General features: G+C 43.0%; 1 protein-coding gene and 1 long non-coding RNA gene across 12 annotated transcripts; both read left to right on the plus strand.

Moving 5' to 3' along the window:
• Positions 1-18,306: 18,306 nt before the first annotated feature.
• LOC110534587 (zinc finger protein 638) lies at positions 18,307-60,240 on the plus strand. 11 transcript variants are annotated; one of them, XM_090187939.1, is made up of 22 exons: positions 18,307-19,197; positions 35,508-37,092; positions 38,958-39,019; positions 41,532-41,561; positions 41,765-42,018; positions 44,799-45,049; positions 45,267-45,482; positions 46,557-46,652; positions 46,821-46,867; positions 46,981-47,048; positions 47,265-47,296; positions 47,922-48,017; positions 48,273-48,392; positions 48,792-48,926; positions 49,144-49,188; positions 49,478-49,621; positions 49,816-51,000; positions 51,675-52,055; positions 52,241-52,415; positions 58,961-59,089; positions 59,366-59,487; positions 59,909-60,240. In XM_090187939.1, exons 1-22 carry the CDS (start codon positions 19,106-19,108, stop codon positions 59,942-59,944), a joined length of 5,301 nt encoding a protein of 1,766 aa, XP_090044065.1. In that variant the 5' UTR covers positions 18,307-19,105; the 3' UTR covers positions 59,945-60,240. The 11 variants fall into 11 exon arrangements, with proteins under 11 accessions (XP_090044065.1, XP_090044066.1, XP_090044072.1 ...); XM_090187941.1 differs by lacking the exon at positions 18,307-19,197 and adding an exon at positions 30,870-31,006; XM_090187942.1 differs by lacking the exon at positions 18,307-19,197 and adding an exon at positions 30,898-31,006 and having other exon boundaries at positions 35,302-37,092.
• Positions 60,241-66,112: 5,872 nt separating this feature from the next.
• On the plus strand, positions 66,113-66,760 carry LOC149980305 (uncharacterized). The gene is made up of 2 exons (XR_016483945.1): positions 66,113-66,202; positions 66,693-66,760. It is a non-coding gene; the product is annotated as an uncharacterized LOC149980305 (long non-coding RNA).
• The last annotated feature ends 77,419 nt before the right edge of the window (positions 66,761-144,179 follow it).

The following is a 144,179-nucleotide window of genomic DNA, read 5'->3' on the forward strand; positions in this document are numbered from 1 at the left end:
ATGGTGTACTTTTTCCGTAAAGTTTTTGGGAAATCTGGCACAGCGGTTACATCAAGGAGAAGTTTATCTAAAGATCCATGTATAATAGTTGTATCTGTTATTAATGTTTATTATGAGTATTTCTGTGAATTGATGTGGCTCTGCAAAATCGCTGCATGTTTTGGAACTACTAAACATAACACGCCAATGTAAAATAAGATTTTTGTATATAAATATTCACTTTATCGAACAAAACATCCTATGAGTGTCATCTGATGAAGATCATCAAAGGTTAGTGATTCATTTTATCTATATTTTTGCTGTTTTTGACAACTCTCTTTGGCTGGAAAAATGGCTGTGTTTTTCTATGACTTGGTGGTGACCTAACATAATCGTTTGTGGAGGTTTCGCTGTAAAGCCTTTTGGAAATCGGACACTGTGGCTGGATTAACGAGAATGTTATCTTTAAAATGGTGCCTAATAGTTGTATGTTTGAGAAATTTGATTTATGAGATTTCTGTTGATTGAATTTGGCGCCCTGCAATTTCATTGGCTGTTGGCGAGTGAATCCCGTTCCCAGACAGATTACGGTAAAGTGGCCAGACAGAAGCCACTCCTCAGTAAAAGGCACATGACAGCCCACCTGGAGTTAGCGAAAAGGCACCAAAAAGACTCTCAGACCATGAGAATAGAGTTTCTCTGGTCTGATAAAACAAAGATTGAACTCTTTGGCCTGAATGTGAAGTGTCACATCTGGAGGAAACATGGCACCAACCCTATCCTGAAGCATGGTGGTGGCAGCATCATGCTGTGGGGATGATTTTCAGTGGCAGGGAAAGGTAGACTAGTCAGGATCGAGGGAAAGTTGAACGAAGCAAAGTACAGAGGGATCCTTGAAGAAAACTTGCTCTGGAGTAGGTTTTCATTACATTGGGGTGAAGGTTCACCTTCCAACAGGACAACGACCCTAATCACACAGCCATGACAACGCAGGAGTGACTTCGGAACAAGTCTCTGAATGTCCTTGAGTTGCCCAGCCAGAGCCCAGACTTGAACCCGATCAAACATCTCTGGAGAGACCTGAAAATAGCTGTTCAGAGACACTCCCCATCCAACCTGACAGAGCTTGAGAGGATCCCAATGAGAAAGCTGCGGCTATGGAACCCTGACCTGTTCACCGGATGTGCTACCTTGTCCCAGACCTGCTGTTTTCAACTCTCTAGAGACAGCAGGTGCGGTAGAGATACTCTGAATGATCGGCTTTGAAAAGCCAACTGATATTTACTTCTGAGGTGCTGACCTGTTGCACCGTCTACAACCACTGTGATTATTTTTATCTGACCCTGCTGACCCAGCCTGGTGCAGGTCTACAATTTTGTTTCTGGTGTCCTTTGACAGCTCTTTGGTCTTGGCCATAGTGGAGTTTGGAGTGTGACTGTTTGAGTTGTGGACAGGTGTCTTTTTTAATGATAACAAGTTCAAACAGGTGCCATTAATACAGGTAACAAGTGGAGGACAGAGGAGCCTCTTAAAGAAGAAGTTACAGGTCTGTGAGAGCCAGAAATCTTGCTTGTTTGTAGGTGACCAAATACTTATTTTCCACCATAATTTGCAAAAATCCTACAATGTGATTTTCTGGATTTTTTTTCTTCTCATTTTGTCTGTCATGGTTGAAGTGTACCTATGGTGAAAATTAAAGGCCGCTCTCATCTTTTTAAGTGGGAGAACTTGCACGATTGGTGGCTGACTAAATACTTTTTTGCCCAATGTATGTGATGACATGTTGTAATCACAAGTGACAGACATCCACACACTTTTAAAAATACAGCGAAACATTTCAAAATTGAACACCACTCAGAAGTAGAGAATCAACTTCTATACCAACCTGGACTCACGGGTGCATGTAACATAGTAGAATTTCACAATGTATCTCCCTTATTTCATTTAGATTAACAGATATAAAAGGACCAATATAATGGACATATTTAGTTTAATAACCACTTACTAAAAAGGTCAAAACCTCTAAATAACATGAACAATATGATTAACATATTTGGAGCAGAATGATAACGCAAGAATTGCAGGACAACCATTCCCCTATGCTCTTAAAAAAATGGTTCTGTGGCTGTCCCCTTAGGATAATCCTTTTTTGTTACAGGTATCCTGAATGATTACCCTGATGATCGTATGAGAGTAGTTCAGCATCAAGGTTAACAGGATGATCTGGACAGTATATGAGGCTCTTCTCTTCATAATGTTCCCTCCTTCCTCTTTTTCACTCTTTCTCTCCTTCCCTCCATCCCCTTGACTGGACCTGCTCAGAACCCTCAGTATGAAGACTGGTGTCCATGTCAATGAACAGGATCCCAGCAACGATACCGGCATTGAAACAGATGGCTCCTTGGGTAGAACTCTAAAACAAGTAGGCAGAGTGTCAGCAACCATATCACCATCACACAAAGACCACAGGGTGGACCACAGCCAGGAAGCTCTCCACACAGATGCAGCACTGGAACAGGGACCATCTGACCGTGACCAAGCCAATATATCTACCCCCTGGCAGAATGAAGGGTAAAGCTTTTGATTAAGAGGATGTTGGTGACCAATAAAAGTGAGTGGAGGCAGTAGAGAAGCTCCATGACAGACTGGTTGATGGTGACGATCTCCTGGTTCACCAGGATAGAAGGGCCTCCTCCACCAGCCACAGGTACCAGGTGTTGGTGACCAGGCCCAGGAGGAAGTTGAACACCTCAGTTTCCAGGTAGACTGGCAGACAGGTGGGACACACTCAGTACCAGGAGTCATAATAGTCAAATGCCCCGGTGTGGTTAAACCTGACAGGATCGGGGAAAGAGGAGTTTGGTTTCCTCATTGCAGCATTTCCTCTGTTACTTTAATCTCAGGAGAATAGGAAGAGCTGCGATAACACAGTGTAAAATGCAAGTCTTGTCATCACAGGAAGTGATGATTAAATACTCAGAGATAGACAATGTTATTCTTACAAATTGATTCAAGATACTGTGGTTTTTAAAGACAAGAGTTTACACTGTACCTTCTGTGGTTTGTTCTTATCGGGGAAGAATGAGCATCTCTACTCCAAGTGTTATGATTTATCTCCTACAATATGCTGTGAAGAGTGCTCAGAAAATAATGATACTCATCTAGACTAGCCTATATTGACTGCCATTAAAATAGTCAACGTCTATCCAGCGTTTATGAAGCCTGATGGCTATCTAGGAATGTGCATTGTCAGGGCTAGAAATCAAATCAAATGTTATTGGTCACATACACATGGTTAGCAGATGTTAAATGCAAGTGTAGTGAAAAGCTTGTGCTTCTAGTTCTGACCATGCAGTAATATCTAACAAGTAATCTAACAATTTCACAACTACTTTATACACACAAGTGTAAAGGAATGAATAATAATATGTACATATAAATGTATGGATGAGAATGTTGTGTAATGCTGACACCAACAGCCAAATAGCATGCACAGTCACTCAATACATTTAAATATACTCTTATTGACAATCAAAGTTTCCGAATTCACATTCACAAAGACAATTCATTGCTTAATGCTAATGCTAAACGCTAATGCTATAAGGTGAAACATAGAATTTAGAGCTTTGGTCCAGCAACCAAAATGGTAGCTGGTTTGAATACCTGAGCCGACAAGGTGAGAAGTCTGTTAATTTGACCTTGAATAAGGCACTTAACCCTAATTTGCACCAGGGGCACCATACTACTGTAGCTGACCCTGTAAAACAAAAGAATTTACTGCATCTCTTCTTTGTATGTGACAGTACAATCATATTGTTTCTTTGAATAAATAGACTCAATCCCCTATCCAGCCCCACTGTCCAAATACTAATTGCATCATATAAATGCTGTGCAAGTGATGCAGCTTTAGTGAAAGGGGCAATATGCAATTGATACCTACATTCTTGGACATTTAAATGCATTTATTTTAATGTTTATTTAATCAGGGATTCAAACTGGGACCAGATGAGCCCTGAATACAGAAATTACAGAGAATTTACACATCAAACTATAGATTCACATTTCAAGCAGAAAGAAAGATATGGGTGTAAAGATAAACACGTTCATCAACAATAAGGTCCTCAATCAGCTTTCTGTATTCCCATAGAGGCACCAAAACATTAGAATTAAGACTATTTTGAAGATTGTTTCATAAGGTGCAAGCAAACTTAAAGATGATTTACCTAACTCAATAAATACCAAAGGAATTTCCAGATTTAGCCATCCCAGGTTATATCTGTTATTACTTAGAAAATCCTCATGAGTTTAGTTCACCTGTCGTACCATATCAGAAACCAAAATAATAGATTGATTAACCTTGTTTGTAAACAACATACATGTAAACAAACAACTGTGAAGCCTCTAAACATGGGTAAAACCTGACACCATGGTTGGTCAGTCATTGCACCAATAACTCTGTCTATGAATTTGAGACTTTCTCCAGTCCGATCCTAAAAAAATAGTGGTGGGGAAGCTGCTTTGTTATTGTTTGAATTGCAGATTGCCCCTTTAACAACAACTCTAACGCTGATATGATTCATCTCACAAAACGTTACTGCTTACATGCCAAGAAATTAAAACAATCAAACCTTTTATCAAATAAAAATGTTAATTATTCTAAGCCTTTGCTGTGTCGTCGTCGTATGTTTGAACTAAAGTTGCAAGCACTAAGAAGTTAGGCTGTGCAGCGGAATTGGCAGAACAATTTCAATTCAATGCGCATTTTGCTAAAAGAACTATTGCCCTCAACTGTAAGTCTAACGCGTCTCTGGCCCTTTCAGCATGGCAGCCTTCCCTCCCTGTTGAGGTGAATCAAGGGTGAGACCATGACACTGAAGATGTTAACAATCAGCAACATGGGATAGACATTGCAGTAGTAGTCAAGGCTGGATGATCGTGTGGCCCAACCAACAACCACAGGGATGGAGCTCGCCAAGATAATCACCAGGTTGGTTAAGATGATCCCAAAAGCTCTCTTCTTATGTGCGTCTGTTGTCCCCAGTTTCTTCTCTCCCTCTCTGCCCCCCTCTACCTCTCCTGGACCAGGCTGCTTCAACACACGCAGGATTGAGAAGCAGCAGAGAGAAATGACAGCCACCCCAAGGCAATAGACAGTAATGAGCACATAACCTAAGATTTTATCATAAACCATTGAATCGATAGGAGAACATGCAAAAGTGAGCGACAGCAGCCAGACCACGGTTGAACACGCCACTCTGTACCTCCGGAGTCTGTACTTGAGGAAAGACACAGGTTGAGCCACCGCCAGGTATCTCTCCACACAGATGCAGCTCTGGATCAGGGGCCTGCAGATCCAGGAGATGTAATACAGGAAATACACAGTCTGACGTAACATTATAGCCTTCGGGATGAATCGGTAGCTGATCATCTCAAGGAGACCATCGACACAGAACACCAGCTCCACTGTGAAGAGGTTTATAGAGAAGACCTGGGTGGGTTTGAGACCTCCAGAGATGCTTCCACTCAGAGAGAGCCAAAGGCACCAGACAAGAGCTGGCATCCCCACAAGGACACACAGGGCCTGGGCAGCATGGTAAAGCTTTGGCACAACATAGAACTGGTCCAAACAAACATCCCAGGTGTCAAGGTAAGTGTGGTTTCCTGATGAGTCATTCATCCTTGTGGAACAATCTCCGAGCCCACTGAGATATGAGAGAAGATTACACGATTCATGACGTTATGTTTTAATATATTGTTGGCAGTGTGCTTGTACAATGTACTGATGCAATTATTAATGAACAATACTTTGATATGCATATGTCTACTTTAGTCTGTAAAAACGTTGTGCGTTGTCTCAAAAAGTGTGAATGAAAACATGAAAAGGAGCTTTAAGACAATTAGCCTGATATACTCAGTTAAAATGTAAAATAACCTACCTTAATAGTTTTGGTAACTCAGACCTTGATTCACAATATTGGTGGTTCTCTCTCTTGCTGAAGGCTGTCTAACCTGATGGAATAACGCCTGCATGTGTGACTGATTTTAGCCAACGCTCTCTGTCTTCTGTTCTTCCTAACAAGTCACGTGTTGTTTTATTTACATACACACCTGTGGGCAGTGATGAACTGAGCACCACTGTAGTTTATTTGACTGTATATCCTATTAAAACACAGATGTACAAAATGCATATGCTGCATGAACGCACATGCACACAAGAAGACACACACAACCACACGCACGCGCACTCAGACGCACACGCACACACAGAAAGACAAATATACAATTTCAACCTGCTCAGGTATTTGCATTTCAGCCTGAGCAGAAATGAAAGCATAATCACTCATATCACTCAGCACCTGTCTGTCCCAGCCACAGGTTAACCCAGCCACCTGCAAGGGCTGACTCTTTCACCTTCCATAATCAAAACATATGGTCTGTTTGTATTCCGGATCCTTCTTTAATTGCAGTGAATACAGTATATGTAAGGGTTCCTCAATAAAATAAGATAAATATTACTATAAACTCAGAAAAAAAAGAAACGTCCCTTTTTCAGGACCCTGTCTTTCAACGATCGTTCTGAAAAATCAAAATAACTTTACAGATCTTCATTGTAAAGGGTTTAAACACTGTTTCCAATGCATGTTCAATGAACCATAGACAATTACTGAACATGCACCTGTGGAACAGTCATTAAGACACTAACTAACAGCTTACAGATGGTAGGCAATTAAGGTCACCGTTATAAAAACTTAGGACACTAAAGAGGCCTTTCTACTGACTCTGAAAAACACCAAAAGAAAGATGCCCAGTGTCCCTGTCCATCTGTGTGAACGTGCCCAAGGCATGCTGCAAAGAGGCATGAGGACCGCAGCTGTGGCCAGGGCAATAAATTGCAATGTCTGTACTGTGAGACAGTGGAGCGTCCATCATGGTCTGGGGCGGTGTGTCACAGCATCATCGGACTGAGCTTGTGGTCGTGGCAGGCAATCTCAACGCTGTGCATTACAGGTAAGACATCCTCCTCCCTCATGTGGTATCCTTACTGCAGGCTTATCCTGACATGACCCTCCAGCATGACAATGCAACCAGCCATACTCCTCGTTCTGTGCGTGATTTCCTGCAAGACAGGAATGTCAGTGTTCTGCCATGGCCAGCGAAGAGCCCGGATCGCAATCCCATTAAGCACGTCTGGGACCTGTTGGATCGGAGGGTGAGGGCTAGGGCCATTCCCCCCAGAAATGTCCGGGACCTTGCAGGTGCCTTGGTGGAAGAGTAGGGTAGCATCTCTCAGCAAGAACTGGCAAATCTGGTGCAGTCCATGAGGAGGAGATGCACTGCAGTACTTAATGCAGCTGGTCCCCCTTTGTTCAGGGACACATTATTCAATTTCTGTTCGTCACGTCTGTGGAACTTGTTCAGTTTATGTCTCAGTTGTTGAATCTTGTTATGTTCATACAAATATTTACACATGTTAAGTTTGCTGAAAATAAACACAGTTGACAGTGAGAGGATGTTTCTTTTTTTGCTGAGTTTATATTTTTGTTATTGTTTAACATAAAGTAATACAATCTCCAGTAAATCAAATCAAAATCATTTTATTTGAGGAAATCTGTTAGCAAGTATTGCCACACATAAATAGAGAAGCATATGTGATCGTATTCCAGTGTATTCACGGTTTGAAATGATTGGCTCCATACCTGCGAAATGTTTTGAGACATCTGTCTCAAAATCTGCATAAGCCAATTAAAATCATTGATATAGCTACACGTTATAGAACACTACATCTTAGCTGTTCCCATAAAACTACCTGGCACAATTAGGCCTATGATAAAGAGCGACGTGTGTGGAAGGACCACCAGAGGGCAGGCTGGGCTCACGACTAAAAGCCCAGCCAGCCATGAGATTCAAGGTGATCAGAGGCAATTAAGCACAACTGACGGTACTAATGAGCTATGTTTGAATTGAAAGAAATCCCACAATAGAGAACTTTGTTCAATTAAGGAAACCTACTCCTGACTCGTTTATTCCACCTTTCCACTTTAGAGTAACACCAAATTACTTGGTCTGCTCACACACGATTATTTCATTTCAAGTGAATTATAAATATTCACGTAGTTGGATGTAATTCATCTTTTTTTCTGAAACGGCACCACCTGGTAATCAAAGTTACTAAATCACAAGTAACATTTCAACTGGACGAGTGCTGGACGAGTGCCTGCTCTTGCAAATCTTAGCAGTTTGCTGTAGATGCGATTTCCAGGTGAGATATGTTTTTTTCCTTTGAAACATGTATTGTGTTAGAACAATATGTTGTAAAGGGAAGTGCAGTGCAAAGCTCTGGCTACTGGTGGTCTAGTCAGCAACACAGGCTCACTACCGCATGGAGTTGCTGCTGGAATCGCATAGGCCACCCGAGCCGGGGAGGGGGTCCCCCAGATTCCACAGTAGTGGAACGGGAATCAGGAATGACATCTGGTGTGGGCTCAGTCTCCATAGCAGACAACTGCTGAGGTCCAGTGAGGGCCGAGGTCTCAGTCGCAACCGTCCCCGACAAAGGTGCCGTGGCTGGAGCGGCAATATAGTCACACCGAATGGTCACAGTAACACCTAGCAACAGTGTCGGTGTCCAAAAGACAACTTATTGCTGCTTTTTCTCCATATGACTGTCCCATGTTTTCCACGCAACCTGTGAGGGAACCCTCACTGACAGGAGGAAGCCCAGGATCTGGACTTCTGCTGCATAATGCACCTAAGGCTCTGTATATTCTGCACAATACGTACTCCAGTGGAGTATGCTGCATATGTGATATATGCAGCGATGTTCACGGTGCTGCAACTCCCTGGTACACTAATGTAGAAGAATAATCCACACGCTGGGATGTTGGGGATGCGTTACCACCAGGTGCTGAGTAGTATCCCAAAAGTGTAGCAGAGGGACCCTAGGGTCCATCCTGCATCGTCTGCAGCCCATAGTTTACTGGGCCACAGGTGGGTAGTGTTGAAAGCAGTAGCGGTGAATGGGTAATTGGGTAATTTAGAAAAACAGAAATATCTTATATACATAAATATACAGACATTTTGCTATGAGACTCGAAATTGTTTCTACAACTTGATTGGAGGCCACCTGTGGTAAATTCAATTGATTGGCCATGATTTGGAAAGTCACACACCTTTCTATTTAATGTCCCACAGTTGGCAGTGCATGTCAGAGCAAAAGCCAAGCCATGAGGTCAAAGGATTTGTCCGTAGAGCTCCAAGAAAGGATTGTGTCAAGGCACAGATCATGGGAAGGGTACCAAAACATTTCTGCAGCATTGGAGGTCACTGAGAACACAGTGGCCTCCATAATTCTTAAATGGAAGAAGATTGGAACCACCAAGAGTCTTCCTAGAGCTGGCCACCCGGCCAAACTGAGCAAGGACAACCATCTCTGCAGCACTCCACCAATCAGCATCTTGCTGTGGGGATGTTTTCAGGAACTGGGAGACTAGTCAGGATCAAGGGAAAGATAAACAGAGCAAAGTAGAGAGAGAGATCATTGATAAAAACCTGTTCCAGAGCACTCAGGACCTCAGACTGGGTTGAAGGTTCACCTTCCAACAGGACAAGGACCCTAAGCACACAAACAACACAACGCAAAATTGGATTCGGGACAGGTCTCTGAATGTCCTTGAGTGGCCCAGTCAGAGCCCGGACTTGAACCCAATCGAACATCTCTGGAGAGACCGGAAAATAGCTGTACTCGCGGCGATCCAACATGACTTGACATGACAGAGTTTGAGAGTATCTGCAGAAAAGAATGGGAGAAACTCCCCAAATACAGGTGTGCCAAACTTGTAGTGTCATACCCAATTAGATTCAAGGCTGTAATCGCTGCCAAAGGTTCTTCAAAAAAGCTGAGTAAAGGGTCTGAATACTTATATAAATGTGATATTTCAATTTTATTTTTGCAGAATTGTATAAAAACATGTTATTTATTCGTCATTATGGTGGATTGTGTGTAGAATGATTATGTGGGGAAAATATTTAATCCATTTTAGAATAAGGCCGGAACGTAACAAAATGTGGAAAAAGTCAAGGGATATGAATACTTTCCTAATGTACTGTATGTACAATGACAGACAGTTCCATGTCCTACAGCATAGTCAAGCAAGTACATTTTCCCCCCATTTTCAGACCACTAAACAACTGTTGATTTAGAACCACAGAGAGTAGTCACACGTGGCATAGAAAACAGGAGCTGCCTCCACTATTCAACCACCATTTCGACTTCACCATTTCAACACCATCAAATCACCTCTGCTTAGTCTAATACGGTGACAACTAAAAGATTTGAAAATAGTTTAGTCCAATCCACATAAGCCTAATATGATGTGGCTGTCCATGGTTCTGGTTTCTGTGTGTGTCTGGAGGGGTGCGTGCTCATTCGTGCAAGTAGAAAAACATGTTGACTCACCCTACTTGTAGAGAAACACCAATGCCATCCTCCTCTCTTGCATGTTGACGAAATGATCTATCAATCTGCCATACAGTACATGCTTTTATTTATTTTTTTGTCCTAGGCTACCTGGCTAGAATGCTTGCTCGCTAGCCTAACTTCCACTCTTGGGCAACGTTAACTTGTTAACATTAGCCTATTACATTGAACTACATATTGAACTTCCATCCTCTCAGGCACAACAATGGGGCACAACAATGTATGAATTAAAGGTTGGATCAGAATCGCTCTTGTAATCATTGGCCAGTACGGAGAATTAAGTAAAACCACAAGTACATTCTCTGTTAAAATATATTACATTTCTTAACCCTTGTGTGGTGTTCGGGTCTTTGGACCCATTTTTTATAATTACTAATAGAAACATTATACAATTAATCATTTTTTCAACCTGAAAATCATTAGTCTTGGCTCATTTTCTGTGAAGAACATGTAAAATAACACATTTTCATTGAGTGCACACTGTGCACCCTCCTACACATTTATATTACATATGAGGTGTTCGGGTCCACTGGACCTGAGGGTAATACAAGTGTGGAAAAGTGTGTAGGTGAAAACAAGCAAAAAATGAAACGAAAAGGTTTGCTGTGTGCATTCACTCTGTCTTCCTCCTCCCTGGGCCTGCTGTTTCAACATAGCACCAATAATCTGTCTGTCTCCCTGCCTTTCTCCAACTTTCCTCGCAGTCTTTACCTTTTGTAGGATGTGAAACTACACAATGTTATTACAATACATTATTTTGATACATTGTAAAAAATGTAGTATATTCCAAGTGTCACGCCCTGACCTGAGTATTCTTTGTTTTCTTTATTGTTTTGGTTAGGTCAGGGTGTGACATGGGTGATGTATGTGTTTTTTTGTACTGTCTAGGGGTTTTGTAAGTTTATGGGGTTGTTTACCATCTAGGTGTTTATATATGTCTATGGTTGCCTAGATTGGTTCTCAATTAGAGGCAGGAGTTTATCGTTGTCTCTGATTGGGAACCATATTTAGGCAGCCTTCGTCTTTGGGTATTTTGTGGGTTATTGTCTATGTTATGTTGCATGTTTGCACTGAGTTTCTATAGCGGTCATGTTTGTCTTATTAGTTTGTTTGTTTTGTTTACTGTACTTCGTGTTTTTTTTCGTCAATCATTAAAGAATGGATTCACATCACGCTGCACGCTGCACGTCTGACAGTGAGTTGGAAGAAGAGGATGAGATTAACCCTCATCCAGCTCCAGGACTAGCCCGTCAACAGCCAGCCCCAGGACCAGCCCGTCAGCAGCCAGCCCCAGGACCAGCCCTTCAGCAGCCAGCCTCAGGACCAGCCCGTCAGCAGCCAGCCCCAGGACCAGCCTGTCAGCAGCCAGCCCCAGGACCAGCCCATCAGCTACCAAACTCATTTACATGAATGCTTTGGGGTTCTTATCCTTGCTGGTGTTTCCAGATCCAATGGGGAATCCACAGAATCTATGTAAGATACAGAAACTAGCAGAGAACTTTTCCACAATATTACTAGGATTATGCGCTTCGATAACCGAGACACCAGACCAGCTCGGTGGCAGAGAGACACGCTAGCTGCAATCAGGTCAGTGGGACAAGTAGAGGCAGTAGAGAAGCTCCATAACAGACTGGTTGATGGTGAAGATCTCCTGGTTCACCAGGACAGAAGGGCCGTCCTCCACCAGCCACAGATACAAGGTGTTGGTGACCATAACCAGGAGGCAGTTTAACACCTCTGTTCCCAGGTAGACTGGCAGACATCTGGGCCACACCCAGCACCAAGAGTCAAAATAGTCAAACCCCCAGTGTGGTTAAACCTGACGGGATGGGGTAAAGAGGAGTCTGGTTCCTACATTTCTACACATCCTCTGTTACTTTAGATTCTGAAGAATAGAGAGAGAGAGAGAGAGAGAGAGAGAGAGAGAGAGAGAGAGAGAGAGAGAGAGAGAGAGAGAGAGAGAGAGAGAGAGAGAGAGAGAGAGAGAGAGAGAGAGAGAGAGAGAGAGAGAGAGAGAGAGAGAGAGAGAGAGAGAGAGAGAGAGAGAGAGAGAGAGAGAGAGAGAGAGAGAGAGAGAGAGATAGACAGAGATAGACAGAGATAGACAGAGATAGACAGAGATAGACAGAGAGAGAGAGGGGGGCACGGCACATGGACGGAGGGCACAGAGAGATAATTAGTGGATCTGGAGAGGTTTAACACTTAGTGTAAAACAAGTTTTAACATCACAGGAAGTAAGCATGGATAGACAATGTTATTATTACAAATTGATTGAAGTTATTGTGTTTTTTCATGACAAGGTAAGAAATGTAGCTGTAGTTCATTGTACCATCTGTGGTTTCTTCTAATTGGGGAAGAATGTGTGTCTATACCTCTGTCCAGGGGTTAGAATGTGGCATCCACAGTATGATTTGAAGAGTTCTCAAAACAAGATGACACTCATTTAGACTAGCATGTATTGACTTTTGAATTGACGTGCATCCGTCATTAAAATAGCTGATGCTAAAGAGAGAATTCAGGAGGCTCTTTTTCTACTTCCTGAGCATTTGTATGTACCTCCATCCTATTTGAAAATTGGTAGAGGTAGTTTCGCAATCCAACGCTAAGTCCTAAGTCTTTGTGGACAGCTCTCAAGCTACCTACCTACAAATTCCTTCATACTGGATGCAGATACATAACAATGGTATCCACGGGTTCCTTTGACTCTCGATAAGTATATAAAGGGCATCATTACCAAAATCCTGAACCATCCCTTTAACGTCGAGTGTGTCCACATTTTATTCCAGTGTGGATGGAGTCTAATGACTTTGTAGGAGTGTGCACTGTCAGGGCAAGGACCAGGTATTGCAGTGAAGCCTATTGCACTGAGATGCAGTGTCTTCGACCAGATCAACAAAATGCAGATGCTTGCACACACACACACACACACGTACACACACAGAGATGGAATTTCAACCTGCTCAGGGATTAGCATTTTGGCCTGAGCAGAAATGGACTCACCACTCATATCACTCATTGTCCGAATCCTATGCCTTCCCATAGCATAACCCTACAGCCACCATGGGACACTTGTTCACAACATTGACATCAGCAAAACGCCATACACTTGGTCTGCGGTTGTGAGGTCGGTTGGACCTATTACCAAATTCTCAAAAATGACGTTAAAGGCTTATGGTATAGAAATGAGCATTAAATTATGTGGCAACAGTTCTGGTGGACATTCCTGCAGTCAGCATGCCAATTGCACTCTCCCTCAACTTGAGACGTCTTTGGCATTGTGTTGTGTTATAAAGCTGTACATTATAGAGTGGTCTTGTATTGTCCCCAGCATCACGCTGTTTAATCAGCTTCTTGACCTGCCACACCTCTCAGGTGGATGGATTGTCTTGATAAAGGATGCTTACTAACAGAGATGTAAACAAATGTGTGCACAACATTTGAGAGAAATAAACATTTTGTGTGTATGGAAACATGGTACCAACAATTGACATGTTGCATTTGCCTTTTTATTCAGTTGATATAGAACAACACATAGAAGTAGAGGAGCAACTGCTATACAGGATGTAATACCAGCTCAAATATGACCAAGCAAAGTGAAAATAGTAGTATATGTTATTGGGGTTACATTTTGTCAAACCAAGCAAAACAGTCAGGAATAAGTTGGAATGGTGAACATGAGTTGATAGTAAAATCTCACAATGTAACTCCCTAATTTCACCTACATTAACGGCTATACAACGACAAATACAATGAACATTTCACACCAATCAACCACTTAATCCTCTTCCCCACTTCTCACACTGTTTAGTTTAACCAGAAACCACTTACAACAAATGTCAAGACCTCAAAATAGCATGATTAAAAGGAATGGAACAGAGTGATAACCTGAGAAATGAAAGACAACCATGCCCCCACAGTGGCTATGCTTCTCTTTAACCCCCGATAAAGGGCAGTTTCCCAGCCCTGTGGAGGTAGAGGAGGGGCTGAGTAAAGCTACCCAACACCCTGAAGGAGAAAGTAATGGGGGTCAGAATACACCTGAATGATCTCAAATAAATATGATCCTGAAGAATAGCCCTGATGATCGTAGGAGCGTAGTTCAGCATCAAGGTCAGCAGGATGATCTAGATGGTACGGGAGGCTCTTCTCTTCATCAGGTTCCCTCCCTCCTCTTTTTTACTCTTTCTCTCCATCCCTCCATCCTCTGGACCAGTAATAATGCTAAATGAATAGGCCTAATCTCTTGTCTAACCACCCCGTCCTGATACTAATTGTATAACGAATCAAACAAACAAACATTCACAAGTGATGACGCTTTAGTTAAAGGGGCAATCTGCCTTTGGGACATCCATTCTTGGACTTTCAAATTAATGATATATTCCCATTGGATCTTGAAATATATTACTTAGAAATGCCTCATGAGCTTAGTTCAACTGTCATACCCCATCAGAACCTAAAATAAGAGCTTGTGTAACTCCTTTGTTTGTAAAATAAAAAACAACATCAATGTAAACCAACATCTAAAAACCTGATGAAAACGATCATTTTGATATCATGGCTGGTCAGTCCTGGCATCCATAGCTCTGTCTATGAATTAAAAGTTGCTTTTTACAAAAACAATGGTAGGGACTCTGACACTTTGTCGTTTGATTGCCCATTTAACAACAATTGTTAAGCTTATGCTATGTATCAAACAACACTCTATTGCTACAGGTCACCACATTAAAACAATCAAAACTATTTATCAAATGAAATAGTACACAAATCCTTCTACATCTTTGCCATGTCTTTGTATGTTTAAACTACAGTTGCAGGCACTAAGAAGTTAGGCTGCGCCACGGTATTGACAGAAGAATTTTAATTCAATGCGTATTTAACTAAATGATTTATCATCTCCTAGCAATAGTGCCCACACCTGTAAGTCTAATGTGTCTCTGTCCCTCTTCGGCATGGCAGCTTTCCCTCTCTGTAGAGGTGCATCAGGGGTGAGACCAGGACACTGAAGATGTTAACAATCACCAAAATGTTGATGACATTGCAGTCGTAGTCAAGACTGGATGAAAAGGTGGCCAAACCAACAACCACCGGGATGGAGCTCGCCAAGATGATCACCAGGTTGGTTAAGATGATCTCAAAAGCTCTCATCTTAAGTGGATCTGTTGTCCTTTGTTTCTTCTGTCCCCCTCTGCCCCCCTCTACCTCTCCTGGACCAGGCTGCTTCAGCACACGCAGGATGAAGAAGCAGCAGAGAGAAATGACGGCCACCCCAAGACAATAGACACCACTGATCACATAACCTGAGGTTTCTTCATAACCAAATAAAGAGATGATAGAACATGAAAAAGTGAGTGACATCACCCAGACCAGGGTTGAACACGCCACCCTGTACCTCCGGAGTCTGTATTTGAGGAAAGCCACAGGTTGGGCCACCGCCAGGTATCTCTCCACACAGATGCAGCTCTGGATCAGGGGCCTGCAGGTCCAGGAGAGGCCATAGAGGAAATAACCAGCCTTCTGCAACATGATGTTCTGGGTGAGGTTGTTGACCACCTCAAAGAAACCCTCCACACAGAATACCAGCTCCACTGCAAACAGGTTAATAGGGAAGACCTGGGTGGGTTTGAGACCTCCAGAGAGACTTCCACTCAGAGAGAGCCAGAGGCACCAGAGCAGGGCTGGTGTCCCCAGGAGGAAGCACATGGACTGGACAGCACCAGTAAGCACAGGCCCAACATAGCCCTTGTTAAGGCAAACATTCCAGCTGAAGTGTGTGTGGTTTCCTGAAGAGGCATTCATCCCTGTGGAACAATATCTGAGCCCACTGAGATATGAGAGAGGGGGGAGATGACAAGTTTCATGACTTTATGTTTTAATATGTTGTTGGCAATGTACTGATACAATATACTGATGTCAACATACATAAAAAATACTTAGATATACGTAGGTCTACTGTTGTTATGTCAGTCAAAGTTTTGTGCATTGTCTCAGAAAGTCTGAATGACAAAATGAGATGTAAAACGGTTAGCCGAAGGTAACATGTTATAATGCATTATAACCTACCTTAGTTGTGTAAGTAAATCAGAGCTTTCCTTGTGATATTTGTGGTTCTCTCTCCTGCAGAAGGCTGAGTCCAACCTGATGGAAGAAAAAATGCATGAGTGATTTTTGCCTAAGCCACTTGTCCTGTGTTCTTCTTAACAAGACACGTGTTATTTAAATACACACCTGTGGGCGTTCATGTATTGAGCACCGTTGAATGATTAGTTGACAGCAGGTCATTTTATTTGACTAGAAATCCTATCAAAACATATAATGAACAAAACACAGATTAACCAAAAGCCATAAGATGCACGCACCAACACACACACACACACCAACACACACACACGCACCAACACACACACACGCACCAACACACACACACACACAAACACACAAACACACAAACACACAAACACACACACACAGAGATGCAATTTCAACTCACTCAGTGATTTGCATTTCGCGGCCTGAGCAGAAATGGAAGCATCATCACTCATATCACTCAGCACCTGTCTGTTCCAGCCACAGGTTAACCCAGCCACCTGCAAGGACTGACTCTTTCACTTTACATAATCAAATCATATGGACTTCAGACATACACAGTACTAGTCTGTTTGGATTCTGGATCGCTCTGTGATTGCATAGCGAATACAGTGTAGGTTTGTACTTATAGGTCAACCATATGTGATATATTCAATAAAAAAACATACATTCTACGTTTAAACACACATCATTTCTGAAACAAGTGAAATATTTTTATGTCATGTATTTATCATTAAAAAAAGACTCTTTAAAGATAATAGTACAGTGTTAGTACTATGTAGCCTATATAGAAAGTGTTAGTACTATGTAGCCTATATAGAAAGTGTTAGTACTATGTAGCCTATATAGAAAGTGTTAATACTATGTAGCCTATATAGAAAGTGTCAATGCTATGTAGCCTATATAGAAAGTGTTAATGCTATGTAGCCTATATAGAAAGTGTTAGTACTATGTAGCCTATATAGAAAGTGTTAGTACTATGTAGCCTATATAGAAAGTGTTAGTACTATGTAGCCTATATAGAAAGTGTTAGTACTATGTAGCCTATATAGAAAGTGTTAGTACTATGTAGCCTATGTAGAAAGTGTTAATGTGTGTTGGTAATAGCTTCTACACAGTGAGTGAGGGGAAGACCTTAGCTAGGACATCCATCTCCCTTTCACCCCCTCCCTGTCTCTCAACCCAACACTGTGACAGCTGACTACCCTGAAGAAGCCCCCCATAGCCCCACCTTTCTTCCTCCACATGCCCCTTCCTCCCAATGCCCCGCATCCCACCATCCCACCCCCAGACCAAGGAAGTGCATCAGGGCATTCCTCCCCTGACTGGTATGAGGCCCCCTCTTCCTCCATGCTCTGTCAGCCTGGCCCTGACTGATGCACTTGTACCTCTTACTCAGCTGTCTGGCTGGAAGACGATACTTCACTTTCACATGGTTAAGGTCCCCTAGCCCTCTGCTTGACCTGGAATCCCCTCAACATATCCACATTGGCTGCCCCTTTGTAGCCACCAGTCCAGCAGCGTTTTGTCACATGAGGACATAAAGTGATGGCTATGTGTCTGTGATTATAGAATGAGGATGCAGTAGAGGGTCTGGATTGGTCTGGGCAGGTTCCCTGTACTAAGCTTACACACGGGGTCAGCATTGGGTCTTTATTAGGTTCCATCGAGCTCTGTATCGTATGTATGGTTGTGTCAACAGAGCTACGTAAAACAGCTGGGGGCTGAGAGTGTGAACAGGAGGGAGGGAGGGAGGGAGGGAGGGAGGGAGGGAGGGACTGGAGAGAGAAACAGAGTGGAGACAGTTGTGGGTGAGGAAACATGGGGCAGAAAGAAGGACTGACAGAAGATGAGCAAACTGAGTGACATAGTGAGGAATGAGAGAGAGGGGGAGAAAGAGGGAGAGGGAGTGAATGAGTGCCAGTGAGAGAGGGACATTAACAAAGAGAGCGAGAGAGCTCAAGCAAGGAAGCGGGACGAACAGCGAACCATGGTCACTTCATCATGAACTGCTTTGGTTGTACATGGGTTTTTCTCAACGGAAATGTTGCAGACGGAAATCTCTGTTCTCCAACCATGAACTAACGTTGTTTGTTCTCATTTTACCTCTTTTGTTCTAAATGTCCTCAGAGGCTGGACAATTCAACTACAACAAGATGAACATGTGTTCCCGAGTACTCTAATTATGTCTGAAGACTCTGAAGACTCAAGATTCTGAAGACTCAAGATTCTGAAGACTCAAGAGTCTGAAGACTCAGGATTCTGAAGACTCAAGATTCTGAAGCTATACGGATTACTGTTACTTGATCTGCCTGGGTCTACAGCTGTCCTGGATCGGCCTGTAGTCATTATAGACCCGTGTTAACTGGACCTGTCCTGGATCGGCCTGTAGTCAATGTAGACCAGTGTTAACTGGACCTGTCCTGGATCGGCCTGTAGTCAATGTAGACCAGTGCTGGACCTGTCCTGGATCGGCCTGTAGTCATTATAGACAAGTATTAACTGCAGCTTTTCACTGGGATCTGGACCCATTGGTCTGTGAGTACCAGCCAGTCCAACCAGGAGATGCAGAAGAACAATAAGAAGAACCTGGTCCAGAACATGGGCCAGCAGCAGAGAGCGCTAGCTTGCACAGCCTTGACAAAACCAGGCAACAAGTGAGTCAGGTCAGGGTTCAGGGGTCAGAGGGTATAGTACAGGGGGTGAAGGGTAAGGGGACTCAGGGTCAAATGGGTGAAGTGCATTGTAAAGGGATCTGGGGGGTATGCTGTTTTGGTGCGCTCTGTAAATAATGCAGGCATCCGTTTGCTTTAGGTGTGTTTGTTGTGGGATGGCATTTGTGCTGAATACCAACACAGCTTTTTAGATGGTCTTCTATCGTGTTAGTTTGTTGTCTAGAATGAAACACTACCAGTACTACTCTACTTTTATTGCTACCTTTGCTACCAATCCCAACGGGTACTTGATTAATTTCTGATCCTTGAAAGAATGAAGTTTGCACAGAGTGTTTAATACAGTTTCTTGGCTGACAGCGCCGGGTCGGCGTACTGTGACTCAGCTAGTAATTCTATACTCAATGACTGTGGTAGTGCAACGCTTTAACTCAACTCCTAGAGTAATACTTTGTGGAATTCCTGCTGAATCTTCTATCAAAGTGATCAGGTCAAATTTAGCCCAAACCTTTTGCCATAAAGTGGTGTAAAGTGTTGACGGGGTGGTTTATTACCAACTTTTTAAGTTCATTATGTACTGCTTTTCTTTTATTTAAGTATTTTATTGTTTCTGTTTAGAAATGACAAATACTGTATATATATATATATATATATATAACATTTAGCATGGCCATGGCTGTCGTAATTGTAATACAAACATTGGGCTGTTTTGAACAGTTGTAGGGTGGTATGTCGTGAACTAGATGTTTTTATTTACTGCAGACAGCTGCGAGCCGAGGAGCAGTCCCCATAGGCTCCAACTTGTCATCGCCCTTTTATTGTCAGTCCGACAGACAGTAAGTTCCTAATGTTGCCCCATCCAACGGCTTAAGTCAGTAAATGCTTAGTGCACAGTCAGAGGCGCATCACATAACAGTAAATGAGACCACTGACAGCCAACCCAGTCAGTCGGTGATGAAGTACAGGGGGGGTAAATAAGTAAACAGAAAAACAGTTTTAGTACCGTGACCACATTTAATAAAATATCCAGATGTGGGACAACAGGAGGATTTTGCAGGACATTCACAGTTTATATTTTATTTTTTTGACTATTCAGCTAACCGTCCTAAAGTCTCATAAGACATATGGTGGTGTGTTTGGTGTGACAGTAACGTTGTACTATGGTTGTGTTATGTAGAATACTAACTGATCGTTATGTGATCTTCCAAGACATTGATTCAGCTTTGATCTAACTTGACTAAATGAGCACCATTGTGAGAAGTGGCTGAGCGACACTCCGGTGTACTCAGGCAGCACTACAGCCCTGGTGTACTCAGGCAGCACTACAGCCCCGGTGTACTCAGGCAGCACTACAGCCCTGCACCGAATGAGCTAATTGAAGCAAAGCTACTCTTTTGCCTCGTGCAAAATGTAGTGATGCAGAAACAAGAAACCACATGTGTTTTATGAAAATCTTGCAATACGCGGCCAAGGAAACAATTCTGATTGGTCTCAGGGAATGTAAAACGGGATCGAGTGAAGTAGCAGTGAATATGAAAGCAACACAAATGTGAAATGACCTTATATCCTATCTTGCAGTCTGATACAGCTATTTGCTTACTTTTGTAGCTCTTCATCGGTAGCACACTTTTTGTAAGTAGCATAACTGTCCTCTCCAAGTTTAGCTGGAATTTAGCCCAAAATAGTTTGAGAATTGGTTGATGATATGTCTATGACATTGGCCCAATGTCTGGTCTTGCGCAGAATATCAGATCTCAACAATGACTGGAGAAGTGTTTTACGTCACCAGTACCACATCCTTATCATATACAGTGCATTCGGAAAGTATTCAGACCCCTTGAATTTTCTATATTTTATTATGTTACTATGTTATTCTAAAATTTATTAAATTGCTCCCCATTAAACCTGACAGAGCTTGAGAGGGTCTGCCGAGAAGAATCGGAGAAACTCCCGAAATATAGGTGTGGGAAGCTTGTAGCGTCATACCCAAGGATGGGGAGTGTCGCTGCACAGCTATTTTCAAGTCTCTCCAAAGCTGTTCGACTGGGTTCATGTCCGGGCTGGGCCACTCAAGGACATTCAGAGACTTCTCTCAAAGCCACTCCTGCGCTGTCTTGGCTGTGTGCTTAGGGCCGTTGTCCTGTTGGAAGGTGAACCTTTGCCCCAGTCAGGTTCTGACAAAGTACAGATCTCTCTGTACTTTTCTCCGTTCATCTTTCCCTTGATCCTGAGTAGTGTCCCATTTCCTGCCATTAAAAAACATCACCACAGCATGATGCTGCCCACACTACGCTTCACCATAGAAGGGTGCCAGGTTTCCTCCAGATGTGACGCTTGGCATTCAGGCCAAATAGTTACATCTTGGTTTCATCAGACCAGATAATCTTGTTTCTCATGGTCTGAGAGTCCTTTACCTGCCTTTTGGCAAACTCCAAGCGGGCTGTCATGTGCCTTTTACTGAGGAGTGGCTTCTATCTGGCCACTCTATCATAAACACCTGATTGGTAGAGTGCTGCAGAGATGGTTGTCCTTCTGGAAGGTTTTCCCATCTCCACAGAGGAACTCTGGAGCTCTGTCAGAGTGACCATCAGGTTCTTGGTCACTTCCCTGACCAAGGCCTTTATCCCCCTATTGCTCAGTTTGAAAGGGTGGCCAGCTCTAGGAAGTCTTGGTGATTCCAAACTTCTTCCATTTAAGAATACTGGAGGCCACTGTGTTCTTGGGGACATTCAATGCTGCAGAAATGTTTTGGTACCCTTCCCCAGATCGGTGCTTCGACACAATCCTGTCTCGGATGTCTACGGAAAATTATTTTGACCACATGGCTTAGTTTCTGCTCTTACATGGGACATTATAGAGACAGGTGTGAGCCTTTCCAAATCATGTCCAATCGAATGCATTTACCACAGATGGATTCCAATCAAGTTGTAGAAAGTATGATCAATGGATTCAGGATGTACTTGAGCTAATTTCGAGTCTAATAGCAAAGAGTCTGAATACTTATGTAAATAATGTTTTTCAGTTTTATGTATATATATATATATATATATATATATATATAATATAATAATAATGTCTAAAACCTGTTTTCGCTTTGTCATTATGGGGTATTGTGTGTAGATTGATGAGGAAAGAGAATAATTTAACACATTTTAGAATCAGGCTGTAATGTAACAAAATGTGCGAAAGGGGAAGGGGTCTGAATATTTTCAGAATCTTTACATAAGCACAAAGTGACTGCAAGTGACTGACTGAAATTCTGGAGAAATCTATAAAAAAAAATCTAAATGAGTGACGTTTGAATTTGTTGATCAAATGCTGGACATGATTGCTTGGTTGCGGGATGTAGGACAAAATATGGGACTGTCCCGCACAACTAGGACAACATGTGGTCACTCTATAGTGTCAAGTCTAATTGAGGACGGATCATTTACTATTGTCTTCAAGTCAAAAGTGTTTTACTTTATTTTTTACTATTTTCTACATTGTAGAATAATAATGAAGACATCAAAACTATGAAATAACACATATGTATAGTAGTCACTAAATACCATGTAAACATTAGCAGCATTAGCGAGGTATTAGGGATTGATTCTGGTATAATAGTCTCTAAGGACCGCGAGCACAATACTGCAACTCAATAAGACAAAGACTCATGACATCCAATGTATCATCCCATCATCATAGGGTTGAACACAAACGAAGGTTTAAGCTTAAGTAAATCAGCTGTTTAATGTTCTTGGTCCGGTGGGAGGTGGGAGTTGAGTATGCTAAGTTGGAAACGTGTGATGCTTCGTCTTGTTCTGGCAGACTCTCTGAGGGGGATATGGGGGGTAAAGGTTTTACGACTGGCAGCCGCGAGTTTTGTGATTGGCAGCCGCGTTAGCTGCCTGAGTCACTCACAGACACTCGTCAGAGAGCAGTCTCACCTGTCGCATTCCTTTTTTTAAAACCCCTGTCTAGTCTTATTGCTTTGGCCTTGGATTTGTTTGCTACATAAGTACAATAACATATTCAAGTTTGTAGAGGCCTGTAAGAACAAAGTAGAGTTGATAGGGTTTGTCCATGGCTGTGATAGTGACTGTTCTGGCTTGACACAGGTTGGCACTTGACAAGTGTTTGCTCTTGACACAACTTGGTGCATGACACAAGTTGGAGCTTGCTGAGCGCTACAATCCACTGTTTTCCCTGCTAACACCCCCTGGGTTTCCACTGTTTTCCCTGCTAACACCCCCTGGGTTTCCACTGTTTTCCCTGCTAACACCCCACGGGATTCCACAGTTTTCCCTGCTAACACCCCCTGGGTTTCCAATGTTTCCCTGCTAACACCCCCTGGGTTTTCACTGTTTTCCCTGATAACACCCCCCGGGATTCCACAGTTTTCCCTGCTAACACCCCCTGGGTTTCCAATGTTTTCCCTGCTAACACCCCCTGGGTTTCCAATGTTTTCCATGCTAACACCCCCTGGGTTTCCACTGTTTTCTATGCTAACACCCCCTGGGTTTCCACTGTTTTCCCTGCTAACACCCCCTGGGATTCCACTGTTTTCCCTGCTAACACCCCCTGGGATTTCACTGTTTTCCCTGCTAACACCCCCTGGGATTCCACTGTTTTCCTGCTAACACCCCCTGGGTTTCCACTGTTTTCCCTGCTAACACCCCCTGGGTTTCCACACTTTTCCCTGCTAACACCCCCTGGGTTTCCAATGTTTTTCCTGCTAACACCACCTGGGTTTCCTCTGTTTTCCCTGCTAACACCCCCTGGGTTTCCACTGTTTTCAATGCTAACACCCCCTGGGTTTCCACTGTTTTCCATGCTAACACCCCCTGGGTTTCCACTGTTTTCCATGCTAACACCCCCTGGGTTTCCACTGTTTTCCCTGCTAACACCCCCTGGGTTTCCAACGTTTTCCCTGCTAACACCCCCTGGGTTTCCAATGTTTTTCCTGCTAACACCCACTGAGTTTCCACTGTTTTCCCTGCTAACACCTCCTGGGTTTCCAATGTTTTCCCTGCTAACACCTCCTGGGTTTCCAATGTTTTCCCTGCTAACACCCCCTGGGTTTCCACTGTTTTCAATGCTAACACCCCCTGGGTTTCCACTGTTTTCCATGCTAACACCCCCTGGGTTTCCACTGTTTTGCATGCTAACACCCCCTGGGTTTCCACTGTTTTCCCTGCTAACACCCCCTGGGTTTCCAATGTCTTCCCTGCTAACACCCCCTGGGTTTCCAATGTTTTTCCTGCTAACACCCCCTGGGTTTCCACTGTTTTCCCTGCTAACACCTCCTGGGTTTCCAATGTTTTCCCTGCTAACACCTCCTGGGTTTCCAATGTTTTCCCTGCTAACACCCCCTGGGTTTCCACCGTTTTCAATGCTAACACCCCCTGGGTTTCCACTGTTTTCCATGCTAACACCTCCTGGGTTTTTACTGTTTTCCCTGCTAACACCCCCTGGGTTTCCATTGTTTTCCCTGCTAACACTGTTTTCCCTAATTACACTGTCTCACTTCCCTACTGTCTGTGGATTACCCTTTAACCCTCACATTAACCTAGCTCTAGGACTTGTAACAGTCTTTAAAACCTGCTTGATTAGAGGTTCAAACAGGGTCTTAAATAAGACAAATGATCAGATCATGACGTGTGGGTGTGATCTTCTCCTAACTTGGCCAATTGTCTATTTCACCGCAGTCAGAATGATCTCTCAGAAAGATTGTGAAAACACCACAGTAAGTACGTGCATAACCTATACCTCATCAAACTGTGTGGCATTCCACTGACACATCGTGCCACAGGTTGTCGAGGATCTAAAATAAACACTCTAAAAAGGTTGGCCATGTCAGAACTACGCAAGAGAAAACAATAAAATATGTTTATACACATGCAATGTGACAGTCACAGGTGGCCACTGTGGGTCATGGGGGCCATATAAATGTACTTTAACTGTCCACAGCGCTAGAACCCGGCCTGCAGCTTTTCACAACGTTGGGCTTGTGAACTAAAGGTGTAAATCAAAGTGTTTATAACAGTGGCAACACTGTCTTTCAGGCACATGGTTTGACTGCTTTGTGAGTCAGGGAATCAATTAATAAATGCCCGACAAACACTCGTGCCCCACAAAACATCACAAGGCATTGCCCTTGTTAAAAGTTCAAGACTGGTGACTTTTCTGCCAGGACAAAAGTCACCAGATTAAGAGTGAAATATCCAGATAAACCTTAATTATGGGTGGCCACAGCTGGAATTGAATCCACGACCCATGGCGTTGAAAGTGCCATGCTCTAACGACTGAGCCACAACACCAAACATCTCTTCATTGTTATTACACGTGTGCTGTTGTGCTGCATCCATTGCCTTTGTGCGTAGTTTTACCTAACTGAGACTATTTCAGCCTTCAGTCACTTGAGGAGATTCATATCACACCTCACGATAACTGATCTCATCTGTTGGAAGCAGTTTGAAGGGTCAGTTTATGCCAAGGGGGATCTGAGTGGGGCACTCTAAGTCTGAGTAAGGGTTCTGGGGTCTGCCAAGTAACAGAGGCCGAGAGGACATCCCTCCTCCCCTATTCCTCTCATTATTCACACAGCAAGACACACTGGACCCATGCTCTGTAGGACAGGGATGGGCAATTCCAGTCCTCGCGGGACGGAGTGGTGTTACACGTTTTCCCATCATCCCTAGCAAACACAGCTGATTAAACTAATTGCATTCTAAACTGAAGATCATGATTAGTTGATTATTGGAGTCAGTTGCGTTAGCTGGGGCTGGGGCAAAAGTGTGACACCAATCAGGCCCCTGAAGACTGGAGTTGGCCATCCCTGCTCTAGGACATCGCTTTGAATGTGTCACGCTCAGAGGAAACACAAATATCTATGTGACTGAAATTAGATGTAACTGAATCTGAATACATCATAAGATGCTTGTCAATGAAACACAGTCTGCATGGCCTTTACGATGCCTACATGCAATGGGACGGCACGTAGGACGGTGTAACTAAATCACATTGTAGATACAGCAGAGAATAAAGTGTCAAAATATGTGATGGTCTATAACAGTGGTTCTTGACTCTAGTCCTCGAATACCCCCAATAGTAGATGTTTTTCTTGTTGTCCCGGACAAGCACACCTGATTCAACTTGTCAACTAATCATCAGGCCCTCAAGGAGTTGAATCAGGTATGTTTGTCCACAGCGACAACTAAAATGGGTGCTGTTGGGGTTACTCGAGGACCGGAGTTGGGAACCACTGGTCTATAATGTTGTCCCTTAGTAACGGCTTAGCCTATTTTGAGGTGCTTATTAAACACAAGTTACCTATATCCCATTGCCTGTAGGAACATAAAGTCATGCAAATGGGCATTATCAGGTTCCTCTGGGTTTATTTTTATTTGGTGGTGCGCCCCTCTGCACAGAAATGTCACGCCGTGTACCTGACTAGCACAAATTAGCGATGTGCTAGACGGACATGATGGCCACCGTTCATTACCAATGCTCTAGTAGATTGGTTAAAGGGGGAAGGCGATATCAAAAATCATTGTATTTGTAAAGCACTTGGAACTGGCCACTGCCCAACAGGCACTACGTCACCTAGTTATTAAGCATCGCATATCATCCATTTATAAAGCTTTAGCTCAGGCACTTTTAGCTTAAGGGACACATTGTTTGGGCGTAACAGTAGGTAGGTTCTGACTGTAGCAGTCTCAGCAGTGACCTCCTTCACCCTTGGGAGCGAGAGGAGTCTTAGCCTGCATCCCGAATAGCACCCTATTCCTTAAATAGTGTACTACTTTTGTCCAGAACCCTGTGGTCATCCCTGTGGGCCCTGGTCAAAAGTAATGCACTGTGTGCAAAAGGCTGCCATTTGCGATGCTGCCTTAGAGTGATCGCCAATAGCCTATGTCCACCACTCTTGGGTCTAAAAATAAGAGGAGTCCTAAAAAAGATTTATGTCCTAAGCACTCGTGATGGACACTTGAGAGAGATGGTGTCAGAGAGCGAGGGAGAGTATGAGCTACATGAACTGCTAGTGAGCGAGAGAAGGAGAGAAGAGATAGAAAATATGGTTTAGTTGGTGGTTTGTTTTTTCGGTCTCCTCCTTACTACTGGAATTCTGGAGCAAAGTTCAGCACTTAAACCCTATGATCCATTTTAATTGCTACAGTGCGACATTCTCTCATTGAATCTCCTTTCTGCATTTCTATTGCCCAGTGATTTGCATGGAGCTGTTGATGGCTCAGCCACTCTGGGATGTTTGAGGGTGTGGAACGGCTGGCGACGCTGTTAATTTACACCCCCGACTACTGCGTTCCGCTCAATGTCATGAAGACTACACCTGTCATGCATTACTGCCACACTGCAGAGAGGGGTCGGGGTGGGAGACCAACAGGGCAGTTCAGGGGTGTTTCATCCTAACAGTTCAGGGGTGTTACATTGAGTGATTCATCCAGTCCAATCCCCTTGAGTGTAATAGATATGTTAGCGGTCCTCTAGGCAACAGTGTGGGCAGATTCAGTTCATCTACTGAGGAATATTCATGATGTGCAAACAAAGCTACGTTTCCCTATTGATTGTGTTGTTCCTTGGTTTAACTACAGTATGTTCTGTTGTAGGAGTTGATAGGAGTTGACCTTAACCGCTGGTACCAGGGTCAGATATGTTCTATCCTAATGAGGATTTAGGCTGAGGACATCTGATCCTAGGTCTGTGTTTAGGGGCCAGTTCAATCTCAAGGTTATGGGCCAGTTCAAACTCAAGTTGGATTGCTGAGATACCTCTCTAGCACAGAGGTTTTCAAACCTCTCCTCTGGGACCCCAGTAGTTTCACAATTTAGTTGTACCCCTGAACTCGTTCACCTGATTCACCTATCAAAGGGCTTGATAATTATATAGTTGACAAGTTGAATCATGTGTGTTAGCTTTGGAATACATCAAATACATGGAGCGGCTGGGGGTCCGAGGAGAGATTTTCTCTAGCATGGAAGTCTGACTTCTGAATTCAGTCGGACTAAATCCTCTCCAGTCCACCACCTGCTCTTAATTAGTCCCACACTGTAGTACTGTATTACACATTAATGATATCACAAGCCAGACTGGAAGCCAATCCATTATGCAGCACTGTTAACACCCAGGCTGTCTTCTGCTGGCTTTGACTGCTGATGATGCAAACCCCATGGTAGGAAGTAAGAAACACCCCATACCACTGTTTGTCCCACCTGGGGCATCTGTATGCTTTTCATCCTGACGGCACCAAATCACTTCAGTGTCTCCTCTCATCGTTCCGAGGTTGATTTTAAACACCACGCACGTGCCTTCACAACCCGACTCCCCCCACAACCCGCCACCTTTGTCCCAGCACCTAGGGTAGGCTTACGACAACAACGACAACCACACACCATGCATCAGCAGTAGTAGTTGGGGCTCTGTAATCTCAGGACGCGTGCGGCTGATATAAGAGAGTGCTGGGTCTACAGAACAAGATGGACGGTGAGAGTATACTTGTTAGGGATATTCTGGTAGCAAGAGCACATGATCATCTTATTCAGTTGAGACTGGCGAAATAGAGATATGTTATTTTCTCAGTGTGGTCAGTCATGAGGTTTGATTAACAATTTTATATGATTATTATATAAATGCACTACGCCACAAAAAATACCCTGGACATAAAAAAAAGATAGGTCCCTATTTTATTTGAAATCGTAGTCACACGGTTTATGGAATGCCTGGAGGATTTACAGGCATGTTCTGCCCCCCCCCCCAACAATAACCATATTTTTACCTGTGACAGTAACATGTCACATGCATCACCATCATCATCTTCTTCTTTTCCCTTAGAATGTGAAAGTAACTGAACACACCCTCCACTGTCATGGACGGACAGTAGTCACTGGCTTGTCTTCACATGCTCATGCAGCACGCCTAGCAACAGCATACATCTTGTCATCTGTGATATGGTTGGTATTTGGTTTGTACACATACAAGATGGCATACGTACATCTCCATGAGCTAATGCTGCCTGCCCATGATCCGCCTATCTCCCTGCCTACGTTTGCTAGCCGTCCCGTCCATTCCTTACCCTATCCTGTCAACATTGTAAGCACTTGTTTATCCATTCAGACAGGTGTTTGAATAATGTGCATCTCTGTCCAATAAAAAATGATTGTCATGAGGCTGAGGGGTGAGGCGCGGGGCTAAGGGGTAAATTTACGACAGCCAAATGTATCTTCACCTCATTGATCATGAAACATGAGTGACTCCAAAGAAATCTGCGAACAGGTGTGGTGGCGAGGGGTAGGGGCCCTGGGGCGGTGGCGAGGGATAGGGGGGAGATAAGAGAGAAAGAAAGGGAGGAGTGGAGTAAGAGAGAGAGAGAGAGAGAGAGATGGAACACAGCAAGGGAGTCAGGCAGGTTGGGTGATGGGAATTTGCATGATGAAGAAAAAATATATATAATCTGACTCACATTAAGTTCAGAGGTGAGGTGGATTCCAATGGCAGGGGTTGTGTGTTTTTCATCCCCACGACATGTCTCCAAATCTAGCATCGGCCGCCGTGGGGTACGGGGGACAATGCCCACAGGTGCACTTTGGTGACGCAAACAGCAACCAGTTATGACAGGAAATATGATTGAGAGGCAAGTCATTCGGACCCCCACCACCACCAAACCCACTGAGAGAGATAGCGCATACAGTACATAATGTTGTCAGATAGTTCATCCCCATATCGATTACCAGGCCGGCATGGATGGATCATGTGTTACTGTGTCTGTTTTTAAATGTTTCTGGTATCGAATACATCGCTTGGATCAGATGTCTGTGGCATGTTTAAATACACCGGCACGCTGTCTCTCATTCCTTCTCTCTCTCGTCCCCCCTTCTCTCCATCATTCCCTCTGTCTCTCAAACGTACAGCTTCTGTCTCTCATAAACACATGCACACACACACACAAAACGCCCATTCTGTCGGACCTAGGCCTATATCTCACAAACACACTATTTCTCTTTCTCACACGTACACAGCCTCTGTCTATCAGTGTGTGGATGACAGCAGTTTAATATGACCCAGGAGGAATGAAGGCAGCTGCCGTTACAAGCCTGATAATTTGTCAAGTGACGAGCTAATGAGAGGGTCATGGGAGCTTTGGCCACAGACACACCGGAATGTTGGGAACAGCCATTCACAGGACACAGTCAATTCCATACAACTTTATTTAGTCTCATCAGTAGTGACTTTAAAAATATATTTAGACATGTTTGCATTGTTAAGAGAAAGAGAGTGTTGAGGTTGATGCAGTCTCAAATCCTAATTTAGCCTCATCCCAAATGTATGTACTGTTTTGAAAAAATGTTAAGTGTACAGTACATGACACTAACATAACAGTAGGTATCTAATAGCAAAAGTTTCCCATAACAAATGTCTGATATCTCAATATTGACCAAATATGCAATCTGTCATAATTTCACAAAACAATTGCAAATAGGAGCACTAAATAACTTATGCTGGTAGAGTGGTAGAAACGTTGTTTGTAGTTTACATAAATTATAGCGATGAATAAACTATAATTTACACATTTTGACAGAAAATAAGATACTGTATGTGTGCCGTTCGACTTTTCTAAACAGAAAAGTCGCAATAAGATTCGATTTAATCATTGGTTCTGCTCTCAATTAGTCAGCCTGTTTTCATTGTAGGGCTTTTTGCGCAAGCGGTTATATCCTTCTTCACAGGGAAGAGAAGAGCCGATTTCAGCAGGTCCCACGAAGACAAAGAAAGAACCACACCCGGTATTGTATGACAGGTAGCTATGTCTAAACAGATTATTTTCAAAAATAGCATCTTCACGGATATTAATCACCGTTCGTTCGGGGATAAAATACCATTCATGCTTCCTCCTTCTGCTACTGGCATCGCAGCAAAAAACAAAATGGCTTTACAATGCAGCTAGCTAGCTAACCTAACGATAGGCCTGGAAAGCTGCATTTATTCGGACACTGCAGCTAGTCAATGTGGGACGTGTTTATCCGCAAACATGTTATAAAACGACAGGAATGTATTTGAACGAGTGCACAGCTGGTTGGTACTATCCGATAAAATGGGCATTACAGGAGCTTGCTGATTAGGTTAGCTAGCTAACTAACTTAGCATTGTAACTAACTGTCCTCATTTCAACTGGTTAGCATCAGAGCGAATCAATGCGTTTGTAATTAAGCGGCATTTGACATCTTGTGCAGTATGTATATAATGTATATGCTAACTTTACAGTACAGTTAGAGAAAGTCGTGTTTATATTAGCGATCTAACTCATGTAAATGAATAACCGGCCACCTACAGCTATGTTGCTAGTAGCCCAATAATGGACTAGAAGCTAATAGTGCAAGGGCCTTACCGTTACATGTTCTATTTAGAGGCGAATTGGCTCTGTCAGCCAAATAATCAATCTAAATGTGAATCGATTTTAAATTGCGGTATGGTTCTAGAAATATAAAGCTTTCTACTTTCATATCACATCAAAACAATTTCACAAATGGAAAATATAAAGTTACTGTTTTAAAGATCGTCTTTGGGCAAAAATAACGTAATTCAAACGGTATAACTGATCAATGCACCATCATACCAGGTCATTAAATGCTTAAAAATAAATTGGATTAATACGATATTTGACCAAAGTGTAATTTCTCCAAAAACAAATCTTTTGAAATGACGTCAACACATGTAGTTACTGGCCAACGAACAAGCTACGTTGGTTTCGGCGCGCATGACCAGAATGACGCATAACTAACCACCAAAGGCACACCCCGTTTCTCTTTTGAAAATTGAGAAAGGGGCGGAGTTGGACCGGGTTCACGCAGTTGCAGCTGATAGTATCTTTATGTGACAACAGGTTTGTGGCGTCCGTCTTCTGTTAATACTCAGGTGTTCGGAGATGCAGATAGCTAATTAGCACAGAGTTGACTCTGGCGTTTTCCGTAAACAAGCACTGTAATATGGCAGACTCTGATGATAGTCTATCTTGTAATTGAGAAGTCCATCATCATCCTGCACAGATTTAATACACAGGTCAAGCAAGCTTGTGTGGATATTAGCGATGGGTTAGTTAGAAGCTAATCTGGGTTGGCATCATACATCAGTCTCAAAGAGCAGAATATATACATAAGAAAGGACAAGTGTATATAGGATTCTGTTCAAATTACAATGAGTGCAGTAACTAGGAACATATTCCATTGATAGAGGCTAATGACCTTTAAGGCCTATTGATGACAGCAATGGAGGATGGTGGGTTGAGCTATAGGAGGACGGGCTCATAGTAATGGCGGGAATGGAATAAATGCAACAATATCAAGCACAAACATGTGGAAACCACGTTTGACTACGTTCCATTTAATTCCAGCCATTACAATGAGTGTCTTCCTATAGCTCCTCCCACCAGCCTCTACTGGATGATCATATGTCTGGCCATACTAGCCCAGTATCTTCCATATCAAGAGAAATAATAAAAATAAAAAAACAGAAGGTTAAATTACTACACAGCTTTATAGGGTTAAGGCGTCAGCATGCTTCAGTTCGACTAGCGCCTATGCAAACCGAACGAGTGTTCTCACATACTCCCTTAAAATACCTTCTCTTTAAAAATTTGAAAAGGGCAGCAATAGCACTTTGAAACTCCGGAGCCAGTATACACTTCCTCAAAATAGTAAGAATTAATCTAAGAATTCAAGAAATCGGTCATTAATTGTGATGTTTTTGCAGAGGAGATCTTAGTCGCCCAATTTTTACATCTAACTAAGATGTGGTGCAGTATTTCTTAATGAAAAAAATTTGTGTGAAAATGAGCTGTCTCTCATTGAATGACAACAAAGACTTTATTGAAAAATCCCTACTGTTGACCAGGCACAGATGAAAGGGGCGTAGACTCTGGCTACTACTGACTTCGGCTTGCCTCGAGAGAAAAATGTCTGTGCCCGAACAACCGAAGAAAACTTTACTGAAGTTCAAAACTAACCAAACGTCACAATGTCATCGTAATACATGCACAAACCCTTCTGAACAGTTTCGGCTGAGAAGCATGCGGACGCCATTATAATTGAATTGGTCTGTCATCTGAAAACGATGTTATAAAATACTGCTGTTTGGGCTTCTATTGAATTTATGTATAATCAGTTTTCCCTTAATATTGTTGTTTCAGGTCAACATCATAGCAAATTATACATATATTTGAATACAAGCAAGAATCAAGATTACATAAAACATAACATAAGCAACAGAAAACAAAAGTGACAGGGCTGGTTGGTATACCGTATTTTACATTATAAACTGAGTGGTTCGAGCCCTGAATGTTGATTGGTTGACAGCTGTGGTATATCACACTGTATACAACGAGTATGGCAAAACATTTATTTTTACTGCTCTAATTATTTTGGTAACCAGTTTATAATTGCAATAAGGCACGTCTGGGGTTTGTGGTATATGGCCAATATACCATGGCTAAGGCCTGTATCCAGTCACTCCGCATTATGTCGTGATTAAGGACAGTCGTTAGCTGTGGTATATTGGCCATATACCACACCTCCTCTTCCCTTATTGCTCAAATATACCGGTATTTGGTGTACTGACCGGTTTGGGTTTTTACTTTACCTTCTATAACGGTATTTGAATGTTTGGTTTGTTAAATCTGATATGCCATGTGTAATGTCCATTTTTATAGTTTACTCTACTACTTGAGTCATCTCTTTCCACTCTCTTTCTGTGCTGCCACACATACCTAGCCCCGTTAGCTAATAAATGTACTGATTCAGAGAAAATTGAACTAGCTATACAGCCTGATAATACCAGTGATGGTGTAGACCTAAATCAGAATGTTTGTGCAACATTATCTTCTAAATCAGAGGGATACGTGAAGCCTGAGTATGTTCACTACATGCAGTAGCTAAGAGAACATTACATGGAGCCAAAGATTATAGGGTCCCCTAAGAAACACTTATCAACACTTTGGTTGCTACCCTGTCTCTATGGCATTTTTGTTCATTTTCATGTCAACCAGCACTGTATTCAAAGTGTCCGCTATTATATTCTAACTATGGAATTAGAATAATACATTTCCATGATTCCAACAGTTCACCGAAGTGAACATTTGGTTTAGGTCCACTCAGTCCCTTAAGGGGGGGGCAAGGTAAATGCCAAGAAATACACAGCCATTCTGAGTGAGTGATCACCGTCAACCTATGGTGAAGAATTTCTATCCTGATGGGAGTGGTCTCTTCCAAGATGACTATGTCCCCATGTACATGGCACGAGTGGTCACTAAATGGTTTGTTGAATGAAAATGATTTAAACCATATGCTATGGCCCTCTGTCACCAGATCTTAACCCAGTTCTACACCACCATCAACAAATCACCAAATTATGGAATTTATTGTGTTAGAATGGTGTTGCATCCCTCCAGTAGAGTTCCAGACACTTGTAGAATCTGCCAAGGCGCATTGAAGCTGTTCTGATGGCTCGTGGTGGTCCAACGCCCTATTAAGACACTTTATGTTGGCGTTTACATTACTTTGACAGTACATTACATAATTACTTTTTTTTTTTTTACATTAACAAAAATAAACATTATTTCTTATTACCCATGATATTTCTCAGGGTATCTGCAAGATTAGGGGAAAGATATCATGAAGGGGTCCCATATTTCCCTCACCTTTGTTCTGAAATATGGAACTTGTTTTCTCCAGTGGCAGCCTTTCAAATATCTCACAATACCACTGATTTTTATAGTAGGTTGCTGGTCTTTTATCCAACTCAGATTGAGTTGTGCTAGTGTAAGTAAGTAATGGTCTGTTTTCTGTGACACCTGATGCAAGTAGCAATGGGTCCATTCTTCTAGGACATCTTAACATGCCCATTAGCTCAGTTTAGTTTTTCTCCCAGAAAATTGTTAATGTGGTGGGTAGGTCCAAAACAAGTGCCATTGGGTACGTTTCATTGTTGTACTTATTTTTGTACTTACACATGTTATTCTTTTATTGGCCTTTGTATCAAATTGATGGTAAGTCTAATGGTGTTGAATAGTTAACATTTCTTTGCTTTTCCACCCTGTAAAAGAGCATGACTGCAAGATGTTTAAGAGAAGATGATGGAATTTTCCCTCCCCTCAATTTAAAAGGAAACAAAAACGGTGAAATCATAGACATTTCTCACTACATAGGGACCCCCTCCTGTAAGAATACCAATAAGAAGAAATAATTCAAGCAAATCAAAATTGAGGAGGCCCAGCATCTGTAATCCTGTTTCTGCTTTCCACCTCTCAGCTTCGCGTTGCTCACAGAAAGTCCATCCCAGCTCTACCCTCTATCAGCTTGGGCAGATAGGGCAGCCAGTGCCTTCGGTACCATAGGCCGGGGAACCCCGTTCCTCTTCGGACCGTCCGCGGCTATCCGCCTGGCCCAGATCGAAGCCCAGCTAGCCCTGCACCAACTGAGCATCATCGCCGCTGCCAGTAACCACGGCAACCAGCAACGGGCCCTGCTCAACCTTCTCCAGCAAGCAGCTGCCAACAACATCGCTCAGCCGCTTGCCCCCGTCATGTACCAGCCTCAGCAACAGGGGGCACCCTTCAACAGGCCCAGGAACATGCCATACCATCAACAACAACCGGGTCACTCTACGGGCAGCAACAACATGGCCCAGATGAACAGCTACCAGGCGGGTCAGTTCCCGCCGCCAACACGGCTACCCGAGGAGCTGGAGTCAGCGATCTCTGTCCGTGTTCAGGGTGGGAGGGACGAGGACCACCGACTACTCAACCAGAATACCCAGATCTCCCGGCAGCACTGTGTAGATCCCCGCCTGCTCGGGGACGGTCGGGGTGGGAGTTCAGAGACTGCCTATTCTAACAGCAACAACCTTGTTTCGCTCTCCTGCGATGACCAGCAGAATCAGATGCAAGATGTGGACTGGTCCAACTACCAGACTCCCAGTAAACTCTTTGGTCTCAATCAGCAGCAGCACCTCCAGCAATCCTCCCACTCTCATGCTAACCCCAATAGCGGGCATTCAGGAGGGGGCATGCAAAGCTGGAATGCTCCTGTTCCTCCACCGGCTCGTCCACAGGGTGGAAACATGCAGGGTCTGTACGTACCCGAGAGCGCAGGCAGTATCCTGGCCGGCTTCGGTTTGTCAAACGATGACCTGGAGGTTCTCAGCCACTACCCTGATGACCAACTAACTCCAGACACTCTGCCCTTCATCCTACGTGACATACAGATACACAAAACAAACAGAAACACAGGCCCTCCTGCGTTCTCTCAAACTCTCCCTGCTATTCCTAACCTGCCGCCACCGCTGCGTCTTTCTCCCCCACAGCGGCATCCTGCACATTCATGCACGACCAACATCCCAACTTTTCTGAGTGTGACGCAAACGGCGGGCAAAGTTATCGACTACGGCCATGCGAGTAGGGCGACGGAAGAGGGTAGGGACTCTTACAAACGCGAGCTACCGTCCAAGGAGAGAGCGACTAAACCAGAGTCCACCGGTTCGTCTTTGAAACGTAAAGCTGAATCCCCAAGGCGGCACGACGACTCTTCCGACTCAAAGAAAGACAAAGACTACAGGAGGCGTGCTCCAATCCCCGACACTCACAAGCACAAAAGAACGCCCGTCAGAGAGCCGCCATCGAGATCTCGGTCAGAGCGCGAAGGGTCCAGATCAAGGCCACAGTTCGAAGCCAGGAGTGAGTCGTCAAAATCAACCAGACCCTCCGGTGCCAAACGCAGCTCTAGCGCAACCATGAGGCTCCCAACACCCACCATGATAGGTGATTTCTCGGCGGACCCTCCGAAGGTGTACCCCCACACCTGCTCCCTGTGCGACATGCAATGTGAACGGGCTAAGGTGAGTACCGTACCTGTACCGCACACGTTGTTCGCCAAGCAGAGATTTTGTTTTTGTTAAACGGATACTTCAGGATTTTGGAGTCTGATGAACTCGTGGATACCATTTGTTGTCTCTGCGTCCAGTTAGGACATTGCTAATTAGCGTCAGCGCAATAACTGGAAGTCTTTGGCAACTGCTAGCATGCTAGTAGATATCATAGACTTCCAGTTGTTGTGCTGATGCTAGTTGGCTTTGGCTTGCAAATCTACTTCTAACTTCCATCATTCTGGATACAGAGAAATGGTATCAATGAGTCCCTCTGGTTCTGGGGAAGTAGATAAAGGGCTTCATTGCCAAAATCACAAAGTATCCCTTTAAGCTTTTATAAAGGCCCAATGCAGTTAAAGGAAAAATCCACTCAAACAATATTTTGGAATTTGTTTCCATTAGTCCACTGTTGATACAGTACCACAGCGTTTTGAATGTCAGCGTCAAGTTTTCAAGATATTGGACTTTCAAGAAGCAAAGTGTCACTTGCCACATTGTCATGATGATGCAAAACCTTTTGGGACTATCAACAATGGACTAATGAAGAAAGGAGGAGAAAAAAAAGAGTTGTGGGTTGGATTTTTCCTTTAAACACCATAAACACTTTTACATACACACCAGGCATAAAACACAGTGAAATACATCACATATTTGATTCTACTTACAAAAGTAAACATATTTTAAGCAATGGTTTAACAGTTCAGATTCACATAAACAGTTTGTACGTTTGGTGAGCTTACGCCGATTGAAGCACCAGGTTTTCTGTACAATCTTTCATTTTATTTGGACATATAAATACCTTAATTGGCATTCCAGCAGTGATCTGTTGTTGTGCTAGCACCAGCTGAGCGAGCCTCTGTCTTTAGCGAGAGTGAAGTGAATTCAGAACAACAATGTATGCATCTTTAAAAATAGTTTTCACACACAAACTTTATATGTCCGAAATCAGAATCAAATATGCTTCCCAAAAATAACATGGTCGCTGTGGGAGAATGTATATTTTGATTGGCAATTTTCTGCATTTGTCAGTGCATCAGGTAGCCTGATTCCAGATGTGCCCATGTAAACAGCACTATTAAGGAAATCGTTCTTCTTGCAAAGCATGGAAACGTTTTTATCAAACTACTTTATTGATCTGACTATCCACAATAATCGCATTATTGTGTGCATCTAACCGTACACGGTGTCTTCTCCTTTTAAACCGTTATTTTGTAAATCCATATATGGTTGGTGTTACTGTTGAGTTGTTCAACAATTAAAAACAACTAAACACTAAAGGATAAAAAAAACACACAAAAAACATTTGCTCCTGAAAAAGTAGCCTGACCCTTACTCTGCTAATGATGAAGAAGAAGATTACAGAAGACATGGATATAACTGCAAAAGCTGAATCGTATTTGTGTTGAAGAGGACTAACTTTACCCAGTATTCACTCTTCTGCAGTGTACAAAAAAACATTATCAATGCTGTTTTAATACAAGAAACACCATTTTGCAATTTACATTTTTGTTTACAGGTTGTTGCCAAATTGTCTCTAACTTCAAATGTTGATACTTTCTTTAGTACTTTTCCATTTAATTTGATGCCTCAAACTTGAACAAGTAGTTTCAATACATTTATTTTGATAGCTTGTTGAGGAATGCATTCAAGATATGGAAGACCTATGCATATCAACAATACCCCTAAATATACATAATACATTTCCACCACTCTCCTTAATGCATACACAAGCATAGGCACTATGGTGGTGTAAATGTGATCCTACCAATCACATCTCTCTGCTGGACTGTTAGATATCTAACCATTATTTATTTTCTTTTGTTTTTTCCTCACAGGACTGGATCGATCACGTAAACACAGTCAACCACACAGCTAGCTGCAGAGATCTGCGCAACAAGTGGGTGTTTACATTTTTTTTGATAACACTATGCTGGCAGTTAAAATCCTTATGTCTATTAAAGCACCCATCAGCACCCATAAAGCACATAAAATCCATGATATATGATATCAGATATCATTTTTTTCTTGTTGTATGGGCTGTCTCAATCCATCACATCCGCCTATGTCAGCCTTCCGCGTCCGTGATAGTTGGCCGAGCTGCAGAGGTGTTTATCAGACCATGAGACATCCCGAAAAATCAGTCTTCTCCCGAAGATGTCTGTAGGGTCCGAGCGGTTTGAGAAGTGTCGTGACTCGTCTGACGTCGGTAACGCTGATGTGCCAACTAGAGGTCGACCGATTATGATTTTTCAACGCCGATACCGATTATTGGAGGACCAAAAAAAGCTGATGCCGATTAATAGGCCAATTTTAATTTTATTTGTAATAATGACACTTACAACAATACTGAATGAACACATATTTTAACTTAATATAACATCAATAAAATCAATTTAGCCTCAAATAAAATGAAACATGTTCAATTTGGTTTAAATAATGCAAAAACAAAGTGTTGGAGAAGTAAAAGTGCAATATGTGCCATGTAAAAAAGCTAACATTTCAGTTCCGTGCTCAGAACATGAGAACATATGAAAGCTGGTGGTTCCTTTTAACATGAGTCTTCAATATTCCCAGGTAAGAAGTTTTAGGTTGTAGTTATTATAGGACAATTTCTCTATACGATTTGTATTTCATATACCTTTGACTATTGGATGTTCTTATAGGCACTTTAGTATTGCCAGTGTAACAGTATAGCTTCTGTCTCTCTCCTCGCCCCTACCTGGGCTCAAACCAGGAACACATCGACAACAGCCACCCTCGAAGCAGCGTTACCCATCGCTCCACAAAAGCTGCGGCCCTTGCCGAGCAAGGGGAACAACCACGCCAAGTCTCAGAGCGAGTGACGTTTGAAACGCTATTAGTGCGCACCCCACAAACTAGCTAGCCATTTCACATCGGTTACACCAGCCTAATCTCGAGAGTTTATAGGCTTGAAGTCATAAACGGCTCAATGCTTGAAGCACAGCGACGAGCTGCTGGCAAAACGCACGAAAGTGCTGTTTGAATGAATGCTTACGAGCCTGCTGGGGCCTACCATCGCTCAGTCAGACTGCTCTATCAAATTATAGACTTAATTATAATCTAATAACACACAGAAATACGATCATTAGGTCATTAATCTGGTCAAAACTATCATCTCGAAAATAAGTTTATTCTTTCAGTGAAATGTGGAACCGTTCCGTATTTTATCTAACGGTTGGCATCCATAAGTCTAAATATTCCTGTTACATTGCACAACCTTCACTGTTATGTCATAATAACGTAAAATTATGGCAAATTAGGCGGCCCGAACTGTTGCATTTACACTGACTCTGCGTGCAATGAACGCAAGAGAAGTGACACAATTTCACCTGGTTAATACTGGCTGCTAACCTGGATTTCTTTTAGCTAAATATGCAGGTTTAAAAATACATACTTCTGTGTATTGATTTTAAGAAAGGCATTGATGTTTATGGTTAGGTACACATTGGAGCAAGGACAGTCCTTTTTCGCGAATACGCACCGCATCGATTATATGCAACGCAGGACACGCTAGATAAACTAGTAATATCATCAACCATGTGTAGTTAACTAGTGATTGTGATTGATTGTTTTTTATACAAATAAGTTTAATGCTAGCTAGCAACTTACCTTGGCTTACTGCATTCGCGTAACAGGTGGGCTCCTTGTGAGGCAGGTGGTTAGAGCGTTGGACTAGTTAACTGTAAGGTTGCAAGATTATATTAGCCCAAATCGGTGTCCAAAAATACCAATTTCCGATTGTTATGAAAACTTGAAATCGGCCCTAATTAATCGGCCATTCCGATTTAATCGGTCGACCTCTAGTGCCAACTACTGTCTGTAGCGTCCGAACCATTTGAGCTACATACTATGACCCCACTATGGAAAGGGGTGACTCACGAACACGATGATGTTCTCCGTTTTGCTCCATGACCTTTTGAACCTAACCCTTACAAACAAATGAACTATGGAGGAGTTAGTTTTGTTCCAACAAGAATAAGGGGCTAAGTAAAACAAAACATTCTGAGCTTTCTTATATCCTAGATATAGGACAGACTCTTCAAAACCTTAGTCTTTATGATACATTTTTTACTGCCTTTTTTGTTGCCATTTATGAATGTGTTATTCAATGCATTTCTATGAGCTATAGGAGGCCAAATTCAATATTTCCTAAAATATATATCTATATATCTATTTATTTTTTTAGCTTTTTGGGATTCTTAAATGTGTACTAGAAATTCGAAATCAAATAGCTAAATGATCCATGGTATGACCATCATAAAAAATTCCATATGTTAGCTTTGTACCCCTCCCCCGCAACGGCTTAGACTTTTAGAGTTAACTAACCCATCAATACGCAACAATAACCCATGGATGATGTACTCATGTCTCTTCTTTCCCCCCCAAAGGTATCCAGACTGGAATCCAAATGTCCCAAGGTGAGAGATGTTCCTAAAATGTAGGATTACCTATTTTTCACCCTGATTATCCAATCGTACCTTTTTTTTTTTTTTTAGATTGCAACTGACAAACCACCTATCATTTTCCTCTTGTGGTGTTTTATGTCACTGAATCTTTGAATCACATACAATGTCATATTGTTCTTCTGACTCCTCTCTCTCCCCTCTTTGGCCCAAACCAGGAGGGACCCGTCTCAAGGTCAGGATGCCTGTGCTACCTGGCAGTCCCTAGAACGCTCTCCCTCCCGCTCAGTCTCCCGTTCCTTGTCCTGGTCCCCCTCCCCCACCCCCCCTCCGGACCGAAGCAGAAGGATCTCTCCGCCCACCTCCCATGGACACGCCCACCACACCTCTGGTCGGCACAGCCCCTCCCAGTCCCATCGGGGTTCTGCCTCCAGCGCTCACAGGCCGGAGAAGAGAACAAGCGAATCCTCAGGTAAGCCACTTTGTCTAGATGCTAATCTGGGCTAGGGGTTGACACGGTTTCCCAGACCCAGATGAAGCGTATTCCTGGAGTAATAGTCTGTTGGCACTGTAATATATCTGCCCTGTGCTACATCGTCATAACCCAGACGTCATTTGTTACCCCTATCTACTGTAATATATCAAATCATACTTTATTTGTCACATGCGCAGACCTTACCATAAAATGCTTACTTACAAGCCCTTCTTATTCTTGTGTGTCAGATAAAAAATAAAAAAAACTTTACGGAAAAAGCACACCATGCAATAATCTGAGTACGGCGCTCAGACACAAAAACAAGCCATACAGGTACCCGCCATGTTGTGGGGTCAACAGAAGTCAGAAATAGCATGATAAATATTCACTTACCTTTGATCTTAATCAGAATGCACTCCCAGGAATCCCAGTTCCACAATAAATGTTTTTTTTGTTCGATGTCCATGATTTATGTCCAAATACCTTCCTTTTTGTCGTAATATATCTGTCATTGTAACCCAGACATTTGTCACCCCTACATCCAGGGATATCTACTGTAATATATTTACGTCATTATAGGCCAGACATCTGTCGCCCCTACATCCAGGGATATCTACTGTAATATATTTACGTCATTATAGCCCAGACATCTGTCACCCCTACATCCAGGGATATCTACTGTAATATATTTACGTCATTATAGCCCAGACATCTGTCGCCCCTACATCCAGGGATATCTACTGTAATATATTTACGTCATTATAGCCCAGACATCTGTCACCCCTACATCCAGGGATATCTACTGTAATATATTTACGTCATTATAGCCCAGACATCTGTCGCCCCTACATCCAGGGTTATCTACTGTAATATATTTACGTCATTATAGCCCAGACATCTGTCACCCCTACATCCAGGGTTATCTACTGTAATATATTTACGTCATTATAGCCCAGACATCTGTCACCCCTACATCCAGGGATATCTACTGTAATATATTTACGTCATTATAGCCCAGACATCTGTCACCCCTACATCCAGGGATATCTACTGTAATATATTTACGTCATTATAGCCCAGACATCTGTCACCCCTACATCCAGGGATATCTACTGTAATATATTTACGTCATTATAGCCCAGACATCTGTCACCCCTACATCCAGGGTTATCTACTGTAATATATTTACGTCATTATAGCCCAGACATCTGTCACCCCTACATCCAGGGATATCTACTGTAATATATTTACGTCATTATAGCCCAGACATCTGTCACCCCTACATCCAGGGATATCTACTGTAATATATTTACGTCATTATAGCCCAGACATCTGTCGCCCCTACATCCAGGGATATCTACTGTAATATATTTACGTCATTATAGCCCAGACATCTGTCACCCCTACATCCAGGGATATCTACTGTAATATATTTACGTCATTATAGCCCAGACATCTGTCACCCCTACATCCAGGGATATCTACTGTAATATATTTACGTCATTATAGCCCAGACATCTGTCACCCCTACATCCAGGGATATCTACTGTAATATATTTACGTCATTATAGCCCAGACATCTGTCACCCCTACATCCAGGGATATCTACTGTAATATATTTACGTCATTATAGCCCAGACATCTGTCACCCCTACATCCAGGGATATCTACTGTAATATATTTACGTCATTATAGCCCAGACATCTGTCACCCCTACATCCAGGGATATCTACTGTAATATATTTACGTCATTATAGCCCAGACATCTGTCACCCCTACATCCAGGGATATCTACTGTAATATATTTACGTCATTATAGCCCAGACATCTGTCGCCCCTACATCCAGGGATATCTACTGTAATATATTTACGTCATTATAGCCCAGACATCTGTCACCCCTACATCCAGGGATATCTACTGTAATATATTTACGTCATTATAGCCCAGACATCTGTCGCCCCTACATCCAGGGATATCTACTGTAATATATTTACGTCATTATAGCCCAGACATCTGTCGCCCCTACATCCAGGGATGTCTACTGTAATATATTTACGTCATTATAGCCCAGACATCTGTCGCCCCTACATCCAGGGATATCTACTGTAATATATTTACGTCATTATAGCCCAGACATCTGTCACCCCTACATCCAGGGATATCTACTGTAATATATTTACGTCATTATAGCCCAGACATCTGTCACCCCTACATCCAGGGATATCTACTGTAATATATTTACGTCATTATAGCCCAGACATCTGTCACCCCTACATCCAGGGATATCTACTGTAATATATTTACGTCATTATAGCCCAGACATCTGTCACCCCTACATCCAGGGATATCTACTGTAATATATTTACGTCATTATAGCCCAGACATCTGTCGCCCCTACATCCAGGGATATCTACTGTAATATATTTACGTCATTATAGCCCAGACATCTGTCGCCCCTACATCCAGGGATATCTACTGTAATATATTTACGTCATTATAGCCCAGACATCTGTCACCCCTACATCCAGGGATATCTACTGTAATATATTTACGTCATTATAGCCCAGACATCTGTCACCCCTACATCCAGGGATATCTACTGTAATATATTTACGTCATTATAGCCCAGACATCTGTCGCCCCTACATCCAGGGATATCTACTGTAATATATTTACGTCATTATAGCCCAGACATCTGTCACCCCTACATCCAGGGATATCTACTGTAATATATTTACGTCATTATAGCCCAGACATCTGTCACCCCTACATCCAGGGATATCTACTGGGAGCTCCTCTCGAGAAGGCCTGAAGCGTTCCAGAAATGACCCCTCCAAGTGTGCGACTGGCCACGGCAACAGAGCAGGGGTTTCTGGGAAACACGAGTCTGGGAAACGTGAGTCCTATTTGTCGTCCACCAGCAAGTTTCCGGCGTCCATGTCTGAGAAGTCACATCGCCCATCTTCCTCTAAGCCAGGCGCCAAGCCAGCGGCCGGGAAGGAGACCGCCTTAGGACAGGACTCAGAGGTGTGCCCTTCGCAGAGCTTTTGGTTCACTCTTTTGTTTGCTATGCACAGTGTCATTAGGGCTCTTAAGATTAACCTCATTATCAGTAATAATTACTTTCAGTAGTAAAATCATTAGTTCTAATTCAATTTGCGAAATTTCCCTAACTTATAAGCTGCTTCTTCACACTCCCATCCAACCCAAGCAGTGCTTGTAAACCTTCCTTCCTTGATTTTAGCTCCAGTCCTCCAACGCGCCACAGAAGAAGCCGAATCCAACGCAGCAGAAGAAGAATCCTCCAGGTTCCTACTTGCTCTATCTGTCAGGCCTCCCTGTAGATGCCAAGTACCAGGAAGTGGTGTCACTGGTGCAGTCCTTTGGCAAGGTCACCAATGTCCTCATCATCAGGAATGAGGAGGGGGATGAGAACCAGGGGCAGCCGCAATACAGTAAAGTGAGTATAAATAACTGTGTGGGAGTGTCAAGTTAGGCATCATACCCTTTAATGCTAAGTGGTGTCTTTTTGATAAGTATGAAGACATCTTGTTTACCCCCTGGAGTCGATTTCCCCGGCCCTGCATAATTAAAAAAATCACCATCAAAATCCCTCAGTTTAAGCATTGTTGTGGACTTAACATCCAATTTGTTTGTTTTCCTGTTTATAAGTGTGATTTTTCAGAGAGAAAACGGAAACCTGGGAAAACTAAACAGAGAAAATGGAATTTGGGGGGAAAACTGAAACGGATTTTATAGGGCTCAATAAATAGGCTGAAGCATGGGTTTGCCCCTCTGCATTTATTATATTAACTGGTTAGCTTCCAAAAAGTAAATGTGGACTGTTGTAACATCTTCAAAGTGTGCCATATTAGTAAAGTCTTCCTGAAATCGTCCATATTGTTTTGTTGTGGGGGGAATGATTTTGCCGTGGCACAGCACTACATATAAATGACTGCAGCGGAAACACTGATACTTTTGTATATATAGTGTGTGAACACGCCGTCAGATGAGTAGATTCGGCTATTGCTGCCACCCGTTGCTGACAGGTGTATAAAATCGAGCACACAGCCATGCAATCTCCATAGACAAACTTTGTCAGTAGAATGGCCTTACTGAAGAGCACCTTTGGTATGAATTGGAACACCCCCTGTTGAGCCAGGCCTAATCGGCCAACATCAGTTTCTGACCTCACTAATGCTCTTGTGCCAGGGACCTCACGATATGTATTGCATTCAATACTGTTATTTTGTTGCGATTCAATGTTCCAAACATAATGCTCACGGTATGTCTGCTGCAAAGGTACAAGAGAGAGCCATGATAAAACAAGTTTTGATTTGTCATGGAATTAAAAGTGCAAAAAAATGGCTTCCTATTCAGAAAAAAGAAACAAGCTATGAAGCCAGAGTAATGGTGCAGGTACACCCACTGGTGCAACAATGATATTCAGATATGTAACTGTACCCACCCCCCATCACTAGTTTTGTATCCATCTGTCTAACATCTGCCCCTCTTGGTGTCTCTGTTCCTCCAGGCCACTGTTTGCATGCAGAAAGAGCAGGATGCGAAAGCACTGGCTGAGTGCCTCACTCTCACCATACGGGAACACCCCATCTCTGTCTCCGACCAGGTTTGTCCCTTCCTGCTTACCGTACCAAAGCCACCTCAGCTCCCAGCTGGGTGTTCAGCCACTGGATTGAATATCATAGAATTGGCTCATGACAGAAAGAGGAGAAATTAAATATAAAGAAAGGTGATGATTGATCAAATTAAATCTGTTTTTTTCTTTGTTTTACAGAATGGCGAGGAGGAGCTTACTTCCTCCATACCTGTCATTATAAAGGGGTAAGTATTATGCATTACCTGTGTATACTAGGGTTATCTTTGTCCCCTGAACTTTGCCACTTGTGTGTTATTACGGAGGCAGTTGTTCACACATTTCACTACTCTCTATATAGAGAAGTGATCGGTGCTCCCAAGACACCTGCAGCCCCCAACGAGGCCAACTTGACCGTCAAAGTCCCAGGTAATAAAAAACATACACTTAATGTTCTTTTGGAATGCATCCCAAATGGCACCCTCTTCCCTATATCGTGCATTGTGTTCTGCTCAAAAGTATTGCACTAAATAGCAAATAGGGTGCCAGCCTTAGATGTCTTGATTAATATACAACTAATGATGTTTGATAGACCTGATCAATAAGAGTTGTGAAATGTAACATTATACTTTTTTCCCCCCACAGAAGCCAGCGTTGGTCAGAAGAATTCAAATGAGGTGCTTTATTTTTGTTCATCTGTCTCTTATTTGCCAGTATGTCTATTACAATTTTATTAAGTATTTCGATCTTATATATCACATCTACAGAAATACAAGTAAGTGACGGCTGTCCCGTGCCGAACGCAGCAGGTGTAGACTTTACTGTGAAAGCTCTTATCCAGCAATGGAGTTAAGAAAAGATTTACTACAAAAACAAAAGTAAAAAAATACCGGAAGAAAATTACGTAACAGATCATAAACATCGAGTGGCAGCAGTGTAAAAATGAGAGGGGGGGGTTCAATGTAAATAGTCTGGGTGGCCATTTGATTAATTGTTCAACAGTCTTGTGGCTTGGGGGTAGAAGCTGTTAGGAGCCTTTTATTCCTTGACTTGGCGCTTCAGTACCACTTGCTGTGCGGTAGCAGAGAGAACAGTATTACTTGGGAGATTTTTTTGGGGGGTGATGGGGGGCTTCCTCTGACACCACCTAGTATATAGGTCCTGGGTGTTGGGAATTTTAGTGTTCCAGCATATAGTGTTTCAGTTCATCTTTAACACTTTTAAAACAATAAAAAACAGCTAGTCAGCCAGCCAGCCAGTCAGCAGTGTCTGAGCTGTAAGATTAAATGGGTTTCCCAACAGATACACAGGGAGCAGGTGAAGCCACAGAGGAAGAGGAAGAGGGGCTGTAGAGCGGGACAGCTCGAGAGACTCAAAAGACTACAGAGGGAAAACAAGGTGCAGAACTGAGCTGATATCTCATAGACCCAGGCAGGGGATGCTACATTATGGAACGTTTAGATAGAAATCTATCATGTAGATTAGACTTGATTTGGCTCCGTCAGGACAGGTAGAATAGGAAATTGTGTGACTGTCAGCTCTATTCATGATATCTCTGTATACAACGTTCTGACCGTTTTCTTTTGTTACCTCACTAAATACTCCACGTCTTGATTATGACGGTCTTTGTCTCCTGTGGTTTGACCTTTTTAGAGGGGCATGGTCAAGATTACTGGACTTCCTGAAAGCGGCTGCTCCGAGATTGATATCGCAAAGCTGGCCCAGCCCTTCGGTACACCTGTCAAGATCCTCCTCATCACCAAGCCCAGTGAGGTAGGCACGCTATCCGCAATAAATCACTCACTTTCACATTATGTCGCTTAGGGCAGTGTTTCCCAACCCTGGTTCTCCAGTACCCCAACAATACACCCTGTACAAGCACACCTGATTCAACTTGTCAACTAATCATCAGGCCGTCAATGAGTTGAACTAGGTGTGTTTGTCCAGGGCTACAACACAAATGTGTGCTGTTGGGTGTACTGGAGGACCAGGGTTGGGAATTTGATTCCAACGTAGGACCTGCTGAATATATTGGCGGGGTCAATGTTCTGTCAGATGCTTTGGGTAAAATAGTCAGTATAATGGCAATATCATATGATTTTCACATCGATTTTTAAACAATATAACTTGTGTGCCCAATATGACTGACTGTCTGTTTGTGGTCCTCGCCAGGCTCTGGTCACCATGCAGGATGTGGAGACAGCCCAGGAGATGGTGAAAGTTTACACCGACATGCCTGTCTGCATCAACGACTCTGTTCTGAACATGAGCCTGCTTCCAAACCTCCTGGTGGACTTCAACAGACCGGTAAGATGCTGTGTCTTGACTGACGGATCCCTATTGGGGCCTCAACCGTGCATCTCCAGCGTCCTCTGTTCTGGGCAGTTTTCTTCACTTAATTCCAGCTGGTTGCTGCAAAGTATGATAAATGTCCACTATGAAAAGAGTGTTTATGCACATTCAACTTATTCTTCTCTGATCAGGGATGACATGAAGAACTTTTCATTCCATTTTATTACCACAGGTGGCACTTTTCCATTCATTGATGGGACCCAGGAATCCTGTTAGTGTGAGTATTTTACCGTTGCTTCAGCTAACCTAAAAGGCTCTTAATAATAGCATTGTTGCCATCTCAAGGAAAAGGTAGAAAAACACAGACAATCCCAACAGATTTAAGACCTGTATGTTAAAACATGATTTAACCTAATGAAATGAATCACACCCAAGAGCATATATTATTGCAGAGTCCCTTTACCATTTCGAACAACTATTTATGAAGTTGAGCTTCTAATAATTGATACAAGTAAAGGTTTTTGTAATTGATGAATACATTTCAATGTTTCCAATACGTCCTGCAGAAGGCGGAGGTGGGAGGTGATGATGACTGGAACCGTCTCCTGGTTGTCAGTAACATCCCGGCCACGCCCTCCGGCCCAACAGAGATCCAGAAACTGGTCCAGCGCTTCGGCACAGTCCAACAGACTCTGGCACTCAAGGACAAAGTGAGGGACCTGTGGGTGGGGAGGGGTGTGTGTTGGGGGACGGGACGGGTCTTTGTGTGCATAAGTGTCTGTCAAAGGGAGGGACATCTTAGTGAGGAACGTTTAACTGTTTGTGTGTTCAAGTGTCTTGCATCTACCCTGCCTACAGTAATTCTACGCCATCCATCCAATCCTGTTTTCTTTACCCCATGCAGATCATCTTTGAGATGGGAACAGCAGACATGGCCAAGAGTGTCTTCAACCGCTTCCAGAAGTTTCCCTGCATAGTTCAGAACAACAAGCTTGCCTTCTCCTGGAAACCTGATCCCAAGACTGATCTACCTAAAGTCGACATCTCCTCTGCCGGCTCAACAGCTTCAACTGATGGCAATGACTCCCAGACTGCAGAGACCACTATGCCCCCTGGTGGCCAGGAGGACTCACTGTCTCAGTCAGGATTAAAGGTGGAGTCAGGAACCGGGGTTGATACTAAGGTTGAAGGACAGGAGGTTCAGCCAGGGAATGAAGGGATAAACGTTGAAAAAGGGGTTCAAGCCACAAAGTCTCCAGCATTAGGAGGAAAGGATCAAGAGAAGGAGCCTGATGCATCTTCCTTACAGCCAGCAGGAGTGAACCAGAGAGAACCTGGAGGTCAGGGTGGAGAGGTCGTCACAGAGAAAGTTGTAGACGTTTCAACAACGGAGTCCGAAGAACCAGTCTCCTCAGATGCTACCTCCGCTCCTCAAGCTGCTAAACCAGAGACAGAGAAAATGTATGTTTCCAGTTCCACAACAGCCACCCCAGCCCCAAAAGTGATGGCAGCCATCATAGAGGCCTTACGACAGGAGAGCAGGAACAGATCCTCTACCAGGATTACCACCGACCAGGCTGCAGCTGAGAATCCTCCCGGTAAACAACCAAAAGATAAGGAGACTCCAGATGTTCAGGCTGCCCCCGCTCTACCCAGAGTGACCCCAGAGATCCTGAAGGTGCTGCTGGAGGAGTGCAGGGTCCGGTCCACCAGTAGGGCCGGCGCTGAGCAGGCCAGGAAGGAGCAGGCTCAGGCGCCCCCTGCAGGCCAAAAGCCATCCACTGGAAACCGAAGAGACCACAGTGGAGACAGGGAGCCTGGAAGAGAGCAGGCCACCAAGAGGAAGACCCGTGAGGAGGAAAGGGAGGAGAGGGAGAGGGAGAGAGCGAGGAGGGAGAGGAGGCTGAAGACCCAAGAGGAGGAGAAGGAGAAAGGAAGGTGGGAGAGAGAGAAGAGGCGGTCCTACAGGGAACGGTCATCAGGATCACCGGGGTCCCGGTCCTCTATGAGGTATGAGGGGAACCGGCACAGTGGGAAGAGCGGCGCCAGGTCTGAGTCCAGGAGAGGAAACGGAGAGGAGAAACAGCAGGTATGAGAGAGGCCAGTGTGTTGGTATTCACTCTATATACAGAGAGGACAAAACATTAACAATGCTTTCCATGATAGGCTTTCACCTGGACAGTCTATGATCCCTTATTGAAGCCACTTGTTAAATCCACTTCAATCAGTGTAGATGAAGGGTAGGAGACGGTTTAAATAATGATTTTCAAGCCTTGAGACAATTGAGCCATGGATTGTGTGTTTGTGCCATTGGGCAAGACCAAATATTTGTGCCTTTTGAACAGGGTGTGGTAGTAGGTGCCAGGCACACCAGTTTGTGTCAAACCCAGCAGCGTTGCAGTTCTTTCCATGCTCAACAGTTTCCCGTTGTGTATCAAGAATGGTCCACCACTCAAATGACATCCAGCCAACTTGACACAACTGTGGGAAGCATTGGAGTCAACATAGGCCAGCATCCCTGTGCAACGCTTTCAACACCTTGTAGAGTGGGGGGGGCAACTCAATATTAGGAAAGTGATCCTAATGTTTGGTGTACTCTGTGCATGTATGTATGGATGGAGAGAGAATCTCCAGTGAACCAGAGTGTCATATACCCATCATGAATACAGAATGCCAATATCAACTTTCCAATCATTTTGGGGAATGACTTGCCATTTTGAAGACAACGGTGGTTTTAAAGTTCCCTGTCCTGTGTTCTTTCAGGAAGAGGAGGAGTTAAGTGAGAAGCACGTCCCCTTCGACATGGAAGACTTTGTGACTGTGGACGAGGTGGGGGAAGCAGCTGCGGTGCCCCATCCTCTCCCCGAGACAACCACAGAGGTGACTGAGGTTACAGAGGTGACCGTCAACGACCCTGTGACCACAGCCTCTGAGGCGGAGCAGCAGGCACCAGCTGACACTACATCGATGGAGTTGGAGGGTGAGCCTGGGACAGCCAAGGTACGGGAGGAAGCGCTGGACAAACGAGAACAGAAGGAGGAGGGGTTGTCCCCAGCAACCACAGAGGGGCCGGTGAAGACTGCAGAGGGACCTGGGGACGTGACAGAGGAGACGTTTCCAGACTGTCAGGATGACGTCAAAGAGGTCAGTGTGTCCAGTCACATTCCTATTTGAGTAATCCCTTTCCTAAAAGAAAGGCTTCAACTCTATAGCATTCAACAACGAGCAGGTCGGTGATAAGACTACTTCAACCGAGCAAGGAAAAAAATGAAGAGTTTTTTTAAAGTGTGAACAAGACCCCAATCTTATCTAACATTCCTCTCCTTCAGCCTGTGGTCACTGTGCCGAAGACAAGCTGCGACGAGGTCACTGAGGAGTCCACAACCACAGACGCACCTGCCGCCGCTGGAGAAGAGGAACGGGATGGACGAGTGGAGGGCCTCAACATGGGGACGTTTCTGACGGTGGACGAGGTGGGACAGGTGGAGGAGGACGGGGAGAACGGTAAGAAACATACTGTATATCACTGCTTGTCTCGTGAAAGCCCGTCATTGTAAATAAAATCTGGTCTGCTGTGCTTACCTGTATAAATAAATGTGTGTTTTTTTTGTGAAGATATGGTAGGAAACTGGCCAGTGGAGATAAGAAACACACTTTATGTTAAGTGAATCTGCAACATATTTGTCTGAGGAGACTGGATTGTGTTCAGTAGCGGAATGTTCTGAAATGGAAAATAAATTAGTGGTTTGGTCAAGTTTAGGTAGTCCCTATCTGATCTTTTTTTCTGAGGTATCTATTGTCTTGTTTGCCACAGGAGGGAAAAGACTACAGGTAGAATGTTGTTTTGAGATATGGTAGCCAGCCTACTGTATGCATAGTAGTGGTTGAGTTGGCCACCTGCCTTTTTGTTAAGTGGTCAATGAATGGTAACCTGGTTTACATAGATTAGTGGTTGTGGTCATTGTAGAGGATTGGTGGTGGCGAGGTCAGATAACCAACTGTATGTGGTTGAGGTGTAATGGTACAAGCATTAGTACTGAACCGTTCGGTATGGGGACCTCAGATCGGTCTGCACTGTGAACCCAAATGAATAGATAAATAAAACATCTGTGTACACAGTACCAGTCAAGTTTACACAGTTACTCATTCCAGGGTTTTTCTTTATTTGTATTAGTTTTTACATTGTAGAATATTAGTTAAGTCATCAAAACAATTAGATAACACATATAGAATCATGTAGTAACCAAAAAAGTGTTAAACAAATCTACGTTTATTTGAGATTCTTCAAAGTATCCAACCTTGACAGCTTTGCACATTCTTGGCATTCTCTCAACCAGCTTCATAAGGTAGTCACCTGGAATGCATTTCAATTAACAAGTGTGCCTTAAGATCAAATCAAATGTATTTATATAGCCCTTCGTACATCAGCTGATATCTCAAAGTGCTGTACAGAAACCCAGCCTAAAACCCCAAACAGCAAGCAATGCAGGTGTAGAAGCACGTTAATTTGTAGAATGTGTTTCCTTATTGCTTTTGAGCCAGTCAGTTGTGTTGTGACAAGGTAGGGTTGTGTCGTAACGTTGTATTGATTAATGTGACGACTGCTGTTTATAATTACGTGATTTAATGAGTCAGGTATTATTAACTTGTTAACCTGGGGGCACCATGGGAAAGTTTTGGCTGAGTTTCTATTTCCCCAAATAACTCAAATAATGTCAGAATATCGATTTCACAACAGTCGCTAATTAATTTCCTCTACAGTCTCATTCTGAATGTTGCATAATCTGCACAAACCCGATTCCCACTAAAAAAAAGTCCGTACCACACCAATTGAGTTGATAATTTTAGGTTGTTAGTAAATAAATATTAATATAAGATACGGTCTAAGCTATTGATTAGAACTTAGTTCAATGAAACAGGTCCCTAGCGTGCCAACACTATGACACGTGTTGCAGAAAATGAGGATTTCAAAAGAGAAAGAGTGCACGAGAGAAAAGCACACTTGGGTACATTTGTAAACTATGCTTAGTTTAACCCTAACCTTGCCCCGAACTGCCGCTGTTATGGGTCAGAATACAATGATGTAATTACTTGTCGAAGGTCTCTGAAGGGGTGTCTCCTCGTGGCTCGATTTCCGACTTCTCCTCTGATGGCGACACTTCTGTTGTAATCGGGTGTAACCCTCTGATTGTCCACACAATGTCGGTGTCCTTTCTCTTAATGGTCTGTTTCCTCGCCCTTGTTGTGAAAGAGGGGTCTTCTGAGGATGGCTAATCAGCCATATAGGGGGTTCCAGCATGAGAATGAAAGCAGTGTAGTCACACGATTCCTTGGAGAGAATAACCGTGTGGTCCTGCTTGAATTTCACTCAGTCACAGCTCCTCATCCGTAGCATAGGTTGTTAAAAGGTTCCTTTGTCGTCTTCAACCTCATGTTGCGTTTTGGTGTTACAACTAATCGCACCTTGGCTGCAGCTCGTGGTCACTTAGTTAAAATGTTAATTCTTAACTCGCATGTTTTATACCCTCGGGTCAGAAATGGGCCTTTCCGCCTTTAGGGCAAGTTCTCTGGGCGTAACTAGTTACGAGGCAAGGTCTGGATTTTACTCAGATCCAATTTATACAACTAACTTCACATTTCATCTTTAAAAAATAAAAAACATTCCCTTTGATCTGGACATTTTTTCCACACAACACACAATATGCCAACATCAAGTACTTGTTGTGAAAACTCGTCAAGTTACAATGTTTTCGATTATAACGTCGTCATTTAACTTATAACAAAAACAACATTCACTTTCATATTCCGTCTGTTGTCATGACTACCATTTTTTTGTCTGATGAAACATATTGTCCAAAAGTCCATTTATTGCATGTTAGGTAGGTTCTCCATAGGCCCATTCCATTCCTCCATACTGAGAGGACAAATACATTTGTCTGCTGCTTTAAGATTTACAATGGGCGTGAGGTGTCAAAAATCCCCCACCTCCATACCTCTCGATCTCTCCCCCACTGGTGGAGACCCGAACAGGCCAGCCATGACAGGTGGTATACAGAAGAGAGCCCTATTTGGGAAAAGACCAAATCTATAATATGGCAAGAACAGCTCAAATAAGCAAAGAGAAACGACAGTCTCATTACTTTTAAGACCATAAAGGTCAGCCAATGTCAAGAACTTTGAATATTTCTTCAAGTGCAGTCGCAAAAAACATCAAGCGCTATGATGAAACTGTCTCTCATAAGAAACCACCACAGGAAAGGAAGACCCAAAGTTGCCTTTGCTGCAGAGGATAAGTTCAAAGCAAAGAAACCACTACTAATGGACACCAATAAGAAGAGACTTGCTTGGGCCAAGAAACACGAGCAATGGACATTACACCGGTGGAAATCTGTCCTTTGATTTGAGTCCAAATTTGTGATTTTTTTTTTTGTTGTTGGTGTTGTTCCAACCTCCGTGTCTTTGTGAGATGCTGAGTAGGTGAACTCCATGCTTCACGGTGGGAACCACACATGCAGGAGTAGGTGTGATGGTGTGTGGGTGCTTTGCTGGTGACAGTGATTTATTTAGAATTCAAGGTACACTTTTTATTTAACCTTTTATTTAACTAGGCAAGTCAGTTAAGAACAAATTAGTATTTACGATGACGGCCTACCCCTGACGACGCTGGGCCAATTGTGCACCGCCCTATGGGACTCCCAATTACGGCCAGATGTGATACAGCCTGGATTCAAACCAGGGACTGTTGTAACGCCTCTTGCACTGAGATGCAGTGCCTTAGACCACTGCGCCACTCAGGAGCACTTAACCAGCATGGCTACCACAACATTCTGCAGGGATATGCGATCCCATCTGGTTTGCGCTTAGTGGGACAGTCATTTGTTTTCAACAGGACAATGATCCAAAACCCACCTACAGGCTGTTTAAGGGCTATTTGACCAAGGAGAGTGATTGAGTAACCGGGTGGTCCTGCTTGAATCAGATGACCTGGCCTCCACCATCACCCGACCCCAATTGAGATGGTTTGGGGTGAGTTGGACCACAGAGTGAAGGAAAAGCAGCCAACAAGTGCTCAGCATGTGTGAGAACTCCTTCAAGGCTGTTGATAAAGCATTCCAGGTGAAGATGGTTGAGAGAGTGCCAAGTGTGTGCAAAGCTGTCATCAAGGCAGCTTTGAAGAATATAAAATATTTTGATTTGTTTAACACATTGTTAGTTACTACATGATTCCATGTGTTATTTCATTGTTTTGATGTCTTCACTATTATTCTACAATGTAGAAAATAGTAAAATGCAAGGAAAACCCTTGAATGAGAAGGTGTCCAAACTGTTGATTGGTACTTTATATATCCATTTAAATGCCTACGCAGCATCAGTAAATCTAATCTGGAAAAAAAAAACATTCAGGCTGTTCGGTTAAAACAACTAGAGTCTAGGTGCATGTTGTAATCAAAATGATTTGTCACATTTCACTGTCCTTTTGTGAGGCGCAGCAGGGAACTAGTTCTGTACGATGGCGAGTGGTGGGATGGATAAACCAAGAGGATTTGCCATCGATATTTAAATCTCCAGTTTGGGAAAATGTTGGTTTCCCAGTAGATAACGGTGTTGTCGCCACTGCTGAACCAGAATAGCCTATGCAGCTGCCAACACCTCAAACATGTTGACATGTTTACTTAGAAAACACCCCAGTATTCCTACCATCGGCTTCAAAAACACAACTTTGTCTCCCCTCTGCATTCAAGTAGCTTCAGCTGATTCTAAATGGGCCAAAGAAATTACCAGCGCGATAGGTATGTTTATAGCCGTGGATATGCGCTGCTTCTCGGTGGTTGAGAAGAATAAGGGGTTTCGCCCTCTCGCACCCATTTTCACCAAACAGTTAGTATCCGCTTCCATATAAGCAAGCTAAAGCTGAAGTAGTCCATGTATTGGCCAATGCACCCATGTGTTGTGCTTACTACAGATAGACAGAGAGCTACTTAGCAGTGACAGCACATCACATTATCCAGGTGTGGGAAATGAGAAGTACGGTGCTACAGATACGCCCCTCTTTATGAGAGTCAAATAAGTGCATATTTTTCTCTTTGTTCAAAACATAACATGAGCCATGTTTACACATTGATTTTTACCAGTATTACTTTTACAAGTGACTGAGTGTTGAGTAATCCTATGTTTTCCATCACGAAAATCCGAAGTGTTATTCCTGATTGTGCATTATGACTCATTATACAACCAATACTGATTGGTTAAAACCGTGTTCCAGACAGTTTCTGTTCCAGAAGTTAACCCTGGCTAAATCTGACATTAAAATGCCATTTTCTTTTGGTTACACCTGGCTGAGCAATCCAGTCTCATCAGTCATGCAGTTTGCAAACTTGATCTGCACTATAAAAAGCATCTAGACATTATCTCACGTTTCTTTTAGACTAACATTTAGTTTTCAACAGCAGAGATTTGTTTAAATGTTGCTGTCTGACATTTGCAACATTGTTTCAAACATTCAAATCCGATCTCCAGCTTTCCCGTAGTAATGAACGTCAGGAAACAGGGACGATAGGAGCAGGCAGTGTTTCTCAGCCAGTCGAATTCATGAATCAGCTGGCATCACTTTTATGGATATAAACTTGGGGGGGGGAAAGAAAAGACCCCTTTTTCAGGAACATGTTTGAGTTAAAAAATAAAAATCCAAATAACTTCACAGATCTTCATTGTAAAGGGTTTATACACTGTTTCCCATGCTTGTTCAATGAACCATAAACAATTCATGGACCTGCACCTGTGGAATGGTCATTAAGATACTATCAGTTTACAGACGGAAGGCAATTAAGGTCACAGTTATGACAATTTTAGGACACTGAAGAGGCCTTTCTACTGACTTTGAAAAATGTCAAAAGAAAGATGCCCAGGGTCCCTGCTCATCTGCGTGAACGTGCCTTAGTCATGCTGCAAGGAGACATGAGGACTGCAGATGTTGCCAGGGCAATACATTGCAATGTACTGTGAGACACCTAAGACAGCGCTACAGGGAGACAGGACGGACAGTTAGGTCTGTGTCAAACACCGGCTCGAGGGCATTATAACCTTTATAAAACAAGTTACCAACATATTCAAATAATGATTTACAAATTTTAATTACTGTTATTTTGGTGAATTTATTCATACTAATTTTCATTCTTCCACGACATATAGTCCCAACACAAATCTGGGGTTTCTACCCAAGCCGGCTGGTCGTTCATTCTATCAGTTCAGTTGCCAGAGATGCGATCCAGTCCTTCAGTCTATTTGTTCTATGGACACAACCCAGTTGTTCTCTCTAAAATGTTCCATTGCCATACTGGCTGGCAACGTTCTTCGCCATAGGTGGCTAGCTAGCAAGCACGGAAAAACTTAGACACATCAAAAAGTGCAACCAGAAAAACAGCTGCAGTAAGTAGCTGCATTTGAATAAACTGATTTCTAGTGACATTGATTTGGATACATTGATAACAATGAGCTAATGAGGCGCAATTTCACCTGGCATAGAAAATATGTTACAGTAATGTTTGTCATTTCATTTTCCCACTCTACCAAAACTGAACCGTGGCCCCAACACCGCAATACGTACCTAACCGTGGGTTTGGTGAACCGTTACAGCCCTAGTATGTAGATCAATGGTAGCTATGGTAACCACTATACGGCTAGATGATAAAATGTGTTAAGAGATGAAATCAATGGTGGTAGCAAGCTCATGTTAACCTGGTTACCAGTCTGTTTTGTGTTATGCCACTCCTCGTCATCGCAAACATAGCAGGATGGCATGAAATGCTGGGTTCTTTGAGAAGTTGTAGAAAAATATGGTTGGTTGACAGACTGAAACCACGTCAGTTGGATTGTTTTTAAGGTGTCTGATTTTTATTTTTGATTCATGCTTTAAAGACTTGAATTATACATTTTTTCCTTCCTTGTAAGGACATTCTAGTGACCTGTCAGGTCTAGGAAAACTCACAAACAGAACAGTTAAGGTCTCAGTGATGACCCTGCTCCTTCCTCCATCTTCTCTTTCATCTCAGTGGAGTCGAAGCGAAGGAGGACATCTCAGGAGGAGAGAGAGGAGGAGACAGCGAGGAGGAAGATGAAGATGGAACCCCTCTTTTATAAAGACTACAGCATCCCTCCCTTCAACCCTGACAGCCCTGTCGGTAAGACCCAAATGATGCTGCGTTTGACAATTCACTAATTGTTGAAATTGTCGGAACTAGAAGCACAAGCATTTCGCTACACTCGCATTAACATCTGCTAACCATGTGTAATGTGACAAATAAAATTTGATTTGATTAGGATGGCTCTAATGATACATTTGTCAAGCTTATCTATTGTCAGAATAGTGTGTGTTTACATAGGTCCCATAGTATAATCACATGTTGTTTGTATATGTTAAAATAGGTTTTGTTTCTGGTCTGTATGATCACTATCAGGCATGGAGTTTCTGGTCCCCAAGTCAGGCTTCTTCTGCAAGGTGTGTTCTAAGTTCTACAGCGGAACTGACGAGGCTGAGAAGAACCACTGCAAGACCCTCAAACACCATCAGAACCTGGAGGTGAGAACCCAAAACAACCAATCAGCAACAACACTGACAAATCAACCACCAATCAGAAATAACATTTTGACAATCAGGGATGGGGTCAATTCCATTGAGTAAATTCCTATGGCAAAACAAATTTGGAATATCAGTTTGCTTCCTGAATTGAAACTGTTTTATTGCTTTTATTGTCCAGGTGTTACGTGTTTGATAATTAATACATTGATAGGAGATGAAGGAATGTGTCCGGGTGTTACGTGTTTGATAATTAATACATTGATACTCAGGAGTGGGGAGGAGATGAAGGAATGTGTCCGGTCATGGAAACCATCAGTTTAAGATTGGCAGCAGTGACGGTCTCTCGTGGAACCCATATGTTCCACATAAAATCAACATTATCTAGTAAGATACTCATGATTTTCTTTTTATTCTTCTACAGAAATCCCTGGAGAAGTGGAGAGTGAAGAAAGACTGACTCCGTGATGAGCTGAAGGGTTAAATATTGACTGTCTGTGTCCCAACCACTGACTGATTCATTCCTCTCTTAACTCTTTTCCCACTTCCTTGTTTTTGCTTTCCTTCCCCATGGGTCCAAACTCTCTCACTCACTCTCTCACTCACTCACTCACTCACTCACTCACTCACTCACTCACACAACTATAACTGTTTATTTGTGTTAGTTATTTTCCCATGATATAGAAGAGAAGTGACTCAATAGAGAGAAATTAAAGTAGAAACCAGTGTACAATGAAAATAAAGTGTTTTATTCAATCGCTGTGTCTTTGTTTTGAAATTGAAACTATCCTTTGAAGACATGTTTACCAGAGTCACCTTTTACCCTTATTCAATACAACTTTATTCATCCCCACCAGGGCAATTCTGTCTATCTACTTACGCATTATCCTGATTTGAATACTGTTAATTCAGCAGTGTGGTGTCCATGCACACGAAGGGAAATGTACTGATTTCCATGTTCAACTCATGCATGGACCATTAGCTTCCCCTAGCCATAGCACAGCTAGCTACTGTGCTAAAACAGCTAACCTCATGTTAACATGGAAATATATTAGACTTGGCTTTAGTTAAGGTATCGTGCTCTTTTATATACTGTAGCTATTTCAAATCCATACATTCCAATGGCTCACTACTTCACTGCAACAGTTGATTTCTGTAAAAGAGAATTCTGTCAACATAAATAAATTAAAACAAACAAAACATGTTTTTTTATCGTTTCTGATCACTGACAATGATGAGACAGCCGATTGGGAGGAGATCGGAGAACTGGCAGTGTGGTGCCAGGACAACAACCTCTCTCTCAATGTGAGCAAGACAAAGGAGCTGATAGTGGACCATAAGAAAAGGAGGGACGAACAGGCACCCATTAACATCGACGGGTCTGAAGTGGAGCAGGTCGAGAGTTTCAAATTCCTTGGTATCCACGTCACCAACAAACTAACATGGTCCAAACACACCATGACAGTTGTGAAGAGGACAGGACAACACCTTTAACCCCTCAGGGAACTGAAAAGATTTGGCATGGGTCCCCAGATCCACAGAAAGTAATACAGCTGCACCATCGAGAGCATCCAGACAGGTTGCATTGCCTGATAGTGATCAGACAGACCAGTACATCACTGGGACCAAGCTTCCTGCCATCCAGGACTTATATACAGTTGAAGTCGGAAGTTTACATACACCTTAGCCAAATACATTTAAACTCAGTTTTTCACAATTCCTGACATTTATTCCTAGTAAAATTTCCCTGTCTTCAGTTATGATCACCACTTTATTTTAAGAATGTGAGATGTCAGAATAATAGTAGAACAATTATTTCTGCTTTTATTTCTTTCAACACATTCCCAGTGGGTCAGAAGTAGTATTTGGTAGCATTGCCTTTAAATTGTTTAATTTGGGTCAAATGTTTCGGGTATTCTTCCACAAGCTTCCCACATTAAGTTGTGTGAATTTTGACCCACTCCTGACAGAGCTGGTGTAACTGAGTCAGGTTATAGGCCTCCTTGATCGCACACGCTTTTTCATTTTCCACACAAAGTAATTTAACTTTGTTGTCCTTAAAACATTTTGCCACAACTTTGGAAGTATGCTTGGCGTCATTGTACATTTGGAAGACCCATTTGTGACCAAGCTTCAACTTCCTGACTGATGTCTTGATGTTGCTTCAATATATCCACATCATTTTCCCCAAAGCGCACACATCCCTGGGTCACTCGTCTTTTCAGTTCGCTGCAGCTAGCGACTGGAACGAGCTGCAACAAACACTCAAACTGGACAGTTTTATCTCAATCTCTTCATTCAAAGACTCAATCATGGACACTCTTACTGACCGATGTGGCTGCTTTGCGTGATGTATTGTTGTCTCTACCTCCTTGCCCATTGTGCTGTTGTCTGTGCCCAATAATGTTTGTACCATGTGTTGCTACCATGCTGTGTTGTCATGTGCTGCTGCCTTGCTATATTGTCTTAGGTTTATGTAGTGTTGTCTCTCTTGTTGTGATGTGTTTTGTCCTATATTTGTTATTTTAATCCCAGCCCCCGTCCCCGCAGGAGGTCTTAACTGACTTGACTAGTTAAATAGGTTAAATCATTTATTTTTTATTAGGTGACCTCTATCAAGACACCCATGTCGACCGTATCCCCACTGTGAAGAGGAGCAATGCTGCAGCAACATCCGTTTGATGTTTTGTCCTGTTCCCTATTTGAAAGGAGACATCCCTCAGTTATAGAAGATGGTTGTCACATACTGTGCTTTGATCAATCTGAATGATTCTGTTGTGCCATTTCAATAGAGAGCACCTTCAGCTTGTCATGGAAAAAGTGCCCCATTTAAACCTTATGAATATATTAAATGTATACTGAACAACAATATTTCACTGAGTTACAGCTCATCAGGAAATTGGTCAATTGAAATGAATTCATTAGGCCCTAATCTGGGAATGCAGAGATACTGTATGTATCTGTTAGTTGTAGATACATTAAAATAAAAGGCAGGGGATCAGAAAACAAGTCAGTATCTGGTGTGACAACCATTTGCCTCATGCAGCGTGACACATCTCCTTCACATAGAGTTGATCAGGCTGTTGATTGGGGCCTGTGGAATGTTGTCCCACTCCACTTCAATGGCTATGAGTAGGAGCTGGGTATTGGTGCAAACACATGCTCAATGTTTTACATGTCTGGTGAGTTTGCAGGCCATGGAAGAACTGGGACATTTTCAGCTTCCAGGATTTGTGTACAGATCCTTGTGACATTGGTCTGTGCATTATCATGTATCAACATGAGGTGATTGCGGCAGATTAATGGCACGACAATGGGCCTCAGGATCTTATCACAGTATCTCTGTGCATTGAAATGGCCATCGATAAAATATAAGTGTGTTCATTATCAGTAGCTTATGCCTGCCCATACCATAACCCCACGGCCACCATTGGGCACTCTGTTCACAATGTTAGTTTTTTTACCCCTTTTTTCTCCCCAATTGGTAGTAGTTACAGTCTTGTCTCATCGCTGCAACTGCAGAACGGACTCGGGAGAGGCCAAGGTCGAGAGCCATGCATCCTCCGAAACACAACCCAACCTAGCCGCAATGCTTCCTGACACAATGCACATCCAACCCGGGAGCCAGATGCACGAATGTGTCGGAGGAAACACTGTACACCCGGCGACCTGGCCCACCACAGGAGTCGCTAGTTCGCGATGAGACAAGGATATCCATGCGGCCCAAAACCTCCCTAACCCAGACGACGTTGGGCCAATTTTGCGTTGCCCCATGGTCATGGCCGGCTGCGACAGAGCCTGTGCTCTAACCCAGAATCTCTGGTGGCACAGCTAGCACTGCGATGCAGTGCCTTAGACCACTGCGCAACCCAGGAGGCCTCTGTTCACAATGTTGACACCAGCAAACTGCGCAATACACATGGTCTGCAGTTGTGAGTCCGGTTGGACATACCGCCAAATTCTCTAATATGACGTTGGAGGCGGCTTATGGTAGAGAAATAAACATTAAATTATCTGGAAACAGCTCTGGTGGACATTCCTGCAGTCAGCATGCCAGTTGCACACTCTCTCAAAACCTGAGACATATATGTTTTTAGCATTGTGTTGTGTGACAAAACTGTGCATTTTAGAGTGGCCTTTTATTCTCCCCAGCACAAGGTGCACCTGTGTAATGATCATGCTGTTTAATCAACTTGTTGATATTCCAAAACTGTCAGGTGGATGGATTATCTTGGCAAATGGGAAATGCTCACTACCATGGATATAAACACATTTGTGCACAAATTTGAGAGAAATACACTGTGCATCTGGATAATTTCTGGGATGTTTGGTTTCAGCTCATGAAACATGGCACCAACACTTTAAATGTTGCATATATATTTTTGTTCAGCAACATGTAAAAAGACTATTGTTTATATAGTAAACACACTGTCATTTAATAATAGTCTATATTGTTTTATGGGTGAAATGAATGAAAAGATCTTTGTCTTATCTCTGCACTGAATGCAATGCATTGCTTATAGCACAACAGTTTTTATTTAATTTTACAATTGAAACAAATTTAGTATAGACAATGTAGTACTTGTGGTAGTCTTACGCAAACCATCTTCATTATTACAGTGGCACCTCCCAAGTCAAACTCGGACCTTCCGGGAGAAAATCATCTGTAGTTGAACTTGGTGTTTGTGTGTATATTATAAGGTAAGGATCCCATCATCTCCTGCTTCCAGACATTTCACCATCTTGATTTACAAGGGATGGATTTGCACTAAACATTTTCATTTCAGCACAAGGCATGTACAAAATCTAGTATAATGATTAGCCTCAGATACATTGTCTACTAGTATTGTTTTAAAATTGAGAAAATATAACTAGTTGAACAATATATAAACAGTGTGTGAGTTAAGCTATTCTCTGCTTCAGATGTACAATGTCATTACGTTAGCAGCTCATTTGAGTTAGCCTGCACAAAAGTTAATGTAGCAAGCAAGTGTAACAGTTGTTAAAGTACTGTGTGAATTTCACCAGGTTTATATTTTAATATGGCATGTTGATTTGTTATTATGCATGCCTGCATCCTGGGAGTAGGTACTTACGTTTTGCCCTGCGTGCTCAAATCATTTTGATGCCCTATGAGAGGGAGGCACGCCTTTTCTGTCCTCTTCGGAAAAGTTCGATTATTTTAAGCAGTCATACACACAGTGTTTTGTTCATGAATAATGTTGTATAGTTAGAGGTTACTCGTAAGTGGATGGTATTGTTAAGATGCACTTGTAACTGTACTTTTTAGATATTAACATTCTGAATTCAACATGTGGTTAATAGCTAGCTAAGGTATTGGCAGGTTATTGTATGTGTGAACGATGGCTGGCTCCTCGAATGATCCCAGTCCCTTGTATTGTGCATCTGCTGTAGAAAGAGGCGACGATTCACAGAACATATGTGATCTACAAATGTTTTCTTTTCTTTTGGATGCAGATGCAGAGTGAATTCGGCTTAATTAAAACAACCTGATCTCCAAAGTCCACGTCTATAGTCTCAATCAACCACACATAACGCAGAGTTACAGCGGTGCAGTACACCACCGGTTACAGTCTTGCTAATTATAGCTACATAGTTTATCATTTACTTACTTGAATAAGTTATCCCCCCGATGTTTCCGGTGGTAGCAAAACGCAGCCAACCATGTGGAAGATTGGATGGCTTCCACCAACCAGACTGACTCTGGTCTTCCAACTGGTACGGTTGCTATGCTAGGTGCATAGGGTGCTGTCACTTAGGCCTTGTTTTCATTGGCAGTTTGAAGTGATTCAAATCTGTTATTTTTACTGCAGTCTGAACCGCCAAAATGAAAATGTAATCAGATGTTTCAAGACACATTTCAAACAACTTTTGTAGGTGGTTTAAAATCGGATACAATTCTGATTCCTGGCCTTGGAACTTCTGATTTTTTTGCCTATGAACCGTGGTATCTAACTGGCTTGATAATTGTTTACAAACAAATTAATGAATATGCAAGAAAAGTGACTGTTGTGTCAAGCCCCCCCAAAAGTTTTTCAAGTTGGATCATCCTATCCTTTGATCATTTAAAAGTGTTCTTACACTATGATTTTGAACCTTCAAAGCAACTGGGAAAAGTCCATGGAAGGCATTGTTGTCACCTTAGTTTACTACATAACTTCTGAGATATAGGAAGCACATGCACCAATCAACCTACACCACTGCGCACACATCAGTCATTATGACATGTCAGGAAATGTCAGGAAATGATTGCTCTCTGAACACACACAAATCCAACTTGGTCACTTACAACTTGCTATTTGGACAGTCAGTAAAAACAAAACTGATTTGAGCATCAAGGCATGCAGTGTGAACATGGATTTACAAAACATCCTCAATCAATCTTAAACTGTGTATCATTAGGACCCGTCAAACACAATCATTTGCATAGGTGTAATGACCTGCTGCACCTGTTTGTGACTCAACAGGTATACAAACTGGGACTAATAGACTTGACTTGTAATCAGGTCAAACCAAATGGAAATTGTTTTGAATGGGGTTAAAAACAAAGATGAGCATTCTCATTGGATAAGGGTAGGCACGTCCTCCCTTTCCATTCGTTTTGCCACTGTTATGTTGTGTCTGTTGTGTATCACCCAACATTCACTTCTTGATGGACACAGACTTTCCAATACAAAGAATAACTCCATCAGTCAAGGTTTGAAATTGTTATTTTTCCTCTTTAATATCAGTATTGTTGCTGTAGAAGAAGTATTCAGTTCACTTCTGAGGTTTTCCCCTTTGTTTTCTGTTCAATATCTGGAATTCTTAGACATTCTGCATGGGATAGTTTATGCATGTTTGTTATGAATATCTTACAGTAATTAGTATTTTCAGTTGGTATTTAAAAAACACATTAAACGCTATTTAAATGTACTTGTATATTGCATGAGATTTATACATGTATCCCTCTGCCTCTCTCTCTCTCTCTGTCTCTCTGTCTCTCTCTCTGTCTCTCTCTGTCTGTCTCTCTCTGTCTGTCTCTGTCTGTCTGTCTCTCTCTCTCTCTCTCTCTCTGTCTCTCTCTGTTTCTCTCTCTGTCTCTCTCTCTGTCTCTCTCTCTGTCTCTCTCTCTGTCTCTCTCTCTCTCCCTCTGTCTCTCTCTGTCTGTCTCTCTCTCTCTCTCTCTCTCTCTCTCTCTTCCACAGTGATACTTGGAACATCAAAGCTGGTACTTACAAACTGAGATTGGTCAAAATAAAAATATGAACTCTTCTAACCATTCTTCTGTCCTCTCTGGCTATGCGGAAATTGATTCCTCTATCGGCACAGCCTGCTATGCAGTCAATCTCATCCTCAGTCTCCCCACCAATGTCTACGTCCTGTGGCTGATAGTGACCGGAGCGGGAGAAACGATGACCTCAGAGTTCTTCGCTCTCAACCTGGCTGTATCTGAGATCCTCTGCTGCCTGTGTTCTGTCTTCTTCTTTGTCTACATACACTTCCCTATTCCCCCTCTCCGAGCTCTAGTGTCATTCTGTGGTGGTTTTCCCATCTTTGGTCGGACCCTGTTCCAGTGCTGTATATGTTTTGAACGCTACCTGGCGGTGGTCCACCCTGTTGTCTTCCTGAAGTACAAACTCCTCAGATACAAGGTGGCATGTTCTGGGTTAATCTGGTTGGTTGTGACCGTGTTCTGTCTTACTTTTATGCTGGCGAAGAGCCTAAATGTTATATATTTTGTGTCTTTGAGTGGAATTCTGTTCTTCATTTCATTCATGTTATTCTGCTGTCTCTCAGTTCTCAGGGCTCTGAAACGTCCAGGGCCGGGGGAAGGGGAGAGGGAGGGGACAAACAACATGAAGATAAGGGCGTTTAATATCATTTTGATTATTATGGTGGCTATGATGTTGAACTGCCTCCCATGGGTAATGATTTTACCTTTCATTGGAATCTTAGATTTGGGGCAGTTCCTTTCAGCCATATATGTTTGTGTCTTCATCGGTGTGGTCTGTGGGATTGTGCAGCCCCTCCTCTACCTCCACAGGGCTGGGAAACTGCCCTGTATCAGAGGTCTTTAAGAGAGTTGATACTCAAAGTTTCACCTTATACAGATGGCCAGTTGTAACCTGTTTGTTTCCACCTGTTAATTGATAGCTTGTAAAGAGGTTGATAAGCTTGTAAAGAGGTTGATAGTTGTTGATTCTCTGGCAAAAATGTGTACGTGTTTTGATAAGGGTTGCAAAAGTACGGAAATGTCCCCTAAATTCCCAAGTTTTCCCGAAATCCTGTTCAGAAGATTCCTGGCATGAGGAAAGAATAAGCAGGAAATCTGGAATTTTACAAGTCTTGGTTTGATTTATTCCCTCGTATATGGGAAGATTACCTATCAATCTTCTTGCTTCACATTGCACCTTTATGTATGAAAGCTATTTATTAGTGACATAAGACTTACTTTGTTTGGTTAAAACTTGTTTTCATGTTCACTACATCTTTTTGAATTTTTTGAATCCTTCACAGTTAATAAATATGTGTGCAGAACTACTCATGTAGCTGTCGTTTTCTTTATGTAGAGCAGAGAAATTCAGCCAGTGATACAGTCAGGAAATGTAAAAACAAATGTCTCTTAGCTGTCTCTGGGTCCAGTCAGAGAGGAAACAGGCTATGTACATGCAGTAGGGGTGCGTGGATAAAATCACTGGGGATGACAAGTTAAAAAACAAAAAGCCATTTTACAACCTGTGTGTTGTGATAATTGTGTTGTTTGCTCTATAACCTGTTAGTTCATATGCTTTGTGACTGTGATATATAGGCCTAAGGCCGAGACAATAAGAAGACGCAGTTGCAGAATAAATTCAACCACACCTTTGATTCATCACAAAACCGGAGAGCAACCTCTGTCTGGTGAAGTCCACAAAGCATAATGCATGTAACAAACAGTTACATGACCTAGAACATGGTCAAGCAAGTTTATGTTTCCAACATTTTTTCGGACTACTAAATCATCTATTGATTTAGAACCACGGAGAGTTACCACAAGTCAAAAAAGAAAACGGGAGCTGCTTACACTATTCCAGCACCATTTCAACTTCAGCATGTCCACATCATCAAAGCACCTCTGCTTAGTCTAATACAGTGATAACTAAACAAGACTAAAAACAATTTAGTCCAATCAACGTAAGCTAAATATGATGTGGCTGTCCATGGTTCTGATTTCGGTGTGTGTGTGTGTGTGTGTGTGTGTGTGTGTGTGAGTGTGTGTGTGTGTGTGTGTGTGTGTGTGTGTGTGTGTGTGTGTGTGTGTGTGTGTGTGTGTGTGTGTGTGTGTGTGTGTGTGTGTGTGTGTGTGTGTGTGTGTGTGTGCATGTGTTCATGCGAGTAGAATAAACATGTTGACTGACTCTACTTGTAGAGAAACACAGTACACTTTTAGTTTTTGTTGTCCTGGGCTACCTGGCTAAAATGCTTGCCCTGTAGCTTAACTTTCTTTAATGGGAAATGATGACCTAGCTTTTTAACATTAGCCCACTACATCTAGCTACAGCACATATTGAACTTCCATCCTCTCAGGCCAGGGGAACCAAGTTTGAATTTATGGTTGGATCAGTATCGCCATTATGATCATTAGCCAGTACGGAGATTTAAATAAACCCACAAGTACCAATCGCTATATCCATTGCTAATTTATGAATGGGCCAATGTTAGCTAGCTAGCTAGCCAATGGGGGACAACAACTCAACGCACTAATTCAAGATGTTTCTGTCACTTGACTTTTTGCTTGAGATGTGTTGTGATTGGTTAGAAGCCAAATCCAAACTGGCTTCCCGTGACACTTTTTTTAATGCGCCAGAACCATTCACAGTTGAGCTTATTTAGTTTAGCTTAATGCTATTGATGGGCTATTATTTAACCATTTGTTTTTATCAAGGGAGGCCGAAATGGTCTAGACATACAGAGTCAGAGGTGCGCTGTTTCGCTTGCTCGGATGCTTTTCCGGTGAGACACATTCAGCCTCTTGTGAATTGAAGGTAATATATAAAACAGAAGAGAACAAAAGATTCATTATATTAGGTTTTTATTTTTATTGGTTAGTCTTTTGGGGAAGCCTGGCTTCTCTTGACATGAATACACGTCACTGTTTGAATGTCAGGTCGAAGGCAATCTGATACAGCACACAGATGTGCAGGCAGTGGGACAGGCAGAGGCACAGTTAGGGGGACAGGCAGAGGTACAGTTAGGGGGACAGGCAGTGGGACAGGCAGAGGCACAGTTAGGGGGACAGGCAGAGGCACAGTTAGGGGGACAGGCAGAGGTACAGTTAGGGGGACAGGCAGTGGGACAGGCAGAGGCACAGTTAGGGGGACAGGCAGGGGGACAGGGAGGGTAGCAGGCAGTGGGACAGGCAGAGGTACAGTTAGGGGGACAGGCAGGGGGACAGGCAGGGGGACAGGGAGGGTAGCAGGCAGGGGGACAGGCAGAGGCACAGTTAGGGGGACAGGCAGGGGGACAGGGAGGGTAGCAGGCAGGGGGACAGGCAGAGGCACAGTTAGGGGGACAGGCAGTGGGACAGGCAGAGGCACAGTTAGGGGACAGGCAGTGGGACAGGCAGGGGGACAGAAGGGGGACAGGCAGAGGTACAGTTAGGGGGACAGGCGGGGGGACAGACAGTGGGACAGAGAGGGTAGCAGGCAGGGGGACAGAAGGGGGACAGGCAGGGGGACTGAGAGGGTAGCAGGCAGGGGGACAGAAGGGGGACAGGCAGAGGTACAGTTAGGGGGACAGGCGGGGGGACAGACAGTGGGACAGAGAGGGTAGCAGGCAGGGGGACAGAAGGGGGACAGGCAGGGGGACTGAGAGGGTAGCAGGCAGGGGGACAGAAGGGGGACAGGCAGTGGGACAGAGAGGGTAGCAGGCAGGGGGACAGAAGGGGGACAGGCAGTGGGACAGGCAGAGGCACAGTTAGGGGGACAGGCAGTGGGACAGGAAGGGGGACAGGCAGTGGGACAGGAAGGGGGACAGGCAGTGGGACAGACAGAGGCACAGTTAGGGGGACAGGGAGGGTAGCAGGCAGGGGGACAGGGAGGGTAGCAGACAGGGGGACAGGCAGGGGTGATGTACCATTCTTGAAACACACGGGAAACTGTTGTGCGTGAAAAGCCCAGCAGCATTGCAGTTCTTGACAGAAACCAATGCACCTGGCTCTTACTACCATACCCTGTTCAAAGGCAATTTTAAAAAATTCCTTGCCCATTCACCCTCTGAATGGCAGACATACACAATTCGTGTCTCAATAGTCTCAATGCTTCTAAATCTTGTTTAACCTGTCTCCTCCCCTTCATCTACACTGATTGAAGTGTCATCAATAAGGGATCATAGCTTTCAATTGGATTCACTTGGTCAGCCAATGTCATGGAAAGAGCAGGTGTTCATAAAGTTTTGTGAGCTCAGTGTATATGACTCTGGTGAAAATAAGGGCTCTAAATAGGGAATATGGAATAGTTTTCACCAACTGGCGGCCTGCCGGACAAATTTGGCCCTATGGGTGGTTTTACTTTGCCCCCTAAGTTTTCAGATGTTTTATTTATTTTTTAATTGTTGGACATAATACACTGTAAAAACAAAAGGAAATCAGCTCATTTTTGTTACTGGCCCAATACTCATAACTGCTAGGCTACCTGCTGACCCTACCTGGTCTTTCCCCCCAACCATCTGCTCAAGAAAATATCATCCTGTGGCTGAATCTAGTTGATGATCCCCCTGGAATATGGAACATATTCTACAAGAACCAATATCAGTCCCTAAAAACACAACCTTATGGAACAATCCTTGGATAGCTTTTCAGAAGTCACAGATAAATTGGTCCACATGGAAAACTAAAGGCTTAGAAACCATAAATGACCTGGTAAGGCAATACACTTCCAGATAATCACCTACCCTGCCTCTCTTCTCCTCTTCAGCCGTCCCGTGTTCCAGTGCAGCATCTGTGTGGAGCGCTACCTGGCGGTGGTCCACCCTGTGGTCTATATGAAGTACAAACCCTTTTAAGGTACAGGGTGGGGTGTGCGGCCGGGGGCCAGGGAGGTCACACTGATGTTTACAGGGAGGGCTGTTTCCCTCTATGCACCTCAGTTCCCCATCCACTGCTTCATCACCTACATCCTGCTCTTCCAATTGGTCGATCTATTCTGCAGCCTCTCCATCCTCCGTGTCCTGAAGGGCACCCTACCGGGGCAGGGAGAGATGGAGAGAAGAGAAAGAGGGGAGAGGGAGAAAAAAGGGATGAATGCCATTAAGAAGAGAGCGTTCATCATGGGGCGTCTCGGTCAACCTGGCGGTGATATTGATTATCAACCGTCCGACAGCGGTCATTTATCTGCTGTAAGACTGCATCACAGCTGAAGTGTCCTGCCTGCTCGATGCCCTCAACATGTTCCTCCTGGTGTTCTGCGGGTTGGTGCAGCCCTTCTTCTACCTCCACAGGAGTGTGAAACTGCCCTTCTGCCCCAGGGGCCAGAGAGGGAGAGGTGGCATAACAATAGAAATAGAATTGGATACACTCAGGATGGCCGCCGGTCCACCCATCTCACAACATTCACTTGAATCTAGCTATTCTATTTCTATGGGGCACTCCTTTGTATATGTTATTGTATATTTAAAGGGATAGTGCAAGATTTTGGCACATACGCCATTTTTCTAATTTCCCAGAGTCAGATGAACTCATGGATACCATTTTTATGTATCTGCACCCAGTATGAAGGAAGTTATAGGTAGTTTTGTCAGCCAACACTAACTTGCGTTAGTACAATGACTGGAGGTCAGATAACGCTTGAAGCAACCTGTAATGTCCTTCCTACTGGAAGAGGTAGTTAATATACTGTATATGACTGGCAGATTTTGTGTGATTCTGAATGGGGGTTCCACTAAACATGAACCTTTAAGCTAAACTTAAACACAAACCTAAACCCAAACCTAAACCCAAACTTACCCCTTACGTTACACCAATCCCCCTAAACCTAACCGTAACCCTTACACTAACCAAAAACCCAAACCTAACTTTAGCCCTAAAGCTAATCCTTATGCTACACCCATCCCACTACGCCTAACCTTAACCCCTAAACTTAGCCCTACATTTAACACATTTTGATCCCTATGCCTAATCCTACATTTTGGGTCTGCCTGGTCGAATATACAGTTCATAAACTAGATCTGTTTTTGACGTGTTTTAACTGCCACGTCACATGGCTAGAATGTCTCCTGTCCCTAGCTACTGTTTAGATGCAGTCACTTACAACACCTCGTCAATCAATCATAGACTGTGTATGGCCATTAGGTCCTGACAAACACAATGTTTGCATAGGTGTAATGACCTGATGCACCTGTTTCTAGACTCACAGGTGTACAAGCTGGGCCCAATATACCTGACTTGTATCAGGACTCACCAAATGGAAAACGTTTTGAATAGGGAAAAAACTAAGATGAGCATTCTCATTGGATAAGGTTTGGAAGTACCTCCTCCATTCCATATGTTTTGACCGTGTTATGTTGTATCTGTTGTAAATGAACCAGCACTACGTTATGTTAACAGACACATACTTCCAGTAGAGAGAAGAGCTCCATCTGTCAAAGTTTAACATTGTTTTTTTTTTTCTCTTAACAATCTGAATTGTTGCTGAAGAAAAAGTATTCAGTTCACTTCTGAGGTTTTCCACTTTTTTTTCAGAACATGTTCTGGAATTCTAAGATATTTCATAGCAGAAGAAATGTCTGCGTGGCATAATTTCTTAATGTTTGTTTGAAATATCTTACAGGGCTTTTATTTGAAATCTTTATTGATGAAACACATTAAAAGGCAGATTAAATGTACATTTATATTGTATGATCTGGTGTTGACAGGTAATGCATTTCTCTCTCTCTTTCTCTCTTTCTCTCTCAGCTTCCATAACACATCAGAACTACACCAAGTGAAGAGATTAATAGTTCAACTTCAGCTGTAAACTCTTCCCTGCCTGAATATCCATTTGCTGCCAACTTATCCCAAGACCAATCAATCAGCACTGCTTCCTAAGCAAACAACTTTATCCTGGGTCTCCCCACCAGTATCTACGTCCTGTGAAGAGCCGGCCCTGGACGTTCTGCTACCCTATGCGATACAAAAATCTGCTCCAACTTTAAGTTCCAACTGCTGGCTACTCGTCCGCTGTATAACCCAATAACAGAAGTGTTTCCCTAAAAGCTTCCTGCGTTTAAACAAACATCTTCCATTTTCAGAAAGCGAAAAGCTCAATTAATATGGACAGAATAGCAAAGTCCATTTTTGAGGGTGTCATAGAGAGGAATCAATATATCCCCATATGCATTGGAGTCAAGTCTTTCGCGGGTGTTTTAGAGCTTGTTTCTACCATATAGCATCACCAAGAATGGCTGATTTAACCTGGACATCTTTCATGTATTTGTTTCAAAATATAAAGCAAACAATAGATATCCTTTTGTTAGCATGCTTACTTACAAGCCCTTAACCAACAATGCAGTTAAAGAAACAGTGTTGAGAAAATATTTACTAAATAAAATAAACAAGTAACACAAGAAAATGACGTAACAATAACGAGGCTATGTACAGGTAGTACCGGTACCGAATCAAAGTGCGGGGGTGCAGGTCCGTCGAGGTCATTTGTAGATGTAAAGTGACTATGTATAGATAATATGCAGTGAGTAGCAGCAGCGTAAAAACAATGCAATGTACCTTACATAGTCCGCATGGCCATTTGATTAATTGTTCAGCAGTCTTATGGCTTCGGGGTAGAAGCTGTTAAGGACCTAGACTTTGTGCTCCAGTACCGCTTGTTGCATCACTGCCTGGTATGACAACTGCTCGGCCTCCGATCGCAAGGCACTACAGAGGGTAGTGCGAACGGCCCAGTACATCACTGGAGCCAAGCTTCCTGCCATCCAGGACCTCTATACCAGACGGTGTCAGAGGAAAGCCCTGAAAATTGTCAAAGACTCCAGCCACCTTAGTCATAGACTGTTCTCCCTGCTACCACACGGAAAGCGGTACCGGAGCGCCAAGTTTAGTTTCAAGAGGCTTCTAAACAGCTTCTACCCCCAAGTCATAAGACTCCTGTAATTTTCATCATAGGTACACTTCAACTATGACAGACAAAATGAGAAAAAAAATTCCAGAAAATCACATTGTAGGATTTTTTATGAATTTATTTGCAAATTATGGTGGCCAAAAACCAAAAACCAATACCATTTATTTGCAAACTTCCACCATAATTTACAAATAAATTCATTAAAAATCCTACAATGTGATTTTTTTTCTAATTTTGTCTGTCATAGTTGAATTGTACCTATGATGACAATTACAGGCCTCTCTCATCTTTTTAAGTGGGAGAACTTGCACAATTGGTGGCTGACTAAATACTTTTTGGCCCCACTGTATAGGTATTGTATCCTATACTATTCTGCTGTATCTTATTCTATGCCGCTCTGACGTTGCATATATTTTTATATATTCTAATTTACATTCCTTTACTTAGCTGTGTGTGTATTGGGTATATGTTGTGTAATTGTTAGATTTTTTACTGCCACGTCACACGGCTAGTACGTCTCCTGTCTCTAGCTACTGTTTAGATGCAGTCACTTACAAAAACCCCTCAATCAGTCATAGACTGTGTATGGCCATTAGGTCCTGTTAAACAAAAGCATTTGCATAGGTGTAATGACCTGCTGCGCCTGTTTGTGACTCACGTGTGTACAAGCTGGGCCCAATAGACCAGGCTTGAGTTCAGGACACACCAAATGGAAAATGTTTTGAATGAGGTTAACAAACTAAGATGAACATTCTCATTGGATAAGGTTAGGAAGGACCTCCCCCATTTCCATTTGTTTTGTCCCTGTTATGTTGTATCTGTTGTGTATGAACCAACATTCACTTCTTGATGGACACAGACTTTCCAGGAGAGAGAAGAGCTCCATCAGTCAAGGTTTGAAATGGTTATTTTTCCTCTTCAAAATCTGAATAAGAAGTATTAAGTTCATTTCTGAAGTTTTCCCATGTTGTATAACCTTTATTTAACTAGGCAAGACAGTTAAGAACAAATTCTTATTTACAATGACGGCCTACCCTGTCCAAATGCAAACGACGCTGAAGTGATTGAGCGCTGCACTATGGGACTCCCAATCACGGCTGTATGTGATACAGCCTGGATTTGAACCAGGGACTGTAGTGACGCCTCTTGCAATGAGATGCAGTGCCTAAGACCTCTGTGCCACTCGGGAGCCCAAATCAGAAATATTTCATAGCAGAAGAAATGTCTGCATGGTATAATTCATGCATGTTTGATAGGAATATTCTATAGGAATTTTATTTGAAATATTTCTTGATGAAACATGTTCTCGTGTTGACAGTTAATGCATTTATCTCGCTCTCTCTCTCTCTCTCTGTCTCTTTTTTCTCTGTTTCTCTCTGTCTCTTCCTCCCTCTCTCTTTCTCTCAGCTTCCATCACACACCAGAACTACACCAAGTGAAGAGATGAATACTTCATCCTCAGCTACAAACTCCTCCCTACCTGGATATCCATTTGCTGCCTATTTGTCCCAAGACCAATCATTCAGCACTGCTTGCTATGCAATCAACTTTATCCTGGTTCTCCCCACCAATATCTACTTCCTGTGGCTGATACTGACCGAAGTGGGAGGGACAATGACTTCAGAGTTCTTCGCTCTCAATCTGGCTGTGTCTGAGATCCTCTTCTGCCTGTGTTCTATCATGTATTTTGTCTGGCTACACTACCCCACAATCGTTGCCTTGTACATCATGGTATTTTCTTACGGTTTTCTAATGACAGGCCGTCCCCTGTTCCAGTGCTGTATCTGTGTGGAGCGCTACCTGGCAGTGGTCCACCCTGTGGTCTACCTGAAGTACAAACCCCTGAGATACAGGGTGGGGTGTTGTGGTGTTGTCTGGCTGATGGTGCTTGGGTCCTGTCTGTTCCATATGTTTGGGAGTGAAACATATTTTTTCTTTTATGTTTACTGGGGTGAGTTTCTGATATTGTTTTTGTTGAATTTATTCTGCTGCCTCTCAGTTCTCAGGGCTCTGAAACGCCCCGGGCCGGGGGAAGGGGAGAGGGAGGGGACAAATAACATGAAGATGAGTGCGTTTAAGATCATTTTGATTATCATGTTGTCTATGGTGGTGAATTATCTTCCATATGAGGTAACTCTACCTTTAAAAGCTTGTTTGAATGTTGGTGAGAGTTTGTTAGCCTTAAACATTTGTTTGACCATCAATGTGATTACTGGGTTGGTGCAGCCCCTCCTCTACCTCCACAGGGCTGGGAAACTGTCCTGTTTCAGAGCACCCTAAGAGATAATAGAGACTAGATAATAGGCTTGATGTAGTCCATCTGAATCCAAGGGTGAATTGTGTAATAAAGGTTAAATAAAAATGGAATTGTTAACTAGTTACAGCATGTATGTCGTTGACAGACCTTACATATATACAGAGGGTACCGTTACTGAGTCAATGTGCGGTGGTACAGGTTAGTCGAGGTCATTTGTACATAAAGTCTAAAGTAACTATGCATAGATAATAAGCAGCAAGTAGCAGTAGTGTAAAATCAAAGAGGGAGGGGCGGGGTCAATGTAAATTGTCGGGGTGGCCATTTGATAAATTCTTCAGCAGTCTTATAGCTTGGGGGTTGAAGCTATTAAGGAGCCTTTTGGATCTAGCCTTTGCGCTCCGGTACCGCTTGCCGTGCGGTAGCAGAGAGAACAGTCTATGACATGGGTGACTGGAGTCTTTGGCAATTTTTTGACACCGCCTAGTATATAGGTCCTGGATGGCAGGAAGCTTGGCCCCAGTGATGTACTGGACCTCACTCACTACACTCTGTAGCGCCTTGCGGTCAAATGCCGAGCAGTTGCCATACCAGGCGGTGATTCTCGATGGAGCAGTTGTATAACTTTTTGAGGATCTGGGGACCCATGACAAATCCTTTCAGTCTCCTGAGGGGGAAAAGTTGTTGTGCCCTCTTCACAACTGTCTTGTTGTGTTTGGACTATGATAGTTTGTTTGTGATGTGGACACCAAGTAACTTGAAACTCTCGACCCGCTCCGCTACAGCCCCTCCGATGTTAATGGGGACCTGTTCGGCCCTCCTTTTTCAATAGTCCACAATCAGCTCCTTTTTCTTGCTCACATTGAGGGAAAGGTTGTTGTCATGGCACCACACTGCCAGGTCTCTGGCTTCCTCCCTATAGGATGTCTCATTGTTGGGCCATTAAGGTTTTTAATATAAGTGTGTATATTACATGTTTACTTTGTGTTTTTCTTCTTTGGATACTCAATAAATACTTGTGCTGAACTACACATGTATCCTTCTATTATTTGTTGTAAAACAGAGAACATTTCCAGACCTCATTACTATTGTTCTTACTATAACATGTGAGGAAGCTACCGCTAACAAAGTAGACCAAATGTCAGAAGACACTGTCATTAAAACCTCTTATCCAAATATCCATATCTAACTGAATGTAGCTGACCTGAAGCAGGAACATGTATATTCTTGACACCATTTGAAAGGAAATACCTTGAAGTTTTTGGAAATGTGAATTTGATGTTGGATAATATAACACATTAGATCTGGTATAAGATAATACAAAGAAAAAAACATGTTTTTTTTCTTCTTCATCTTTGAAATGCAAGAGAAAGGCCTAAATGTAATATTGCAGTGTAGGTGCAATTTAGATTTTGACCACTAGATGGTGTACTTGCAAGGTTTAAGACTGATCCAATGAACCAGTACATTTCTGTTCAAAATCAAGTCTGCCCAAATGTGCCTAATTGGTTTATTGATACATTTTCAAGTACATAACTGTGCACTCTCCTCAAACAATAGCATGGTATTAGTTGTAATAGCTACTGTAAACTGGGCAGTGCAGTTCGATTAACAATAATTTATGCTTTCTGACCCTATCAGATATGTCTATGTCCTTGGAAATGTGCTTGTTACTTACAACGTCATCATAATCACATTAGAGCGTGTAAGCACAACAGTCCCGTGGGGGACACACCGATCCCGTATCCCGAGGTTAACCTCTGCATACAAATGCTAGTCTCTTTACAATGTTTTGTCTACCGGTTAGCCTTTTATACTACTTGGTAAATTACTTACATTACTTCTAGCATTTGTGACCAATTTCAGGAAACTTGGCGCATTTTGCTGGTCACTACTTCAAAGGAGAGCCGTTTGAACGTAAACATTTTACAATTTTTTGGGGGGCAGAAATGCCTTCTCGAACATGTGAAATTTCATGTGCCTTAGTAATGAACTTGAATGGCATCTGTAAATACTTATAAAATTGTTAAAGTACGAGCCTAGTTGGTTAAGCCAAAGAAAAAGTCAGCAACCATACCGCTAGCCATGATTGGCTGAGATAATGAGTGGGCTTGACATGCCGGGAGATGAGTTTGTTTTGGTCTGCCATACAGAATGCTTCTGCCTATTTGACCTGTATATCTAGGTAATCCAGTCAGTATATCTAGGTAATCCTGTCTAACACAGTTTTTTTGAGAAACGTATTGTGTTTTAAAACTGCATAAGTGTTGCTCTCCACTTTCTGGAGTACTGAGTTTTGAAATCAGTGGAATTCGAGTATCATAGATAAGGAGATGGAGAAAACACCTGTCTCCGGTTTATATCTTCAAACTAAGAGCAACCAAGGCATCCGACAGGAGACACGTCCAACCATAAATGATGTATAAGGGTAAGATATTCTAGCTAGCTAAATATTTGGATATTACATGTTTCTAATTTTGACAGAGAGCCATTTGCTTGGCTTGCTATAGACAAATGTTAGCTAGCTAACATTGTACCTGTTTGGTTAGCTACTTGCAGATTCATGCAGGGTAGTAACATCATGAGTTGTGACTATTGTTCATAGTTTACTTAGCTAGCTAGCTAACGTTAGCTGGCTGGCTCGACCTTATTATTCGTATCTCAGAGCTAATGTTATTTGCTTGTCTACTATAACCTAATGTTAGCTAGCTAACATTGAACCTGATTGGTTAGCTACCTGCAGATTCATGCAGGATAAAAATGTCATCTAGCTAGCAAGCTAACGTTAGCTGGCTGGCTCACTAGCTAACATTACATGTACAACCTTTTTATTCATATCGCAGAGCCATTTGCTTAGCTAGCTATAGGCTAATGTTAGCTTGCGAACATTGAACCTGGCTGGCTAGCTACCTGCAGATTAATTCAGGGTACTAACATCATGAGTTGTGAATTACCTAACTAGCTAGATACATGTCTTAACCAAAGACTCCACTATGTGTAACGGATGTGAAACGGCTAGCTAGTTAGCGGTGGTGCGCGCTAAATAGCGTTTCAATCGGTGACGTCACTTGCTCTGAGACCTTGAAGTAGTGGTTCCCCTTGCTCTGCAAGGGCCGCGGCTTTTGTGGAGCGATGGCTAACGATGCTTCGTGGGGGACTGTTGTTAATGTGTGCAGAGGGTCCCTGGTTCGCGCCCGGGGACAGTCTAAAGTTATACTGTTACATTGATGCTGTTGACCCGGATCACTGGTTGCTGCGGAAAATGAGGAGGTCAAAAGGGGGGTGAGTGTAACGGATGTGAAACGGCTAGCTAGTAAGCGGTGGTGCGCGCTAAATAGCGTTTCAATCGGTGACATCACTTGCTCTGAGACCTTGAAGTAGTGGTTCTTCTTGCTCTGCAAGGGCTGCGGCTTTTGTGGAGCGATGTGTGCCTGGTTTGCGCCCGGGTATGGGCGAGGGGACTGCGTTCGTAAATTTAGTCTGGCCATCTACTCCAATTTCAGAGCACTCTCTCCTGAGTGTGTCAGAGAGTACAGAATAACTGATGTATTTACGAATGCTCAACAACCATTGAATGTCCGGTGTCAGTAAACATCAGTAAACTCAACGACCAGGGTCCGCTCTGAACGCAAAACGCTCTGAATTTACAAACGGACAATCCGACAGCACAATTGCAGTCTCCTGGATAACATAACAGCCTAACCAAAAAAAAAAAAAAATCTAATTGTATTAGTCACATACACATGGTTAGCAGATGTTAATGCGAGTGTAGTGAAATGCTTGTGCTTCTAGTTCTGACAGTGCAGTAATATCTAGCAAGTAATCTAACAATTTCATAACGACTACCTTATTCACACAAATGTAAAGGGATGAATAAGAATGTATACATTTAATATGGATGAGCGATGGCCGTGCGGCATAGGCAAGATGCACTAGATGGAATACAGTATATCCATATGAGATGAGTAATGTAGGGTATGTAAACATTATATAAAGTGGCATTATTTAAAGTGACTAGTGATACATTTACTACATCCAATTACTAATTGTTAAAGTGGCCAGAGATTTGAGTCAGTATGTTGGCAGTAGCCACTCAATGTTAGTGATGGCTGTTTAAAACAGTCTGATGTTTTTCAGTATCTCGGTTCCAGCTTTGATGCACCTGTACTGATCTCACCTTCTGGATGATAGCGGGGTGAACAGGGAGTGGCTCAGGTGGTTCTTGTCTTTGATGATCTTTTTGGCCTCCCCATGACATCAGGTGCTGTAGGTGTCCTGGAGGGCATGTATTTGCAGACCGCACCACCCTCTGGAGAGCCTTGCGGTTGTGGGTGGAGCAGTTGCCGTACCAGGCGATGATACAGCCCGACAGGATGCTCTTGATTGTGCATCTGTAAAAGTTTGTGAGGGTTTTAGGTGACAAGCCACATTTCTTCAGCCTCCTGAGGTTGAAGAGGCGCTGTTGCACCTTCTTCACCGCACTGTCTGTGTGGGTGGAACTTTCCAGTTTGTCAGTTATGTCTATGCCGAGGAACTTAAAACTTTCCACCTTCTCCACTACTGTCCTGTCAATATGGATGGGGGTATGCTCCCTCTGCTGTTTCCTGAAGTCCACGATCATCTCCTTTGTGTTATTAACATTGAGTGAGAGGTTATTTTCCTGACACCACGCTCCGAGGGCGCTCACCTCCTCCCTGTAGGCCGTCTCGTCATTGTTGGTAATCAAGCCTACCACTGTAGTGTCTGCAATCTTGATGATTTAGTTGGAGGCGTACATGGCCACGCAGTCATGGGTGAACAGGGAGTACAGGAGAGGGCTGAGAACGCACCCTTGTGGGCGCCCAGTGTTGAGGAACAGCGGGGTAAGGATGTTGTTTCCTACCCTCACCACCTGGTTGCGGCCCGTCAGAAAGTCCAGGACCTAGTTGCACAGGGTGGGGTCGAGACCCAGGATCTCGAGCTTAATGACGAGTTTGGAGGGTAGAATGGTGTTAAATGCTGAGCTGTAGTCAATGAACAGCATTCTTACATAGGTATTCCTCTTGTCCAGATGGGATAGGGCAGTGTGCAGTGTTATGGCGATTGCAGTGTCTGTGGACCTATTGGGCGGTAAGCAAATTGAAGTGGTTCTAGGGTATCAGGTTGGGTGGAGGTGATATGATCCGTATCTCTCTAAGCACTTCATGATGACAGAAGTGAGTGCTACGGTGAGATTTAACTCAGTTACCTTAGCTTTCTTGGGAGCAGGAACAATGGTGGCCCTCCTGAAGCATGTGGGCACAGCAGACTGGGATAAGAATTGATTGAATATGTCTGTAAACACACCAGCCAGCTGGTCTGCGCATGCTCTGAGGGCGCGGCTAGGGATGCCGTCTGGGCCAGCAGCCTTGTGAGGGTTAACACGTTTAAATGCTTTACTCACTTCGGCCACTGTGAAGGAGGGCCCACAGGCCTTGATAGCGGGCTGTCAAAACATTTAGGGAGCTTTGTTTTCAGATTCATTAAAAAACAAATCCCAAGCTACAATAAATGCATGCTCAGGATATATGGTTTCCAGTTTAAATAGAGTCCAGGGAAGTTCTTTCAAGGTATCTGCTTGGGTGGGGATATACAAGGCTGTGACTATAATCGAAGAGAATTGTCTTGGTAGATAATGTGGTCGGCATTTGATTGTAAGGAATTCTAGGTCAGGTGAACAAAATAACTTGAGTTCCTGTATGTTGTTATGATTACATCATGAGTCGTTAATAATAAGGCATACACCCCTGCCCTTCTTCTTACCAGAGAGATGTTTGTTTCTGTCGGCGTGATGCGTGAAGAAACTGGGTGGATGTACCGACTCTGACAACATATCTTGAGTGAGCCATGTTTCCGTGAAAAAGAGGATGTTACAATCTCTGACGTCTGTAAGGAAACTCGTGCCCTAATTTCGTCCACCTTGTTATCTAGAGATTGGATATTTTTGAGTAATATGCTCGGAAGCGGTGGATGGTGTGCTTGCCTTCTAAGTCTGACCAGTAGGCCACTCCTTCTGCCTCTCCTGCGGCGAGGTAGGCGCTAATGCGAGTAATGTTCAGTGAGCTGTTCTCTCTCACATAGATGTCTGCTGTTAGTACATTCAGATCAACCTTTAAATAGATGGGTGGGGCTAAAGCTTTAGAGGGTGTGAACAATGCTGGATGGGTGTAGACAAAGAAGGGCTCTCCAGTATGTACCAAAACATTAAAAGGCCATTTTATCAAAAGTGAGTTTATCAACTTTCAATGCAAAATTACTTTCCCATTGTTCCTCAACAGTATTGTGTTATATACCATTTTGTAGCTCTGAGTCTTTACTTTTATCAAGTGTAATACACACAATTTCAAATTTTGCTACATAAGGACGAATTGAGCTGGTCCGTCACATATGATATAATAATCTCTCTTTCTCTCGCTCATGTAGATATACATAGTTGGACGTCAAAGCCGTTACTTCCAAACTGAGCTTGGCAAAAAGCTGGACGCTTCCTACTTTTCCTCTGTCCTTTCTAGCTATGCAGAGCATGCATCTTCTATCTGCACTGCGATCTATTCAGTCAACCTCATCCTCAGTCTCCCCATCAAAATGTAAGCCCTGTGGCTGATAGTGACTGGATATATTCCCTCTCTCCCAGCTTTAGTAACATTCTGTATTGGTTTTCTCATCTTTGGTACGACCCTGTTCCAGTGCTGTATCTGTGTAGAGCGCTACCTGGCGTTGGTCGACCCTGTGGTCTTCCTGATGTAAAAACTCCTCAGATACAAGGTAGCATGTTCTGGGTTAGTCTGGTTGGTGATCGGGTTCTGCCTTACTTTTATGCTGGCAAAGAGCCTAAATGTTATATATTGTGCGATTTTGGGTGAAATTATGGTCTTATTTGAATGTATGTTATTCTGGTGCTGGAGCAGGAGAGCAAGGAAATCCCAGTGGCAAAAATGTTTATTGAGCAGTCGCAACTCAACTACAACATGGGACTGAAACATGCCCAAACGAGGTTGCCACACACACAGGGAAGAAAGCGCTACACACAGAGGAGAAATCTCTACTCCTAAACTCGAATACCAAACGGCACAACTGCCTTGAGAAAATAAACCCTGTGGTGCAGACACGCACCCCTACAAACGTAACCACAGAAAACAATCCCGCACAAAGACTAACAGGCAGCGGAGGTAAATATACCCACCGAAATCAACTAATAAGACACAGGTGTAAACAATACAGACAGACACAAACTAAAAGGAAAATGGATCGGTGGCAGCTAGTAGGCCGGCGACGACGACCGCCGAGCACCGCTGAACAGGGAGAGGAGCCACCTTCGTTGGAAGTCGTGACAGGTGCCTCTGTTTTCAGGGCTCTGAAACGTCCCGGGCCGGGGGAAGGGGAGAGGGAGGGGACAAATGACATCAAGATTCTGGTAATACAATGGCTTCACTGTGCGGATGGTGTTCTCAGGGTTATGAGAGGTGTTGGGTTTACGCCAAACAAGGCGTTTTCCTTGATGGCAAAAAAACTAAATTTTAGTCTCATCAGCATATGGAATAAGGTACTCATCAGCAGAGTACCTTATTCCATATGTTTGGGGAGTCTGCCATATGCCTTTTGGAGAACACCAAATGTGTTTGCTTATTTTTTTCTGGCCACTCTTCCGTAAAGCCCAGCTCTGTGGAGTATACAGCTTGAAGAGGTCCTGTGGACAGATACTCCAATCTCCACTGTGGTCTCTTTTGCCTCTCTGATTAATGCCCTCATTGCCAGGTCGGTGAGTTTTGGTGGGCGGCCCTCTCTTGGCAGGTTTGTTGTGGTGCCTTTATTGAAGACGTATCTTCAGTAGGTGCTATGATTGAGTGCAGTGTGGCCCAGGGGTGTGAAGGTCAATGAAAAGGCACGGGAGTGACGAACTGCCCTTGCTGTCTCTGTCTGGCCGGTTCCACTCTCTCCACTGGGATTCTCTCCCTCTAACCCTATTACAGGGGCTGAGTCACTAGCTTACTGGTGATCTTCCATGCCGTCCCTTGGAGGGGTAAGTCACTTGAGTGGGTTGAGTCACTGACGTGATCTCCCTGTCAAGGTTGGCGCCCCCCTCGGGTGTCGTGCTGTGGGGGAGATCTTTGTGACCTATACTCGGCCTTGTAGTAAGTTAGTGGATTGAAGATTTCCATCTAGTGGGGGCTGTGCTTTGGCAAAGTGGGTGGGGTTATATCCTGCCTGGTTGGCCCTGCCCGGGGGTATCGTCAGATGGGGTCACAGTGTTTCCCGACCCCTCCTGTCTCAAGCTCCAGTATTTATGCTGCAATAGTTTATGCGTCGGGGGCCAGGGTCAATCTGTTATATCTGGAGTATTTCTGCTTTCTTTTCCGGTGTCCTGTGTGAATTTAACTATGCTCCCTCTAATTTTCTCTCTCTCTCATTGAAGGACCTGAGCCCTAGGACCATGCCTCAGGACTACCTAGCCTGATGAATACTTGCTGTCCCCAGTCCACCTGGTCATGCTACTGGTCCAGTTTCAACTGTTCAGCCTGCGGCTATGGAAACCTGACCTGTTCCCCAGACGTGCTACCTTGTCCCGGTCCTCCTGTTTTCAACTCTTTCTCTCTATAGCACCTGCTGTCTCTAACTCTGAATGATCGGCTATGAAAAGCCAACTGACATTTACTCCTAAGGTGCTGACATGTTGCACCCTCTACAACCACTGTGATTATTATTATTTGACTCTGCTGGTCATCTATGAACGTTTGAACATCTTAGCCATGTACTGTTATAATCTCTACCCATCGCATCCAGAATAGGACTGACCACCCCTCAGAACCTGTCTCCTCTCTAGGTTTCTTCCTAGGTTTCTTAATTGATTGATGGATACCATTTGTATGTCTCTGCATCCAGTATGAAGGAAGTTAGAGGAAGTTTTGTGAAACAATGCTAACTAGCGTTAGTGCAATGACTGGAGGTCTAACGGAATGGCTAACGCTCAAACAACATGTCACTTCCTTCCTACTGGAAGCAGAGACAGAAATAATGGTATTCATGAGTTCATATGACTCTGGGGTTAAATAAAGGGCTTAATGGCCAGAATATTGCACTGTCCCAAACAGGTTAAGCTCCCAAGATCCACATCAACAGGACATGTACCCATGTGTACTGTACATAGCTTATTAACAGTATATGGAATGAAGAGATAACTAAATTATAGGTAGTTAATATACTGTATATGACTGGCAAATTTTGTGTGGTTCCCGAATGAGGGTTACACTAATCCTACATTGCCTAAACTTAACCCTTAAGCTAACCTTAAACTCAAACCTAACCACAACCTTTGCTCTAAGTTTAACCCCTTACATTTCACCAATCCCCCTAATCTTAACCTTAACCTTTACTCTAACCGTAAACACAAACCTAACCTTAGCCCGAAACCCAAACCTAACCTTAGCCCTAAAGCTAATCCATTATGCTACACCCATCCCACTACGCCTAACCTTAACCACTAACATTAGCCCTAAATTTAAATAATTTAAATCCATATGCTTAATCCTTAATTTTGGATCTGCCTGATTGAATATACACTTCCTAAACTATATATATCATGGTTAGGAAGTCTCCTGTCCCTAGATGCAGTCACTTACAAAACCTCCTCAATCAATCATAGACTGTGTATGGTCATTAGGTCCTGACAAACACAATCTTTTGCATAGGTGTAATGACCTGCTGCACCTGTTTGTGACTCACAGGTGTACAAGCTGGGCCCAATAGACCTGACTTGGAAAATGTTTTGAATGGGGAAAAAACAACGTCTCATTGGATAAGGTGAGGAAGTACCACCTCCAATTCCATAGGTTTTGCCTGTGTTATGCTGTGTCTGTTGTATATGAACCAGCATTAAGTTATTGTAACAGACTTTCCAGTAGAGAGAAGAGCTCCATCAGTTAAGGTCTAAAATTGTTATTTTTTTCTCTTAAAAATCTGTATTGTTGCCGAAGAAAGAGTATTCATTTCACGTCTGAGGTTTTCCACATTGTTGTCAGTACATGTTCTGGAATTCTGAGATATTTCATAGCTGAAAAAATGTCTGCATGGTATAATTTATGCACGATTGATATGAATATCTTATAGGAATTGTATTGTAAATATTCATTGATTAAACACTTTAAACGGCTGTTTAAATGTCAATTCTCAGCTTCCATTACACATCAGAACTACACCAAGTGAAGAGCTGAATACTTCATCCTCAGAAGTGAAATGAAACTCTTCCCTGCCTGGATATCCATTTGCTGCAGGTTTGTCCCAAGACCAATCAATCAGCACTGCTTGCTATGCAATCAACTTTATCCTGGGTCTCCCCACCAATATCTACGTCCTGTGGCTGATAGTGACCAGAGCTGGAGGGACGATGGCTTCAGAATTCTACGTTCTCAACCTGGCCGTGTCTGAGATCCTCTTCTGCCTGTCTTCCATCTTGTATTTTGTCTGGCTAAAGCACCCCACAACAGTTATCACGTACATCATGGTATTTTCTTACGGTTTTCCAATGCTGTATCTGTGTGGAGCGCTACCTGGCAGTGGTCCACCCTGTAGTCTTCCGGAAGTACAAACCTCTGAGATACAGGGTGGTGTGTTGTGGTGTTGTCTGGCTGATGGTGCTTGGGTCCTGTCTGTTCTTTATGTTTGGGAGTAAAATAACTTTTAAAATGTATGTTTACTGGGTTGAGTTTGATGTTGATTTTGTTGAAGCTATTCTGCTGTCTCTCAGTTCTCAGGCGTCTGAAACGTCCCGGGCCGGGGGGAAGGGGAGAGGGAGGGGACAAACAACATGAAGATAAAGGCCTTCAAGATCATTATGATTATCATGTTGTCTATGGTGATGAATTATCTTCCATATGAGGTAACTCTACCATAAAAAGGTTATTTGGACGTTGGAGTGTTTTCGTTAGACTTAAACATTGGTTTCACCATGAGTGTGGTTACTGGGTTGGTGCAGCCCCTCCTCTACCTCTACAGGGCTGAGAAACTGTCCTGTATCAGAGGTCTCTAAGAGATAATATAGGCCAGATAATAGGCTTTCTGTAGTCCAGTAGTCCTACCACCTGAATTCAATGGTGAGTTCTTTAATTGATGTGTATATACCTGTTGAAATGCATAATGTATTTGTTGTTTATTGATCTGTTCATGCAGGGAAAATCTGCAAAAGATATTGTGGGCTCAGAATGACTTCCGTGCTTAAATTAAGGTTAAATAAAATAGTTACAAAATACAGTTGTTTCGAAACACCTACTCATTCAAGGGTTTTTCTTTCTTTTTTACTATTTTTTACATTATCGAATATTAGTGAAGACATCACAACTCTGAAATAACACATTTGGAATCATGTAGTAACCAAAAAAGTGTTAAACAAATCTAAATATATTTGGGTTTTTAGATACCTCAAAGTAGCCCCCCTTTGCCTTGATGACAGCTTTGCACACTCTTGGAATTCTCTCATCCAGATTCATGAGGTAGTCACCTTAATCATTGTGATCTGTCGGTTTGTGCACAGGGCTGGGACACTGCCCTGTATCAGGGGTCTCTGAGGAAGAGGTGACTGAGTCGTTCCATGAATAGTTTGCCTTTTGGGAAGTCATTTTTTGGAAAGAAATATTTAACCTCATTTTAATATTCTGTCATAATGATCACATGTTCAAGTAAAAAAAAAACGTTTTCCAATTTCAGAGGTTAAATTAAGAGAAAGGACTATAAAAGTGTACAATTAAAGTAACAGGGTTGACCATTTCATCTTAAATCAGTATAACTTCCCTTGTGACAGGGGTAAATTAAGCTTGTCGTGAGCAGCAGGGAGGGGCAAATTCATGCATGCTTAACAAAACATTTGAACTTATTTGCCTACAATATGACACCGCTCATCTGTACTGTGCTCAACGTCTAAAATGGCACCCTATACACTATATAGTATAGAACACTAATTTTGTTCAGGGCCCATAGGCCTCTGGTCAGAGATAGGGCACTTTATAAGGAATAGGGTGCCATTTTGGATGCACAGTGATTTGCATCACCAGGTTGAGATGACAGGACACTCAGTTGCGGCAAGGCAGGGCAGGGTAGAGATTTTGATATTTAGTATCAGGTCATCAGGTTCAGCCTCTGTGAGAGACACAATACACCACACGTCAGAGGACAGAGACACTGCATCAACAGGCTACAGGTGAGTTAAATCGTTTTTTCATTTTAATTGAAATCTCAATTGATATAGATTGATGTAGCTTTTGAACAAAAACACAAGATGTCGAAAACAATATATTTTAATCTGAATATTGGCATTTAAAAAAAATATATGGACACATTCTGAAATTTCATGTTTACAAAGTGATCATTTGTAGTGCATATTTTATCTACCAATAATTGTAACAAATTATCTTAATTTAGCTTCCTCAGGTTTCTTTGAGTGCTTCATTGTGATTCTAACTAGGCTGCATACCTAGTTGATGGAACTCAGCGCTTTACATGTATTTTTCAACCAGGGTAAACAAAGGCTTCAACAGAGTAATATCTAAGATCCTATTGCACGGGTTACAGAATGATTACATGTGCATATATAAGATGAGTTAAGTCTGCAATTATAGCGAGATAAATACTTTGCATGATCATGTTGCTAGTATAATATTCTTCCTCTCCACCTCCCTTCTCTTCTCCTTCTCCCCCTCCATCTCTCTTTATCTCCCTCCATCTCTCTCCACCTCCCTTCTCTTCTCCTTCTCCCCCTCCACCTGTCTTTATCTCCCTCATCTCTCTCCACCTCCCTTCTCTTCTCCTTCTGCGCCTCCATCTCTCTCCACCTCCCTTCTCTTCTCCTTCTCCCCCTCCATCTCTCTCCACCTCCCTTCTCTTCTCCTTCTCCCCCTCCATCTCTCTTTATCTCCCTCCCTTTCTCCCTTTGTCCCTTTATCTCTCTCTACCTCTTTTAGTTTAGTTTATTAATTAGACCATTTTTAAAAAAGCACAAATAAACTTAAAAGCCATACATGCACATGAATAAAATCATCGAGGATATCACACAATAAAGTCTAGGACTTATTTCCATTGTGGTCCTCAACTGCTTCATATGCAGTCAATATCATCCTGGGACTCCCAACCAATGTCTACATCCTGTGGCTGAAATTGACCTGAGCGGGAGGGATGATGGCCTCAGAGTTCTTTGCTCTCAACCTGACCGTGTCTGACATCCTCTTCTGTCTCTTTAATGCCGTCCACTTAGCTGAACTCCAGTCAGACAAACATGTCCAGTCTGATCTTGTCCACAAAGTTGCTGCTTTTTCTTTTGGGTTCATTTTCTCTGGTCGTCCCCTGTTCCAGTGCTGTATCTGTTTAGAGCGCTACCTGGCGGTGGTCCACCCTGTGGTCTTCCTGAAGTACAAACCCCTGAGATACAGGGTGGGGTGTTGAAGTGTTGTCTGGCTGATGGTTCTTTGTTCCTGCTGTCTCTCTTTGTTTACGAATTCTACACCAGTGTCATTTTACTTACTTTACTTTTGCTCTTGGCCAGTCACTGATCTATTTTTCTCTGATATCATTCTGCTGTCTCTCAGTTCTCTGGGCTCTGAAACGTCCAGGGACGGGGGATGGGGACAGGGAGGGGACAAACAGCATTAAGATGAAGGACTTTAAGATCATTTTGATTATCCTGGTTTATGCTACTGTGTCTCAACTCCCAGTGGCAGTGATGGCACTGACACACAATTACTTTACAAATGTAGTGTTTTTTTTTTGTGTAACTAGGCCATAACCATCCACAACACATTCTACACAGCACGGCGTATTCTCTTCAACCATTCTAAACATCACTTAGTGTTGCCATAACCATCCACAACACATTCTACACAGCACGGCGTATTCTCTTCAACCACACTAAACATCACTTAGTGTTGCCATAACCATCCACAACACATTCTACACAGCACGGCGTATTCTCTTCAACCATACTAAACATCACTTAGTGTTGTCATAACCATCCACAACACATTCTACACAGCACGGCGTATTCTCTTCAACCACTCTAAACATCACTTAGTGTTGCCATAACCATCCACAACACATTCTACACAGCACGGCGTATTCTCTTCAACCATACTAAACATCACTTGTCATAACCAGAGGAAAAATGTGCATGTCAGGTGTCGTTCATCTAGTGAGGCCATGGGCAGCATCATTTTACAGATGGGAGCAAGAGATGTTTTGGTGGGGGTGGCTGACGGTGTGCTTCCGGGTGAGGGATGGATGGCGGAAGCTAGAGATGGAGCGAGGGAGCCCTGGTCAAATGTAGTGCACTAAATAGGAAGTAGGGTGCCATTTGTGATGGAACCAATGAATGACTGATTCATTCCTGTCTTTTAACTCTTTCTCCCTCTTTTCCCAGTTCTTTGTTTTTGGTCCAGACCCCCCCCCCCCCCCCTCTCTCTCACACACACTCTCTACCTCTGTCTCTCACACACACTCTCTACCTCTGTCTCTCCATTGTAGATATGTTTCATTTGGTTAGAGAGCTCCTTTCCCATGATATAGACAATAATTAACTCAATAGAGAGAGAAATTAAAATAGAAAGTACAAATAGAAATGCAACATGTAAAGTGTTCCCATGTCTTATGAGCTGAAATAAAATATCCCATAAATGTTCCATATGCACAAAAAGCTTATTTCTCTCAAATGTTGTGCACAAATGTGTTTGTGTTAGTGAGCATTTCTCAATTTCAAGATAATCCATCCCCCTGATAAGTGTGGCATATCAATAAGTAGATTAAACATTCTGATTATTACACAAGTGCACCGTGTGCTGGGGACAATAAAAGGCCACTCAAAAAATGTGCAGTTTTGTCACAGAACACAATGCCACAGATGTCTCAAGTTTTGAAGGACTGTGCAATTGGTATGCTGACTGCAGGTATGTCAACTGAGCTGTTGCCAGAGAATTGAATGTCAATTTCTCTACCATACGCCATACAACGTTGTTTTTATAGAATTGGGCAGTACGTCCAACCAGCCTTACAACTGCAGACCAGGTGTATGGCGTTGTGTGGGCGAGCGGTTTGCTGATGTCAACTTTGTGAACAGAGGGCTCCATGGTGGCACAATTGCATTTTATCGATGGCACCATAGATTTTTAAGACAATTTAAGTCAAAACTGTAGCTAGGAACATTCAATGTCATCTTGGTATGCAACTCCAGTGTAGATTTGGCCTTGTGTTTTATGTTATTGTCCTCCTGAAAGATAAAATCTGTCTCCCAGTGTCTGTTAGAAAATTGACTGAATGAGGTTTTCCTCTGAGATTTTGCCAATGCTTCTAGCTGTATTACATTTATTTTCATCCTAAAAAACTCTCTAGTCCTTAGCAATGACAAGCATCCCATAATCTGATGCAGCCACTACCATACTTGAAAAAAAATGAAGAGTGGTACTCAGTGATGATTTGTGTTAGATGTGCCCCAAACATAGCAATTATTACATTTCTTTGCCAAATGATTTGCAATAATGCTAAAGTACCTTTTGCAAACAGGATGAATGTTTTGGAATATTTTTAATCTGTACAGGCTTCCTCCTTTTCACTCTATCATTTAGGTTAGTATTGTGGAGTAACTACACTGTTGGTGAGCCAGCCTCAGTTATCTCATATCACAACCAAAGTCTGTAACTGTTTGAAAATCATAAATGACCGCATTGTGAAATCGCTGAGCAGTTTCGTTCCTATCTGGCAACTGAGATAGGAAGGACGCCTATATATTTGTAGTGATTGGGTGTGTTGATAGACCATCCAAAGTGTAATTAATAACTTCATCATGCTCAAAGGGATATTCAACATCTGATTATTTTATATCTACCAATCTACCAATGTGTGCCCTCTTTGCAAGGTATTGAAAAATCTCCCTAGGTCTTTGTCGAGCTCCTTGCCATCCAGGACCTCTATACCAACCTGTGTCATAGGAAAGCCCAAAAAATTGATAGACTCTAGCCACCCAAGTCATAGAATGTTCTCTCTGCTAACGCACGGCATGTGGTACCGATTAACCAAGTCTTAAACCAACAGGACACTGAACAGCTTCTACCCCCAAGCCATAAGACTGCTCAACCATTAATCAAATGGCTACCTGTATTATTTACATTGATCCCCTTATTTGTATTTATTCAAATGTGTATTTGTTTATTATCTATGCATAGCCACTTTACCCCTACCTACACGTACATATTACCTTAATTACTGTGACTAACCCGTACCCCTGCACATTGACTCGGTACCGGTACCACTTGTACAGCTGATGTTGGAAGTTTTTCACAATTCCTGACATATAATCCTAGTAAAAATGTCCTGTCTTATCTCAGTTAGGATCACCAATATATTTTAGTGGTATGCGGTCAAAAATGCTTGACTCAGGGAGGAGGATGCCCCTGCCATGCATAGTCCCATGGGATGTTGGCTATCATCAACAAGGCAACTCCTATGACTAATTGGGAATGGGACGCAAGCGTAGGATTGATCACCCTGTCGCTGGCCGCCTTTGGGGAGGGTGTATAGTGTGAAAGGTCGAAACACCCTAGGAACCAAAGGTACACTACTGACGATGCGCTCCCCAAATTTCACCAGGCTCACTGTTCATTAACTCTTGGAAGTGCTTGCACAAAGGATAGTAACATCTCATCCTGTGTTCTTGGAATCTAAGAATGTGAAATGTCAGAATAATAGTGTTGAGAATGATTTATTTCAGCTTTAGTTTCATTCATTACATTCCCAGTGGGTCAGAAGTTTACACACACTAATTTGGTAGAATTGCATTTAAATGGTTTAACTTGGGTCAAACGTTTTGGGTAGCCTTCCACAAGCTTCCCACAAGAAGTTGGGTGAGTTTTGTCCCATTCCTTCTGACAGAGTTGGTGTAACTGAGTCAGGTTGTAGGCACACACGCCTTTTCAGTTCTGCCCATACATTTTCTATGGGATTGAGGTCAGGGCTTTGTGATGGCCACTCCAATACCTTGACTTTGTTGTCCTTAAGCCATTTTGCCACAACTTTGGAAGTATGCTTGGGATCATTGTCCATTTGGAAGACCAATTTCCAACCAAGTTTTAACTTTAACTGATGTCTTGAGATGTTGTTTCAATATATCCACGTAATTTTCCACCCTCATGAAACCATCTATTTTGTGAAGAGCACCAGTCCCTCCTTCAGCAAAACACCCCCACAACATAATGCTGCCACCCCCGTGCTTCACGTTTGGGATGATGTTCTTCGGCTTGCAAGCCTCCCCCTTTTTCTCCAAACACAACGATGGTCATTATGGCCAAATATTGCAATTTTTGTTTCATCAGACCAGAGGACACTTCTCCAAAAAGTATGATCGTTGTTGCCATGTGCAGTTGCAAACCGTAGTCTGGCTTTTTTTATGGCGGTTTTGGAGCAGTGGCTTCTTTCTTTCAGGTTTTGTCGACATAGGACTCGTTTAACTGTGGATATAGATAATTTTGTACCTGTTTCCTCCAGCATCTTCACAAGGTTCTTTGTTGTTGGTCTGGGATTGTTTTGCACTTTTCACACCAAAGTACGTTCTATCTCTAGGAGACAGAACGAGTCTCCTTCCTGAGCGGTATGATGGCTGCGTGCTCCCATGGTGTTTATACTTGCATACTATTGTGTGTCCAAATGAACGTGATACCTTGAGGTGTTTGGAAATTTGCTCCCAAGGATGAACTAGACTTGTGGAGGTCTGCCATTTTTTTTTTAAGGTCTTGACTGATTTCTTTTGATTTTCCCATGATGTCATGCAAAGGGACACTGAGTTTGAAGGTAGGCCTTGAAATACATCCACAGGTAGACCTCCAATTGACTCAAATGATGCCAATTAGCCTATCAGAAGCTTCTAAAGCCATGACATAATTTTCTGGAATTCTCCAAGCTGTTTAATGGCACAGTCAACTTAGTGTATGTAAACTTACAGTGAATTATAAGTGAAATAATCCATCTGTAAACAATTGTTGGAAAAATTACTTGTGTCATGCACAAAGTAGATGTCCTAACCGATAGCTGTCCTAATTGCCAAAACTATAGTTGGTTAACAAGAAATGTGAGTGGTTGAAAAACGAGTTTTAATGACTCCACTCTAAGTGTTTGTAAACTTCTGACTTCCACTGTAAGTAACTCCCTGTATGTCTGTCTTCTTTAAAGGTGATACTTAAAGGATATGTCTGTATATTTATAATAAAAAATAACAATAATACTAATATCAAACAAGGCAACAATAAACATGTTGTGGCCCACGAGGGGCAATTAGTGACAGAAATTGTAGCACAAATGGGACAGGAGATATGTTTAAGCAAAGTTTGTAATTTCAATTGATTACTATAGCGCCCATCTTGAGCCTCTCAAGGTAATTTTGTAAATACTTTATTTTTAATGCAAGATACATCATTCACCCATGTTTTATAAATATCTGGCCAGGGGTGTCTGAGATAATGCAGTGTGACTAACGTACGAACGGACAGAGACAGAGCCATAGTCCCACCTCTGAATTCATCATGGGGGACGATATCAATGTTTAAGCCTCCACCATGAAAATAGAAGTAAGAAAGTTATAAGCTTCAGAAAAAGGACAGTGTCCTCCACACAACCTCTACAATTAGTGTTGTGAGACAGAGAGCTTGGTGACAGCTTGGTAATGAAGTTATGTCTCTCATGACTGCAGGGTCTATCACTACCCATGATCTAAATAGGCAACAGTAAACATGTAGTCCCCCATAAATTATGTAGCAAACCCTCTTGGGCCAATCAATTTGTGGTAAGACGCATCATTCACACAAGTTTAATCAAAATCGGTCCAGTGGTGTCTGAGATATAGTTTGGGTTAGCTAGACTCATATCCCTGACCATGTGTGCCAAATTTCAGCACTCCTAGACAAACAGATCAAAAAATATAATCATGTGCCAGTTATATTGCCACTGTGTGGTCAGTATGAATGTTCTTGCATATGTTGAGTCTTGACAGTGTTCACAAAATGTCTCCCAAATTGTGTTATAAAGCAATATCCTTGACTGATTTATATGCACTTATTTTCCAGACCACGCCCACGTGAATGTTTATTGGTCAATAGCAGCCATGTTGTTTTAGGTGCTGTTCTGGAAAATATTGTGATGAGGTTTTGTGCAGATCAGTATTTTGGTGACAGAAGAGTAGTGTTTGAAGTGTTTTTCACAGAATTCAAAATAGCAGAAACTTCATGATGGCGTACCTTATGTGTCACTGAGGCAAATTAGTTCCTTGTGAGGGGAGGGACCTACGTACCTCATCTCATTACTTTTGGTCAAAAGGGGTTCAAAGTTTGGATTTGAAATCTGTTCTTATAGCACCACCATCATTCCAATTTTTTAAATGCCGGTTGTCTAAAGCAAGACGCCTAATTCATCCAAGTTTCATCAAAATCGGGACAGTGGTGTCTGAGATATCGCGTGTCACCAACAGAAAGACGGACGGAGACAGATCAAGATTCCACCACACCTATTTTATAGCGTAGGCAATAAAATAATCTTATTTCAATATATTAATCCTTAAAATCTAAGGGTAGTTCCAGCTAAAATGGTGTCATAAAATTTACATTGAATAATTCTCCACTGACCACCATATTGTGTAACTCAGGCCATTAGTTTTTCCTGAACTTTGACCTGATTTGGGAATAATCAGACCCCTATCCATCCATCCAGAACACATTCTACACTGCACGGCATATTCTCGTAAACCATACTAAACATCACTTACTGTTGTCATAACCAGTGGAAAACATTTGCATGTCAGGTTTGGTCCATTAAGTGAGGTGAATGGCAGCCACTGTTTATAGATGGGAGCAACACAGGTGTCTTGGTGGGTGTGGCTGAGGTTGTGGTTATGGGTGAGGGAGAAAGGGAGAAAGGGAGGGCGGGCGTGATTGATGGGGGGAGTGAGTGAGTATGGGGGGAGTGAGTGAGTGATTGAGCAAGAGATGGACAGAGGTACTGTAGTGTGTGTGATGCAGAACAAACTCACTGACAGACAGAGTGAAGGTGTGTTAATGTCTGCACTCCTGTTTCAGCTTGTCAACCTAACGTCATCCCTTCACCTTCAGACAAGAAGAGAACACCATATCTTCAGGTTTGATCATTTTCTCACTAACTTTCTTTCTGATTTAATTAATAAGACCCAAAGAAAATATACTATATGTTAGATTTAGATAATATCATTAGATGTGTTCAATAAGACATTGAGTAAGTAAATTCAATAACATGCCATTTTATTAATAATAATAATATTAATAATAACAAATACTTATGTCACGCAATAAAATGCAAATAAATTACTTAAAAATCATACAATGTGATTTTCTGAATTTTAGATTCTGTCTCTCACAGTTGAATTGTACCTATGATAAAAATGACAGACCTCTACATGCTTTGTAAGTAGGAAAACCTGCAAAATCGGCAGTGTATCAAATACTTGTTCTCCCCACTGTATATTTTCAAGGACCCAGAGTTACTTATTTTCAGTGGTGGAAGACTCACCACCTGGATTCAGTCTTACATAGCAACACGTGAATTTCTGTTTTTTTATTATTATTTTTTTTACATTGGATCAAAGTAAAGGTTCAGAGCTACAAAATGGTATATGCACTGCATTTGAGGAAACAATGGGAAAGTAATTCCGCTTTGAAAGTTGATCAACTTGTAAACTCACTTTTGAGAAAACTGTCTTCAATGTTTTGGTACTACTATTGGAGAGCCCCCTTTTGTCTACACCCATTCAGCATTGTTCACACCCTCTTAAGCCTTAGCCCCACCCATCTATTTAAAGGTTGATCCAACCATTCTATACTAACTTGCCAGCTACTTCCAGACATCTAAGAGAGAGAAAAGCTCAATGAACATTACTCGCCCTAGCAGAGCTGGTTAGGCTTTTATGTTATCAGAGCGTTGGTGATTTCAACTGTGCTGTCAGAATGTCTGTTAATAAATTCAGAGCGTTTCGGATTCAGAACGCACACTGGATGCTCTGGCCAATAAGTAGGGTTGTTGTGAGGATGTTGCGAAAGCTCTGACCTTACAGCTACTGTCAAGCACCCAAGCTAACTCGCTAACATTGGCTAGCTATTTCCAGACACATAATGAGAGAACACCCCACTCTGACCATTTTACTCGCTTTAGCAGAGCTTGTTAGGGTTTTCTCCTTGTTATTCCAGTGTTGGTGACTGTAACTGTGGCAAAAACTGTATTACGGTTGTTGCCGACGTTTACTGACACCTGACATATTCAATGGGTGTTGAGTGTTCAAAAATTCATGAGTTATTCTGCGGTCTGGCACACTAAGACGATAATATTTTGTTAAGAAATGTAGCTAGATAGCTAGCTAGGTAAACAATGAATCCCAACGCATCACATAATGTTAGCAAGCAAGCCAGCCAGCTAACGTTATCTAGCTAGCTAACAGTACACTTTAACTTGAAATGAAAATACTTTGTCAAAATTAGAGTGGAGACTTATGTTAAGACATGTAGCTAGCTAGCTAGCTAAACAATGGACCATATTCACAACTCATGACGTTACCACCATGCATGAATCTGCAGGTAGCTAACCAACCAGGCTCTATGGCTATAACTAGTCAAGCAATTGTGTCTGAGATACGAAGAATAAGATCATATACATAATTTTAGCTAGTGACCCAGCCAGCTAACATTAGCTAGCTAACAGTACAATTGAAATGAAACTACTTTCTGTCAAAATTAGGAACATGTAATATCTGAACATCTCACCAGTGTACATCATGGTTGGACGCATCTCCTGTCTGTACCCCTTAGTTTGACGATGAAATCCAACCTAGTGTTTCCTCCATCTCCTTAGCTATCACACTCGATTTCCACTGATTTCAAAACTCGGTCATCCAGAAAGTGGAGAGCATACACATAACGTTAGCTAACTAGACCAGCCAGCTAACGTTAATTAGCTAACAGGACACTTAAACTTGACATTAGGTTTATGTAGGTTTACTACACAATATATATATTTTTTAAAGCAGCGTTCAACACGATTACCTAAACATACTGACCAGCTCCAATAGACAGACAAGCGCTATTTGGCAGACCAATCCAAACTCATCTCTCGGCATGTCCAGCCCACTCATTATCTCAGCCAATCATGGCTAGTGGGAAGGTTGCTGACTTTTTCTCATTTTTTCAGTAAAATACTACTTGAGTAAAAGTCTAAAAGTATTTGGTTTTAAATATACTTAAGTATCAAATGTAAATTTAATTGCAAACATATACTTAAGTATCAGAAGTAAAAGTACAAGCTTAAATAATTTCAAATGGCTTATATTAAGCAAACCAGACAGCACATTCTTCTTTTTTTTATTTTTACCAATAGCCAGACTACAATGTGAGTCATCCTGATCAGTGTCACTAGGGATGACCAGGAATGTTCTCTTGATAAGTGTGTGAATTACTTTTTTTGTGTCAGGGAAAATGTATGGATCAAAAAGTAAATTATTTTCTTTAGGAATGTAGTGAAGTAAAAGTAAAAGTTGTCAAAAAACAAAAATAGTAAAGTAAAGTACAGATACCCCAAAAACGACTTAAGTAGTTTGTGCTGGTATTGATGAATTTCCTGAATTGACTGAGTTGAAATGGAAATGAATCCAACCTTGGTACCTTTGATTGATTCATGATTGATTAATTAATGTATTTATGTTGCATTCCAACAGGAACAAATCCTGGTGACAGCTCTTTATTGTTGTAGAATATTGAAATCCCAAACACCAGTACAGAAGGAGAAGACATGAACATCTCAGAAACAAACAGCTCTTCGGAAGCTACTCTCTATGCACAAAGCACATCCATCTACACTGCCTCCTATGCAATCAACATCATCCTGGGTCTCCCAAGCAATGTCTACACCCTGTGGCTGATACTGACCGGAGCGGGAGGAACGATGGCCTCAGACTTCTTCTCTCTCAACCTGGCTGTGTCTGAGGTCCTCTTCTGCATGTTTTCAGTCGTTGTCCTTGTCAACATGCACATCCCTACAATTGCACTTGCACATCTTGCATCATTTTCTTATGGTTTCTTTAACACTGGTCGTCCCCTGTTCCAGTGTTGTATCTGTGTGGAGCGCTACCTGGCAGTGGTCCACCCTGTTGTCTTCCTGAAGTACAAACCCCTGAGATACAGGGTGGGGTGTTGTAGTGTTGTCTGGCTGATGGTTCTCGTGTCCTGCTGTCTTTGTGTGTTTGAGAACTTTTCACCAGTGTTCGTCTACTTTATCTTTGGCGAGTCACTGATCTATTTTTTGCTGATGTCATTCTGCTGCCTCTCAGTTCTCTGGGCTCTGAAACGCCCAGGGCCGGGGGATGGGGACAGGGAGGGGACAAACAGCATTAAGATGAAGGCCTTTAAAATAATTTTGATTATCCTGGTGTATACTACTGTGTCTCAAATCCCAACAGTATTGATGATATCGACTAAAAGTTACATTCCTGTAATGGACTTTTCTACAGGCATGGCCATTTGTTTCTGCATTAGTGTCATCTCTGGATTTGTGCAGCCCCTCCTCTACCTCCACAGGGTTGGGAAGCTGCCCTGCATCAGAGGTCTCTAAGACAAAAATGTAAAATCTCTTCAACACATTAGAGCCTTAACAATATAGTAGATGTCATTATTTTTTATGTTCTATGTTTTTCCTTAGTCATTTTTTTATTAAAATGTATACCTTTTTATATATGGATTGTTATGCTTTCCAATTATTTATGTTTGAATGTATTTTCAAAGTAATCAGTAGTCTAGAAAATGATGATTTAATTTCTCCCCTGTAGATTTAGTTTTGATAATATTGGGTCTTCACTTTATGTATCCACATAGTGTTTAAACCAGCCTAAGAAAATTAATCGTCCATATGTAGCAATTATTTATATATACACACTACCAGTCAAAATGGGTTTTCTTCATTTTCTACATTGCAGAATAATATTGAAGACATCAAAACTATGAAATAACACATATGGAATCATGTAGTAACCATCAAAATATATTTTATATTTGAGATTCTTCAAAGTAGCCACCCTTTGCCTTGATGACAGCTTTGCACACACTTAGCATTCCCTCAAACAGCTTCCTCTCTATGTGGATACATTTTGTTTTCCAATTCATTTGAATGTATTTGAATGTATTTCCAATGTAATCTGTAGAAAGTGTTGATTTGATATCCCCTAGGTTTTGTTTTGTTCATTTTGGGTCTGCAGTTTATGTTCCCACAAATATTGTATTCTAGACCAAGAACTTCTCAAATCATCCATACGTAGCATTGAACATTTTGATATATATAAACTGGGATACAATCCAATTGCGCTTGTAGACAATGCAGCATTTAAAAGCAATGGTAGTGCTTTTGCAAAGATGGCATTCAAGGTAAAGGCTGCACGTGTCCATTAAAATGCAAATGACCTTTAAATGTCAAGCATTTTTTACGGTCTTTGTTGCCATTTTGTCACATTCTGACCTTAGTCCCTTCTTTATGTCTTTATTTTAGTTTGGTCAGGGCGTGAGTTGGGGTGGGCATTCTATGTTGTTTTTCTAGTTTTTGTTCTGTAGGTAATTTTCTATGTGTTTGGCCTAGTATGGTTCTCAATCAGAGGCAGGTGTCAGTCGTTGTCTCTGATTGGGAGCCATATTTAGGTAGCCTGTTTTCTATTGTGTTTTGTGGGTGATTGTTTCCTGTTTTGTGTTTGCACCTTTCGGGACCGTTTCGATTTTCATTTCTATCATTCACTTTGTTATTTTGTATTTTTTAGTGTTCAGTCTTAATAAATTAAAATGGACACTTACCACACTGCATATTGGTCCGATCCTTCATACTCCTCATCTGAAGAGGAGGACAATCGTTACAGTGTAATTCAATGTGTTTCCATGGGCTATAGTAGAAAAAGGCCAAATTCTATATTTGATCAAATTAGTTTATATATATATATATATATATATATATATTTTTTTTTTTTTTTGGTCCTAAGCATCTAAATCAAATAGCTAAATTATTCTTGGTTTGACCATCTTAAAACAATTACGTATCTCAGCTTAATACTCTGAAGATGTTTAAGTTCATGTTGATTATCCTGGTGTCTATGATGTTGAACTACCTGCCTATGATTGTAATTATGTCTTTGTAAAATGTCCTTGATCAGGTTGTGTTGTTTGTCACTATCCATTTCTTTCTCCGTCATTGTGATCTGTGGGTTAGTGCAGCCTCTCCTCTACCTCCACAGGGCTGGGATACTGTCCTGTATCAGAGGGCTCTGAGGAAAAGGTGACAGTCGTTCCATGAACAGATTGCCTTTTCGGTAGTGCAATGTTGTAAAATAATTCCGTCATAAAGAACACATAGTCAACTTTACAAAAAAATGTGTTTTCCAATCTTAATATGTTAAATTTTTTCTTCTTGGGCCTCTATAACTATATCTATTTTTTTTTGTGTGTGTGATTTGGATTAATCCCCTCTACCACACGGAACCCCACTAATCTACTGACGGAACGCAAGAGGTGGCTAATAACAGACCTCCATCCTATGCTAGCTTGCTACCGATGGCCTGGCTAGCTGTCTAAATCGCCGTGACCCCCAACCAACCTCTCCACTCACTGGACCCTTTTGATCACTCGACTAAGCATGCCTCCCCTTAATGTCAATATGCCTTGTCCATTGCTGTTCTGGTTAGTGTTTTTTGGCTTATTTCACTGTAGAGCCTCTAGTCCTGCTCACTATACCTTATCCAACCTATTAGTTCCACCACCCACACATGCAATGACATCTCCTGGTTTCAATGATGTTTCTAGAGACAATATCTCTCTCTTCATCACTCAATACCTAGGTTTACCTCCACTGTATTCACATCCTACCTTACCTTTGTCTGTACATTATACCTTGATGCTATTTTATTGCCCCCAGAAACCTCCTTTTACTCTCTGTTCCAGACGTTCTAGACGACCAATTCTTATTGCTTTTAGCCGCACCCTTATTCTACTCCTCCTCTGTTCCTCTGGCGATGTAGAGGTGAATCCAGGCCCTGCAGTGCCTAGCTCCACTCCTATTCCCCAGGAGCTCTCTTTTGACGACTTCTGTAACCGTAATAGCCTTGGTTTCATGCATGTTAACATTAGAAGCCTCCTCCCTAAGCTTGTTCTATTCACTGCTTTAGCACACTCTGCCAACCCGTATGTTCTAGCTGTGTCTGAATCCTGGCTTAGGAAGACTACCAAAAATTCTGAAATTTTGATACCAAACTACAACATTTTCAGACAAGATAGAACTGCCAAAGGGGGCGGTGTTGCAATCTACTGCAAAGATAGCCTGCAGAGTTCTGTCCTACTATCCAGGTCTGTACCCAAACAATTTGAACTTCTACTTTTAAAAATCCACCTCTCTAAAAACAAGTCTCTCACCGTTGCCGCCTGCTATAGACCACCCTCTGCCCCCAGCTGTGCTCTGGACACCATATGTGAACTGATTGCCCCCCATCTATCTTCAGAGCTTGTGCTGCTAGGCGACCTAAACTGGAACATCCTTAACACCCCAGCCATCCTACAATCTAAACTTGATGCCCTCAATCTCACGCAAATTATCAATGAACCTACCAGGTACCTCCAAAACCCCATATACTACCCACCATTGCGACCTGTACGCTCTCGTTGGCTGGCCCTCGCTTCATACTCGTCGCCAAACCCACTGGCTCCATGTCATCTACAAGACCCTGCTAGGTAAAGTCCCCCCTTATCTCAGCTCGCTGGTCACCATAGCATCTCCCACCTGTAGCACACGCTCCAGCAGGTATATCTCTCTAGTCACCCCCAAAACCAATTATTTCTTTGGCCGCCTCTCCTTCCAGTTCTCTGCTGCCAATGACTGGAACGAACTGCAAAATCTCTGAAACTGGAAACACTTATCTCCCTCACTAGCTTTAAGCACCAACTGTCAGAGCAGCTCACATATTACTGCACCTGTACATAGCCCACCTATAATTTAGCCCAAACAACTACCTCTTTCCCTACTGTATTTAATTAATTCATTTATTTTGCTCCTTTGCACCCCATTATTTGTATTTCTACTTTGCACATTCTTCCATTGCAAATCTACCATTCCAGTGTTTAACTTGCTATATTGTATTTACTTTGCCACCATGGCCTTTTTTTGCATTTACCTCAATTATCTCACCTCATTTGCTCACATCGTATATAGACTTGTTTATACTGTATTATTGACTGTATGTTTGTTTTACTCCATGTGTAACTCTGTGTCGTTGTATGTGTCGAACTGCTTTGCTTTATCTTGGCCAGGTCGCAATTGTAAATAAGAACTTGTTCTCAACTTGCCTACCTGGTTAAATAAAGGTGAAATAAATAAAAATAAAATAAAAAATTAAGAAAAACAGGTAGACAATTTCATCTTATATCAGCCATAACTCTGCTTGTGACAGGGGGAAAGGAAACTGGTTGTGAGCAGCAGGGAGGGGCAATTGAATGCAAGCTTAACAAAACAAATGTAGCTTGTTATTTGCCTACAATATGACACCGCTCTTGTCTATGCTCTGGCCAACGTTTAAAATGGCACCCTATACAGTATAGTGCACTAACTTTTATCAGGGCCCTTAGGCCACTGGTTAAAGGTAGTGCCCTTTATAGGGAATAGAGTGCCATTTTGGATGCAATGTGGTCTGCATCACCAGGTTGAGATGACACTGCACTCAGGTGTGGCAGGGCAGAGTAGGGCAGAGATTTGGATATTTAGTTGCAGGTTATCACGTCCAGCACCTGTGACAGACACAACACACCACACCTCAGAGGACAGAGACACTGCATCAATTGGCTACAGGTGAGTTAAATAGTTACATTTTTATTTTTAAATCTCAGTTGATATAGATGAATGTAGTTGTGAACAAAAACATAACAATATATGAAAATATATGGACACATTTTGATATTTCGTCACGTTTAGAAAGTGATCATGTGTAGTGCATATGTTAACTAGAGATTATCTTTCTTAATTTAGCTTGCTCAGGTTTTTTGTGTGCTTTATTGTGATTTTAACGCATCTAGTTGACGGTACTCAGAATTTTTTATTTTATTTTTTAAAACAGGTAAAACTACACTAACTATTGCAGTGGCAATAGCATGATTATATGTGCATATTTAAGTAAAGAATGAAAATATTGTGAGAGAAATACTTTGCAGTGTCTTTCTGCTTGTATAACAATCCTCCCTCCCTTCTCTCTCTCTCTCTACCTCTCTCTCTATCTCTCTCTCTATCTCTCTCTCTCTCTCTACCCCTCTCTCTACCTCTCTCTCTCTCTCTCTCTACCTCTCTCTCTCTCTCTCTCTACCTCTCTCTCTATCTCTCTCTCTACCCCTCTCGCTACCCCTCTCTCTCTCTCTCTCTCTCTCTCTCTCTCTCTCTCTCTCTCTACCTTTCTTTCTCTCTCTCTCTCTCTCTCTCTACCCCTCTCTCTACCTCTCTCTCTCTCTCTCTCTACCTCTCTCTCTCTCTCTCTCTCTCTCTCTCTCTCTATCTCTCTCTCTCTCTCTCTCTCTCTATCTCTACCCCTCTCTCTACCTCTCCCTACCTCTCTCTACCCCTCTTCCCCTCTCTCTCTACCTCTCTCTACCTCTATATCTCTCTCTCTCTCTCTCTCTCTCCCTATCTCTCTCTCTTTGTCTCCTTTCTTATAGATCAAAATAATCTTCACACATTACAGTTACGTTCTTCGTTTAGATGAATTTATCTACAGTCAATGACACGTCCACATCTCCTGTCTCCCTCATTGATCCGGGTGAACAGGGTGTCCATGTGATAAGTTATATCCCCATGCTTACTGCTTCCTATGCAATCAACATCATCCTGGGTCTCCCCACCAATGTCTACATCCTGTGGCTGATACTGACTGGAGCTGGAGGGACGATGGCCTCAGAGTTCTTCACTCTCAACCTGACCCTGTCTGAGGTTCTCCTCTGCGTCTTTAATGCTGTCCGCATAGCTGACCAATATGTCCAATCTGATCTTGTCCACAAAGCTGCTGCTTTTTCTTTTGGGTTCATTTTCTCTGGTCGTCCCCTGTTCCAGTGCTGTATCTGTTTAGAGCGCTACCTGGCGGTGGTCCATCCTGTGGTCTTCCTGAAGTACAAACCCCTGAGATACAGGATGGGGTGTTGCAGTGTTGTCTGGCTGATGGTTCTTGGGTCCTGCTGTCTAAGTTTGTTTGAGAACTTTTCTGCAGTATCACACTACTCTTTCCTTAGCCAGTCTCTGATTTATTTTTCTCTGATGTCATTCTGCTGTCTCTCAGTACTCTGGGCTCTGAAACGTCCAGGGCCAGGGGATGGGGACAGGGAGGGGACAAACAGCATTAAGATGAAGGCCTTTAAGATCATTTTGATTATCCTGGTGTATACTGTGGTGTCTCAACTCCCACTAGTACTGGTGTTATCGGTTAAAAGTTACATTCCCTACATGAACTTTTCTTTAGGTATGTCAATTTGTTTCTGCGTTATTGTAATCTCTGGGTTTGTGCAGCCCCTCCTCTTCCTCCACAGGGTTGGGAAGCTGCCCTGTATCAGAGGTCTCTAAGACAAAAAGTCTAAATCTGTTAAACCCATTAGTGCTTTAAAAATGTCTTATACAGTATATCTTTATATTTAATTTGAATTTTTGAATTTAAATGTATAATATTATTCAAAATGGATTTTATTGTTTTCCAATTCATAATGTTGAAATGTATTTCCAATTTAATCAGTAGCCTAGAAAGTGATGGTTTGATTTCCAACTCTATAGATTCTGTGTAGATAATGTTGGTTCTGCAGTTTATGAACCCACACAGAGTGTAAACCAGCCCAAGTACTACTCAAATCGTCCATATGTAGCAAAACTATTGTGATATATAGGCTGGGATTCAAAACAATAGCGCTTGTAGACAATGCAGCTTTTAAAGGGAATGGAACCGCATTCACTGATATGGCATTCAAGATAAACGCTTCCGATGTTGGCTCAACTTGGAAATGTCAAGCGGGATATAGCACAGCTTGGAATTGAATCCTGGCCATAATGTACCCGTGTGTTAAAAGACCTGGTGATGTGTTATTGGCAGAGAGACAGACCATTCAGCTGGCTAATGCAGAAACAGACTGGTACCAAGCTTTTACATTGTATTCTCGTGAAAGTTAGATTGTAAATGTTGTTGGGTTGATGAGATTAAATACATACTTATTAAGGAGCTCCCTGTCTGTCTGCTTTAAAGAGGATAAATAAAGAATATGTGTTGTCGCGTATTGTCATAATTACAATAACAAATAAAATAATAATATTTCAATATTCCTATTCTTAAATTCAATGATCAGTTCCCACTATTCTGGTGTCATGAAATGGAATTAAACAACATGGAATACTTCTGCAACCATACTAAACATCACTTGTTGTTGTCATAATCAGTGGAAAACATTTGCAAGTCAGGTGTGTTCCATCTAGTGAGGTGATGGGCGGCATCAGTTTACAGACTGGGGAAACACAGGTGTCTTGGTGGGGGAGGCTGAGAGTGATGGGCTGCATCAGTTTACAGACGGGAGCAACATGTGTTTAGGTGCGCTGTCTAAATGTGCGGTTCCTGGTAAGGGAGGGAGAGAGGGAGGTAGGGTGGGAGCTAGGGGTGGAGCGGGGGAGCCCTGGTGAAATGTAGTCCACTAATTGTGAAATAGGGTTCTATTCAGCCTGATTCATTCCTGTCTTTTAACTCTTTCTAATTATTTTCCACTTCCTTGTTTTTGTTTCCCCTCCCCATGGGTACATACTCTCTCTCTCTCTTTCTCTCTTTCCCTCTCTGTCTCTCTCGCTCTCCCTCTCTCTGTATCTCTCTCTCTCTCTCTCTCTCTCCATCTCTCTCTCTCTCTCTCTCTCTCTCTCTCTCTCTCTCTCTCTCTCTCTTTCCCTCTCTGTCTCTCTCACTCTCCCTCTCTCTGTATCTCTCTCTCTGTATCTCTCTCTCTCTGTGTCTCTCTCGCTCTCCCTCTATCTCTCCCTGTTGTTAGGAAGATATTTTCCCATGATATAGAAGAGAAGCGACTTAATTGAGAGAAATTACATTTAAACCAATTTAACTACCAATTCAAGACTATATTTCTCTGTATACATTCTGTATACATTTCTTTACATCCCTGTTATTGAGCATTTCTAATTTGCCAACCTGATAGGTGTGGCATATCAATAAGCTGATTAAACATGAGTACTATTACACAGGTGCACCTTGTGCTGGGGACAACAAAAGGCCGTCGAAAGAGATCGTATAATGCCTGTTCATCCTGGTAGCCGACGCATCATCATTTTTCTTATCCTCTTCAACCGTCCTGTGTTCCAGTGCAGCATCTGTGTGCAGCGTCCAGCGCTGCCTGGTGGTGGTCCACCCTGTGTTCTACCTGAAGTACAAACCCTTAAGGTACAGGGTGGGTTGGGTCGGCCGGGGCCTGAGGGGTCATGCTGATGTTCACAGGGAGGGCTGTTTATCTCTACGCACCTCAGCTCCCCATCCACTGCCTCCTCACCTACATCCAGCTTTTCCTATTGGTCAATCTATTCTTCAGCCTCTCCATCCTCTGTGTCCTGAAGCTCCCCAGGCCGGGGCGGGTAGAGATGGAGGAGGGAAGAGGGAGAAAGAATGGATGAAAGCCATGAAGACGAAAGTGTTCACAGTCGTCTCAGTCATCATGGCCATGATGTTGATCAACAACCTTCCCACAGCGGTCATTTACCTGCTGTAAGACTGCATCAGAGCTGAAGTGTTCTGCCTGCTCGATGCCCTCTTGATGTTACTACTTGTGTTCTGTGGGTTGGTACAGCCACTCCTCAACCTCTACAGGGCTGGGAAACTACCCTGTTACCTCAGGGGCCAGTGAGGGAGAGGTGGCACAACCATAGAAATATAATAGGGTAGACTCAATATTTTATTTATTCTGGATTTAGTGAATGTGAAAAGACCCCTGGTGGCATGTCTATCGGGGTAAGTGTTATTTTTCCTGCAGACTTAAAATCCAAAATAACACACAAAATCAGATATTTCAAGCCACATTTCAAACCACATTCATAGGTGGTTTGAAATTAGAAACAAATCTGACTCCTAGCCAAGCAAATTCCAAGCATTTCCCCTCAAGTTATTTTTAGACTGTGATTTGGCATATCTCTTTCATTGCTAGCTACTCTATTGACAGTTTTGACAAGAAAATGTGTTAGCTAGCTAGCTTGTTAATTGTTTACAAACCAATCATTGAATGTGCTACAAAGCGGAACAGCTACATAGCTAACTAGTTGATTGCTGTGGCTAGCCAAAAGGGACTTGTTTTTAAAGTTGGATCATCTTATCCTTTGAGGATGTAAAAGTGTTCTTACGCTATGATTTTGAACATTAAAGCAACTGGGAAAAGTCCATGGAAGGAATTGTTATCACATTAGCTTGATACATAGCTTCTGAGTGATAGGAAGCAAGAGCACCAATCAGCCTACACCACTGCATAGACACCCGTTGTCATTATGACAAGTAGCCATGTCAAGAAATGACTGCTGTCTGAACACACACAAATCCAATTTGGTAAATGTGCTATTTGAACAGTCAGTAGTGGCAGTGGTCCACCCTGTGGTCTACCTGAAGTACAAACCCCTGAGATACAGGGTGGGGTGTTGTGGTGTTGTGTGGCTGATGGTGCTTGGGTCCTGCTTGTTCTGTATGTTTGGGAGTGAATCTTTTTTTTAAACTGTTTACTGGTGTGAGTTTCTGGTGTTGTTTTTGTTGAAGCTATTCTGCTGCCTCTCAGTTCTCAGGGCTCTGAAACGTCCCGGGCCAGGGGAAGGGGAGAGGGAGGGGACAAATAACATAAAGATGAGGGCCTTCAGGATCATGTTGGTGATCGTGTTGTCTATGATGGTGAATTATCTTCCGTTTGAGGTAACTCTACCTTTAAAAGGTTATTTGAATGATGGAGAATTTTATTTTGCCTTAAACATTTGTTACACCATCAATGTGATCAATGGGTTGGTGCAGCCCCTCCTTTACCTTCACAGGGCTGGGGAACTGTCCTGTATCAGAGGTCTGTAAGAGATAAGAGGATAGATAGATTTACAAAATAGCCTCCAATACCCTACTCAACAAACTGGATGCAGTCTATCACAGTGCAATCCGTTTTGTCACCAAAGCCCCATACACTACCCACCATTGCGACCTGTACGCTCTCGTTGGCTGGCCCTCGCTTCATACTCGTCGCCAAACCCACTGGCTCCATGTCATCTACAAGACCCTGCTAGGTAAAGTCCCCCCTTATCTCAGCTCGCTGGTCACCATAGCATCTCCCACCTGTAGCACACGCTCCAGCAGGTATATCTCTCTAGTCACCCCCAAAACCAATTCTTTCTTTGGCCGCCTCTCTTTCCAGTTCTCTGCTGCCAATGACTGGAACGAACTACAAAAATCTCTGAAACTGGAAACACTTATCTCCCTCACTAGCTTTAAGCACCAACTGTCAGAGCAGCTCACAGATTACTGCACCTGTACATAGCCCACATATAATTTAGCCCTATCAACTACCTCTTTCCCAACTGTATTTAATTTATTTATTTATTTTGCTCCTTTGCACCCCATTATTTTTATTTCTACTTTGCACATTCTTCCATTGCAAAACTACCATTCCAGTGTTTTACTTGCTATATTGTATTTACCTTGCCACCAAGGCCTTTTTTTTGCCTTTACCTCCCTTCTCACCTCATTTGCTCACATTGTATATAGACTTGTTTATACTTTATTATTGACTGTATGTTTGTTTTACTCCATGTGTAACTCTGTGTTGTTGTATCTGTCGAACTGCTTTGCTTTATCTTGGCCAGGTCGCAATTGTAAATGAGAACTTGTTCTCAACTTGCCTACCTGGTTAAATAAAGGTAAAATAAAAAAATAAATAAAATAGATAGTAGGCTTTATGTAGTCCAGTAGGTCTACCACCTGATTCCAAGTGTGAATAGTGTAATTGATGTGTATATAGATTTGAATGGTGTAACTGATGTGTATATAGATATGAATAGTGTAATTGATGTGTATATAGATTTGAATGGTGAAACTAATATGTATATAGATATGAATAATGTAACTGATGTGTATATAGATATCAATGGTGTAATTGATGTGTATATAGATTTGAATGGCGTAACTAATATGTATATAGATATGAACAGTGTAACTGATGTGTATATAGATATGAATAGTGTCATTGATGCGTATATAGATATGAATTGTGTCAATTTAATGCCTTCCCACTAAGGTGGAAGAATACATTCTGAATGTTCTTACTAGAGCTAGAACTATAGATTACATTAACATCTGTATTTATTAGTGAAATGGGGCGATAATGCCCACATTGTACAAGGCTTTTAAAGTGTGTATATTACACTTGGTGTTTTTCTTCTTTGGATGTTTCATAAATGCTTGTGATGAACTACACATGTATCCTTCTGTTACTTGTTGAAAAGCAGGTAAAACGTCCAGATCTCAATACTATACTACTTTAAAATGTGAGGAGGCTACAGCCAGCAAACAGTGACCGAATCTCAGAAGACAATGTCATTAACCTCTGCAGATACATGTTGATGTCTTTACAATTCGTTGTCTACCAGTAAGCATTGTATACTTTATATTAATAATTTATATTTGTCCTTTAGTGTGTCATATCAAGAAAAACATATTTTTTTTTAGCTAGCATGTAGCATTTCCCAATGCTGTGTTTGGCAAGTAGGCCTTCAGTAGCATCACCAACATCCTCATCAATCCTATTAATAGGTTTGATTCCTGTCACACCGAGGAGGATATTTGCATGTCATGTTGTCCTTGGGTGTATCTACAGAGGTTTGCATTGTGATGCTAAACAGGTATGTAGGCATGTATTTGATACATGGATGTAGTCTGTAGATGTACATCTATAGACTACATCCATGTGTGGTTCAAAGGAGAGACACAATTGCAAAACAACCTTGAAAAGAGGAGACAACTATCACCAGTTATCCATTTCAGGTTAACCTCACTAGGGTATGTGGGACGGTAGCGTCCCACCTCGCCAACAGCCAGTGAAACTGCAGGGCGCCAAATTCAAAACAACAGAAATCCCATAATTAAAATTCCTCAAACATACAAGTATTTTACACAATTTGAAAGATACACTTGTTGTAAATCCAACCACAGTGTCCGATTTCAAAAAGGCTTTACGACGAAAGCACACCAAACGATTGTTAGGTCAGAGCCAAGTCACAGAAAAACACAGGCATTTTTCCAGGCAAAGAGAGGAGTCACAAAAAGCAGAAATAGAGATAAAATTAATCACTAACCTTTGATGATCTTCATCAGATGACACTCATAGGAATTCATGTTACACAATACATGTATGTTTTGTTCGGTAAAGTTAATATTTATATCCAAAAATCTGAGTTTACATTGGCGCGTAATGTTCAGTAGTTCCAAAACATCCAGTGATTTTGCAGAGCCACATACATTTACAGAAATAATCATAATAAACATTGCTAAAAGATACAACTGTTATGCATGGAATTTTAGATCCCCTTCTCCTTAATGCAACCGCTGTGTCAGATTAAAAAAAAACTTTACGGAAAAAGCACACCATGCAATAATCTGAGTACAGCGCTCAGAGCCCAAACAACCCAAACAGATATCCGCCATGTTGTGTAGTCAACAGAAGTCAGAAATAGCATTAAAAATATTCACTTACCTTTGATGATCTTCATCAGAATGCACTCCCAGGAAATCCCAGTACCACAATAAATGTTTGTTTCGTTTGATAATGTCCATCATTTATGTCCAAATACCTCCTTTTTGTTCGCGCATTTAGCCCAGTAATCAACATTCATGAGGCGCGATCACTAGGTGCAGACGAAAAGTCAAAAAGTTCCGTTACAGTCCGTAGAAATATGTCAAATGATGTATATAATCAATCTTTAGGATGTTTTTAACATACATCTTCAATAATGTTCCAACAGGAGAATTCCTTTGTCTGTAGAATTGCAATGGAACGCAAGCTAACTATCAGGTGAACGTGCATGGTCAGCTCGTGGCTTTTTGGCAGATCTCTGACTCAATCCCCTCTCATTCACCCCCACGTCACAGTAGAAGCATCAAACAAGGTCCTAAAGACTGTTGACATCTAGTGGAAGCCTTAGGACGTGCAATATGACCCCATAGACACTGTGTATTCGATAGACAAAGAGTTGAAAAACCACAAATCTCAGATTTCCCACTTCCTGGTTGGATTTATTCTTAGGTTTTTGCCTGCCATATAAGTTCTGTTATACTCACAGACATCATTCAAACAGTTTTAGAAACGTCAGAGTGTTTTCTATCCTAATCTACTAATGCACATATATATGCATATTCTAGCTTTTATGGCTGAGTAGCAGGCAGTTTAATTTGGGCTTTTCATCCAAAATTACCAATGCTGCCCCCTACCCTAGAGAAGTTAAATAACTAAAAACTAAAACTGGCAGACATATTTCCCTTCAGGAATCGAGTTTGACAGCCCTGCTCTAATTTGGCATATTCTGTGGCACAACATGAATGAGTTTAGCCTTTAACGCAGGACATCGCAACTGTCAACCAAATGCGTTAGCTGTTATAGAACACCAGGAGATTTTAATATATTGTCGAGGTCACTATGGGTGTTGGTTTAAGATTGCTATAATATTATAATTATAACATAGAACTGATAAGGCTTGCAGACAAAGGTTGACTTGGAAAGTTTAACATAACAACTATTTTTTTATGTAAAGTTCCACAAGCATCACAGCACTTTTCCATGCTACACATAGTATGTCTAATGCTACATGCTGTAGACACACAGGTATGTTTTAATCTCCTTGTAAATCCAAAGATGTAATACCCATTCAAAATAGTAGTTTCCCAGGCCTCCCAAGACACTGCATCCCAGTGCTCGAGGTGTCACTACAGACCCAGGTTCAATCCAGGGCTCTGGACAGCCCAAATATTGTTGGGTTGATGAGATGAAATACATCAAGGAGGTCCCTGATATAATGTTGTCATAAAATTGGCATTGAATACTTCTGCACTGACCACCATGTTGTGTAACTAGATCTTGTAGTTTTATTTGACTTTTTGACCTGTTCTGGAAAAACTCAGGGCCCTATCCATCCACAACACATTCTACACAGCACAGCATATTCTCTTCAACCACACTAAACATCACTTAGTGTTGTCATAACCAGTGGAAAACATTTGCATGTAAGATGTGATCCATCTAGTGAAGTGATTGGCAGCAACACACGTGTATTGGTGGGAGTGGCTGAGGGTGTGGTTGTGGTTGAGGGAAGGGAGGGAGGAGGCAGTGACGTTGGGAGGGAGTGGGCAAGGTCCTTTTCCTTTCTATTGGTCCTAAAGTGAAATCTCCACCCACCAGGGCACCAGATGATGCAAAACAAATTCACTGAGAGACTGAGTGAGGGTGTGTTAATGTCTGCACTCCTGTTTCAGCTTGTCAACCTAATGTCACACCTTCACCTTCAGACAAGAAGAGAACACCGTCTATTCAGGTTGGTTCATATTGTCTCTGACATAATCTCTGATTTAAGAACCAATGAGAATATATGCTAGATTTGATCAATTAGATAATATCATTAGAGGTTTTCAAAAAGACATTGAGTGAGTAAATTCAATAACATGTCATTTTATTAATAATAATACATGTTTTTTATATGGTGCTTTTCAAGGACCCAAAGTCACCTATTGTGTGCTGGTATTGATGCATTTTCTAATTGAATGAGTTGAAATGGAATTGAACCCAACCTTGGTTCCTTTGATTGATTCACGATTGATTAATTCATGTTTTACTGCTGCATTACAACAGAACAAATCCTCGTGAAACCTCTTTATTGTTGTAGAATACTGAAGCCCATCACACCAGTACAGAAGGTGAAGACATGAACATCTCAATGACAAACAGTTCTTCAGTAGCTCCTCTCTATGCACAAATCATATCCATCTACACTGCCTCCTATACAATCAACCTCATCCTGGGTCTCACTACCAATGTCTACGTCCTGTGGCTGATACTGACTGGAGTGGGAGGGACAATGGCCTCAGACTTCTTCTCTCTCAACCTGGCCGTGTTGGATGTCCTCTACTGCCTGTTTTCTGTCTTTGTCCTTGTCAACATGCACATACCCACAACTGCACTTGCATATCTTGGAGCATTTTCTTATGGTTTCTTTAACACCGGTCGTCCCCTGTTCCAGTGCTGTATCTGTGTGGAGCGCTACCTGGCAGTGGTCCACCCTGTGGTCTTCCTGAAGTACAAACCCCTGAGATACAGGGTGGGGTGTTGTGGTGTTGTCTGGCTGATGGTTCTTGGGTCATGCTGTTTATCTTTGTTTGAGAATCTTTCACCAGTGTTCTTCTACTCTGTCTTTGTCCAGTCAATGATCTATTTCTCTCTGATGTCATTCTGCTGCCTCTCAGTTCTCCGGGCTCTGAAATGTCCAGGGCCGGGGGATGGGGACAGGGAGGGGACAAACAGCATTAAGATGAAGGCCTTTAAGATCATTTTGATTATCCTGGTGTATGCTTTGGTGTCTCAACTTCCACTGGCATTGATGGCACTGACACACAATTACTTTACAAATGTAGTGTTTTTTTCAGGAATGTCCATTTGTTTCAGCATCAGTGTGATCTCTGGGTTTGTGCAGCCCGTACTCTACCTCCACAGGGTTGGAAAGCTGCCCTGTATAAGATGTCCCTAAGACAAAAAGTCTAATCTCTTCAACATATTAATGCTTTAAATATGTAGTATATGTTATTATATTTATGTTCTGTGTTTTTTCATATAAATTAGTGAATTAAATATATGATTTTTTTTCCCATATGTATGTCATTATTTTCCAATTCATGATGTCTGAATGTATTTCTATTCAATCAATCAATCAAATTTATTTTATATAGCCCTTCGTACATCAGCTGATATCTCAAAGTGCTGTACAGAAACCCAGCCTAAAACCCCAAACAGCAAGCAATGCAGGTGAAGAAGCACGGTGGCTAGGAAAAACTCCCTAGAAAGGCCAAAACCTAGGAAGAAACCTAGAGAGGAACCAGGCTATGTGGGGTGGCCAGTCCTCTTCTGGCAGTGCCGGGTGGAGATTATAACAAAACATGGTCAAGATGTTCAAATGTTCATAAATGACCAGCATGGTCGAATAATAATAAGGCAGAATAGTTGAAACTGGAGCAGCAGCACAGTCAGGTGGACTGGGGACAGCAAGGAGTCATCATGTCAGGTATTCCTGGGGCATGGTCCTAGGGCTCAGGTCCTCCGAGAGAGAGAAAGAAAGAGAGAATTAGAGAGAGCATATGTGGGATGGCCAGTCCTCTTCTGGCTGTGCCGGGTGGAGATTATAACAGAACATGGCCAAGATGTTCAAATGTTCATAAATGATCAGCATGGTTGAATAATAATAAGGCAGAACAGTTGAAACTGGAGCAGCAGCACAGCCAGGTGGACTGGGGACAGCAAGGAGTCATCATGTCAGGTAGTCCTGGGGCATGGTCCTAGGGCTCAGGTCCTCCGAGAGAGAGAAAGAGAGAAGGAGAGAATTAGAGAACGCACACTTAGATTCACACAGGACACCGAATAGGACAGGAGAAGTACTCCAGATATAACAAACTGACCCTAGCCCCCCCGACACATAAACTACTGCAGCATAAATACTGGAGGCTGAGACAGGAGGGGTCAGGAGACACTGTGGCCCACTCCGAGGACACCCCTCCGAGGGTTTTGGGATTTTGAGTTCCTCCTGTGTGCATTTTTTGTTTTTAGACTTTTGTTTTTGACTTTTGACTTTTTTTAGACTTTTGTTTTCTATTGTAATCAGTAGCCTGGAAAGTGATGGTTTGATATCCCCCCTTGTAGATTTTGTTTTAATAATATTTTGTCTCCAGTTTATGTACCCACGTAGAGCGCAAACCAGCCCCATGAACTTCTCAAATGGTCCATATTTAGCAAGAACATTGTGATATACAGTGGGGCAAAAAAGCATTTAGTCAGCCACCAATTGTGAATTGTGCAAGTTCTCCCAAATAAAAAGATGAGAGAGGCCTGTAATTTTAATCATAGGTACACTTCAAATATGACAGACAAAATGAGATTTTTTTTCTCCAGAAAATCACATTGTAGTATTTTTTATGAATTTGTTTGCAAATTATGGTGGAAAATAAGTATTTGGTCAATAACAAAAGTTTATCTCAATACTTTGTTATATACCCTTTGTTGGCAATTACAGAGGTCAAACGTTTTCTGTAAGTCTTTACAAGGTTTTCACACACTGTTGCTGGTATTTTGGCCCATTCCTCCATGTAGATCTCCTCTAGAGCAGTGATGTTTTGGGGCTGTTGCTGGGCAACATGGACTTTCAACTCCCTCCAAATATTTTCTATGGGATTGAGATCTGGAGACTGGCCAGGTCACTCCAGGCCCTTGAAATGCTTCTTACGAAGGCACTCCTTCGTTGCCCGGGCGGTGTGTTTGGGATCGTTGTCATGCTGAAAGACCCAGCCACGTTTCATCTTCAATGCCCTTGCTGATGGAAGGAGGTTTTCACTCAAAATCTCACGATACACGGCCCCATTCATTCTTTCCTTTACACGGATCAGTCATCCTGGTCCCTTTGCAGAAAAACAGCGCCAAAGCATGATGTTTCCACCCCCATGCTTCACAGTAGGTGTCACGTAGAGTAGGCCAGAAGGCTAAACTGGATAACATAACCTCTATCAAAATAAAAAGATGGCGGAGCCGCAAAAGTTCTTCTGTGCAAAGGTGTTTATTTACAAGTGATTCCGGAACAAAAAACAACAGTACTGCCATCAACGTCTACCTTATGGGACAGCTTAAAAACAATGCTGCCCCATCCACAGCTCAATCCAAAAAATGCCTCTTAGAGACTGGAGAGAGGCTCCTTTTATAGGGCTAACCCCTCCCCTCAGAACAATTAACCCTAATTAATTAATCAATTAACAATACAAACCTACATTTTCCATGAACTAAACATACTAAAGGATATACATTGCAACACGGTTTTAAACAATATCACAACATAACATTTACAACATTACATCACTACTGACAATATCTTTCAATATGCCCATATGCATTAATGAGCCATTTGAGACAGGCACTATAAAGCCAACCCAATTCCCTTAGCTCGGGTCCTTTTCCAGCATACCCGGAAGCTACAGAGATGGAGAGAGAGGAACAGAACAAACAAACAATGCGCCCATCCACAACATTGATAAGTATAATAATTATTGTATCTCTCAAATATGAACATTGACAAGTGTGAAATGCATATACCAAGACAGAAGTTAAATTGTGTGTCGACCCACATTGTTAACTTATGGTATAATGGCGCAGGGAGGAGTGATGAATATGTGTGTGCGTTAAAGAACCAAATGCTGCCCGCGGCCAGTGACGGACTTCTACGTCACAGTAGGTATGGTGTTCTTTGGAGGCAACTCAGCATTCTTTGTCCTCCAAACACAACGAGTTGAGTTTTTACCAAAAAAGTTATATTTTGGTTTCATCTGACCATATGACATTCTCCCAATCTTCTTCTGGATCATCCAAATGCTCTCTAGCAAACTTCAGACGGGCCTGGACATGTACTGGCTTAAGCAGGGGGACACGTCTGGCACTGCAGGATTTGAGTCCCTGGCGGCGTAGTGTGTTACTGATTGTAGGTTTTGTTACTTTGGTCCCAGCTCTCTGCAGGTCATTCACTAGGTCCCCCTGTGTGGTTCTGGGATTTTTGCTCACAGTTCTTGTGATCATTTTGACCCCACAGGGTGAGATCTTGCGTGGAGCCCTTGATTGAGGGAGATTATCAGTGGTCTTGTATGTCTTCCATTTCCTAATAATTGCTCCCACAGTTGATTTATTCAAACCAAGCTGCTTACCCATTGCAGATTCAGTCTTCCCAGGCTGGTGCAGGTCTACAATTTTGTTTCTGGTGTCCTTTGACAGCTCTTTGGTCTTGGCCATAGTGGAGTTTGGAGTGTGACTGTTTGAGGTTGTGGACAGGTGTCTTTTATACTGATAACAAGTTCAAACAGGTGCCATTAATACAGGTAACGAGTGGAGGACAGAGGAGCCTCTTAAAGAAGAAGTTACAGGTCTGTGAGAGCCAGAAATCTTGCTTGTTTGTAGGTGACCAAATACTTATTTTCCACCATAATTTGCAAATAAATTCATTAAAAATCTTACAATGTGATTTTTTGGATTTTGTTTTCTCATTTTGTCTGTCATAGTTGAAGTGTAGCTATGATGAAAATGACATGTCTCTCTCATCTTTTTAAGTGGGAGAACTTGCACAATTGGTGGCTGACTAAATACTTTTTTGCCCCACTTTACATGTGTTTTCTCTTGAAATTATGGATGATGATTGTGGTTGAATGTTACAATTTAGATATTGTTGTCGATGATATGTTCAATAAATACTTATTAAGGAACTCCCTTTCTGTCTGTATTATTTAAATGGGAAACATAAAGGATATGTCTCTATATTTTTTATAAATAATAACAATAATTATAATATGCAACAATAAACATGTATTCCCCCACAAATGATGCCACAATCCCCATGAGGGGCAATCAGTGACAACAAATCTGTCACAAACGGGACAGGAGATATGTTTGATCAAAGTTTATAATCTCAGTTGATTACTATAGTGCCCCTCTTCATCCTATCAGTGTCATTTTATAAATTCCGGATCTTTATGACAAGACGGATTATTCACCCATGTTTTATAAAAATCGGTCCAGTGGTGTATGAGATATTGCATGTGACTAACTTATGAACAGACGGAGACAGATCCATAGTCTCACCTCTGATTTCACAATGGGCACAATAACAATGTTTTAGCCTCCACCATGAAAATAACAACAAGAAAGAACTAAGAGAATGAAAAAGGACAGAGTCCTACACACAACCTCGCCAATGAGTGTTGTGAGAAAGAGAGCTTGGTGACAGCTTAGTAATTAAGTTCTGTCTCGTATGACTGCTGGGTGTATCACTAACCATGATCAAAATAGGCAACAGTAAACATGTAGTCCCCCACAAATGGTGGAGCACCCACCTTGGGCTAATCAGTGTCATTTTGTAAATGACAGCTCTCAATGGTAAGATGCATCAATCACCCAAGTTTCATCAAAATCGTATCATTGGTGTCTGAGTGTTTTGCATGTGACTAACATACGTACAGTTGATTGCTATTGCGCCTCCTTTGGCCTATCAGTGTATTATTTATTTCATATGACAGGTCTGTATGGCAAGGCGCATCATTCACCCAAGTTTTATCAACATTTGGCTACTGGTGTCTGAGATAAAGTATGGGTTAACTCATATCCCTGAGTATGTGTGCCACATTTCAGCTCTCTGAGTCAAACAGAACAGAAATATGATCATGTGCCAGTTGTACTGCCACCGTGTGATCGATATTAATGTTCTGACTTAAGTTGAGTCCTGACAGTGTTCACAATATGTCTACCAAATTGTGTTACAATATGAACATCCCTGAATGATTTATATGCATTTATGTGCCAGACCACACCCATGTGAATGTTTATTGGTCAATAGCAGCCATGTTGTTTTAGGTACTATTCTGAAAAATATTGTGATGTGAGACTTTTTTCCACAAATGTCACATATCAGGTTTGGTGCAGATCTGTCATTCGATGACAGAAGTGCAGCGTTTTAAGTGTTTTTCAAAAAATTCTAAATGGCATAAAATCCATAATGGTGGACCTTATGGGTCCGTGTTGCAAATTTGTTCCTTTTGAGGGAGGGACCTATGTACCAAATCTCATGTCTTTAGGTCAAACGGGGTGAGACGCGTAAAACTTCAAAGTTCATATTTGAAATCTCTTAAAGGGCACCATCTTTCCGATCAGTGTCATTTTGTAAATGCCGGATGTCTATAGCAAGACACGTAATTCACCCACGTTTCATTGAAATCGGGAGAGTGGGGTCTGAGTATGTGTGTGACTAACGGACAGACGGATGGAGACAGATCCACAGCTCCCCTCTTTATAGTGTGGTTAATAAAATAATAATATTTCAATATATTTATCCTTAAAATCATGAGGAAGTTCCAGCTATGATGTCATACAATTGACATTGAATACTTCTGCACTGACCACCATATTGTGTAACTAGGGCTAGTAGCTTTTCCTGACCTTTTGACCTTACTTGGTTTGGGAATACTCAGACCCCTATCCATCCAATACATATTATACACAGTGAAACATACTATCTTCAACCATTCTAAACATCACTTAGTGTTGTCATGGAAAACATTTGCATGTGGGTTTTGGTCCAAGTGAGGTGATGTGCCGCATCAATTTACAGACGTCAGCATCACTTGTGTCTTGGTGGGTGTGGCTGAGGGTGTAATTATGGGTGAGGGAGGAAGGGAGGGCGGGTGGGAGGGAGGGAGTGAGTGAGCGATCGAGTGAAGTAGTAAGGGTGGGAGGGAGGAAGGGAAGGAGTGAGTGACTGGGTGAGTTCCTTGGCCATTCCATTGGTCCTAAATTGAAATCTCCACCCACCAGGGTGATGCAGGTGATGCAAAACTAACTCACTGAGAGACTGAGTGAGGGTGTGTTATTAACGTCTGCTCTCCTGCTTCAGCTTGTCAACCCTAACATCACCCCTTCACCTTCAGACAAGAAGAAAAGACCGTCTATTCAGGTTGGTTCATTTTGTCTCTGAATGTATCTCAGATAAAGAACCAATGAGAATGTGTGCTAGATTTGCTGAACTTGGATAATATCATTAGATGTGTTCAATAAGACATTGAGTGAGGTAATTCAATAACATGTAACTGTATTAATTTTAATATTACATGTTACCGATATGACGCCTTTCAAGGACCAAAAGTCACATTTCCTGAATTGACTTGGTTAAAACTGGATTGAACAAAACATTTTATTCCTTTGATTGATTCATGTATTTCTGCAGCATTCCAACAGAACAAATCCTAGTGACACCTCTTTATTGTTATAGAATACCCATCACACCAGTACAGAAGGTGAAGACATGAACATCTCAGAGACAAACAGCTCTTCATTAGCTGCTCTCAATGCACAAATAACATCCATCTATACTGCTTCCTGTACAATCAACATCTTCCTGGGTCTTCCCACCAATGTCTACGTCCTGTGGCTGATACTGACTGGAGCAGGAGGGTCGATGGCCTCAGACTTCTTCTCTCTCAACCTGGCTGTGTCTGAGGTCCTCTACTGCCTGTTTTCTGTCTTCGTCCTTGTCAACAATCACATTCCTACAACTGCACTTGCATATCTTGCAGATTTTTCTTTTGGTTTCTTGAGCGCCGGTCGTCCCCTGTTCCAGTGCTGTATCTGTGTGGAGCGCTACCTGGCAGTGGTCCACCCTGTGGTCTTCCTGAAGTACAAACCCCTGAGATACAGGGTGGGGTGTTGTAGTGTTGTCTGGCTGATGGTTCTCGGGTCCTGCTGTCTGGGTGTGTTTGAGAACATTTTACCAGCGTTTGTCTACTTTATCCTTGGCCAGTCACTGATCTATTTTTCTCTGATGTCATTCTGCTGCCTCTCAGTTCTCTGGGCTCTGAAACGTCCAGGGCCGGGAGATGGAGACAGGGAGGGGACAAACAGCATTAAGATGAAGGCCTTTAAGATCATTTTGATTATCCTGGTTTATGCTGTGGTGTCTCAACTCCCACTAGTACTGGTGATATCGGCTAAAAGATACATTCCATATATGGCATTTTCTTCAGGCATGTCCATTTGTTTCTGCATCAGCGTGATCTCTGGGTTTGTGCAGCCCCTCCTCTACCTCCAAAGGGTGGGGAAGCTGCCCCGTATCAGAGGTCTCTAAGACAAAAAAGTCAAAAATCTGTTAAACCTTTTAGAACCTTAAAAATATGACTTTCTATTTGAACACAATTGCATTTTATTAATGGCAATTTGACTACACAGATCTACTGCGACAAGATCCTGAGACCTATTGTCATCAGCCGCCATCACCTAATGTTTCAGCACGATAATGCACCACCCCATTTCGCAAGGATCTGTAAACAATTTCTGGAAGATGAAAATGTCCCAGTTCTTGCACGGCCTGCATGCTCATCAGACATGTCACCCATTGAGCATGTTTTGGATGGTCTGGATCAGTGTGTACAACAGTGTGTTCCAGTTCCCACCAATATACAGCAACTTCGCAGTCATTGAAGAAGGGTGGCGCAACATTACACAGGTCACAATGAACAGCCTGATAAACTTTTTGGAAAGTAGTTGTGTCACGCTGCAAGCGGCAAATGATGGTCACACCCGACACTGACTGGTTTTCTGATCCACGACCCTAACTTTTATTTTAAGGTATGGTATCTGTAACCAACAGATGCATATCTGTATTCCCAGTCATTTGAAATCCATAGATTAGTGCCTAATGAGTTTATTTAAATTGACTGATTTCCTTATATGAACTGCAACTCAGTAAAATCTTTGAATTTGTTACATGTTGCTTTCTCTTGTCTGAAAATGTAATGAAAAGTGTCATTCTTCCTGGGTGTGTATATGAACAGATTTTTATAAGATTCAATGTTGTTAAAATGTTCCACTTTAAACTGAGGTAGCAATTGTTACTAGTAGATGGCTAGATGTTAAACAGTGGTAGCTATGGTAACAACTAGATGGCTAGATGTTAAAAACTGCGGTAGAGGGAAACTCAGCCATGTAAGGTAAATCAATGGTGGTAGCAAGCAGATGTTAGCCTAGGTTCCAGTCTGTTGGTGCTCTTATTCCAAACATGGCAAGGAGTGTCATGATGGCACAAAAGGCAGTGTTTTTTTAGAGGGTGTTGAAAAAGATGATTGGTTGACATCCTGAAACTACATAAGTTGGATTGCTTCCAAAGGTTCAGTGATTTTTTTTGTGATTAACGATTTATAGATTTTTCACACATATACACACACACACAGTCCTGACATAATCAACTACAATCAACTACTTGTTATAATTGATTAGGGTATTTCTAATGATAAACTAGTTCCAAGATGGCGTAGCAGTAGGACGTATTGTCGTGTCCCTTGTATATATCGTTTGTTTTCGTTTTTTTTCTTCACATATCTTTAAAACTTTTTGCTGAACCTAACTTCTTCTAAATACTCTCCTGCAACCCGCCTCACCCAACGTAGCTATTTTTCCTAAAGTATTTATATTTACTTCGGATCTGGAACCCCTCAACTGAAGCTAGCCAACTAACTACCAGCTTCAGCAAAACATTGCTAGCGGTCTTCAGCTAACCGGTCATCAGCTAACCTTTAGCTCGGAAAGCTCTCGCCAGTTCGAACAACGCGACTCTAACCAGAGCATAACGGACCTATTTATTATTTTATTTTTATTTTTCATCCCCGGATTCCCATCGCAAACGGAACATTTTGAGCTCCTGGGCTACAATATCCAGACCCACGACCGGTCCATCAATGTCACCGCATGAAGAGGAATAAACAGATACCCCCATCGCGACGTCCCCAAAGGCTAACTCTCTAGCCCTTGCTATCTCCTTGCTTGCAAATTCGGCCTGCTAACTGCTAGCTTGTTTAGCCCGGTCCGCTAACTGCTACCGTGTTTAGCACCGTCTACTAACTGTTAGCTTGTTAGCACAGGCCTGCTAACCGTCTGAATCGCCGCGTCCCATACACTCACTGAACCCATATTTACTTTCTATCCCTTTTCGATTTTTAATTTGTTTATACCTTCCGGTAACCTGCCTCACCCAATGTGATACAGAACCGCTATTATCTTTACATTTTTAGAACACACTCAAGAACCTCCAGAAGCTAACCAGCTAACTGGCTACAAGCTATTTAGTCATTGTTAGTTTTCTAACCTGGATAACACTCGCCAGTCCAGCTTCCCTGCCCCATCCACCGCTGCCCCTTGGACACTGATCACTTGGCTACATAGCTGATGCATGCTGGACTGTCCATTAATCACGGTAATCCATTCTGCTTGTTTATGTTTTATCTCTCGGCCCCAGCCGCACTTAGGCTCTGTGTGTAGTTAATCCGACCCTCTCTGCCTAATCAATCGCCATTCTACCTGCTGTTGTTGTGCTAGCTGATTAGCTGTTGTTGTCTCACCTACTGTTTTAGCTAGCTCTCCCAATTCAACACCTGTGATTACTGTATGCCTCGCTGTATGTCTCTCTCAAATGTCAATATGCCTTGTATACTGTTGTGCAGGTTAGTTATCATTGTTTTAGTTTACAATGGAGCCCCTAGTTCCACTCTTTATACCCCTGATACCTCCTTTGTCCCACCCCCCACACATGCGGTGACCTCACCCATTACAACCAGCATGTCCAGAGATACAACCTCTCTCATCATCACCCAGTGCCTGGGCTTACCTCCGCTGTACCCGCACCCCACCATACCCCTGTTTGCGCATTATGCCCTGAATATATTCTACCATGCCCAGAAACCTGCTCCTCTTATTCTCTGTCCCCAACGCCCTAGGCGACCAGTTTTGATAGCCTTCAGCCGCACCCTCATACTACTCCTTCTCTGTTCCGCGGGTGATGTGGAGGTAAACCCAGGCCCTGCATGTCCCCAGGCACCCTCATTTGTTGACTTCTGTGATCGAAAAAGCCTTGGTTTCATGCATGTCAACATCAGAAGCCTCCTCCCTAAGTTTGTCTTACTCACTGCTCTAGCACACTCTGCTAACCCTGATGTCCTTGCCGTGTCTGAATCCTGGCTCAGGAAGGCCACCAAAAATTCTGAGATTTCCATACCCAACTATAACATCTTCCGTCAAGATAGAACTGCCAAAGGAGGAGGAGTTGCAGTCTACTGCAGAGATAGCCAACAAAGTAATGTCATACTTTCCAGGTCCATACCCAAACAGTTCGAACTACTAATTTTGAAAATTACTCTCTCCAGAAATAAGTCTCTCACTGTTGCCGCCTGCTACCGACCCCCCTCAGCCCCCAGCTGTGCCCTGGACACCATTTGTGAATTGATCGCCCCCCATCTAACTTCAGAGTTTGTTCTGTTAGGTGACCTAAACTGGGATATGCTTAACACCCCGGCAGTCCTACAATCTAAGCTAGATGCCCTCAATCTCACTCAAATCATCAAGGAACCCACCAGGTACAACCCTAACTCTGTAAACAAGGGCACCCTCATTGACGTCATCCTGACCAACTGGCCCTCCAAATACACCTCCGCTGTCTTCAACCAGGATCTCAGCGATCACTGCCTCATTGCCTGTATCCGCTACGGAGCCGCAGTCAAACGACCACCCCTCATCACTGTCAAACGCTCCCTAAAACACTTCTGTGAGCAGGCCTTTCTAATCGACCTGGCCCGGGTATCCTGGAAGGACATTGACCTCATCCCGTCAGTTGAGGATGCCTGGTCTTTCTTTAAAAGTAACTTCCTCACCATTTTAGATAAGCATGCTCCGTTCAAAAAATGCAGAACTAAGAACAGATATAGCCCCTGGTTCACTCCAGACCTGACTGCCCTCGACCAGCACAAAAACATCCTGTGGCGGACTGCACTAACATCGAACAGTCCCCGCGATATGCAACTGTTCAGGGAAGTCAGGAACCAATACACACAGTCAGTCAGGAAAGCTAAAGCCAACTTCTTCAGGCAGAAGTTTGCATCCTGTAGCTCCAACTCCAAAAAGTTCTGGGACACTGTTAAGTCCATGGAGAACAAGAGCACCTCCTCCCAGCTGCCCACTGCACTGAGGCTAGGTAACACGGTCACCACCGATAAATCCATGATTATCGAAAACTTCAACAAGCATTTCTCAACGGCTGGCCATGCCTTCCGCCTGGCTACTCCAACCTCGGCCAACAGCTCCCCCCCCCCCGCAGCTACTCGCCCAAGCCTCTCCAGGTTCTCCTTTACCCAAATCCAGATAGCCGATGTTCTGAAAGAGCTGCAAAACCTGGACCCGTACAAATCAGCTGGGCTTGACAATCTGGACCCTCTATTCCTGAAACTATCCGCCGCCATTGTCGCAACCCCTATTACCAGCCTGTTCAACCTCTCTTTCATATCGTCTGAGATCCCCAAGGATTGGAAAGCTGCCGCAGTCATCCCCCTCTTCAAAGGGGGCGACACCCTGGACCCAAACTGTTACAGACCAATATCCATCCTGCCCTGCCTATCTAAGGTCTTCGAAAGCCAAGTCAACAAACAGATCACTGACCATCTTGAATCCCACCGCACCTTCTCCGCTGTGCAATCTGGTTTCCGAGCCGGTCACGGGTGTACCTCAGCCACGCTCAAGGTACTAAACGATATCATAACCGCCATCGATAAAAGACAGTACTGTGCAGCCGTCTTCATAGACCTTGCCAAGGCTTTCGACTCTGTCAATCACCGTATTCTTATTGGCAGACTCAGTAGCCTCGGTTTTTCGGATGACTGCCTTGCCTGGTTCACCAATTACTTTGCAGACTTGAGTTCAGTGTGTCAAATCGGAGGGCATGCTGTCCGGTCCTCTGGCAGTCTCTATGGGGGTGCCACAGGGTTCAATTCTCGGGCCGACTCTTTTCTCTGTATATATCAATGATGTTTCTCATGCTGCGGGCGATTCCCTGATCCACCTCTACGCAGACGACACCATTCTATATACTTCCGGCCCGTCCTTGGACACTGTGCTATCTAACCTCCAAACGAGCTTCAATGCCATACAGCACTCCTCCGTGGCCTCCAACTGCTCTTAAACGCTAGTAAAACCAAATGCATGCTTTTCAACCGTTCGCTGCCTGCACCCGCACGCCTGACCAGCATCACCACCCTGGATGGTTCCGACCTTGAATATGTGGACATCTATAAGTACCTAGGTGTCTGCCTAGACTCTAAACTCTCCTTCCAGACCCATATCAAACATCTCCAATCGAAAATCAAATCAAGAGTCGGCTTTCTATTCCGCAACAAAGCCTCCTTCACTCACGCCGCCAAACTTACCCTAGTAAAACTGACTATCCTACCGATCCTCGACTTCGGCGATGTCATCTACAAAATTGCTTCCAACACTCTACTCAGCAAACTGGATGCAGTTTATCACAGTGCCATCCGTTTTGTCACTAAAGCACCTTATACCACCCACCACTGCGACTTGTATGCTCTAGTCGGCTGGCCCTCGCTACATATTCGTCGCCAGACCCACTGGCTCCAGGTCATCTACAAGTCCATGCTAGGTAAAGCTCCGCCTTATCTCAGTTCACTGGTTACGATGGCAACACCCATCCGTAGCACGCGCTCCAGCAGGTGTATCTCACTGATCATCCCTAAAGCCAACACCTCATTTGGCCGCCTTTCGTTCCAGTTCTCTGCTGCCTGTGATTGGAACGAATTGCAAAAATCGCTGAAGTTGGAGACTTTTATCTCCCTCACCAACTTCAAACATCTGCTATCTGAGCAGCTAACCGATCGCTGCAGCTGTACATAGTCTATTGGTAAATAGCCCACCCATTTTCACCTACCTCATCCCCATACTGTTTTTATTTATTTATTTTTCTGCTCTTTTGCACACCAATATCTCTACCTGTACATAACCATCTGATCATTTATCACTCCAGTGTTAATCTGCATAATTGTAATCATTTGCCTACCTTCTCATGCCTTTTGCACACAATGTATATATAGACTCCCCTTTTTTCTACTGTGTTATTGACTTGTTAATTGTTTACTTACTCCATGTGTAACTTTGTGTTGTCTGTTCACACTGCTATGCTTTATCTTGGCCAGGTCGCAGTTGCAAATGAGAACTTGTTCTCAACTAGCCTACCTGGTTAAATAAAGGTGAAATAAAAAAAAATAAAAAAAAAAGTCAAGCGTATCTATCATCAGAATACTGTGTTGGTGCTAGGTGCAGTGTGTGTATGTTTACATAGGTCCCATGGAGTTTCTGGTCCCTAAGTCAGGATTCTTCTGAAAGGTGTGTTCTAAGTTGGAACTGACGAGGCCAAGCAGAACCACTGCAGGAGCCTCAAACACCCATAAGAACCTGGAGGTGAGAACCCCAAACAACCAATCAGCCACAACACTGACAAATCAGCAAAAATATTTTGACCCTAAGATTGGGAAGATTCCATTTCATTTCAGTCAATATATTTTTCATTTTGTTAGAAACTTTCCCCATGATATAGAAATTAAAATAGAAACCAGTGTACAATGAGAATGAAGTGCTTTTTTATTGAATCTGTGTCACCGTTTTGTCATTGAAACCAATGTTGGATCATTTAAAGACAGATGTTTACCAGACAATTTAATATTTTTTGTCAATTCAATACAACTTTACTCATCCCTTCAGGAGCAATTATGTTTACCTACTTTTGCAGGATCCTTCTGATTTGAATACTGTTAGTTCAGCAGTGTGGTTTCCATACGCACAAAGGGAAATGTACTGATTTCCATGTTCAACTCATGCATGGACCATAAGCTTCCCCTAGCCATAGCACAGCTAGCCACTGTTCCTAAACAGCTAACCTCCTGTTACCATGGAAAATATTAGGCTTGGCTTGAGTTAAGGGGTCTTGCTCTTTCACGTGCAGATGCTATTTAAATAAAATGCACTCCAATGACTCACTACTTCAGTGCAACAGTTGATTTCTGTAGAAGGGAATTCTCAGTCAATGTAAAGAAATGAAAAACATTATAAACAATACATGAATGAAATAAGTCATATTTAGTAATAATATATTTAACTTACATATATAGAGGTTTTCATTACAAGAAGATTCTCAACAACTTAATTTGCCTAAATGAACCCTTGACCTCTGTGACACACACACAGTTTTACATTACATCTCCAGGAATTTGCATCAGCAGCCTTAGCTGCTGGCCATGTTTGATTCCCTCTGTAGCTCAGCCACTTTGACTGTCTAATGAGAGCACACCAGCTCTGTCAGGAGGAATGGGCCAAAATTCACCAAACTTATTGTGGGAAGTTTGTGGAAGGCTACCCGATATGTTTGACCCAAATTAAACAATTTTAAAGTTAATGCTACCAAATACTAATTGAGTGTATGTACACTTCTGACCGACTGGGAATGTGATGACAGAAATAAAAGCTTAAATAAATCAAATCAAAATCAAATTTGTTCATAAAGTCCTTCATACATCAGCTGATATCTCAAAGTGCTGTTCAGAAACCCAGCCTAAAAGCCCAAACAGCAAGCAATGCAGGTGTAGAAGCACAGTGGCTAGGAAAAACTCCCTAGAATGGCCAGAACCTAGGAAGAAACCTAGAGAGGAACCAGGCTATGAGGGGTGGCCAGTCCTCTTCTAGCTGTGCCGGGTTGAGATTATTACAGAACATGGCCAAGATGTTAAAATGTTCATAAATGACCAGCAGGGGCAAATAATAATAATCACAGTGGTTGTCGAGGGTGCAACAGGGCAGCACCTCTGGAGTAAATGTCAGTTGGCTTTTCATAGCCGATCATTCAGAGTATCTCTACCGCTCCGGCTGTCTCTAGAGAGTTGAAAACAGCAGGTCTGGGACAGGTAGCAAGTCCGGTGAACATGTCAGGGTTCCATAGCCGCACGCAGAACAGTTGCAAGTGGAGCAGCAGCACGGCCAGGTGGACTGGGTACAGCTAGGCGTCATCAGGCCAGGTAGTCCTGAGGCATGGTCCTAGGGCTCAGGTTCTCTGAGAGCAAGAGAGAAAGAAAGAGAGAAAGAGAGAAAGAGAGAGATAATCAGAGAGAGCATACTTCAATTCACACAGGACACCGGATAAAACAGGAGAAATACTCCAGATATAACAGACTGACCCTAGCCCCCCGACACATAAACTACTGCAGCATAAATACTGGAGGCTGAGACAGGAGGGGTCGGGAGACACTGTGGCCCCATCCGACGATTCCCCCAGACAGGGAACAAACAGGCAGGATATCAATAAATAATTCTCTCTACTATTATTCTGACATTTTATTTTCTTACCTAAAACAGGTACTTTTTACTGGGATTAAATATCAGGAATTGTGAAAAACTGTGTTTAAATGTATTTGGCTAAGATGTATGTAAACTTCCGACTTCAACTTTAGATAGTATCAGATATAATTAAACAAAGATAACTTAATTGTTTGCTTTTATTGTTTATTCTCATTCTATCATTTATGATTTTAAAATGATCTTACTCTCATCTGTAGGACAGGACCTCTCCCACCCTGAAAACCTAAATCTACAATGGGAATTCTGTATCATGAAAATAAACTCACTCTCTTCTGCAGGACAGGGAACTCTGAAATCACTACCTCTTCTGAGAAGGGCTCAAGTTCTGTTCATTACCAATTTATTATTTAAACTGTATTCTTGGCATTTTAAATTATGATTATGACTTTGAATATCACTCCCTCAGCATGATGTTAGATCCTGACCCAATATTAAACATAGAGGGAGTCCCAAATGGCATTCTATTACCAATATAGTGCACAACTTTAGGGGATAGGTTAGAGAACTACATCCTTTAGAGGATAGTGTAGTAAACAACATACTTTAGTGTGGTGGTCACCAACCTTTTCTGAGTCAAGATCACATTCGCAGTCAAAAGCACACTGAGATCTACAGCTCAGATTACATTTTTTTTTCATTAACCTCACACAATTTTTTTTTTAGGAATGATTTTTGGGCAGTACGCTTAATACATTATCACAGCATATTGGCTATATGATTGGCTTGCCAATCGGACCATATCATATTTCAAAACTCGAGCTTTGATAGAAAAGTAGATCAGTTAGTTTAGCACTTGTGAAGCTGTGGAGATTGAATTGAAATAATTTGCTTTTTTATTTTGCTGGACTGATGGTACCTGCATCTGATGGTCAACGAGGTCAAATAATGACGTCAGTGATCTTTAGGTCTAAACTCGGAGCTCAAGTAAGATGCCCACATTTCCGACTTGGAATTCCGAGTTGGATGACCGTTCAAAACGATTTGTCCCAACCGCCACTCCCAACAGTCCCTGCTCAAATCTTCCTTTCCTCCGGTGAGGCTGACCAGAGAGGGGAAACCGTCTTCCACCTCACGTCGCACCGCATGAGGCAGTGTAGTTCAAATTCATGTGGTTCCTACGACCAGAGACAGTTAAATATTCCTTTATGTTAAAATGGACACGACGAGCTGATAATTATAATAAAACCCAGGGCTATCGATTCATTGTAGCTGCAGCCCGAGATAGGAAGTACAAAAAGTGTGTTTTGTAATAGTGTTGAATAAAAACAGTGACAGTGCTGAATTTAAACTTAAACTTAAACATCAACTCACTCATGAACACAGAAGCTCTTTGCTGTGTTCGTTGACAGTCTCTCTGTGGTCATGGTTTTAAAAGTTATTAAATCTTACGTTGGCTAGTAGTCTATTAAAATTGGCTATGGCCAGGGTCATGGAAACTCTGTAGCCACGGTGACTTGAGCTATCCGATTGGCCAGTGCAGTATGTGCACTTGATTTAGTCACAGATTTGCCGGTCCGCCAGGTAGGCGGAGTTTGTCTCATTTGAACACTTTGATTACCTGGTGCGCAGGACTTTGAATCAAGTGCACCTACCTGCAACAGCTCAACACAGAGCACACCTTTACAAGCCTTTATTGTTCGTTGGTTTTTAGACTGAAATATTTGGTGATCGAATAGGAATGCCTTGAAGATTGATGAGTCGATCGCGATGGACCGGTTGGCAACCACTGCTTTAGGGGATAGGATAGTACACTATATTCTTTAGGGGATAGGGTAGTAAGCAAAATCCTTTAGGGGATAGGGTGGTGACCTACATCCTCTAGGGGATAGTACACTATATTCTTTAGGGGATAGGGTGGTGACCTACATCCTCTAGGGCAGGTATTGTAATGATTTCCCTCTTCTTCCGATGAGGAGTATGAACGATCGGCCAATGTGCAGCGTGGCAAGTGTCCATGTTAATTTGTTATAAGTGAACACAAAAAATACAAAATAACAAGGTGAATGTAACAAACAAAAATCGAAACAGTCCTGAAAGGTGCAAACACAAAACAGGAAACAACTACCCACAACCCCTAGTGGGAAAACAGGCTACCTACGTCTGATTCTCAGTCAGAGACAACGATCAACACCTGCCTCTGATTGAGAACCATACTAGGCCAAACACAGAAATATAATACACAGAACAAAACATAGAAAAACAACATAGAATGCCCACCCCAACTCACGCCCTGACCAAACTAAAATAAAGACATAAAAAAGGACCTACGGTCAGAACGTGACAGGACCCCCCCCCCCCCAAAGGTGCGGACTCCGGCCGCAAAACCTGAAACTATAGGGGAGGGTCTGGGTGGGCATCTTCTGCGGTGGCGGCTCTGGTGCGGGACATGGACCCCACTCCACCATAGTCTCGGCCCACTTATGTGGCACCTTAGGAGCGGCGACCCTCACCATCAACCCCGGATTGGAGACCCTAGCAGCGGGCCCCGAATAGACAGGAGACTCTGGCAGCTCCGGAGTGAAGGGCGACTCTGGCAGCTCTGGAGTGAAGGGCAACTCTGGCAGCTCCGGAGTGAAGGGCAACTCTGGCAGCTCCGGAGTGAAGGGCGACTCTGGCAGCTCCGGAGTGAAGGGCAACTCTGGCAGCTCCGGAGTGAAGGGCGACTCTGGCAGCTCCGGAGTGAAGGGCAACTCTGGCAGCTCCGGAGTGAAGGGCGACTCTGGCAGCTCCGGAGTGAAGTGCGACTCTGGCAGCTCTGGAGTGAAGGGCAGCTTTGGCAGCTCAGGAGTGAAGGGCGGCTCTGGCAGCTCCGGAGTGAAGGACGACTCTGGCAGATCCGGAGTGACGGACGGCTCTGGCAGCTCCGGAGTGACGGACGGCCCCACGCACCAGGCTGGCGGCTCAGACGGGCGGCTCTGGCAACTCAGGACAGACGGACGGACCTGGAGAGAGGAGACGGAGAGACAGCCTGGTGCGTGGGGCTGCCACAGGACCCACCAGGCTGGGGAGACCTACAGGAGGCCTGATGCGTGGAGGAGGCACCGGAAAGACCGGGCTGTGGGGGAGCACTGGAGTTCTGGTGTGCACCAGGGTCAGCACACTCGTTACATGGTCGCTGCCTATATCTTTGCATAGTGCAGAAAATATATGAAAGCTTTGCTTTACCAATGTTAACCATTTTCACTGTAATGTCCAAAATGTCTTTCAAGCTGTCAGGCATTCCCTTGGCAGCAAGAGCTTCTCGGTTGAAGCTGCAGTGTACCCAAGTGCTATGGGGACAACGGGCATTACAACTCCACTATGTCTCCCTGTCATGGCTTTTGCACCATCAGTACAGACACCAACGTATCTTGACCACCAAAGTCCATTTGATGTCACAAAGCTGCCCAGTTCTTAAAAAATATCCTCCCCTGTTGCCCTGGTTTCCAGTGGTTTGCAGAAGAAGATGTATTCCACAATTGACCCCCCATAAACATAAAATACATATACCAGGAGCTGTGCAAGAACCACCATGTCTGTTGACTCATCCAGCTGTAATGCATAGATTTCACTGGCTTGCATGAGAAGCTGTAATTGTTTCAAAACATCTCCTGCCATGTTACTGATGAATGAAACAGTGTTGAAACAGTGTTGTATGATAAAGGCATTGTCTGTACAGATTTTTGGGCCTTTTCCCCCAGCATTGTCCCAGCCATATCCACGGCAGCAGGAAGAATGAAGTCCTCCACAATAGTATGGGGCTTGCCTGTCCTAGCCACTCGGTAGCTTGCCATATAAAATGCTTCTAGCCCCTTCTTATTACTGGTATCTGTTGCTTTTATACATGTCTTGCTAGTCAAAGGTTGTCTAAATTCTAGCTCAGAAAAATACATTTTTCGCATGTTTTTTTTCTAAATGTCTGCACAAGAGTGAAGGTTTCATCGAGTTGTGAGATCATACTTTTGCACATATAACACACTGTGGCTGAGAAAAGGCACGACTCCCAATATAAGTGAACTACAAATCAATGTAATTATCATGATATTTGCACCTCTTCAATGGACCTACATACCTGTTTGTTTTTCAGTGCTTTCTGGGGTGAGGGGGCAGTAGATCTTCGGCTGCATCAGATTCACAACTGTCAGTGTCCATGCTAGCTGGGCTAACAAATGTAGAATTACTGATGCTAGCATTGGATGTGCTCGTGGAAGCAGAACAACTTATGTCGTCGACAGGTGCAGGTGTAGTAAAGCTGGTAGTAATGGTACTACCAGTAGAGCTAGTATGTGTCTCTATGGACACGGGCCTAACTCTTTTTAACCATTTGTGACTCACCACTTGGAATCAGTCTTATGTAGCAGCATTTTAACTTCAGTTTTTCACATTGGATAAAAGTAGGGACTCAGAGCTAGAAAATGGTATATCATACACTGCATTTAAAGAAAAATTGGGAAAGTAATCCTGCTTTGAAAATTGATCAATTTGTAATCTCACTTGAGAAAACCGTCTTTCAATGTGTTGGTGCTACTATTGGAGAGCCCTTCTTTGTCTACACCCATTCAGAATTGTTCACACCCTCTTAAGCCTTAGCCCCACCCATTAATGTAAGGGTTGATCGGTGCGTTCTGTACTAACTTGCCAGCTACTTCCAGACTGTAACGGTTTTCTTGATGAGAAGGAGAGTCGGACCAAAATGCAGCGTGTGGATTGCGATCCATGTTTTAATAAACAAACGTAAAACACGAATCAATACAAACACTACAAAAATAAAGAACGTAACGAAAACCTAAACAGCCTATCTGGTGAAAACACATAGACATGAACAATCACCCACAAACACACAGTGAAACCCAGGCTACCTAAATATGGTTCCCAATCAGAGACAATGACGAACACCTGCCTCTGATTGAGAACCATATCAGGCCGAACATAGAACTGGACAAACTAGACATGTAACATAGAATGCCCACTCAGATCACACCCTGACCAACCAAAACATAGAAACATACAAAGTAAACTATGGTCAGGGTGTGACAGTACCCCCCCCCCCAAGGTGCGGACTCCGGCCGCAAAACCTGAACCTATAGGGGAGGGTCTGGGTGGGCATCTGTCCGCGGTGGCGGCTCTGGCGCTGGACGTGGACCCCACTCCATAATAGTTTTAGTCCACCTCCTTAGCGTCCCTAGATAGGTTACCCTCCTTAATGACCGCTCGGAACAGAGGGGCAGCTCGGGACAGAGGTAGCTCGGGACTGATGGGTAGCTCAGCACTGAGAGGAAGCTCAGCACTGAGAGGAAGCTCAGGCAGGTAGTTGGATCTAGCAGATCCTGGCTGACTGGAGAATCTGGAAGAGTCTGGTCGACTGGCAGATCTGGAAGAGTCTGGTCGACTGGCAGATCTGGAAGAGTCTGGTCGACTGGCAGATCTGGAAGAGTCTGGTCGACTGGCAGATCTGGAAGAGTCTGGTCGACTGGCAGATCTGGAAGAGTCTGGTCGACTGGCAGATCTGGAAGAGTCTGGTCGACTGGCAGATCTGGAAGAGTCTGGTCGACTGGCAGATCTGGAAGAGTCTGGTTGACTGGCAGCTCTGGCTGCTCCATGCTGATTGGCTGCCCCATGCTGACTGGCAGCTCTGGCTGCTCCATGCTGACTGGCTGCTCCATGCTGACTGACAGCTCTGGCTGCTCCATGCTGACTGGCTGCTCCATGCTGACTGACAGCTCTGGCTGCTCCATGCTGACTGGCAGCTCTGGCTGCTCCATGCTGACTGGCAGCTCTGGCTGCTCCATGCTGACTGGCTGCTCCATGCTGACTGGCTGCTCTGGCTGCTCCATGCTGACTGGCGGCCCTGGCTGCTCCATGCTGACTGGCGGCCCTGGCTGCTCCATGCTGACTGGCGGCCCTGGCTGCTCCATGCTGACTGGCGGCCCTGGCTGCTCCATGCTGACTGGCGGCTCTGGCTGCTCCATGCTAACTGGCATCTCTGGCGGCTCCTTGCAGACTGGCAGCTCTGGCGGCTCCTTGCAGACTGGCAGCTTTGGCGGAATCCTGCAGACTTGCAGCTCTGGCGGCTCCTTGCAGACTGGCAGCTCCCTGCAGACTGGCAGCTCCTTGCAGACTGGTAGCTCTATGCAGACTGGCAGCTCTATGCAGACTGGCAGCTCTATGCAGACTGGCAGCTCAATGCAGACTGGCAGCTCAATGCAGACTGGCAGCTCCTCGCAAACTGGCAGCTCCTTGCAAACTGGCAGCTCCTTGCAAACTGGCAGCTCCTTGAAAACTGGCAGCTCCTTGCAAACTGGCAGTTCTGAACAGGCGGGAGACTCCGGCAGCGCTGTAGAGAAGGAAGGCTCTAACAGCGCTAAACAGGCGGGAGACTCCGACAGCGCTGAAGAGGAGGAAGGCTCTGGCAGCGCTGGACAGGCGAGGCGCACTGTAGGCCTGATGCGTGGTGCTGGCACTGGTGGTACTGGGCCGAGGACACGCACAGGAAGCCTGGTGCGGGGAGCTGCTACCGGAGGGCTGGGGTGTGGAGGTGGTACTGGAAAAACCGGACCGTGCAGGCGCACTGGAGCTCTTGAGCACCGAGCCTGCCCAACCTTACCTGGTTGAATGCTCACGGTCGCCCTGCCAGTGCGGCGAGGTGGAATAGCCCGCACTGGGCTATGCAGGCGAACCGGAGACACCGAGCGCAAGGCTGGTGCCATGTAAGCCGGCCCAAGGAGACGCACTGGGGACCAGCTGCGTAGAGCCGGCTTCATGGCATTAGGCTCGACGCTCAATCTAGCCCGGCCGACACGCGGAGCTGGAATATACCGCACCGGGCTATGCACCAGCACTGGAGACACCGTTGTCCGGTCTCTCTAGCCCCCCGGTAAGCACAGGGAGTCTGCCCAGGTTTCCTACCTGGCGTAGCCATACTCCCTGTTAGCCCCCCCCCCCAAGAAATTTTTGGGGCTGCCTCTCGGGCTTCCTTGCCAGCCGTGTTCCCTCATATCGCCGGCTCCTCTCTCCGGCTGCCTCTGCTCTCCTAAGTGCCTCCACCTGTTCCCATGGGAGGCGATCTCTTCCAGCTAGTATCTCCTCCCAAGTGTAACAGCCCTTGCCATCCAAAACGTCCTCCCATGTCCATTCCTCTTTACGCTGCTGTTGCTGCCTGTTGACACGCTGCTTGGTCCGTTGGAGGTGGGTGATTCTGTAACGGTTTTCTTGATGAGAAGGAGAGTCGGACCAAAATGCAGCGTGTCGATTGCGATCCATGTTTTAATAAACAAACGTAAAACACGAATCAATACAAACACTACAAAAATAAAGAACGAAACGAAAACCTAAACAGCCTATCTGGTGAAAACACATAGACATGAACAATCACCCACAAACACACAGTGAAACCCAGGCTACCTAAATATGGTTCCCAATCAGAGACAATGACGAACACCTGCCTCTGATTGAGAACCATATCAGGCCGAACATAGAACTGGACAAACTAGACATGTAACATAGAATGCCCACTCAGATCACACCCTGACCAACCAAAACATAGAAACATACAAAGTAAACTATGGTCAGGGTGTGACACAGACATCTAAGAGAGAGAGAACAGCTCACTGAACATCTGTGGATTCGCGTTCAGAGTGCACACTGGACTCTCTGGCCAATAAGTAGAGTTGTTCCAAAAGCTCTAACCTCACAAATATAGTCAAGCACCCAAGCTAACAGGAAAACACTGGCTAGCTACTTCCAGACACAAAATGAGAGAACACCCCACTCTGACCATTTTCCTTGCTCTAGCAGAGCTGGTTAGGATTTTTTCACGTTATCCAGAGCATTAGTGACTGTACCTGTGCTGCTGGCAACAAATGAATGACTTGCACTGAAACCGGTCATGTTGAGTGTTCAAAAATGCATCAGTTATTCTGCGCTCTGGCACACTTTTGTTAAGAAATGTAGGAAGATAGCTAGCTGGGTAAACAATGAATCCCAATGCATGACATAACATTAGTTACCGAGCCAGCCAGCTAACGTTAGCTAGCTAGTTAACAGTACACTTTAACTGGAGATGAAAATACTTTGTCAAAATGTGAATTTTTTGTTAAGACATGTAGGTAGCTAGCTAAACAATGGACCATCATCACAACTCATGATGTTTCTACCCTGCATGAATCTGCAGGTAGCTAACCACCAGGTTCTATGGCTTTGACTAGTCAAGCAAAAGTGTCTTAGATACGAAGAATGAGATCATACACATAACGTTAGCTAGCGACCCAGCAAGCTAACGTTTGCTAGCTAACAGTACACTTGAAATGAAACTGCTTTCTGTCAAAATTAGAAACGTGTAATATCGGAAAATCTTACCAGTATATATCATGGTTGGACGCGTCTCCTGTCTGATGCCAAAAGCACGTGGGAGACTCCGCAAACATATGGAAGAAGGTACTCTGGTCAGATAAGACTAAAATTGAGCTCTTTGGTCATCAAGAAAACCGCTATGTCTGGCGCAAACCTAACACCTCTCATCTCTCTCTCTTTGTAATGCTCTCTCTCTCTCGTTAACTCTTTCTCTCTCTCCTTAACTCTCTCTCTCTTTAACTCTCTCTTGCAGGGCTGCATAACTGTCTTTTTACCACATCATTGCCATTCACATGAGTTCCAGTGCAGCATCTGTGTGGAGTGCTACCAGGCGGTGGTCCACCCTGTGGTCTATATGAAGTACAAACCCTTAAGGTACAGGGTGGGTCGGGTCGGCCGGGGCCTGGGGGGTCACGCTGATGTTCACAGGGACTGCTGTTTCCCTCTACACTCCTCAGTTACCCATCCACTGCTTCCTCACCAACATCCTGCACCTCCTATCGGTCAATCTATTCTGCAGCCTCTCCATCGTCCATGTCCTGAAGCGTCCCACGCCAGGGCAGGGAGAGATGGAGAGAAGAGGGGGAGGGGAGAGGGAGAAGAAGGCCATGAAGAAGAGAGCGTTCACAATGATGTTGATCAACAACCTACCCAAGAGCAGTCATGTACCTGCTATAAGACTCCATCAGAGCTGAAGTGTTCTGCTTGCTTGATGCCATCAACATGTTCCTCCTGGTGTTCTGTGGGTTGGTGCAGTCCCTCTTCTACCTCCACAGGTCTGGGAATCTACCCTGCTGCCTCAGGGGGCAGTGAGGGAGAGGTGGCACAACCATAGAAATATAACTGGGTACACTCAATACGGCCACCGGTACACCCATCACAGAACGTTGATTTAATTGGGAAAGTCCGTTCTAGTTATTATATTCTATGGGCACAAGCATTGTACTATCCTGATGACTTTGTGAGTGTATAAAACATTAGGAATGCCTTCCTTATATTGAGTTGTATCCCCTTTTGCCTTCAGAGCAGACTCAATTTGTTGGGGCATGGACCCCATAAGGTATCGAAAGCGTGGGCCATGTTGACTCCAATGATTCCTACTGTTGTGTCAAGTTGGCTGGATTACCTTAGGGTGGTGGACCATCGTTGACACACACAGGAAACAGTTGAGCGTAACCGTAATCCTTTTCAAAGGCACTTCAATCTTTTGCCTTGCCCATTCACCCTCTGAATGGCATACATTAACAATCCATGTCTCAATTGTCTCAAAGCATAAAAATCCTAATTTAACAGGTGTCCTCATCTTTATCTACACTGATTGAAGTGGATTTAACAAATGTCATGAATAATGGATCATAGCTTTCACCTGGTCAGTCTGTCATGGAAAGTGTTTTTGCAAATCCAATGAGATTTCCACTGTGATTCAACGTCATCACATTGATTGTTGGGGGGATGAAATGACTTGGAAACAACGTGGATTCAACCAGTTTTTGGTTATGTACTGGTTGAATACATACTTGTCAAGGCTACTATTTTATACTGTGTGTCGAATGAAGAGATAACTAAACTGTAGGTAGTGAATATACGACTGGCAGATTCTGTACGGTTCTGAAAGGTGGATACAATAACCATGATTTGCCTAACCTTAACCTTAATGCTAGCATTCAATTTACACCTAACCCTTACCATATCCCTAAAGTTAATGCTAAACCCAACCACTAAGCCTAAAATTGACCCCTACATTTAACCATAAACCAATTTTTGATCCCTATTTTATTTATATTTATTTCACCTTTATTTAACCAGGTAGGCAAGTTGAGAACAAGTACCCATTTACAACTGCGACCTGGCCAAGATAAAGCAAAGCAGTGCGACAAAAACAACAACACAGTTACACATGGGACGTACAGTCAACAACACAATAGAAAATCTGTATACAGTGTGTGCAAATTAAGTAAGGAGGTTAGGCAGTAAATAGGCAATAGTGGCGAAGTAATTATATTCTAGCAATTAACACGAGTGATAGATTCGCAGATGAGGATGTGCAAGTGTAAATACTGGTATAAATACTGGTGTGCAAAAGAGCAGAAAAAAGTATACATATATATGGGGATGAGGTAGGTAGTTGGTTGGATGGGCTATTTACAGATGGGCTGTGTACAGCTGCAGCGATTGGAAAGCTGCTCTGACAGCTGATGCTTGAAGTTAGTGAGGGAGATATAAGTCTCCAAATTCAGTAATTTTTGCAATTCGCTCCTGTCATTGGCAGCAGAGAACTTGAAGGAAAGGCGGCCAAAGTGGGTGTTGGATTTGGGGATGACCAGTGAAATATACCTACTGGAGCGCGTGCTACAGGTAGGTGTTGCTATGGTGACCAGTGAGTTGAGATAAGGCGGAGCTTTACCTAGCAAAGACTTATAGATGATCTGGAGCCAGTGGGTTTGGCGACGAATACGTAGCGAGGACCAGTCAACGAGAGCACACAGGTCGCAATGGTGGATAATATATGGGGCTTTGGTGACAAAACGGATGGCACTGTGATAGACTGCATCCAATAGAGATGCAGTAGAGAAATGCTTATTGAAATTCTTTATTGTCGTTGGTTACAGTGTTTCCTAGCCTCAGTGCAGTGGGCAGCTGAGAGGAGGTGCTCTTATTAGCCATGGACTTTACAGTGTCCCAAAACCTTTTGGAGTTAGTGCTGCAGGATGCAAATTTCTGTTTGAAAAAGCTAGCCTTTGCTTTCCTAACTGACTGTGTATATTAGTACCTGACTTCGCTGAAAAGTTGCGTATCGCAGGGACTATTCAAAGATAGTGCAGTGCGCCACAGAATGTTTTATTGCTGGTCAAGGTCAGTCAAGTCTGTACTGAACCAAGGGCCAAGTAAACTGCCTGTTTCTCAGGCCCAGAAGCTAGGATATGGATATAATCTGACACCTTGGCTGGAATAACAACAAGTTAAGCTTTATTTTAAGGTATTGCACTTGTGATTTCATGAAAGTTTAATATTCATAGATATTTCATTTGAATTCAGCGCTCTGCCATTTCACAGGATGTTGGCCAGGTGGGACGCTAGAAGTTAGGCATATCCCAGTTTAGGTCACCTAACAGTACGAAATCTGAAGATAAATGGGGGCAATCAATTCACATATGGTGTCCAGGGCACAGCTGGGAGCTGAGGGGGGTCTATAATAAGCGCCAACAGTGAGATACTTATTTCTGGAGAGATGGATTTTTAAAAGTAGTAGCTCGAACTGTTTGTGCATAGAAATGGATAGTAGGACAGAACTCTGCAGGCTATCTCTACAGTAGATTACAACTACACCCCTTCAGCAGTTCTATCTTGATGAAAAATGTTGTAATTGGGGATGGACTTTCAGAATTTTTGGTGGCCTTCCGAAGCCAGGATTCAGACACAGCTAGGACATCATGGTTTGCGGAGTGTGCTAAAGCAGTGAATAAAGCAAACTTAAGGAGAATGCTTATTATGCTAATGTGCATGAACCCAAGGCTTTTACGGTTAGACAACTCAACAAATGAGAGCCTGGGGACACACAGGGCCTGAGTTAACCACTACATCACCAGATGAACAGTGGAGGAGTAGAATAAGGGTGTGGCTAAAGGCTATACGAGCTGGTCTGGTGCGTTTGGAACAGAGAGTAAAAGGAGGAGACTTCTGGGCGTGGTAGGATAGATTCAGGACATAATCACAGACAAGAGCATGGTCGGGTGCGAGTACAATGGAGGTAAACCTAGGCATTGAGTGATGATGAGAGAGGCTGCATCTCTGGAAGTGCCAGTTAAACTGGGTGCGGTCCCCGCATGTTTGGGGGGTGGGGCAAGGGAGCTAACCGAGGCATGTAGAGCGGGACTAGGGGCTCCGCAGTATAACAAAACAATGAGGGCTACCCTAAACATCAGTATACACACCATATTGACATTAGAGGGAGGTATAAAGCAATCACAGGTGTTGATTGGGAGGGCTAAGACAACAATGGGTAAACAGCTAAGACAACACAAACGGGTAAATGGCGATGAATGGACAGAGCTGGTCAGTTAAATACACACAGGGCCTGAGGTCGAGGCTGGGGCCGACAGATAAACAAAATGAAGTACTGTGTTAATGAAGAGTCCAGTAGGCATCAGCTGTGTAGCCGAGTGATCATATTGTCCAATAAGCAGCAATGGACGAAACAGGGAGCTGCTCGGCAGTCGTCACTACGCTAGGCAAGTGGGAGACATGGCCCTCAGAGTTAGCGGACCGGGGCTATTAGCTGGGTCCAGAACGACAACAACGACGCAGAGGCCGGTTTAGAGCACATCAGCCTAAATACTTCAGCAGACCAGTTGTGATGGATCGGCAGGGCTCCGTGTCGAGAAAACGGTCCAGGCCAATTGGCAAGACAGGTATTGTAGTTGGTGTACTTCGTTTGCTAGCCAGGGGAATGGGCGTAGCTCGAGGCTAGCTGGTGCTTGCTTCTGGACAAGGGCATTAGCCACGATAGCCACTCGGTAGCAGCTAGCTAGCTGCGATGATCCAGTGAAATGGTCCAGAGTTTGCGGCAGGAATCTGGTGATATAGTGTGGGTGGAAAAAAGCAGTCCGATGTGCTCAGGGCTGATATCGCGCTGTGCAGACTGGCAGATATTTTCCGGGCTAAAGCGGCTGGTGTCTGTGCTAAAGGTAAATACTGCTAGCAGTGGCTAACAAGCCTCTGAATGCTAGCCTCTTATGGAGGTTCCAGTTATAAAGTCAAAAACAAATAGCAGATCCGTACCACGTTGGGTGAGGTGGGTTGCAGGAAGGTATATTTAATTCTAAAATGTTTACTGAAAAATGAAATAAGCTGAATATTTACATGGGACAAAACATGGGACAAAAA

This window comes from Oncorhynchus mykiss, chromosome 10 (genome assembly GCF_057628025.1).
Source record: "Oncorhynchus mykiss isolate SJ-2025 chromosome 10, ASM5762802v1, whole genome shotgun sequence".
NCBI classification, from domain to species: domain Eukaryota; kingdom Metazoa; phylum Chordata; class Actinopteri; order Salmoniformes; family Salmonidae; genus Oncorhynchus; species Oncorhynchus mykiss.

Coding starts and splice junctions, on each gene's coding strand:
- LOC110534587 (XM_090187939.1), top strand. CDS start 19,106: ATGCAGAAGAACAATAAGAAGAACCTGGTCCAGAACATGGGCCAGCAG. Junction 45,050..45,266: donor CCTTAGGACAGGACTCAGAG/GTGTGCCCTTCG, acceptor CCTTGATTTTAG/CTCCAGTCCTCCAACGCGCC. Junction 46,868..46,980: donor ATACCTGTCATTATAAAGGG/GTAAGTATTATG, acceptor CTCTCTATATAG/AGAAGTGATCGGTGCTCCCA.